Genomic DNA, 141,856 nt, shown 5'->3' on the forward strand with positions numbered 1-141,856 from the left:
GTGGAGCTGGCACTGTGAGGTAAAGGATACCTCGAGGTTTACCTGGAGCTCCCAGAGCTTCATAGACTCACACAACTCTGGACCTCCTGTAATCTGCTCCTGTGCTGCCACCTGCTGGCGAGTGTCTGCAATGGCAACTCAAGTTCTCAAGTCCTTCCTGCAGCCCAGGAGGGAGATCCAGGGCACCTGAAGGCTCAGGTCCAAGCCGTCCTGGCGCTGACGTGCCAGGCTCCAAGACAAGAGTGCAAGTGAAGGGCCTGGATCCCTCTGCTTCACACCTCCTTGCCATTTTCAGCCTTACTGCCAAGCTCCTCGCATATGCCCTGTAGAAATGCCCTCTGGCCATCTCACATGCCAGCAGCTGGGATAGACCCAGAAAGCAGCTGGTGCGGGAATTCTGAAGCCCAGGCACCCAGAGCATGGTCTGGAGAGGACGGTTGGCTCTAGAAGTCACCCCCCCCAACCCCGCCCCTGGCCCTGTGGAATCAGGCCTTCATCAAATACAAATTGGCACTTGCCGTCAGCACTCACGATCTAGCTCTACAAGGATTAAATCATGTGCTGCTGCAGCTGCTGATTTTTAATACTCCTTGAAAGGAGTTTAGGGTGGAGACCAGAAATTAGGAACTTTGTGCTCTGGGAAAAACTGGCAGAACAAGTCTTCAGATTGTTAGATATTTTTAGTTGCTGATTTTATGAGCCGGATTCTTGTATCTCCTCTTGTCTAGAAGAGCACCAAAATCCTTCATGGTGACAACTGTTCCTCGTGACTAGCAGAAACCTTCTGCAAAAAATATGTGCTTGATTGCATGTACTCCCCCTTCACCAGAATCACGTATTTACTGATTTCCCCCTCTACTACTTTGGAGCAGTTTCTCAGAGCTATCTGAAATGTTGTCTCCTTGGATATTGTCTTCATTTTGCTGCCAAATAAAACTTACCTTGCAACTCTCAAACACTGTGCTTTTTTTTTCAACTTACATCTCTTAGGTGGGGGCATGACTTACAGTGAGCAACTCATCTGTTTTGCATGAGACTGTTGGGTTTTGTACTGAAAATTCATGTCAGCAATGAATGGTTGATCACCCTGTCATGGCCTGAGGGGGCCAAAACCTCTACATCACCACCCTGGGTCAGCCTAACCAACTTGGGGTCAGGGAACCAACTAGCCTCTAATGTGGTAGTGGCCTCCCTTCCCCCAGTGGAGCCTTTCCTCCACTCCTTTCTCCAGCCCCAAGGCCTCTGCCCTAGATGCTAGGTTCATATATAGTCTGTGGGTAAAGAGACCCTTCCTCTCCCTCCCCCTCTCAAGGCCTCTGGAGCCTGGGGCCTTGTCTGTGAGGTTGGGCAGAGGAAAAATATTGGGTAGGAAGGGACTTCTGGAACAACTTCTTCACTGTACAAGGAAACCAAGGCCCGGAGGAGAAGAGCCTTGCCCCAGGTCCCTAAGGAAGACTTTCTGTTGGCCATTGGTGGCAACGCATTGCTCTTGTTAAGGGCACCCCAGCCCCATCCCTGGCTCTAAGGCTAGGACACACAGGTCCAGGCATAATCCCATAGTGATTGGCTCAACCTTGAGCTTGTGACCAAGTTAGTCCAATTAGAATAAAGACCTGGGTCTTTATTTTGCAACCAAGAGGAACTAGAGCAGGAAACAGACATACTCCCCCAGTGCTCTGCTTGACCAAGACAGAGAGACAGCAAATGCACAGAAGTTGGTAGCTATTTATTGCACTGAAAACACCAAGAATAAAACAGACACCCCTTCTTCCCCCCAACCCCACAATAGCAGAAAGTTTGAGCAGTGGTCATTCAAGTTCACAGCCACATATTTTAAAAAAGAACTGAAACAAACCCCCAAACAAATAGTAACAAAGATACCAGCACGGGGAGTCTGGCAAATACATCCCCTAAAGGGTCTCCTCTTGAAGGGAGACTGGAGGCCAGGGGTCAGGATCAGCGCTTGCTGGGCGCACACACGGGAGAATGCTTTCCCGTGAATGTGTTTGCATGCTGGAGCCTAGGACTTGTCTTAGGTCTGGATTTTTTTGCATCTACAGGATGTTTGACTGTCTGGTGGTATTGGGCTCTGGGCCACTTTGTCTGCCAGTCTCCCTGCCTGCTGTCTCAGGATCACGCCGTGCCCTGTGGTCCACACCAGCTGGCTGCACACTCACAGGCGTGGCCTTCGCAGTGCAGCCATCTCAACGTGGGGTAGGGACCAACCTCCACTTCTCTGGCATCCAGAGAGGGGCACAGTGGACAGGAGGTGTGTCAGCAGACAAAAGGCAGGACGCTGGTGTCCTCCAGCTCAGCTCCCTCTGGTGGGGAACCAAGGGGTGAGCAGGGAAAGAACTTTCCCAAGGTCACACAGCAAGTCTGGTCAGAGCTGGGAATGAAATCCTAATAACCCCCCAAACGTGGCTCTTTCCCCCACAGTCCTCCACTGATAAGCAGAGGACAGGCACAAAGAGGGGGCTGAGGGGCAGTTGGGGGAGAGAAGGGGGACTGGCCGGCCCAGAAAAGAACAGGAATCCAGCCAGGGACTCACCCTGTCGATTCTCATGGGTGTATTCAGTGCTGTCTTCACCCCAGTGTTCTTTCTGACCCCTCATCAGCCCTGTAACATAGGCTGGGCAGCAATATTTAATCCTTTTAATGGAGGGGGAAACTGAGGCTGAAAAAAGGACCAGACTTTGCCTTGGTAATGGCAGCAATCCCTCACCTTTGGCTTGGGGACGGCTGTGGGAGCTGGCAGCTCGCAAGGGAGGCAGGCAGTTATGCTGCTGGGACACTGGGATCACTGGGCCTTACTGGGAAGCCCTCTGGACCTGGGACAGACCAAGTGCCTGCCCTGGGCCTCGGCAGCAGGGTCTCTGCCAAGGAGAGAGGCCAGTGATCAACCAGTTTGGAGACCAGGAGGGCTGGGTAGCCTCTCTCCTGGCCTGCGGCCCCTGCCCAGCCTGCCTCACCTGTCCCGGGGGCAAGAGTGCAAGACAATGGGCCCAGCAGACAGCTCATGATCAGGGAACACTCAGGAAATACTGGGTCACATCCCATCAGTCCTGCTCCACTCAACACCCAGTATACCCCAGAGGTTTGGAGGGATCAGAGATTCCTCCAAATCTTTGGAGATGTGGCTCTTCCTCCCCTAAAATCCTCCAGAGGGGACAGTATCTCATGCTGGCAAAACACGGCCACACAGAGGCCAAAAGCACAGAGAGGCAGCAACATAATTCCGAGTCGGACACTGAGAATACAACCTCTATTTCTTTTTTTGTCCAAAACATGTAGATTGGTTTTGCTGAGTGTTATTTCTTCTTCTTCTTTTTTTTTTTTTTGTTTCAACATACTTACTGCATATAAAGTCATGCAAAGAAAACAGTGCAGACAGTAGATCCAGGTGGATGTGCCAAGGCATTCCACATCAGAGTCAATCCCAAGGGAAGAGGGAAAGAGAAAGGAAAAGAGAGATGCAAACCACAGCCGCAGGAGGAGGTGTGAAGAGGAGAACTCCCAGTGTTCTTTTTGGACCCGCATGAAGACACATGCTCGTGAACCCCCCAGAGATGGATGGGGGCGCGCTGAGGGTGGTGCACAGATGTAATGAAATCCTGGGCAGCATGGCAGAAAGGATCTCAGTTTGGGAGGCAAGCAAGATAAAGTCCAGATACTGCCAGCCTGATAACCTCCCCCACTCTCTCTGCCCAGATTTGCTATTTCTTCATCAGCACTAACATCCGATGCTTCTCCAGTCCCCAAGGGAAACTGGGGACTGAAATGTCAGAGATCCTTCCCTGTCAGGCTGAGTCCACCTCAGCCCCAGATAACCCACAAGTGACAAAGTCCATCTCAGAGATGACCAAAAAAAAAAAAGACCTAGAACAGGAAAAAAAAAAAAAAACTACCCCTCACCCCTCTTCCCACCTCCCTTCCCAACCCAAACCTTCTCACAATAATTTGAGAGGTCTAGTTATTACATAAATATCCATTAACGCAAAATCCACTTACGAAACACACAGAAGTTTGGCTATAAAAAGGCATGCGGTCCAAGTAGAAGCGATACCTAACGGTTGTTTTCTTTTGCCCTCAAAAAGCAATCAGATTCTCCCCTTCGGATATGATGAAGCTGGAATTCTCCAGGCCGGATGGATGGGTGGAATGGGCAGCTCATGTTGGAAGTAAACATCGGCAGAAGGAAGAAAGGAAGAAGTGGGGGCACCCTGAGAGGATCGAGCCCCCCACACCAAGGGAGGAGGGTCGAGAACAAGAGGGCAGGACAGGGTGGGAGAGGAGTTAGGACGGTGGTCTGAGGCAGCAGGCTCCTGACATCTTGCTCCTCCTTTGCCCTCTCCCATGGGGGAGGTTGGTGCAGGGGGCTGGCTGTTCTGCCCTTCCCCAAGGACCCCAGAAGAGGGGAGATCAGGGAGGGGGTTCTGGCGGATGTCATGTTCCTCCTGGCTCTGCCCCTCCTCCCCAGCCCCTGGGTGAACACACAGCTGGGACCGTGGCCTCCAGCCAAGGCAAGACCAGGCCAATGACAGCTGGGAGGGGGGTCCTTGGGGCCAGCACCCAGGGCACCTGGGCCTGAGGAAGCCCCACCCTGGCAGGGGACAGAGAGCAAGAGTGACAGGTGCAGGTGGGGACATGTGGCCATCTGCTCTGAAGTCATGATGGCTTTTACGAACGGACAGGTTTTCTTGACACAGGTATGAAGGTGACGTGATAGTGGTGGTGGTGGGATGATGTGGTTGGGAGAATTCCAGCAAAATCCAAGTGGGAGAACCAGCAGCCACATTCCATGGACAAAGAGTGGATCTCTGCAGTACAGCGCCTCCAGCCTGGTCCTTCAGCTGCAAGACATGGTTGATGCAGTGGGTAACGTGGGTGCTTCTCAGGCACCATGCCCACCTCCTTGGATGGAGTTCAAGTTGCCTCCAGTGGGTCCCACCTGCGTCTCCTCCCCCCACCCCCTGGGACCCACAGGCCTGTTCTCCCAGTGGTCTTCCCACCCCTGGCTCAGGGCCCGTCCAGCGTGTACCAACTCCAGACCGACACCACCCCGTTCTTTTAGATCGTCGGAAGGAGGGGCTCTTACTGCGGCAGGACGGAAGGCGCCCCGGATCTGTGGAAGTGGACGATCTGCCATTTGCCATCCCGGCGGTGCCAGACGCGGGTCTCTTCCGACTGGGCCGTGCGGGGGATGCCGCCGGCGTCCAGGTACTGCGTGATGCGGATGTAGGCGATGCAGGCCGACTCGTCACCCATCAGGTGGATGTGGGGGTTCAGGATGGTGGTGTGCACAGGCTTGCTGTTCCGGGACCACACTGCAGGTGGGGACGGGAGGGGCGGAGGAGTTGCACCTGGGGGCCTCGTCTCACTTCCTTCCCTTCCCCGCTTCTCAGCAACCGCCTCAGCAGAGCACCTCTGCCTGCCTCATTTCCAGAGCAGTGGGTCTCTGCGACAGGGCTCAGCTACCTGGGAGTCAGGGCACAGCTCGTAGATGACTAGATCAGACCCCAGCGGAGGTACAGTGGACTTCACGACAAGGTGAATTCTTCAAACGCAGGGGAATGGAATTTGAGAATCACGGTATCTCAGACATACAGGTGAATGTAGTGTCAGGTGAGCTTAGACCAGAGTCTCAACCCAGATCCCCAGAGAGGCCAGGAGAGTACACGAGGGGGCTGAACTGGGTACGAGATGCTGATGACTGCGGACCCTGTGTCTCTGGGTGAGGGGACAACAGGGAGTAGTGAGTGGTGAACAGTGCGCCATGTCCCTTCTGAGGAGGCGCCCTGTGCGCAGCTTCCTTGGCGTTTGCTATGTAAGTGGGACTTGTGTTGCCATACCTCACTTTTCAAGAGAATCTAGAAATCTGGATTTCTATGTCAATGCCTCAGTTTTAATTATTGCTTTCAAATTTAAAACATCATGCAGACTATATGAAACATGTGTAGTCAGATATGCCTTATGGGCACCTCATTAGCCACCTCTATTCTCAACATATAGAATTATGGAAACTTGAAGAACATTAAAACTGTAGACTCTTGGAATTGTAGGGATGGTACTGGTGGCCATGGGATGTGGTCGTGGAGCTTTCCAGAATTAGGGGGAAAGGCACAGCTCTTATAATCATGATAGAACTGACAAAACCAGCCCTCTCTGTGTAATATGTGAGCCACAATTATTACCATCATCATCATCACCGTCTTGGTTCTAGGAACTCTCACTTTTTCTCAGCAAGATAGAAAACGAAACACACGAAGACAGTCACCTCGGGAGGGGCTGGACAGGGGTCACCAGGACCTTGGGCTTCAGCGGAACCCTCACACCTTCCCTCAGTGTAGCCCAAGCGTGCCCAAATCCCACAGGAGAGCTCATTCAAAATATAGATTGCCCAGTCCCGCCCTTGGAGATGCCAGTTCAGGAATCTGTCATATTAAAAAAGCTCCCTCCCCTCCCCCATCCTTTGATTCTGATGCCCAGCCAGGTTTGTGAGCCACTGATTTCCTGAAAAATGTAAAAAAAAATTGTTTTTCACAACTTCAGAAAGCACCGAATAGTATCTGCACCTAAATATTATTCTCACATTATACCCAGGTTTTGGATAAATGACCCCAAATCACTGAGTCTTAGATATGTAGACTAAGAGGCTTTTACAATTCTGGGCTTTTGTATAGCAAGAGTGAAGAGCTTTTGCACTATAAGCTTTGGAGGGACCTCAGAGATCCCAGGTCACCTTTTGGCCCTCCCACAAAATGCAAGAAGGCCTCTGTGAGCATCCTCAACAGCATTTCGGGGCTGGAGGCTCTCAACACTGTTTAGTTCAATGCATCCATTTAGTAGATCTGGAAACTGAGGTCCAGAGAAGCAACTGGACTTGTCCAAAGCTGGGCCAGTCTCTGAAAGAAATGCAGTAGAACCTAAAGAAGTCAGTCTCCAGGTGGGACTGAATTAGGACAATCTAGAACGATCCCCAAAGAGATAGAATTTAGCACCGTTGAGGGCACTGGGCCTTACTGCTGTCTGCCAGGGTTGGGGTCCTGAGAGTCATTTGTAAAGCAATGGTCACCCTAACGTGGCATCTCTTGAATGGATCCTAGGCTCCCAACATCTACCCTCATGGATAGCATGGGAGAAAGGGCCAGGTCCTCCAGCAGGAAAAAGCAGGCAGGAGGGTGAGACTTGCACCGGGGCAGGCAGTTACCTTGTGTCTTGCTCTTTTCAATCCTTTGATGTGATCAGGTGTTCAAGCCCAGAGTCCAGGGAGCCAGTGTTATGATGGGACTCACTGCCAGAGTTTAGGCCAAGGGCTTACACAGCCTTCCGCGTCTCCTCCTCCTTTTGCATCCCTGAGTCTTAAAAGCCAGCTCAGCCTGATCTCTGCTCTGTGGGGATTGTGGTGTTCATTGTGGGGAACCAGCACCCCCCCAGAGGACAGACCAGTAGAGAGGTGCCCCTGGTGATCAGCTGGGGAGCTCCGGGGTGAGCGGGACTGACTGTGGGGTCCAGCCACCTCTCTTCACACTCTACCTCTGTTGCTAGCCTTGGAAAAGCAGAGTCTGATTTGTCAAAGAAAATGTAACTTCCTTCTTTCCTTCTTCACAGCTTTTTGGGGATGCTCTTAAGCCCTTGTACTCTGCAAGATTCCATCAGTCTGTGTGCAGACAGGAGAGGAGCGCCCAGCTCTGGTGCCCAGGTGAGGGGATAGCACGGGGAAGGGAGGAGGCGCTGGAGGCAGTCGGGACCGGGTTCTGTCACCAACATTCTGGGTCCTTTGGACAAGTCGCTTCCTCTCTCTGAACCTCAGTTTCCCCTCTGTACAATGAAGAGTTGGACTAGAGCCAATTTCAGTTGCTTAAGTACTACCTTTATTTTTACCATCTACCTATACTTACTTTATGGCACCCCACTCTAGTATTCTTGCCTGGAGAATCCCATAAACAGAGGGGCCTGGTGGGCTTCAGTCCGAGGGGTCGCGGAGAGTCGGACACGACTGAAGCGACTTAGCATGTGCACATACTTACTTTATGAAATATTTCCTTAAGTCAGTTCACTTTATTAATGTAGATACAGTTATTTTAAGACGACTTTCTAAAACAATCATTAATGAATAACCAGTCTTACAGAATACACTTTTAATAAGCCCAATGGAAATGAAATCAAATTATATAATCCTAGCTCCACGCTCTTTCCTGCAAGGCACCTGGGCCTGAGACCGCTCTCTTTTCGATAAAGAGGTGAGTTAGAAAGTCGGTAGAGAGACTGACATTACACTGAGCCTTTCCTCTTGGCAGAGCCAGATGTGTTGAAAGAGAATTTAGAAAGGGACCAACTTGCCCACTGTGTGAACCAGCGCTGTTTCAGTGGGTGCCCACAAGCACAGGGAATCCCAGAGCGTTGCCTCAGTGCCTCCCCTCTGGGGGACCTTGGCCGTGCCTCTTCTCAGGGCCTCCCTCCGGGTCCTAAGCTGCACGAGTCTAACCTGCGAGTGCATTGGTTTATCCCTGTCTGACCCCTGGCCAAGGCGAGACAGACGCAGGCAGAAAGCGCCCTAGGTCAGGCCCAGCCTCAGCCCCCTGACAGCCCTGGGGTGCAAAGCTGCCAGGGTCTCTCCTGCAAAGAGAGGCCCGGGAAGGACAGACATGCGGACAGAGACCTAGACAGACAGGCAGGCACAGCAGTGTGAGCTTGGTCCCCTTTTCTCCCCCAAGAGTACATTTCCATGCCCACTCATTGGGGCACCTGCAGGACAGCAACCTACATGCCAGTTTGCAACCAGCTGGTCAGCTGGGGTGGCCGCAGGCATTCAGGTGACTGTAACTTGGGGGTGTGCCCCTGGGGGGCTCCCTTATCTGTAGAAAGGGAATAAAGGTCTTCCCCAGGCTCTCCCAGGGTCATGGGCAGGCGAGGGCTGGGAGGGCTTGTCACACTGATCCAAGGTCCCCATCCGCAGCCACAGCAGTTGGACGGACCAGGCTTAGGAGAGAGAACCAAGGCGGTACCAAGCCCTGTCCACACGGGCCCTTCCTCTTCACTGGCTCCGGAGCCGCCCCGGGAGCCCTGCCCGTCACCCTGCTGTGCCATCTGGCAGGACACCGAACAGAGCAGACAACAGGCAGCCCAGAGGGAAGGGATTGCTCACGGTTTTCAAAATAGAATCGATGGAAGTCCAGGCCCTCGACCAGGTTCCCCAGGGCCTCGGGTTCGAAGGCCGTCATCCCAGGGTCACACATTTTCCTGGGGGGAGGAAGTCAGAGGAAAGATGGGCTGGGGCGGCCTCTCAGGTGCCCCCTCTAATTCCAGGGGCCTGGACCCCAGGAAGGTGAGCCTGTGAAATCAAAAGTGACTGCACCCACCTCATAGGATCAGTGAGGCTGCGGAGGGGACAGGGCTGGGACAGGGACAGTGTGGACGCTGCTGACTGGCAGGTGCTACTGGGTCCAAACCATGGCTCTGCCGCTTACATGTCATGAGACCACCATGCCCCCCTGCCCCCCAGCAGTGGCTTTACGTCTCTGAGCAAGAGGGCCATACCAAGATGCCAGCGGGGGTAACTCAGTCTGTACACAACTCTCCAAATTACATCACACCCCCCACCTCAGGCAGCAGATCTGTCCAGAGGGGGCTTTCCTAATCTGTCTTCCTTGGGCAGGGGGACCTTTTCCTTCACTTTGAATTGGCTTCTGTTAACCAGCAGGTGTGGCCCCGGAGGGGTGCGTTTTGCTGCATTAAACGGAGGTGTCCTATTGTAGGCAGCAGCGTCCTCTGGGAGCCGCAGCTCCCTCTTCTGTGAGATGAGGAAGGTAGCAGCCCAAGAACCGGCGCCTGGGAGGAAGGAGCCCGGGCGTGGCTGAGCAGGTCCTCTGCTGTGTATTTTTAGCTCAGTGCTCACACTCAGGTCTGCATTCTGGGAGCCCCTAATAGCCAGATGGAGGAAGGAAAAAACTGTCTCCCCCATCCCTAGATCTCTGAGATCTTCTATGACACAACGGGGACCCCTGTGGCAATGACAGTGAAGCCAGGGACAGGAAGTACCCCAGGACAAACAAAGACCCCAACCTGGGGAGGGGCTGAAGACAATGGCGGAGGGCCCAGCCTCGTGTGAGCTGGAGCTGTGGTGAGTGCAGGGCGCCCTGCCCTTGTTCCGCCCTAACCGCTCTGTCTGTGTGACTCCAGACAACTCGCTTCTCCTCTCAGAACCTCAGGTTCTCCTGACGGATTGGCCAGCAGGGTTGTTCTCAGATCACGTGGGATTCCCAGGATCCTTCCAGATCCAGAGTCCTTTAAGCCGGGGCTCTGAGGCCTGACCATCTGGAAGACTAAGCACCACCTCGCTCTCTCCAAGGAACCCTTCTGCAGGAGGTCTCTGGGCCTCTGAAGGGACTCAGAAACCATCTGCTCCAGTTCCATTGTACATGTAGGGAAACAGGCTCAGTGAGACGAAGGGGCTTATCCAGGGTGACACAGGGTCAGACTCAGCACCACAGGCCCCAGAGGTCATAGCAAGGGGTCAAAACCTACGCTACAGAAGAAGTGATATCGCAGAGGTGGAAGACTTGGGGGGTTTGGGGTCAACAGGAGATACCTCTCCTTCCCTCCCTCCCTATAGCTGTGTCCCCAGAGCCGCTCTCAGGCTCTCTCATCACTGACTTAATTCTTTCCAGGGCCAGATGCAAAATCTGTTCAAGAGAGCATTTCCATGTTTTTATGCAACCCTCAGGGGCACACATGCACACACACCCATGCACACCCCTTATGCACGCAGTCACAAACGTGCACGTTACGTGTGCATAGGTACATCACACTCACGTGTACATGCGGCCTCCGTCTCACACCTGCACCTTCCAAGGTCCTTGTTTCTCCAGAAATAATCAGCAGATTGCCGGGGCTTTGTCACCCGCTGCTGCTGAAACCCTCCCATGATCAGGATGCACCTGGCCTGCCCAGCCTTTGAGAAACAAACTTCAACTCCTGGGCATATAGCAGGAACCAGGATCAAGCTGCCCAAGAAGCAAAGCCCACCCAGGTCATTCCTACTTCACCTAACAGACAAGGGTCATTCTGCCCTTAGTTGATAGATAGCTTTTGTCCACCAAAAAGCATAGGTTGGGTCTTCAGACCCGGGCCTTGTCAGCCCTGGCCAAGACGTTGAGGCCTCAGCCCAGAATCCTGGCTCTTCTGGGGGCCCACTGAGGTCCGCTCCTGGCCTAGACCAGCAAGGCTGAAGATGGCCACCAGGGGCGCTCCAGCCCAGTCTTTGTACACTGGTCGCTTCTCCAAGGGCTGGCCTAGGTGTGTAGGGAATGTCTCATACCACTTGTTTCCGATCATGCCATTTTTGTGCACTCTGCCTTATCCCTGGATGGCTCAGAATTGCTTTTTGCGGTTCTTTTTCTCCCGCTTGTTCACTGAAGTTTGGTTTCCTGCCTGCTCCTGCCCATCTGAGGTCAGAGGAAGTCCAGTGTAGCCCAGGCCCACATGGTCGGACTGAGGAAGGGCCTGCCTCCCTACCCTCCTTCCCAGCTTATCTCCTGAGGAGGCTCGTGTTGCAGTGGAAGCCACCCCCTCTTTCCTTGGGGAAGGAAAAGAGTTTTGTTGGAGTTCTTCCTAGACAACAAGATAGGAGCAGGAAGAGGAGCAGGACTGAGATATAGACAAGTACTGTGAGCAAAAAGCTTAATGAGACCATAAAGTCTGAAGGCACACCAGACTGAATGAGTTCAGCCTGATTCACGGCACATGCAGTGTGAGTGAATGAGGGTCAGAGACAAAGACCCCCCAACGTTAGCCATCAGCGCCCCCTAATTCAGGCAGGACATGCAGGATGCACCCAGCCAACTCACGTGTAGGACTCAAAATCTCCATTGCTTATGGCTTCAATCAGCTGCTCCGTCACTTTTATGATTTCTTGTTTCCGCACTGTAAGGCAGGAGGGGACACAGAGAGATAATAGTGATCGTGACGGAGATGTGGCGCCAGCCACCGTGTCCTGAGCCCTCACCACACACCAGCCCCCGTCCCGAGGGCCTCACATTCTCAGTTGTCCTCACGCTGTCCCTGGGTGTCATCACGCCCGTTTCGTGGAAGAAGAAACTGAGACTCAGAAAGGTGGAAGGGTGTGAAAGTCCCCTCGACTACAAAGAGCAGAGCCTGTGTCTTAGTTGGCAGCCTCTGCTTCCAGAGAGCAAGCATGGTTCTGGCTCTAGGTCTGATTTGAACACAAGTCTTGACTCCAAAATACACCTTCTCCATCACCTTGTTTTGCCACCTGAATCCAAGCAAGGTTACCTGTGATGATCACCACCAGCAGCCAAACACCAGAGGTTCCCCTGTGGTCCAAACTGAGGCCACTAAGGAAGGGCTTAGGGCTTATTTATCCCTTGGGTCTGGGTGAGTTTTTATGCTATTTGCATACCTACAAGAATCAGGCACTGAGCTTTCTAGAACTTTCCAGGCATAATGAATCCCAGTTACTGACACCTGGCCTCCCCTGTCTGCCACTGAAACACCACAAACAGCTGCTGTCTTTCTGGTAGAGGAGTAGATATCAGTTTTCTTATTAGGTGTGTGACGTTCTGTGCCCTAGCTTTCCCATCTGTAAAATGGGGATGCTGTCACCTCTTATACATTCAGTGCTGAACAAGTGGTGTAAAGAACCCAGGCTTCAGTATCAGATAGCCTTCATCTGAATCCCAGCCTGGGTCGTTATCAGCTGCGCAGCCGTGGGCCACAGGTTGTTTTCCCATCCATCATACGGAGACAATATGCCCTCATCCCAGAGTTGTTATGACTACGGGATGAGATGATGTGCCTGAGGCACTTGGACCAGAGCCTGGCGCATAGTAGGTACACACCATAGGTCCCACTTCCTATATCCTCCCACATGCACTATTGTATCTGCTCCTCACAGCCTGGGGGTTGGGGGAGGCAAGGCCAGTTTCTTTCTATTTGATACATGAGGAGACCAAGCCTCAGCAATGAAGGAACTGGAGTCGCATGTCCCAGCTCCCAGCAGGGCTCCTACCAGAAGCCTCACTCAATTCCCCAGGTCCTCCTTCCCTTCTTCCCCAGGCTCAAGCTTGGCCTCAAACCTGGTCAGCAAGCTGGCTGGCCAGAGCAGCCTCAGGTGAGATGGGGACATACTGCCTGTCTCTCAGGCCGGGAGCGCGGGAAGGAGGCTGCTCCTGTCAGAGCCCTCGACCCAGCCTGCCCCTCTCCTTACCAACTGCAGGGGCCACCCTGGCCCACCTCACACGGGGAGCTTGCCTCAGGCCCAGAGGACACAGAATCACAGAACACCCAAGCTGCAAGAACCTTGGTGACCACAGACTCAGCCTCCTTGTCTAGCTATTGGGCAAACAGAAGCCTGGTAAGAGGTGCGGCCTGCCCAAGGACACAGAACATCCCGGGTGTGCAGTCTGGCTTCCAGCGCAGGGCCTTTCCCAGAACCCGGGAGCTCCAACACATTCCCTGTCACATTGGGCCCATGGGCTGTCTCTTCCCCAACTCAAATATTTAATATGAGCACTGCAAAGGCTCACTGGCCCCTGGAGCAGGCCTGGCTCCGCAGACATTCCTTGCAGAGCGAGGGAGTGTGCCAGTGCTCAAGCCTCGGAGCTTGAAGCCTCCCAGCACAGCTTCCTATGCTGCTCACTCCCCGTTCAGAGATGAGCTCCAGCCACACTGGAGGCAACAGGTGAAATCATCTGCTCCGGTGTCTGTGCAGGAACAAAGCCATCATCACAATCTCCGCCCCACTACGTGCCCCTCAGGGCAGGGCCCGATGCCCAGCACAGCTCTTGGCACGTGGTGAGTGCTCAGTAGACGTAACCATCTTGGAAGTTACCATCTCCAGTGTCAGCCACCACAGTGAGCGACACAGTCTTTATCTCCTGGCTCCTCTAAGAATCACCAGGACTGGGAATGAGTGTCTTAGACCAGGAGCTCTGCTGGGTGACCCTGTCTTGCCCGGCACTGAGACAGGCAGCATAAATGAATGAGTGGATAAACCAAATCAGGGTCTGAGGCTGCTGTCTTTGCCTTGTTCCCTGGAACTGCACAAGTTGCCTAGTGGCCTCTGTCCCTTGGAGCCCAACAACCCAGTCTCCTGGTCAAGCTAGAGACTGAGGATGGAGAGAAACGCACCTCTATCAGGAGACACCTCATTCCAGCCGCTCCCACGTGGAATAATGGTGACCACGCAGGGCAAATTCGCAGGCTTCTGGCAGGCCCTGGGGCCCGAGCCACCCCCCTTGCCTTGTCTGCACAGCTTTATGTGCCCTTCCCGCTTGACATTCCATGAGCTTCTGCTTAACACCTTGTCTCCTGTGGGCTGCTTCTCCCCAACACGTCAGAAAGACTAGCCAAGTGGTCAAGGGCATGGATTCTGGAGCCAGACCCCAGCTCTACTATTCAGTAACTATGTGCCCTTGGGCAAGCTATTTCCCCCTGCCTCAGTTTCCCATAGGTATAATGGAGCTACTAATAGTACTTACCTCATAGGGTGGTTCTGAGGGTTGAGTTAAGAATATATCAACGAAAATAACTAACACACATATGGTCCTCACTCAGAACCAGCTACTGTTCCAAGCCCTTTATATCAAGTCATTTATGTAAATAATGATGCGTTATGTAAAAGCGTTGAGAGCAGTGCCCGGCGCTCCATAACTGAAAGCTGTGATTATCCTCAGTGCAAAGCTCTGAATTGGAAGTTCCCCCTGAGGACAGCCTCTAGCCAGGCCGGGACGCTTCCCAGCAGCCTGATATGTGATGCTTCAGTTTTGGTTGAAGCTTTGGGGCTTGCAGCCTGCCTGGGAGGCCACCACACTGCTGGAGAGCGTCTTCCATTTGCACCCACGTCCTTCTTTTACGTTAAAATCTTCCCCTAAAAGCCCCTTAGTTTCTGGGGCCCTGCACTGTGTACCTGATTTCCCAGACTTTATGCCTTCACCTGCCAGCCTTTTCTTCTCAGGGATGATCACAATAAACTGTGGAAAATTCTGAAAGAGATGGGAATACCAGACCACCTGATCTGCCTCTTGAGAAACCTGTATGCAGGTCAGGAAGCAACAGTTAGAACTGGACATGGAACAACAGACTGGTTCCAAATAGGAAAAGGAGTACATCAAGGCTGTATATTGTCACCCTGTTTATTTAACTTATATGCAGAGTACATCATGAGAAATGCTGGACTGGAAGAAACACAAGCTGGAATCAAGATTGCCGGGAGAAATATCAATAACTTCAGATATGCAGATGACACCACCCTTATGGCAGAGAGTGAAGAGGAACTGAAAAGCCTCTTGATGAAAGTGAAAGTGGAAAGTGAAAAAGTTGGCTTAAAGCTCAACATTCAGAAAACGAAGATCATGGCATCTGGTCCCACCACTTCATGGGAAATAGATGGGAAACAGTGGAAACAGTGTCAGACTTTATTTTTCTGGGCTCCAAAATCACTACAGATGGTGACTGCAGCCATGAAATTAAAAGACACTTACTCCTTGGAAGGAAAGTTATGACCAACCTAGATAGCATATTCAAAAGCAGAGACATTACTTTGCCAACAAAGTTTCGTCTAGTCAAGGCTATGGTTTTTCCTGTGGTCATGTATGGATGTGAGAGTTGGACTGTGAAGAAGGCTGAGTGCCGAAGAATTGATGCTTTTGAACTGCGGTGTTGGAGAAGACTCTTGAGAGTCCCTTGGACTGCAAGGAGATCCAACCAGTCCATCCTGAAGGAGATCAGCCCTGGGATTTCTTCGGAAGGAATGATACTAATAGCTGAAACTCCAGTACTTTGGCCACCTCATGCGAAGAGTTGACTCATTGGAAAAGACTCTGATGCTGGGAGGGATTGGGGGCAGGAGGAGAAGGGGACGACAGAGGATGAGATGGCTGGATGGCATCACTGACTCGATGGACGTGAGTCTGAGTGAACTCTGGGAGTTGCTGATGGACAGGAAGGCCTGGCGTGCTGCGATTCACGGGGTCACAAAGAGTCGGACACGACTGAGTGACTGATCTGATCTAATCTGCCAGCCTTTTCTTCTCAGGGCTGAAAGCCTCCAGAATGTGGTTTGCAGTATCTCACTCAAGCTGGCTATCTACTCTTCTGGGGTACTTAAGCTATTAGATGCTTCTGTGAGTGTGAGCACACAGTCCTTGATGTAGCTTGAATATTGCAGAATCTCAGGCCTAGGGTAGCACTTTTTATCCCCTTCCCAATTCTGGACACTATACGTCTATTAATGCAGCCCGAGACAGTGCCTAACTTGGCCTTCACCCACGTAGGACACCAAGTTTGCCAATGGTTAAAGCCTGGCAGCCAGGAATCTCCCTCGCTTCACTATCTGGGACCAAAGATCTGGGGCTCTGAGGCTCCTTAGATCTGGAGAAATTCACTTTTGTTCTGAGCCCCTCCCATGCCCTCAGCAGATCCACTGCTCTATGAAAGATTCATCCAGCATCTGCTTAGTAGCAACTCTGGCATTTTTAATCTTCTAGGCATTCACCCAGACAACCAAGAGTGTTCCCTCATAGCTGGGAAAGCTGAAGACCCAGAGAGGTTAAGACACTCTCTCAAGGTCACACAGAGCACGGCGGCTGAGATGAGATCAGCATTCCCGGCTAAAATTTCCCAGAATGTCTCTGCCCAGATTCGGAGGCAGCTCTTTGGAAGAGAAACGGAGTTTTCAAGAAGCTGACCAGGAGGAGGGTGGTGGGGAGGAAGCCTAGCAGAGTCCTGTGTAGCTCAGAGGGTGAGAGGCCTGTGTATCAGCCTGAGGGGCTCTGAAATATTCATGTCCCCTTCTTTGCTCAGGGGGAAACGTTCCCTGGAGGATGACATTTCTAATTAACTTTAATGTTAGGTCAGAATCCACCCTACCAGCTGCTATTCTCACTTAGTAAGAAGACTTAACAAATTAACACCAGAAAATGGTTCTCTGGAAATTTTCTCTGAGGCCTGAAGAACCTGGGGGAGGCACAGGGCTCCTCTCTCCTGCCAAACAGCGGGAGAAGCTCCTGGTTGGGCCAGCATCTCTTCCAGCAGACATGGCCCTTTACATGTATGGACACTGAGGCAGGAAATGGGCTCCAAGTCCTACCATTAATAACACTGACATGCCCTTTCTCTTCTCTGGGCTTCAGCCTCCCTCTTTTTATTTTATTTATTTATTTTTGGCCATGCTATAGGCATGTGAGATCTTAGTTCCCCGACCAGAGATCAAACCTATGCCCCCTGCAGTGGAAGTGTGGAGTATTAACCACTGGACCACCAGGGCAACTTATTCCTCCTCTCTTTAAAAGGGACATAAATGAACTAAAATTCAAGACTTCACAAATGTTCCCATCCTGATATCGCTAAAGCAGAAGATAATGATTGTAAATGTCAGACCTTGGGGATACAACCCAGAGCCGTTACTCCAGGTGGAAAATGTCTTTAACGGGTCTGCACATGGCACATTGCATTAATAGTAAATACACACTTCACATTCTATTTCAAACATTTCTCTGTCTGTTTAACATATAAATATTTATCTTAAAATAATCTTTAAGTAAAACTGACGCTCCAGGAAAATGCCGTATGGCTTCCAGTCATTCAACCGTAAGCTCCAGTTTGAAAGAAAAGAAATTAAGATTTATTACACAGTGACCATATTCCAAGCACTGGGTAAGCACTTTAGACACAGCCTCTTGTTTCATCTGCACAGCAGTCCTCTGAGCTTGGTGCTGTTATCATCATCTCTTTATAGTTAAGGAAACGGAGGCTCAGAAATGTTCAGTAAGTTGCCTAAAGTCACCCAGCAAATAGATGCCAGTGAACAATCACAGAGCTTGTTTGCCTCCACAGACCCTGTCTGCTCTGAGACCAGGATTATGAGGCCACAACCAGTCTCCTCAAAACACCCAGCACCTCACTCTTACCACTGGGACAGGGAGCCTCAAATACAGCGAATGTCTCAGAAACACCCTCTATTGCCCCCCACAAACCTATGGAATCAGAATCCACAAGAGCAGGGCCAGGAATATGCTTATAAATCATATGTGAGGGGCTGAGAATGCTGGCCTGATCCCAAAGAATTTGTCAAGATAATGCATTTTGAAGGCTGTCCCGAAAGCCATGGTAGAAACTTGATTTGCTCTGGCACCAGGCAATGGTGATGGAGTGACCACCCCCCACCCCACCCCACTCCCAGCTGGGAACGACCAGAGAGGGAACACAGGCTGGGCCTACTCTTCCAAACATCCTGGTAGAGGCAGGAGGCAGCTTCAAGGGTTTGGTGTGTCAAAACGGCCTTAACTCAGCCTGAATGGCAGTGGCGCAGAATATGTATTACATAAGAAAATGCTCTTTTCCTCATGACTGTATTCTTTTAGAAGCAAGTCGTCTAAACTCCTGAAAATATCTCGACTGGCACCACTGTGGTCTCTCCAGGTCGGTGCTATTTTTCTAGGTCTCAGAGACTGCCCAGGCATCTCGGATACATGCCCGAGTGTGAGAACTCCGAGCCTTGCCGGGTCTCCCTGTCCTGGGGCAATAAGGAGGGCTGGGTACAGGCAGAACAGCAGGACATCACTGACTCATCCAAGGACTTGGTGCAGATGTCAGCACCCCACGCTCCCTCCTCTAAGCTCCAAGCACACTTGCCACCCGGCAAGGCCTCCCCAGCCAAGGTTACAGGCCAGGCCCTGAGGTGCACTGCCTGGGTTCATATCCTAACTGAACCCTTTATAAGCTCTGGGACTCTGGGCACATTTACTCAACCCCTCAGATTCTGGGCTGTTGAATGGGGTTAATCACAGTACCTTCTTCCTAGGCTTCTTGTAAAGCTCAGGTGAATATCAAGAAGTTGAAACATGTCTCGCCCACAGCAAGTGCCCCATAAAAGACAGCCGTTAGTATTCCTGTTGCCATTCTATTATTTCCTCTCTTACTATCAAATCACATTTATCTGGGGTCTTGCTCCCCCTTGCATCTGAGTGCTGGTGAACACTATTAGTCACTGGCTACAGTAGCCCCTGAATTTTAGGTTGGCCTTTTTTTTTTTTCCTTCTGGCCATGCTCAGTGGTATGCAGAACTTCCCCAACCAGAGATCGAACCTGTGCCCCCTGCATTGGAAGTGCAGAGTCCTAACCACTGAACCACCATTGAAGTCCTTGGGTTGGTCTTAGGCAGTGTTTCCCATATTCCAGTTTGTTGAACTTTCTACATTTCTGCTTTCCCTTCCTTTACTTCGAGTTTTTAAAACCAACTCATCTTTTTTAAAAATTTCAAAAACACTTCCAAAGGAAAATGTATACTACATTTATGACTTGACTATGTTAATTTTTTCACATTGAATTAATTTAATACATGTTAAAGTCAACACATAACTGCTGCCATAAGAAAAGTCCATCCAGGTACCACTAGTGGGTCAGGCACACCATACAGGGGAAATGCTGCCCCACAACGTCCCCAGCCTATAGGAGCAAAGTAAGGCTTTCTGTAGAGAAACAGGACACAGAGTTGGCCTAGGGGCCCCTGCAGGCAGGAGACTGTCAGTGAAGGGGGCCCACCAGGAGGCCTGGGAGCCCTGATGCTGAAGGCAAGGCCCCCTCCTACCTTTGGTGTCTTCATCCTCAATGGTGGTATTGGTGCTCTCTGAAGATTCCTGCCAAAAAGAATACAGGAGGTGGTGAGGCCCACTTGCTGAGCAGAAAGAGGCGGGGTCAGCGGGGGGCTGCCCCAGCTGCCCGATGCTGCGGCCCCGTTTCCATAAGCCTCATCAGCTCTGCCGTCCAGGTGCTGCACTGAAAAATCCCGTCAGCCTTCCGAGCCTAAGGAGGGGACGGGCCCAACTCAGCAGGCGGCTGGTGGAGGGGAGCGGGGTAAGAAGGAAGGGGTGGATGCACCGAGAGCCCTGGCCTTTCTGGGAGGGCTGGGTGGGGTGGTGTGGGGGGCTGTCCTGAGCCCTGTCTGCTGGAGGGAGCAGAGAGGGGGTGTGGGGGGCAGAGAGGCACATGGTGGCCACAGGATGGGGAAGGAGTACACACACTGGCAGGGGAGGAAGAGAGAGACGGGGAGGCCCAGTGGGAGAGAGCCTGGGCTTTTCAGGGGGAGAAAAACCACACAACTGAGGGAGACAGCAATGGAGTCAGAAGAAGAGGGGCATGGGCCATGCCACCACAGGAACCCCTAGACAGAGGCAGGGGCTGGTGGCTCCTCTGCCACCGGCAGGCCCTGGGCTGCCTCGCAGAAGCTCAACAAGGGCCTCCACGGCTTTGGCCAGACCAAGCCCCCCAGCAGCCACAACTGGCACAAACCAAGCCCTGAGCTGAGTTCCAGAGCCAGGGTGGGGAGAAGCGAGAAGCCACGGGCTGGATGTGGGATGGGGTTCAAATCAACCTTTGCTTCCAAGGGAGTTCCCAGGTCTACTGTCAGGCTGCTGGCCTGGGCCATGGAGTTGGAGGTGTCAACAGAAACACGCCAACAACACGCACACACAACACACATATTGTCACACGAGGCACACGTACCAAGCACGCCCTGAGCCCCCTCTCCCCGCCCCCGGTTCCCATTGCAGCCTGCAGGAGAGAGGCAGGAGCGAGGGTTCGAGGCCCAGGATTTACCGGCGTTTGGGAGACGGCAGACACTCACCATTAACTGAACGCTGGAACTGGACTTTCTTTTCTGGAAAAACAAGGAGAAGAGATGGGACAGGAAAAGACACAGCATGAAAACGGCAGGGAGCAGAGGAACGAACAACAGGGGAGGGTTGGAAGGAGGATGGGCCTCGGGGTCATTCTCTGTGGTCCCTTGCCAGCCAGTGTCGGGACAAGGTCAGGGCCACCAGCAGCAGCTGACCCGGCAGGGACAGTCCTTTCCAGCCTGGAGTTCTGGGGCCTTACGCACAGCTGCCTGGGTCTCAACAACCCAACCACCAAGCTCCAGGCCAAGCCTCTTCTGGACCAGGACTCCCCTTACGCCAAACTGGGATGTGGAAACAAATCCTGGGTCTCAGATACTAGTTGCCTAAGGCCTCCAGAATCCAAAGCTCTTGAGGGATAAAAGGTCTGGAGACCTTTTGTCTCAGCTCAGGTCTGGAGATGAGGCTCAGTGTCTCCTCCTAGGCTCCCCCTGTGTCTCTGATGAAAGGACCCCACTCCTGACTTGCTTGAGTGTCACAGTCACTCAGGAAGCTTGTCCAAAATACACATAACCGGGCCCCCTCTCAGGAGTTTGATAACTAGGTCTGCATCAGAGCCTGGGCATATTTATTTTAAATGATGTTCCCAGGTGATTCCAAAGCAGAGACAGGGGTGGGAACCAGTCCCCTAAGTGACCTCAAAAATCCTGAGGGTCCTCCCTTCAGCCTATTCTAACTTTGCAGGGATTTGTCATGTGACCTGTGGGAATCAAGGGAAAGAAAGAGGAACATGTTAAGTTATCTTCTCCCTCTTTCAGTTCTAAGCTTGGAGTCTTAAAGACTCACACTCATAGAGGTTGCAGGGCAAGACTGACACTTGCATCGCACAGGTGGGAAACTGGGGCTCAAGGTGGCTCAGATAGCTACTAGCAATGAAGAGGCTGGAACCCCCGATGCAGGCCCTCTGCCCTGTCTAGGTCTTCAGGTACCCACAGCCTGATGGCTCCTCATGGCTCATCCTGGAAGCACTTACATCTGAGAGGCCAGGAGGCTGCTCCCTGAGCTGCTCTGTGTGGGGATCAGTGGGGAGACTTGAGATGCTCTCTGGGTAGGCCTTTGCCGGGGGAGGCACTGGGTATTCTCTGAGGGTCCTCGGGTCTAATTCTGGGCTTTCTGATCCAAGATCCAGCAGCCTGAGACCCTTTCCTCTCCACCCAGGGCCTCTGCAGAGGTGGCCAGGGTGGCTCACTGGGCTTTCCCAGTGTTGGTGCTCACAGCCCTGCCTCTGCCCCAGCTGGCCCGGGCGGTGTGACTTCCGCAGCCAGCAGCCAGTCCTTCCTGCCCTCCCCTCTCATCTCCTCCCCTCTCCTTTCCTCCTAGTGTCGGCTTCACTCCTGGCTGGAGCCAGGCCAGGCACAGTGCGTGTTGGACGGGACAGGCCCACACAGCTCGGCTGTCAGCAGAAACCGGAGAGTAGCGTAGGGGCCAGGAGGTTCCAGGCGGGACACGAGGGGGGAACACAGAGCAGAGACTGCATCAGATTCGGACATACAGTTACAGGATGGGACATGGAGGGGTGGGGTCATGACGCACAATGGGACACCAACAGGGGCAGTGAGTGGGGTTGAGGGGTGGAGCGGCAGCCCCTCTTCATGGGAGTAATGGCCTAGTAGTGGCTGGGACGGGGGGCATTGCTTCTTGGTAATGGAAAGACTCGATTTTCCTGAATCACAAAGATGATGATGATACTAGTAATAAGCCCTCACCAACCAGCATGTTAGTTTCATTTCAAAGGCGGGCTGTCATCAGAAGTAGAGTCACATCTCTTAGAACCACATGGAGAAGATGGTTCTAAGGTTGGCAAGGATGGTAGAAACGGACGATGGTCAAAATTAGCCTTGAAAAGCCCTTAAAAGCCTATAAAGTACTGTATTGTGTTATATCTTGAACCGAGTTTTTCCTCCAGCGTTGGAACCAATCAGTGCTTCTTCAACTAAGCTATGGGTGAAATCAGTGGTTTGTCTCTAAGGGACTAAGTTGGAAGAGGAATGTGCGTTTCCCACTTTGGCTGGGCACGTGTTGGTTACCAGAGAGCATCATGGTGTGACTCCACCAGGCCTGCCCCGGTGGGAGACCCTCACCAGCTCCCCGAAAACAGCTCTTCTCCTTTTGCACAGATGACGGAACTGATGACCCAGAGCCCCAAGGGAGGGAACAGTGGGGCCCAGGCTCAAAAACCCTGGCTTCTTGACTTGAGGTCCGGTTTCAGTCAGAGTAAAAACATGAATGGATCTCCCAGAACAACATCTTGTAAGCCAGATCCTGGGCCAAGCCCCTTGGGTCACTCTCATCTTCCTGCTAGACATTCCCCCTCCTTCACTCCAAGCAAGGGGAGGAGGCTGAGCTGCCGAGAAAGGTTCGGGCCAGGAACAACCTTTGTGTGTCTCTTCTTCCACGCCCAGGCCACCCTGAAGAGTCACCCAGAGTCTGTCCTGCACTACAGGGAGCAGAGGCGCGCTCTTCAGCAGTGCCCGCTGGAAGGTCCTGCAGTGGCCAGCCAGAGCCCTGCCATGCTATAGGATGTCCTTGCCCTCAGACAGCCTCCGCCTCCTGGCCACGACCGGAGAAAGCCAGACTAGAGCTCCATTCCATGACCTGGCCTGAGGGAGGCCCTGACCAAGACTTTGCCAGAGTCATACCCGAGTACCAAGCAGACCTCGGCAGCCCTGTCTGGGCCCCTCCTCCCCCTCCTCCTACGTGGGCCTCAGCCCACCATCACGTGTGGCCTCTGCCTTATATCCCCCAAATAGGATTTTTCCCATGGCACCCAACACCCCGAGTGTCTACACACGAGGGCCAGATTGAGCCCCAGCTGCACCATGCCTGCCCCCCACCTACACTGCACAGCCCCCCATCACCCTTTCAAATTGGGAGGGGAGGAGGTGACTTGTGGGTAACCCCAGCAAGTAAGCCAAAACTCAATCCTGGATTCCATTACAGCTTCTGGGACGGATGCGTATCAACTTTGTAAATTAGGCTGGCTTTAGATCTGTGGTTTCCAAATATTTTTTTGAGCAAACTTCAGAAAAAATCTTACCCAAAAGTCCAACACATGGAGCAGAAAAGATAATACCATTGACTAGCCTCTCATGAGTGGGTCTCACACGCCAGGACGGTGCTAAGTCGTCAAAACACAGTATCTTAGTACATCCTCACAAACAGCTCTGGGAGGTGGGAGACCCTTTCTACCTGTTGCTTGAACAAAGAAAGACAGACTCAAGAGATTCAAATAATGGGCCATAAGCTCACCCAGGCTCTCTCAACCACTGTGATGGCTGGTCCATGGAGCTGTTCTGGCTGAAGTAGGTGAGAAAGGCCCAGCCCTCTCTGCTCAGTCTCCCACTTTTCAGTCCCTCCCCAGCTGCTGCCAGAGGTGCCTCCCAAGAAGCTTCGGGCTCCAAGGAGTTCCATTTGAAAATCATGGGCTTTGACTGATAACCAAATAATTACATATTCCTCAAGCACCCAAGATGAGAAGAGAAAATTATTTTTTGTTTGTTTTTAAAGCTGAAATCTTGGAAATCATGGAGTTCACATCGCCCAGCTTCCCCACTGTACTTTTGGGGAGACTAAAGCCTTCAGAGGGCTAAGAGCAGAGAGAAGGCCCATATCCTGGCTTCAGGCAAACAGCCTAGTCCCCTCCATGCAACCCCTGGCAGATCAAAGCCAGGGGCCTGAGACTCTACATGCCACTATGAACCAAGCCATGAAGCCACCAGACCACCTGGGTGGCTGTGTTTGGACAGCATCCCACACCTTCCAGTGTTCTGGGCATAGACCAGCCCTGGGGCCCTTGGCCAGGCAGGGCTCTGAGCCGAGAAAAAGGCAGGGTCTCAAGAGAGGAGAACCCACCAGGCAAGCCAGTGGCAGGGGAGGAGGGAGCTGCAGAGAGCAGGGAAACAGGCCCCAGAGAGCAGAGGGAGAAGAGAAAGGAGGGAGGGATGGGTCAGCGGGGTGTGGAGGGAAGCAGCTCGGGCATCAGGGGTGGGGACGGGCATCAGGGGTGGGGATGGGGCAGGCCTGGGTTGGGGGTGGGGTGGGGTGGGGGGATAGGAGGAGGGGATTCTTGGCACTGAACCGGCAGGCCTTGATGGGGGTGGGTACTTCTGGATGTCAAAGCCGAGAGGACTGGCTGTCCATCCCCTGCAGGCTTTGTAGGTTGGACTGGGGCATGCATTGGGTCAGGGGCCCATTCCAGCCAGCCCATACTTGGGAAGGAGGAGGTCACCCCTCATGACATCTCTGTCCCTTCTTTGTGTCCTCTCACTCACCAGTCCTCCAGATTCACAGAAATCTCCTTTAATTTACCCTTATGCCCGCCCCAACCTTCAAGCCACCTGCCTCTCCCACCCTCTTTCAACCCTCCCTTCCCCCACCTGCCCCCATCCATGCTGGTGGAAGGGTGGGCACCGAAGCCCAGGTCTCTGGGTCTGGGGACCCCAGGCTGCATGGGTGAGCGCATCTGCCCAGAACCCCATTGGCAAGCCTGGCTCTCACCCCAGCCCTGCAAGCCGGGCCCTGCAAGCCAGAGGCAGGCCCTGCTGAGCTGGCTGGGGCTTACCTTCACACCATCGTTCTTCTTGTTTCCTCCACTCTTCCCGCCTGCAGAGGAGAAAAAGTAGAGGGTTATCAACACCAGGCAGGGCACCAGGGCCCACAGCGCGAGGAAGAGCAACATCCACGGGCCGCGGAGGACACGGAGCCGCAGCAGCTATGTGAGGAGACCTCCTCCTCTTGCTCTTCTTCCTTGCGGGGTGGCCCAGGGACTGCCGGTGGCCCACCGCAGTCTGGGGTGGGCCTGGGCTCCCCCCGGTTCTCAGCAGTGTCAGGCGTGACCCTCTGGCTCCATGGGTTGAGGAGGTGCCCACTGTGCCCCAGACCGTGGGAGCGCTTTCAGTCTGGGGATTCCCTCCAGATCCCGGTCACCACTTGTGCTGGCGGTGGCCAACCCGGAGGCCCGGCTCCCCAGCCCAGGGCTGGACGCTCCCTCCCACCCCGGCCGGCTCTAATTTTAGCCCCATGCTGCTACGGAGGTCATGTGTCAGCCCTGCCTACTCACTCTGGACAGCTGCGAGCTGAATTTTGCTGGTGATAAGAAGCAGGTGCCCCCCCGCCCGAGTCCCTGCTCCTCTGGCGCCCACCCCAGCCAGAGCACCCATTCCCTGAAGAGTCCTCCCCATCCTCAAACTCTAGAGCTCTGGGCTGGGGCTGGCCATCTCCCTGGTGGTCAGGAAAAGCAGAGCAACAACTTCCAAGAAGGCCTCACCTGGCATTTCCCATTTCCTTCCTTCTCACCTTCTGGCCAGAGCCCTTGGAGAGGGCACCAGTCAGGACAAGGCATGAACACCCAGCCCTGCGCAGCCTGACTTCTGGCAGCTTCAGATCTCAAATAAATGGCTTTAAGTTAAATGAGACATAGCACTTGGCACGTATGCAATAGATGCTCAGTAAACAGTAGCCATGCTAAATCCTTCACCGGATGAGAGCAAGCTGGGGAGGAGAGGCGGTACTGAACATGATGCCCCAGAGGTTTGGAAGGATGGAACTCACAGCTGGTGCAGCCCGCCAGTCATCCTCACATTCCCACCGATGACCCCTCTCAGGCTCTTGTGCATTTTTCCCCTCTTGCCAAGTTTCCACCTTGCAAAGCAAGTGGGGGGCGGGGTACCTCTGGATCCCAAAGCCGAGAGGAATAGCTGTTCCATCCTCCATGTACTCTGTGGGCTGGACCAGGATACACAGCAAGCAAGGGGAGGACTTGCCCCTCAAGCCTCCAAGGGGGCCCCCTCTCACTCCAGCCCACTATGACAGGACTGTGGGTCTCCAGAGGCCACATATTCTAATTTTCAGGAGATTTTCTATGAAATGAAAATGCTGGAAACTCTTGCTCACCGCCCCCCCACCAAAAAAAAGTTTTAAAACACCACTGGCCCCCCAAGCACATGGAGAGAGAGGGAATAACTTATGTACTCCATTTTGTGAGCTCTGGACTAGAGTGCCTGAGGGGCCCTTCAGTTGTTAAAAAAAGACTCTGACTGCCTGGGTGGCTCATCTTTCAGTTTAAGGAACTGCAGGATCCCTGTCTGGGAAGCGCGTGGGAAGGCAGCTCTGTGTGGTGGGGAAAGCCCAAATCTGAAGTTCCAGGGCCTTCCCGGGCCTGGGTCTTATTCTGCCAGCTGGTTAAATGGGCAGGTGGGCCCTCTCAGAGAAGCCAGGCCTGCAGCTCCCCAGATCCGAGCCCTCACGGTGGGGCTGGCCACCTGTCCACAGCAGCCCTCCCCGGCCGGTCCCGGCACCAGCCCCAGCCAGAGGGCCCCTCGGGTGAGCTTTGCTATATCTGCTCAGCTGCCCCGTCAGCCATCCTGGGCTCCTCAGGGAGACGCCTCTGGCGGGCACTGGCCACGGCACTCTCCAGCATGCCAAGGGGAGCTTCTTGCTAAGCCCTGATGCTAATCCCTTCCCCTTCTCTCTTCAGGGCCACATGCCGCAGGTCACTGGGCCTTCCCTGCCTTAACCAGCCTGGCTTTGACCAAGGCCAAAGGCTCCTATCCTGGACTCCTTGGTGACTCAGCCTAGTAAGGGCACGTGCTCTGAACTGGTGACACCTGCCCTGAAAGTTCCCTTTAGCAGCATGACCTGGGGTGTGTCAGAGTTGACCTCCCTGAGCCTCTGCTTCCTCATTCAGAAAACAGGGGTGGCAATCGCCTTGTCACAGAGGCCACATGAGTGAAAGCCCACGCTTTCACTCTCGGTACTGCTTGGGAACTGCTTGGTAACTGTGGGGAACAGGAATGCCGCTCTCCCTGGGCCGGGCTCAGTCCCTCCCACATCTGGACCCTGACATATGGGGAGCCTCCCCACAGCTGGCCCAGCCTGAGAACCCAGCACCGCTGTGAGGTAGGGGAGGTGAGGGTTAACGTCTAACCCTTCCTTGTGGGCCCTTGGCTTGATAACCTTTGACCTTTACCACTTCTGCAGGTGATATCAGGTGAGCTAAGCCCTAATCACTGAATCCTCTACAGCCCCCATCTCCACAGGCCTTCTGGTCTGAGTGCACTCAGATACCCCATTGGACAATGCCCCCACCTCCTGCAGGATGTATGTGAAGATGAATCCGAGGTCCTACCACCTACCAGAGAAGTTCCTGGTGGCCAGCATAGTGGTGAGGATGGCTCCCTGCAACAGAAAAGAGAAGGCGGTTTGGGGGAGAGGAGGCCATAGGTGAGGGGAGAGGAGATAGAGATGGGAGGGGTGGGGAAGGAGAGGAAGGGGCTCCATTCAGACACAAAAACCTTCTGAAGCTCCTTGCCCTCCATTTCTCCCACCCCACAGCCTCGAGACTATCCCCGCCTCCCGGGAGAAGGGTGAGGCAGAGGTGATCTAGGCCTTAGCTGGCACTGCTCAGGAGATAGGGCCATCCAAGGAGCAGATATTAATAGATCCCACCGGCCTGGCCAGAGCTGGTGGATGTGCTCGGGGACACCTGTCAGTGGGGGTTCCTAAAGGCCAAGGAAGTTTCCTGCTGGGGCAAGGACACCAGACTCTGCACCCCTCAGCTCTCTCTGTCTGCATCTTCTGCCTGGACACAAAGCTCCTCACTCTAGTACTGGCTCATCCCCCTTTCTGTAGTTCCTGGGCTCAGAACCTTGGAGGATTAATGGGGAAAAACCCTCCTCTATCAATAAGGGGACTGGAGACCAATGGCCAGTTCAGATTCTCTGAGTCCAGCGGTCCATGATTTTAAGACTCCCTGATTCTGACATTTTGAGACTACATCTATGACAGCTCCCACTGGGGGTTGGGGGTGAGACTCAGTTCCCCTGGCATCATGCTCACCACCACCCCCTTGGCCCATGTCCCTGTCCTGAGCCACCACACCAGGCCTGGGGGAAGCTGGTGAGGAAGTTCTGAAGGAGCCAGGGCCTCAGCATCTGTCACTCAGCAGCTGATGGCTTCTCTGTTCCAACCAGCTGGGGGCCCCTCGGTCATCCTTCCTACCTGCTCACAGGATCCCCGGCAAGGTCTAGGACAGGACCTGTCACAGCCCTGAGAACACACAGACCTGCTGAGAGGCCAGCAGCTCAGGGCTCACCTAGGGCGCACTGTGACTTCCTCAGGGCACAGCCCCTGCCAAGTCCCTTGGCCGTTCCTTTCCAGTGGTTGGCAGCTGGGGTCTCTCACCCCTACCATGGTCGCATATCATTCCTGGAAACCTCTCCCTGCCCCACTGAAACACTTGCTGTCCCCCTAAGGGGTCAAGCTCATGCTTCCAGACTTCTGCACAGGCTATTCTCTGTGTCTAGAACACCTGCCCCATCAGACTTTACACTGTTAATACCTGCTTATCCTTCGGGATCTCAGATCAAATGCCACTTGCCCAGAAAGGCTTCTGGGATCCTTCCCTAGTCCATGCAGATCTGTTCCCCTCTCTGGCCCCTCTGTGGACCCCCCCAGCTTCAGGGCAGCACTCACCACTGCCCCGTACTGTCCTGGTCACTTGACTGTCCTTGCCAGCGCTCACTGCCCAGCCCAGACAGCCGGTGGTCAATAACACTCGTTGACTCAGTGAAGGAGAGAACTAGTGAGCGGGTCTCTTGGCCTCTGTGCAGACCCAGGCCAACCTATTCCCTTGTCTGTGGGGCATGGAGGATGAGGACCTGCTGTTACCTTCAGTTTTCTCCTGGCGTTGAACTTCTTCAGGCAGTCCACGGTCTCCTGTCTGTGCATGCAGGAGGCCACGGTGGACCGGTGCTGGAGAAAGGAGGGGAGAGGTCTGTGAGTGGGAGGCAGGCCCACCCGAGGTCCCCCCACTCCAAGAATATCCTGTGGATGGGGTGGGTATCTTGTGAAGAACAGTTCTCTGTTCTAAGGGATGGTATAAACATCCTGGTACGAGACATTTGAAGCCAGTAGCTCCCCCCACCAGTCACGGTGCCAACTCAGGATGCCTCCCACTGCCACTCTCCACCTGAGAACCACAGCAAGGTCAGTCTCTTGAACTAAGCCCCCTCAGGCCCAGCATGGGCCTGAGGGGCAGCAGGCAGGTCCAGGACACTGTGAGGGTCTTGATCCTGAGGTCTGGAGGGATCCTCAGGAGGGGCTTTGCTGAGGAAGGCTCACCGAGATCCAGGGGTGCTTGAGGGCCTCAGCGGCCGTGATGCGTTTGGATGGGTTGATGGTCAGCATCTTATTGATCAGATCCTTGGCTTCCGGGGTAACCGTGTCCCATTCTGGTGACGGGAACTGGAAGGGGCAGAGGGGCCAAGTTTGCCCAGCCTACCCCAGGCCACCCCTGCGATCCCCCAGCCCCTGACTGGCAGGGGAGCAGGCAGGGGTCCTACTGCCCGTCCATTCGGGCATCCACAACCAGGAGTTGGGGCAAGGTCCCCTGGCCCCAGGACAAATCAGGGCGATGGCAAGGGGAAAGGAGGCCTCCCTCTGCTCTTCTGAGGCCATGCCTTATCTGGAGAGCAGCAGGCCAGTGGTGACAGCCCAGACTTCAGAATCGGAAGGTTGGGTTCAAGTCCCAGCTCTGCCTCCTGGGCTGTGTGACCTTGGACAAGTCACCTTGGACATGTGACCCCTCAAGCTATCCCTAGAGATGTTGTAAGGATTAAATATGATATAAAATGCACGGCACATGGCTCAATAGGTATCAGCTGTGCAGAAAAGCAGTGTACTTGGTAGGCAGAAGCATGGACACTAAAGCCAGACTGCCTGGCTTCACTAAAGCCAGCTCTACCATTTCTTAGCTATGTGTTCTGGCCAGTTATTTAACCTCTCTGTGCCTCAGCTTCCCTATCTGTAAAAAAGCAGTAATAACAGTACCTATGTCATGACTGGTATGAAGATTATAATAATAGAAAGCATTTAGAAGACTGCTATGTGTGTTAGCTATTATTACTGTCTATCTATATACATACAATATATAATTGTGTGTGTACAACTATCGAGAGATAATCTGGCTTCTGGGGCCTGCCCCCTCTATATCCCACTCTACTTTTGTGCTGATTCTGCCTCCTGGGGCCCCATGAACTAAATCCCCATCACTTAGATGCTCCAGTCACTAGCATGGCCAGTTCATCGTCTGGCCCCAGTCAGCCCTCAGGCTCCACCTGCTGGTCACCCCTACCCCATAGCTAGCGAGTGGCAGGAGGGCATGAGGGAGGCGTCCTTGGGTCTCTGGCCTCACTGGGCCATGACTCCCACTGGATGGGACCCAGGGGCTGGCAAGGAGGCTGGAGACAGGAGCACCACTCACATCATAGGCGCCAGCTTTGATCTGCTGGTACAGGCGATGCTGGTCCTCATCCCAGAACGGGGGGTACCCCACCAGCAGGATGTACAGGATGACCCCTGGGGAGAGGACCAGGAGAAGCTTGAGCCCCAGGAATAGGAGGGACAGAGGGCACGTGGAGGAGAGCGATGGGAAAGGAGAGAGAGTGCACCAGAGGGCAGGCAGCCAGGGGAACGGAGGGGCCTTCAGATGGACTCACCGCAGGCCCACAGGTCCACGGGCTTCCCATACGGGTCCTTCCGCAGCACTTCTGGGGAGAGGTATCCAGGTGTCCCTGCGAACCCTGCTCCCCAGACACACAGACAGGCAGACACATACACAGAGGTTGGCACGTAAGTAACTGGGAGCAAGATCCTGCTGGAAGAGGGATAAGGCTGCCCTGGAGACGGGGAAAACACCCCCTGCCCCCAGAGCCAGCCAAGGGCTGGAAGCCCTGACCTGGTAAGACAGCAACACCTCTAGACCAGGGTGGACAAGGGCAGAGTACGTGGTCACCACCTGCCTTGAGAGCCTCATGGCACTGATCCATCCCAGGGTCCTTCCCACAGGGCCCTGCCTCAGAGTCACAGATTTCTGGCAGAACCCTTCCAGAAGCCTCCACCAATCAAGTGCTGGTGGTCCTCGAGATGAAAGGTCCTGGCCTGTCAGCACCAGATTGAGCTGAACCCTCACCCACTCCCCGCTCCATCCAGGATCTGGTCCTGGGGTGGCAGGAGGCCTATCCCTAACACTGGCTTTGTCCTAAGTCCTTTAGGTAGGTCCCTTTTCCTTTGGGGCCTCAGTTTCCTCATCTGTGAAACAAGGGATTAGGGATTTGTATCCTAAACACCTCCCAGCACTGTTGGGAGAACTACTTAAAAAAATGGACACCCAAAATGTTTTGGTAAGTTATTGTGAGAATAGTTCCTATTAAGGAGTATGTATGGGAGAAAGCAATGGCACCCCACTCCAGTACTCTTGCCTGGAAAATCCCATGGATGGAGGAGCCTGGTAGGCTGCAGTCCATGAGGTCACTAAGAGTCGGACACGACTGAGCGACTTCACTTTCACTTTTCACTTTCATGCGTTGGAGAAGGAAATGGCAACCCACTCCAGTGTTCTTGCCTGGAGAATCCCAGGAATGGGGGACCCTGGCGGGCTGCCGTCTATGGGGTCGAACAGAGTCGGACACGACTGAAGCGACTTAGCAGCAGCAGCAGCATGCTAAGCAAGACTGAGAACTTTCCATGCCTGATCTCATTTAATCTTCACACAGTCCCAAGGAACATACTTTTATTATCCCCATTTTACAGACAAGAAAATGAAGTCTCAGAGAAATGACTCACTCAAAGTCATATGCCTTGTAAATAGCACAGTCAGGATATGAACCCAGAGCTCAAGCTCCTAACCACTGATCAACATTGCTCACTAAAAAGTATTCCCAGATAGCCGAAAGGACTCAATTACGCCAAAATCTCAAGAGCATGACTCCACCCCTTTTAATTTCCTTTGACCTATTCTTAGTTTCTTAGCCCCCATTCCTCATCTTTAAAATCAAGATGATAATCTAGCACCCAGGCTGCTGGGGAACTCATGGAAGCCCCCAGCCGACAGTATTGGATGCGCATGTGAAGAAGTCAGGTACTGTTTTAATGACAACCAAGTCCCAGGCCTGGACCCCAGGGAGCTAGGATGGGCGACAACCACTGATGCAAAGAGTCTGGGTAAGGAGCCCTCTGCTCCCTGAGCCCTGGCTGGGGCAACATCCATCTCCAACCGGCCCCTGCTCAGGCAGAGGGTTCCTAGAGGCCAATGTGTCAACTCAAGGCTGGCTGCCAACACCCCTGCCACCCCCTGCCCCCACTCACCAAACCATGCCTGCTGCTCGCCCTCTACCTCTATGGCCAGGCCAAAGTCCGCCAGCTTCACCGCAGCGCCCTTGAGCTTGGAGGCCAGCAACAGGTTCTCCGGCTTCCCAGGACCAGAGAGAAGAGGAAACGTGGGAGAGGAAGAAGTCAGGGGACAGTGAGCATATTCAGAATCTCACCTCTAGAGATCTGGGTTTTCAGGAGGAGCAGCTGAGCGATCCAGAGGCTCCCTGTCCCTGCCTCCCTCCAGCCCCAACCACAGGACCCCTGCACTTCCCAGAGATGGGACTACCTCACTGCAGCCCTCCATCTGCTGCAAACAGAAGACCCTTTTTCAGCCTGCCAACCCCTCCTTCAGCTTCCAGCAGGGTTTGGTTCTGGGGCTGAGGTGGAGTGGGGCAGTGCTTCTACTATACGCCAGTTACTGGGCTAAGGGTTTTGCATACATCATTCGATTTGTCATCCCAACAATCCTTTAGGGTAAGCACTCTCCTCCAGTGGCCTCCTTACATCCTCAGAGACAGTCATTCTTGTTCCACCTCAGGGCCTTTGTACTTCCTGCTCCCCTTGCGTGATTTGCTCGCCCTCTGAGCTTCACAGGTGTGGCCCCTTCTCATCATCCAGCTTTCACCATGTCACCTCTTTCAAGAAGCCCTCCATGACTACTCTATCTAAAGGAGGCGTTCCCAGGTATCTTCTGTCTTAGCAGCTTGTTGTTACCTTAATAGATCTCATCACAATTTCTAAGTGTTTTCCCATCTGTCTATGTGCTTATTCATTATCTGTCACCTCTGTGCAATATGAATTTCTGTCCACCAATGTATCTCAGAGAAGGCAATGGCACCCCACTCCAGTACTCCTGTCTGGAAAATCCCACAGATGGAGGAGCCTGGTAGGCTGCATCTGTCACCTCTGTGCAATATGAGTTCTGTCCACCAATGTATCATTAGCACCCAAAACAGTGGGCAGCACATAGCAGGCACTGAAGTATGTATGAAAATAAGGAAACTGGGGTTCACAGAGGTTAAGTCACTCGACCGAGGTCACACAGCTGGTGATGATAGAACCAGATCGAGGCACAGTCTGGCTAGAGATGTGCTCTGAGCCCCTCCAGGCTGATTGCTGCAGGGCCTCCTACGTGCCACCTGTCCTATGGAGGCATGAAGGCTGCCATCTTCTGCTGAGTCTGAGGACAGAAAATCCTTCTCCTCAGGACAGAGAGGTAGTTAGCGTGGGGACTTTCTAGTTAGAAAGCCCTAGCTTCTGATCCCAGTGCTGCCATTCTATGCTATGGAACTTGGGTAAATTAATTTCACTTCTCTGGCCTCAGTTTCTTCTCCAAAAGTGGGAATAATGCCTACTTCATGGGGTGGCATATGGATTAATTGCAATAAATCCCTGTAAAGCACTTCCCAGTGTCCTACAAGTGTTGGATAGGCATCAGTACTCATACTTTTTGTTTGTAGATGGGGGGTGTGGGCTCCCAGTCTCTGCAGACAGCTGGTTTCCTCTGACCCGCTTTCCCACTAGAACTTAGGAGGGGTTCCACATCCGACCTTTCACTGCCCAAAGCTAGGCAGGACGCAAACAAGTATAGCTCCATCTGCCCCTGGTTAAGGCCTCTTTGGTCCTCTGGGGACTGTGTTCCCAGCATGTCCTGGGTCTTGGTAGCTGTTCTGCCCTGATTTGATGAATGCGCCACTAATTAATCTACCCAGAGTGGCCTAAATTTGTGCTGCCTCTTTCCCTGTTCCTCCTCTCGGGCAGGGGCTGTGGTTATAATGGGAACAGGCCCCTGGGGAGAGCTGCCCTGCAATCTGGCCAGAGACCCTCTCTGCATGCACACTTGCCTTCGGGTCTAGACTGAGACGCGGGGATTCCACCTGGGCTCGGGTGCGGAGCCACAGATGGCTCGTGATTGTCAAGGGTGAGCAGGGGTTCTGGTCAGAGCACTGCCCGCCAGAGAGGGGTCTGGGCAGACAGGAGGAGGGCCAGGGAGGGGCCAGGACGAGGAAGGCTTGGGAATTCCATCGGGGGGAATAGAGAACAGCCTGCAAAAACCTCAGGAGCTACTGCAAAGCTACCCACGAGCCTCCAGGGCTTCTCTGTGCTGGGGGCTTGACCTCTGTGTGGCCCCAAAGGGTAGAACTGGGGTTCACAGGTGAAGCCCCCAGCATGGGGAAAGACTGGAGGAACATTTCCTAACAGTTCAAGGGGCTACCCCATAAAAAGTGAGCTCATAGTCCCGGAAGTCAAAAAGCAGACGGTTGATGGACACCCAGCAGGGTCACCTAGAAGGGGCTGCTACAGAAGCAGGTGGTGCGGTCAGTGGCTTTTTAGCCCCAGCCCACTGAGGGCAGGGGACCTGGGGTCAGGAGGCCAGGGCTCCAGCCCTAGCTCAGGCACAAGTGAACTGCATGTTCTCGGGAAAACCCCTTGGACTCTTTGGGCCTTTGTTTCCTGCTCTGCAAAATGGAGATGATGTTAGGCAACTACCAGTCACTGATGCTGTGAGGCCCAGCAGAGGAGCACCATGAAGTTGTGCTGACTGGGCCAGGCTGTGCAGCCAGTGCCAAGCCTACACCTGCATCTGCTTAGTCCTGCTCATCTCCTCAAGTGGGAAGAGGCAGGACTTGGAAGGCCTCAAAGCCTGCTTTCCTACCGTCACTCCCTTCCAGAGACCGGAAGCAAGACTAACAATGCCTCGACATTCCGGGCACTGTGCTGTCTCCTTTGACATCCTCACTGACCCTGTACTGAGGTTGCTATGGCAACCCCCACTATAATGAAGCTGAGGCCAAGCAACTAGAAAGTGGCCTCGCTGGAATCTGGACCTCCCACCCGCCCCGCCCCCTGCCCAGAGCCAGCCTTGGCAGTCTAGCCGCCTCTCACCTAGCCTGGGACTGGGAGTCGGGAGACCTGGGTCCCGAGTGCAGATGCCCTGCTTCCCTGAGCTCAGTTTCCTCATCTGAAGAGTGGGGAAAAATTTTCCCATGCAGCCCAACTCAGGAAAGCTGACGGGGCTATGATAATAACACTGGCTCCGCAGGTTGAGGGAGGGGCTGGGTTAAAATGAGCAGGCTCCTGGTGAGCCAGCCTCTTGGGGTGGGGGTGGGGAGGGTCACTGACCTTCAGGTCCCGATGCACCACCCCCATCTGGTGGCAGTGCAGCACGGCCTCCAGGATCTGCTGGATGCAGTGACTGGGGAGAGAGAGGGAGGGGCGGGGAGTGAGGGCGGGCCTCCCCTGGAAGGCCCCAGGAGGGAGTGCCCTGCCCCCGGGTGCCGCCTGGCTGCACCTCTCACTCACCTGGCATCCGCCTCACTGTAATACTCCCGGGCCACGATGTCTTCAAACAGCTCCCCGCCGGTGACGCTGGGGAGACAGGAACAGAGTCACCCTCCCACAAAGGCCCCAGGTGCCGCGTCTTTTGGAAGAGTCTCCAGGAAGTTAAGGATGGGGCCCAGGGACCTCAGAACCTCAGCCCCAAAGGGAGGGGCCCCAGAGGCCATGGGGATGCCCTCTGGTATAACTCCCTTCCTGACTTCCAGTCCACCTCCCCTCCATCCTCAGCCTTCTCCTCCACCAAAGCCAGGCTGAGGTCAGGACAGGGGGTAGAACACTCAGAACTTGTCACTATGATTCATCAGGCTCTTGGAAATCCAAGGGCTGGAGCTTTTTGTTGTTGTTGTTTTTTAATAGACTTTTTTAAAGAGTAGCTTTAGGTTCCCATCAAAATTGAGCCAAAGGTACAGAGATTTCCAATAGCTCACTGCCCCCCGCCCACTCCCCAGCCCCAGCCATGCACAGCCTCCCCCACTGTCTCAAGTGCTGTTCTTTACAGATGAGGCCAAGAACCACTGAGGCCTCTCAGTTCGTGATTGCTTTTCATTCTATTGCCTGGCTTTAAAAACTTTAAATTTATTCTGAAAGGAAACTTCATAGCACCACTAGAAATGGAAAACCAGCATCACTGGCCACAAATAGAAGCAAAACTAAATATATGATGATGAAAGTTAAAAGTGTTTGTTGGTGTGTCAGGAAAACCAGCCTGCACTGCTTGGGTGGCAGGCTTACCACATTTTGGGAAACTCTATCAGAAGAGAGAATTCAGCCCAATCTGGGGTCTATGGGGACACTTCAAACCAAGGGACCCAGTGGAGTCACCCCTGCCAGGGCTGTCCCCATCCCCACTGGACACCCCAGGGTGAGGCCAAACTTACAGGTCAAAGATCAGGTAATGGTGTCCCTCCTCAGAGATGCTGTCATGGAGCCGGACTGCAGGAGGGGCCAAGGTAGCTGGTTATGCAGGACTCAAGGCTCCCCACTCACGCCCCTCTCACCCCTCAAATAGCCAACATTCCAATTTCTCTGAAAGTCACTGAGCTCAAGCCAGTTACGAGGTGCTTTGACAAAGCATGAACAAAGGCTCACCTCTGTTGTGTAGTCACTCAGTCGTATCTGACCCTTGGCGACCCCATGGACCCCAGAAGAGCCTTCCACGTTCTTCTGTCCAAGGGATTCTCCAGGCAAGAATACTGGAGTGGGTTGCCATTTCCTACTGCAGGGGATCTTCCCAACCCAGGGACTGAACCCACATCTCCTGCATTAGCAGGTGGATCCTTTACTGTCTTAGCTATCAGGGAAGCCCTCACTGACCTGAGGCATCACCCGAAGAAGCCTGAGCATAAAGACAAAAGACCCCAGCTTTGGTCAGAGTTTAGTCCCCTTCCCTCTCCAACCTTCAGTTTCCCTGCTGGGCAGGCCAGGGTCATGGAAAGAGCCTGTGACTCAAATCTCTGCCACTTGCTAACTGTGCATCTTTGACCAAGTTGCTATACCTTTCTGAGCCTCTTTCCTTGCTTGGAGGGCTTCCCTGGTGGCTCAAATGGTAATGCGTCTGCCTGCAATGCAGGAGACCCAGGTTCCATCCCTGGGTTGGAAAGATCCCCTGGAGAAGGAAATGGCAACCCACTCCAGTACTCTGGCCTGGAAAATTCTATGGACAGAAGAGCCTGGTAGGCAACAGTCCATGGGGTCACAAAGAGTCAGACATGACTTCACTTTCCTTGCTTGGACAATGAGAATGAAACTCCTGGAATTGCAGGCTTGTTGTGAGAATTCCATGAGGCACATAATCCATGTTGACTCAGTGCTGGCCCTGCGCTAATGGCACTCCTCTGCTTCCAGGTCTGAAGAGATAACAAAGCTGGTGGACGAGGGAATGACAGCAATCCCAGAGTTCTGGCCTGCTGAGAAACTGTCATCTTTTCATACCTCATTTACCAAGAACAGAGGCAAAGCTCCCAGGAGCCCAGAGCTTCCAAAATTACCCCCTAAGCTTCTTTCAAAAAAAAAAAAGGAGGGAGAGCCCAAGGCCTGGGGCTGACTCTAGGGGGCCTGCACCCTGCCAGCCAAGGGCAAGTTCTCCCAGGTCAAGTTCATGTCCTTCCCTGTACCACAACCTAAACAGGTCCATGGGCAGAGGGGAGGGTGGGCTCAAAGAGTTATGGTAATCACACAATGGAAAATGTTAAAATAATGCAGCAGTTCTTTATTCACTAGTTCGGAATCATATCTAAATCTTGTTCGGTGAAAGAGCAAAGCAGTATGCACAGTCCTTTCTAAAAAGGAGGCTACATTTCAGCTTGGGTATGGCATTCGTCTCTCTGGAATGATCCAGCGATGTGGGCACCGAGGTGGCCTTGGGGAAGGGAATTAGGACAGCTGGAGTTGTGGGCAGGTGAGACTTTTCACTGTAAGCCCCAGTGCCATCTGAATTTCTGCCACATACAATATTGAGTCCCTTAAAGCATATGGCCCTCATGTCGCTGTTCAGTTGCTCAGTCATGTCCAACTCTTTGTGACCTCACGAACTGCAACATGCCAGGCTTCTCTGTCCTTCACTATCTCCCGGAGTTTGCTCAAACTCATGTCCATCGAGTTGGTGATACCATCCAACCATCTCATCCTCTGTCGTCCCCTTCTCCTCCTGCCTTCAATCTTTCCCAGCGTCAGGGTCTTTTTCAATGCTTCAGCTCTTTATATCAGGTGGCCAAAGTATTCTCCCCATAAAGTTTGGAGAGTGGGTGCCTTCACAGATGGGGACCCGAGATGGAGGATGAAGGGATACAAATTTAAATAAAATGTTTTTTAAAACCTTAAATATATATATTTATAAATAATGACTGAAAAATGTTTTTAAACTATTTTAAAGCAAAACTAAAAACTAAGTAGCCTGAGTATGTATAATTTAATCCTGCTTTAATTTTTTAATCAACATTTTATAATAAAAATTTTCAAAATACAGTCAAGTGAATACCTATGTACATACTACTTGCTGCTGCTGCTGCTGCTAAGTTACTTCAGTCGTGTCCGACTCTGTGCGGTCCCATAGATGGCAGCCCACCAGGCTCTCCCGTCCCTGGGATTCTCCAGGCAAGAACACTGGAGTGGGTTGCCATTTCCTTCTCCAATGCATGAAAGTGAAAGTGAAGTTGCTCAGTCGTGTCCGACTCTTAATGACTCCATGGACTGCAGCCTACCAGGCTCCTCCGTCCATGGGATTTTCCAGGCAAGAGTACTGGAGTGGGGTGTCATTGACCACCTAGATTCTGTTATTAGTGTTTTCTCATATGTGTGTGCATGCTCAGTCTCTCAGTCATGTCTGATTCATTGTGACTCCATGGTCTGTAGCCTGCCAGGGTCCTGTGTCTGTGGGGATTCCCAAGCAAGGTTACTGAAGTGGGTTGTCATTTCCTACTCCATTTCTTATATATGCCTTACTACATTTCTATCCATCCCTTCATCCTTCAATCTATTTCAACTTTTAAGTGCACTTCAAAGCAAAAATAGACTTTTGAAACGTATGTGTGTTTTGAACTGAGCACCTTATATTTTGTGTGTGCAGAATCTGAAAGCCCTATTTTGGTGCCCTGCTCAGACCTCCTGTAGGAAGATGGTGCAGCCATCCTGCAGCTGCTGGGGGGTTGGCTAACCATGTGCAGGTGCCCTCCTCTGGAGAACTGCCCACTGCTAATGGAACTGCCCACCTTGCCCACAAGGTTACCTACAGCCTTCAGGCAATGATGAACTAATGTGGGGAGGCAGAGGCCATGCAAAAGGCCAGTCTGCCTTAAAGGAGGGACAGCTCCAAGACACGGTTTATGTTACAGAGGCCTCCCCACTGCACCCTCCACCTGGGATCAGGTCAGAGTTAGACTTGACCTGAAGCCACATCTCCACTTGGTTCCTTTCCCCTTCCTCCATCCCACTTCTCGCTACCCTTACAGGTCTCCCCTGGGAGCACGCCCTCGTGTTCCCACACACATCTGAATCCTTGCCTCAGGCTCTGCTTGTAGGAAACCTGACCTGATATGTTTTAGGGAGCTACAGACATCAGATACCATATGGATGTATACATCATCAATGTTAGCTCCAGATGCTGAGATTATAGGAGATACTTTAAAATTATTTGTTTTATCATTTAGCTACCATAAACTTGCTTTAATAGTGTACCAAGATAAAGTTTTGAGAAAGACCCTTTACTCCAAAAGGATTCTTCAGGAGCAAACTCCTTCTCCTCTACGCTGCTCAGATGTTTGAGGTTTTAACTCCTTTTTTGTGTGTGTGATTGTGAGAATCTCTGAGAAGCCAAGCTGCATCCAGAACCATCTCAAGAAAGAGCTTTTAGAACCACGTCAACAGCCATTTGGGAGGAGCTCCAAGAAGACTAGGGTTCCCTCTGGCCAGAAGCCTCAGCCTCTTTTAGAGAAGGTCCTCAGGGCTCAGGGAAATGGACAGAATGGGAGAGAGTGTCTCCAGAGCTTCCTCTAGCTCCGATGGTGCTTTTGTGCTGATTTTGAAGGCTGGCCCTGTGAGCAGGGGGATATGGGCTGGATTCCAGTCCCCACCTGCGGGATGATCCTGGAGTTGGCTTCAGTCCCCAAGAGGTGGCTAAATCTTGGCTCAGGGCACAGGAGACAGGATTCCTCATTTCAGTGCTGTTTTCATGCACAAAACCTCTCTTCCTGTGGTTGGAGGCCACCCTGAGGAAAAACTCAGCCTAGAGCCCAAGAGAGGCAAGGATTCAAAGGCTATGGCCTATGTGACAGTACCACTGCCTGGTGGGGAGACTGGCATGTCTGTGCTCATGGACTTATGCTGTCTCTGTCACAGAACAAACAAATCTGTAACCTAGTTTTCATTTGTGTAGCTGGATTCATGAACTTCTGACATTCTGTCCTATTTCCAACAGTTACAATTTCTTTCTCAGAAATTGAAGGGTCATATTTGTTCCTCTGGCCACTGCCCCCAAGACACCCCTGATGGCCACAGAAGTACTGAGAACATGGGCTCTGCAGTCAGACTCTCTGACTTTGCTTACTAGCTCCACCTCTTAGAAGCTGTGTGAGTTTGGGCAAATTATGTAACCTCTCTGAGCCTCCTTTCCTAGCAGCAGAGCCAATACTACTACACTGGACTGGTGTCAGGAGTTAACTCGAGATGCTAGTAAGGCACTCAACACAGTGCTTGGCACTAGGAAGAACTTAATAAATGAAGACATCGCCTTCTTCATCACTAACCTCACTTCCCTCTGCCACCCCATATCACCTGCTAAACTCTCAGGTTATCTCCTCCTGCTCCTTGGGTGGCTTTTAAGGTGTGGGTGGGGGTCCACTTCATCAGCAGGTGCTAATGGTACAGAGAGCAGAGTGCTGTCCTCCCCGAAGCAAGATCTAGGAGGGAAATGCTTTGTGTATGGTGCAGCTTGTTCCCCCTGTCCTGAGCCAGCGACCTCCCTGACTTTGTCTCTTAGGGCTGGGCTGTGGCCACACACGGGCAGAGAGCAGTGAGCTTGGCTGGGATCACTAAGCAGGCTGAATAGTCTAGTTTCTTTGGGCACAGACCCACTTCTCAGGTTCTATAGCCACATCTGGACCGATCTGCACTCTTTTGGACAGATTACAACTACTTTGAACTGAGGTGCTTGGAGGCTCAGAAGGACCTCCAAGGACCCTTCCAGCCTTGACAATAGTTTTAGGTTCTCCCAACCATCTTCTTGTTCTGGATCTCAGCTCTGCTCTCTACTTCCCTGTCCATCAGCTACCCCACTCCTCTCCCACCCTCATTTCTTCCACACATCCTCAGAGACTAGCAGAGGCCTTGGCACATGGTGGGGTCTCGGATGTCCTTGACATCAGGTCAATGAATGAAGGAGTCATAACTCAAGTGATGATGATAATGAAGACTATGGCTGCCATTTCTGAGATTCTACCACCTGCCAGGCTTGTGCTAAGTACTTTACTTGCAACATCTCACTTAACCCTCACAACAGCTCTAGAAAGTGGGTACCATGATTATCCTTATTTCACAGAGGAAGGTACTAAGTCTGAGAAGTTTGTAGCCTGCCCAAGCTCAGATACGAAATGAAAGGTAGAATTTGGATTTGAACCCAGGTGTGTCTGACTGAAAATTCCATTTTCTTAACCAGAATATTATATATAGTGCCCCAAACCAATGACTCAAAATCTTGATGGCTCGGAGGAATGAGAATCACACGAAGATTCAGGCAAAAGGTAAGTCTTTCGGTAAGGTTGTTCTATTGGAGGGTGTAGATTGAGAAAGGATGGAGCAGCTAAATGATCCATAGCCCTTCCCCAGGGCCTGTCATTGTGCTATGATTTGTTTGATCATCATAAGCCTACAAGGTATCTATCATTCCCATTTTCCAGATGAGAAAACGGAACTTCAGAGCAGTTAAGCAACATGTCCTGGGTTACACAGCAATTAAGCAGCAAATCCAGAATCTGACTGTAGAATGTCAGCCCCAGAGCCCATAACTTACTGCTCCCTGCTAGAGCTGGGAATGAGCGACTGAAGGATGAGGAAGTGTTGACCGGAGACAACTGCAACTGTGCAGTGGCACGCGCGTGCATACACACACCCCATCTCCCTCTTCCAGGATTAATGGGCTTTCTAAGAACCGTGGAATTCTACAATCAAAGACCACTCATGACTCCCTCCATTGTACTGTTGGGGAGCTGGAGGCCGGCCCAGATTGGGCAGGAACTGCCCATGGTCATAAGCAGGTCAGGGGCCAACCAGGGTGGCTCCCCGCCAGCCTCCTTGCTGCCCCTTCTCTGACTCTAGCCCCAAGCCTCCAGCTGCTGTCTGTGCAGCTCTGTTCCTTTCCCCAGGCACGGGGAAGGGGAGGTGCCTTATGGGTATAAATAGCAGATGGAGATGCTACTCTTCTGCAGAGGAGTTAACTGTTGGGGCCCTGGACACAGAGAGATGCTTCCCTCCTAAGGGAGAAGGCGTGGTAGCTGTCAGAGTTAGAATGTTCCTTACAGAGCACCTAGATCTTGCCGCTTAAGTGTGACTGGTGAGCCAGCAGCTTTGGCATCACTTCACAGTGTGTTAGGAATGCAGACCCTCAGGCCCCACCCGGACCCACTCAACTAGAATCTACCTTTTAACAAGATGCCCAGCTGGTCCAGACAGCCCTCTCCTTGCGAAGATGGGAGAAAGCAGCTCAGAGAGGGTAGTGCTCCTACCCAAGGTCACACAGCCATTCCCTGACAGCACTATATCTAGAATCTGCACTCCCTCCCCATCATGACTCAGAGCCCTGCCATGCAGTGATACAGCCCCTCAGCTGTGCAGGGACAGGGGAAGGGAGGTCAGGCAGTCAGGTCCTATTTCAGAGCCATCCTGCCTGCCCTGGGCGCAGCCACTCCATGCGGCCTGCGTTCAGTCCACTCTGGGGCAGGGGCCACCTTGGGGCTGGCCTGGAGAGACTGGCACTGCAGGTCCACGCAGGTGAGAAGGGCCATGGTGCCAGACTGACTCAGCATGGGAGTGGGCTTGGGGAGTGGGCTACACTGGTCAAGGCTAAGCCTATCCTATTTTCGTCTCTCAGAGCTTCGGAAGTTTTCCTGAAACAGCTTTTCTGAAGGAGGCTTCTGGCAGCGTGGGCTGGGAGGAAGGGCCCCTTCTTCACCTTCCCCCCAACCAAGCTGCTCGCTGAGGAGTATGGAAACCATGAAAGACACCCCCTTTCCCACCTCTATTTGCTGCCATCCCCAAGAAGAGAGCAGCTGCCCCCTTCCCTCAACAAACACCCACCAGGGCAGGCAGGGGAGCTGGGCCAGGCCCCACCCACACCCCTCGCCCATCCCCCATGCTCACCGATGTTGGGGTGCTTCAGCAGGCGGCAGATGCGGGCTTCACGCTCCAGCTTCTGGTGGTCTGAAACACACAGATGCCCAGATGAGTCCAGGGGAGGGAGGCATCTCCACCCACCCCATCTCTCCCTCCTCATAGCCTCTAATGACCTCTCCCTCCCAGGGCCTGGGCAAGCTCAGCTGGCAGAGCCTCTGGGTTCTCCAAGAAGGCAGTGGGATGCAGCGGAAGAGAGACCCAGGCTGCAATGAGGCAGAAGTCCCTTCCCCGCTCTGGGTCTCGGTTTTCAGGGTTCTTAACCGAGGGGCATCTCCTGCCTGTATCAGAGCCAAAGTCCAGGCAGCCTGGAACACCCCCACCCCCACATCAGGCTCCGACTGCCCTCCCCCAGCCCTGCCCCTCCCACTGCATCTCCTCCTGTGGAACTGCTGAACCTCAGCTCTCCAGGCACGCCCTGCCCTGCCCAGCCCTCTCACTCTGGGACCTTCGCACACGCGGTTCTCTCAGCTTGGAAAGCTCCCTCTCAGCCTCCCACCTGCTCTTCACTGGCCATCACTCACTCTTAGGCATCCTTGGATGTCACTCTCTCTGGCAGCCCACCCTGATTACCAGCTGCTGGGGGCTCCTCCTCTGCATTCCCAGGGCCCCTAGACAGCACATGCCACTCTGTCTCAGGGATGTCGCTGTCCCTGAGGGCGAGGACTTGGTCTCTGTTGTACCCCTGGCATCTACCTAAATCCCTGGCCTATGGAAGGTGCTCAAGAAATAAATGAAGGCTTCCCTGGTGGCTCAGTGGTAAAGAATCCGCCTGCCCATGCATGAGGCACGGGTTCGATCCCTGAAGCAGGAAGATCCCACATGCCTCAGAGCAACTAAGCCCCTGCGCCACAACTATTGAGCCTGTGCTCTGGAGCCTGGGAGCCACAACCAGTGAAGCCCAAGCGCCCTAAGCCCATGCTCCATGACAAGAAAAGCCACTGCAATGAGAAGCCCTCACACCACAATTAGAGAACAGCCCCCGCTTTCTGAAGCTAGAGAAAGCCCATGCAGCGATGAAGACCCAGCACAGCCAAAAGTAAGTAAATAAATACAATTTTTTAAATACATAAATAAAAAGATGACTAAAGCTAAACCTTTAAAAAAAAGAAGAAATAACTAAGTGAAAGAACAAATGATTGAATAAACGAATCTTTCTAAGGGAGTAGGTATTCTCTGCAGGAGAAGGGTTGTATTAATTTACAGAAGATGCCTCATGTGTGAGGAGTCAGCACCCAGGACACAGAGAACCCCAAAGAATCTGCAGGGTAGTGGGGCTTACCCAGAGATCTCCCACCTGCTTCCTGGGACTTCTGTCCAAAGCCCCTAGATTTCCCTGCCCACCTGGGAGAGAGGCCTTGTTCAGGATCTGTACCTATGATCTCTGACTCTGAGACTGCTGAGCACAATCATACCCATGACCCCATTCAGTCCTCCTGACAAGCCCGGGCTGTGGACATCACTGTCCCTGTTTTAAACATTTTTCAATTTCCTTTGTGGTGCTTTTCTCACAATCTGGTATTTAATGCCTTAATTAAAAAAAAAAAAAAAAACCCACCAGTATAATAGGAGCCAGTCACAAATACAGAATATCTACTATGTGTCAGGTATTATGCAGAGCACTCTATACACATCTCAAGGCCTCCCAATAATCCTCTGAGGATAACATTACCATTGTGCTGGCCTTACAGAGGAGGAAACAGAGGTTCAGAAAGGTTAAGTATCTGACTTAAAGTCACACTGCAGTGAGCAGAGGAGCCACGCTTTCTATCCAGGTAGTCAGGCTCCACGGGTGAGCTGTAAAACCCTATCGGGGAGTTCCCCGGTGGCCAAGTGGTTAGGATTCTAGGCTTTCATTGCCACAGCTCAGCTTCATCCCCTAGTAGGGGAATTGAGATCCTGCAGGGCACGTGGCACAGCAAAAAAAAAAAAAAAAAAAACTCAAAAAATAAATAAATAAAAATAAAACTCAAAACCCAGTGCTGTCCTGGTCTCTACACCCTGACTCATCACTATCATCTCCATCTGTCTCCTATTCCCCAGTGGGAAAATTCAGGCCCGCAGGAGGGAACTCACACAGACACTCAGTGGTGGAGCCAGGACTAGAACCCCGCTCTCTGAATGGCCCCTCCAAGGAAGGTGGGCATCAGAGATGGTGATGAGGAGGAAGAAAATCCCAGCCTTGTCCCTAGGCTGCCAGCTCCCCTGTCCCCTCCCCTCTCCATTAGCGGAATCACCAGCTGTCCTCCAAGGGCTGCAGAAACCAAGATCAATACTGAAATGTGGCTTTTCCATCAGCAAAGCAATTAAGTCCAATCCTCTTTCAGTAGAGTGTAAGCTCCACTCCCCAGCTGAAGGCAGCTGGAGGCTAGAGGGGGACGGCTGGCCCAGCTGGGCGCATCTTCGTTTCTCCTCCCTCTCTGTCTCCTTCCAAATCCTTCAGGGTAGGGAGGTGGAGGGGAAGGAAGGCTGATTCCCAGGCAAACAAGGGGGATCCCCATCCAGAGCTGGCCAAGAGCCCTCAGTAAGCAGAGGATGGCTGAACCCGCCCCAGCTCCAGACCCTGCCCCCAACCCACCCATCCCCAGCAGAACCAAAAGCCAGGCAGCTCAAAGTGGGACCTATCAGAGGGGGTGAGGGGACTCCTGGCTCAGGCTACACATTCAGGGGACAAAGGACCTAAATCTAGAATTCTGATGTTTTTCTCCATGTAAGGTCACCTGGGAGCAGAGTTACACTAACAGGATTGAAAGAAGAAAACGCTGGTCACACAGCTTTAAACATGTGACTGGTTACCAGACATTACTGCTGGAAATGCTAGGAACTGTTTTTATAAATCTTGTAATCATCTTGTGCATAGTACAATTACACTGCATTGCAACCTTCAGTGCTAAAAGCATTAATTTGTTGAATGTAAACATATACTTTATATGATAATTTTTGTAACTCTGTTTGAAATGTTTTCATTGTCTAATATGCAGGGAACCTCAAGAAATATAGGGACGGAGTTCCTCTTGACCTTTGAGGCCTTGCTCCATTAAGCAGTCTCTTGACAAAATCAAGGTAATCATCAATGTGGTCAAGCCTTGTTACAACTCAGAACTTTGAGGAACTACTCTTAAAGGCTTCCCCCAGGCCCCCAGTCAATAGTTAAGAGGGTAGCCAAGGACTTCTTATTAAAATATAAATGAGATCCTGCCTTCAAACTTTCCAACAGCTTCCTAATGTACTTATAATACAATCCAAGCTCCTCAAAAACATCCAGAAAGACCCTGCAGGGTGCTGAGTTCTGCCTCATCTTGGCCCTGAAGCTCCCCCCACACTAGACTCCTGTGTGGCCTCAGGCACTGCAAACTCCTTCCCACCTCAGGGCCTTTGCACCTGCTGTGCCCTCTGCCTGAAATACTCTTCTCCTGGGTCTTCTCGTGGCTGCCTCTTTCTCCTCAAGCAGGTCCCAGCACCATGTCACCTCCTTAGCTTTCCCAGCTGCCTTTTCCTCCAGCCTCATCACACCCCCATTACCCTGTCTTATTTTCTTTGTTAACACTCATCACTACTTGAAAATACCCAGCTTACTTGTGTGTTTAATGTTCTTTTCAGTCTCCCTCCCTAGAAAACAGGTGTGATGACAGCAAGACCTTGACTGTCGGTCTCTGCCATGTTCCAAGGACTCAGAGTCATAAGCAGCTTGTCCAAATTCCCACACCCAAGAAGTAGCAGAGCTGGGATTTCAACCTGTGTTCATAATTACTGTACTGTATTGCCTCTTATTTTCATAATTGAGAAATCAATCCATCCAGTTCAGTGAAGTCCCATGATGGTGAGACATCTGAGAGAAGTTAGTCTGCAGCCTCCTGCTCGGGCACCAGGAAGTCTTGCTCCTAATACCCGTTGTGATAGATGCTTTGTGAATTTTCTCCCTCCCTCCCTGGGGGCAGACTTCCAGGGTGTTGGGGTTAAGGGGGCCAGGTCTGCTCAGAGCTCGGCAGGCAGTGGGTGGGTGGAAACTCTGGGGAGAGGTTCCTGGGACCAGACAGGACCCGCAGGGCATGACAGGGAAGAACAGAACCTGGGGAAGCCTTAGGGCTCTGCCAGCAGATTGAGTGGGCTCCAGCAGGTATGTGGGCAGCGGGGTTCTGGCTAGAGGCATAGGAGCCAGGGCAGAAAATAGACCTCTAGTCTCAGAACAGGAAATGTCCCCTCCCTCCACAGGACTTCAAAAAGCCTCCAGATCCTGGGCAGTTGGAGAAATAATCTGGAGGACCAAGAAGGGGAAGAGGTCGGGGAGTAGATGAGAAAGACAATAAAGATGCGTCTCACTGCCTCCTTGCAAGCTCCCTTGCATAAACCTGAAGCTCAGGGACAGCTGAATGAGCTCATACCATGCTTCCCACCTGGTGTCGTGGGACTGGTCATCAGGGAGCCGAGGAAGTGACCCTCAGTATCCAGGTGGACAGTGAGGCTTGTGGAGGTTGCTGGACGGGGACCAGTCACCTTTGGCAGCACTGGCTAGGTCCGTGTGCCCACCATCCCCTAAAATGTTGATGAATTTTTTCTGTTTGTCTGCCTGGTGAGGCTGCAGCTAGGAAGCTTCCAGAGCCCCTGGCAGGGAGTTAGCGCTGAGCATCTACTGGCTGTTGTCACTGCTGACAGGACTTTCTAAAGGCAGGAACTGGGCCCTCACCTATTGAATCCCCCACCCTCAGGGGTGGAACTGGGACAGCTGTAGCTTTCAAAGGGCTCCCAGGGGGATTTGGCAGGGATTGGGACAGGGAAACATTTTTACCTTTCATTTCATGTCTTTATGGCTTCTTGGAATTGTTTATAGTACGAGCATTTTATATAAAAAGAGTAGTTTAAAAATACACACAAAAATCATCTCCCGGGTTTGGGAGCCGCTCAATAAAAGAGGCTGGCCCCATGGGAAAGGGGAAGCCCTAGCTCCGGGGGAGGGGGATGGAGGACACCCCGGGGGGCATGGCCCCTGCTGGGAACTGCCAGAGTCACCCAGGAGTGCCAGCAGGAGAAGCTTGGCGTGTGTTGCCAAACATCCAGCATTAAAACGCTCCCCACCACAGGCCCCAGGAGGAATGAACAAAGAGACGTGCTAAAGGAAGCTGGGAGAAAAGCATCGCAGTTGGCAGACTTCTTTGGGAAGGTTCTGAGACCCTCCCCCTAGCCCCTCACACTCACCTAGGCCTGGGCACCTTCCTCCCAGGAGGTCAGAGCTTTCTTAAGTCACCAGAGAGGGGGCTTGGCAGTTACTGCACAGACCAGAGTCTACACTCCCCCAAAGCCTTAGTTACCTTCCCGAAAAGAGGCAATGCTCCTTCCATTCCCCTATACGTGTTTCTTTCTGTCTCGTGCGTGTGTGGATGAGGCTCTGAGACTGTGGTGAACAGGCCCAAGATTCCTCAGCATCCAGGGAGGACCCTGGTTCCTGATTCTCCCTCACTGCAGGGGGTGGCAACCCAACCTGTCACCCCAAGCCATGGCTCAAGCCCTGCCCCTGCTGTATCTCAGGGATTGGGACATCTCCCTTGACCAACTGTGATATAAAGCACAGAGAGGGCACCGGACAGCCACTAGTCACACAGCCACGGCCGGGCGAGCCCCAGCATCTGCGTGTGAGGCAGTGGCCCTGCTGGCCTTGTTGCCTGCCCTGACTTCCTGCCCCAGGCTCTGGCCCTGGACCTTCGGCAGGGCTCTCCCTTCCGCACGAACATTCACACGGGCTGTGTGCCATGGTGGGCCCCGGTCTTCGGAGGACCGCCGCCACCCCAGCCTCTTTTCCCTGCAGGATGTTGATCTGTCTACGGGGGAGTTCAGTAACTAGAAAGTGCTGGGCTCCCAGCAACGCTGAGCCAGAGACATGAAAGGCAGCAGCGCACGGTGCAACACGGAGCCTGCTGGGAGGCCCGTGAGGGCCAATGTGAACATCCTGTACCGGCCTCTGTGAAACCCACACCTGCTGGGCCCTGGCCCAGACAGTTGCCGCTATGCCAGACAAACACCTGGACACTCTGCCAACCCCCTTCCACGCTGCGCAAGCCATGGCTGCACAGCCCCCTCCTGTACCTGCCTCACCCACCAGAATGCCCCCCCATATCCTGGGGGTCCCTAAGGCAGCTCAGACCCACTGTTCAGAGTGGAGATCTTTGAAGACAATCTTCCCCAACTGTAGTCACCACCATCACCACCCTAACCACATGCTAAGGGCAAGAACATAGCTTCAGAGCAGACACTCCAAAGTTTAAAGTCCATACAAATTACCGGTGTCTTGTCAAAATGCAGATTCTGATCCCTTACATCTGGAATTATGAATTTGCATTCCTAACAATCTCCTAATGATGCTGATGCTGCGGGTTTAGAACCACGTCCAAATTAGAATTACCTGGGGATCATTTCCAAAAACCCAAGTCACAGCCCAGACTAATTAAATTACACCCTTGGGATGTGGGATCCAGGCATGAGGAATGTCTGAAGCTCTCCAGGGGATTCCAGGCTGGGAAGCCACTGTCCAAGGGAGTATTTAGGAACCAGAAGGTGGACTGGCGCGGTCGAGGCACAGCACACCTGGTGTTCATGGGACGCTGATTGAGCACCCGGATATGCCAGGTGCTGTCCCGGGTGCTTGGGCACACACAAGGAATGAGACCCAGCCCCACCTTCTTGGTGCTCATGGTCATAAAAGAGGATGAATATTAAACAAGGTACCAAACCAGTAAATGGGATAACTCCACATCGGGAGAAAGCCACAAAGATAGTAAACAGTAACAAGAGACATAAAATGGGGAGGTCCCCCTCAGATCTGGGGGTCAGGGAAGTCTCTCAAAGGATGTGACATTGAACTGAGACCTGAAGGCTGACAAAGTGCCAGCCTTGTAAGGAGCCAGGTGAGAGCATCTAGGCAGAGAGAGAGGCAGGTGCAGAGGCCTGGCTGTGAGAATGGAGGTGAATGGCAGAACAGCAGGGAAAGGAGGGCCTGCCTGGCAGCTTAGTCTTTACCTGGGTGGGTGGATGAGGGGCAGAGAGCCTGGCCTGTGAGAGGCTATGGCATCCAGTCTAGACCCCCTAAGGAAGAAATATGGAGGAGTCTATTCTCATAGTACCCGCAGGAAGAAGAGCCCCCACCTCTGACCGCAGCATCACCCAGAAGGAGAGACCCAGGTCCCGGTTCTAACCCAAGGGATAGAGGGAAGGATGAAGGGAGGAGGGCGGGCCAGGCATGGATCCAGCACCTACCTCTGGCCGAGAGCTTCTTTGTGTTGATAATCTTGGCAGCATATTCCTGGCCGGCCAGCACCTTCACACACCTGCGCACCACTGAGAAGGCTCCCCTAGGACAAAGGAGGCAAAGAGGGTGAGCGGGGGCCCAAGGGCTATGTTCCCAGGAGACACCACAGTTCATGCAGCTGCTCTGTGCTGGGAGGGAGCCTTCCCTCAGGGCTGCTCGAGCTCGTAGGGGATGCTAGTGGCGCACCTCGGAGACAGAGCAGGCCTGGAGACCCATGGGAACCACTGGTAGTAAATTGTTAGGAAATTGGCCTCGTGAGAGATGAGCTTTGTCCAGTCATATTAAGTTAGGCTTGACAAATTCTAAAGCACTAAAATCATGCAATGTTAGAATCACAGAATCTAGGTCCCTGGAAGGTGAACCCACTCCAGTGTTCTTGCCTGGAGAATCCCAGAGACGGAGGAGCCTGGTAGGCTGCTGTCTATGGGGTCGCACAGAGTCGGACACGACTGAAGCGACTTAGCAGCAGCAGCAGCAGTAGGTCCCTGGAAGTTTTCAGTTTTTTCTTCTTTGGGTAGTTAACACAGTGACATGGTTCAAAGTTCAAAAGATACAAAAGTGTGGATAGTTAAAGTGACTCCTTCCCATCCCTATATCCCAGACTCCAAGGTCCCCTGCCCAGAGGTGGCCAGTGTTACCAGAGCATCTGTCCATAGATAGCTCCCCCCTCCCCCATGCAAATACTGGACACTGCATGCTGCTCTGTACCCTCTTCTTCAGAAATTTTTTTAGAGATCCTCCTATATTATCACATAAAGAGTTTTCACCTAATCATGTGGGCTGTCCTATAATTTACCTAGCCAGTCCCCTATCGACAGGCAATCAGGTTAGTCCCAGTCTATAGCTCCAGTCTACAGCTGTGACAGACAGTTCTGCAATGCCTAACCTCATATGTGTGCCTTAGAATTACATTTCCCACGACTTCCCTGGCGGCTCAGATGGTAAACCATCTGCTTATAATGCAGGAGACCCAGGTTCCATCCCTGGGTTGGGAAGATCCTCTGGAGAAGGAAATGGCAACCCACTCCAATACTCTTGCCTGGAAAATCCCATGGACGGAGGAGAGTGGTAGGCTACAGTCCATGGAGTTGCAAAGAGTTGGACATGACTGAATGACTTCACTTTCACTTTTCATGTATACAAGTGTCTGCAAATAAACTTCTAGAACAGGTATTATTTGGTCAAGGGTAGCTGTTGTTTTTCTCTGGAGAAGGAAGTGCCAAGCCACTCCAGTATTCTTGCCTGGGAAATCCCATGGACAGGAGCCTGGCAGGCTACAGTCCATAGGGTCGAAAAAGAGTCAGACATGACTTAGTGACAAAACAATACAAGGTGTTGTTGGGTACTTCTGAAGGATAACGAGAAACGATCCATCTTAGAAATGTACCAACTTTCATGCTAATATGTGAGGGGAGTCCCTCTGCCTTTGTCAATACAACGTGTGATCAAACCTTTATATCTTTACTAGTGAGACGTGGAGCACGGTGACTCAATGTAGATTTAATTTGGAATTCTTATATCAAGAGTGAAGCTAAGCATTTTTTTTTTCATGTGTTTTTAGAGGCTCCTGGGTTTTTATCTTCAAAATATTTGCGGCTGGAAGAACTCGAAGCAAGGGCTGTGGGTTTCATGGCTCATAGGAGACATTGTTTCCATGTGGAATGTGGCCCATTTTCCACATTATTTGATTTTTCAAGAAAAACTAGAATTCTGGATATTTTAGTGACATTTCCCAAATTTTAAATACTGGTTTCTGCTGCTGCTGCTGCTGCTAAGTCACTTCAGTCGTGTCCAACTCTGTGCGACCCCATAGACGGCAGCCCACCAGGCTTCCCCGTCCCTGGGATTCTCCAGGCAAGAACACTGGAGTGGGTTGCCATTTCCTTCTCCAATGCATGAAAGTGAAAAACGAAAATGAAGTTGCTCAGTCGTGTCCGGCTCCTAGTGACCCCATGGACTGCAGCCTTCCAGGCTCCTCCATCCATGGGATTGTCCAGGCAAGAGTACTGGAGTGGGGTGCCATTGCCTTCTCTGTTAAATACTGGTATCTAATTCCAAAAAAATTAGCTCCCTGTGTCACACAGGAAATTTCCAAATCTAATGCTCTGTGACAACCTAGAGGGGTCGAATGGAGTGGGAAGTTCAAGATGGAGGGGACATATGTATACCTGTGGCCTGATTCATGTTGATAGATGGCAGAAGCCAACACAATACTGTAAAGCAATTATCCTCCAATTAAACATAAATAAATCAAAACAAATTTAAATGTAATATTTTGCCAAACAAAACGAGTTTGGGGGCTAGATCTGGCATCTAGGTGCCATGTTATACCTTCCACTACAAACATGATCTGGCGCAACCCCTTCACATCACAAAGGAGGCCCCTGAGGGGCCAGACACTGCCCATGGTCTGTTATCGCCCTGCTGCTGCTGCTGCTGCTGCGTCGCTTCAGTAGTGTCCGACTCTGTGCCACAGGTGAATGGCAAGAAACAAGTCTCCTGTGCAACCTTCTCCAGTTTTAATGTGCATATGAATTACCCAGGCATCTTGTCAAAAGGCAGATTTTGATTCCTTAAGTCTGAGGCAGAGCCCAAGACTCTGAGCTTCCCCGTAGCTCAGGGGAGAGTGCTCAAGGTCACACAGGCAGTGCTGTATTTTGAACTCAGATATCTGCAGCCCCAGATTTTTGGCTTCTCCACCTAGTGAGCCTGCCGCTTGCGGGCCTGCACACCCAGGTTCCTGACGTGGCCACGCCCCACCATATCTTCCAAACTTTGATCCCCTCTCCTAAGCACACAGGCAGGTCCCAGCTACACAGATGCAGCTGATGGGAGCAGGGGCGGACGTTGGCAGGCGCTGAGGAAGCCTGCAGGCTGGCAGAGATGCCCGTTCTCACAGGCCCCAGGGTGTTCTGTCACTGGCTTCGTGTCTGAGCAGCATGAAGGGAATGGGTGGGAAACTGGAGAAGGATGAGGCAGGAAGATCTGGGAGGTGGGCTAGAGGCCAGGAAATGTGACCTCGTAGGAAAGCTGGCGAAGGCCAGAACTCACGGGCACAGCTACGGACTGCCATCCGGCGGAGGGGGGGGGCGTTCTGCCTGTCCTCCTCGTGGAGGGAGCAGCCATTGGGGCTCCCTCCCTGAGAAGCACCCTCCCCGTGACACAGCACACCACACCTCCCCCACTAGCCCAGGACCACAGCTGCTCGTCCATCCACTAGACAGAGTTCCTAAGGACCAACAGGGCCTACATACATGTTACTATAGGAACAGGAGGTAGATTTAAGTGAACTTAGACAGGGAGAGGGCGTCAGTCTGGGGTGTTAGAAACAGGAACAGGTACTTGAAGAAGGTGCCCACCCTATTCGGACCGGGACTTTCAGGTTCCTGCTTAGTGGGAGGCCATGATTCTCAGAAACCCCAGAGGAGAGAGCATGTTTCAGATGGCCCCTTCTGGGAAAGATTCTGAGGATTCCAGGGAGAGGAGGGGCAGGAAAGGAAGGTTTGTCTTATTCACTGGCAGCTAGCACATGCGTGGGGCTCTGTGCAGAGGCTTAACAGGCTCCACAAACCTAGGCTCTACCCCAGGAACTGGGGACCTGAGAGCCATGTCTATAAAATAAGAGAAGTCATGCTTGCTGAACTTCCTCCTCACAACACAGTGTCGAGCTTTTGTGTAAATCCCAGGTTCTAACCCAGGTGGCTCTGTGGCAAAGAATCCACCTGCCAAAGCAGGAGATGCCAAAGACGCAGGTTCGATCCCTGGGTTGAGAAGATCCCCCGGAAGAGGGAATGGCAACCCAATCCAGTGTTCTTGCCTGATGAATCCCATTGATAGAGAAGCCTGACGGGCTGCACTCCACTGGGTTTCAAAGAGTCGGACACAACTGAGCACACACGCAGGTAGAGGGAGGAGCTTATCAAAACGATTCAGAGAACACCAGCCTCGCGCACACCCAGAATGTACACTCCCGATGCACCTCCACCACTAAGCTCCTTGGCCCTCACAACAACCCTGCAAAGTTGAGATTACGATCCCCCATTTTTTCAGGGCATGAAACTGAAGCCTCAAGGGAGCAGGCATATTCCTCCCGAGGCTGTGACAAGAATCCAGGTCACCTGTCCTTGTTCTCCTGACTCCACGAAAGGCAAGACAGTGTGACCCCCAAAAGCAGGGGCTCTGGGCTCACAAAGCCCTGTGATCTGATTGTGACTGACCCCCAGCTGTGGATACTGAACTTGGCACTTCAACTGTTTCCTCCTACAAAATGGGGGCCAAAATAATACCTCTGTCTTGGGTTTGGGGGGAGATTAAGTCAGGCAACACACGCGAAACCCTGGGCACAGTGCCAGGGCATGCTGATCACTGATGGGGCGAGGAAATGGTCTGGGCCAGGGAGCCCGTTTTCCACCTATGAGGCCTCAGGTCTTCATCCACGAGTGGAAAGGCTCCTCCCTGCCAGTTCTGGTGCTGGGGATCAGAGATGGGGGGGCAGAGGAGACTCTGTAGCAAAAATGAGAGTGTAGGCAGCAAGATCGCAGCCCTAACTTCCTCTCTTTTTAATCTTTTGTTTAAAAAAAGGCATGTTTCTGCATGCTCGTCCTGTGGGAGCAAGTGGCCACAGCCCAGCAGCTTTGGCAAAAGGAAGAGCCAGCCCACTCCTCCCACGGCCCTGAGTTGAGCAGGTGGCCAGTGGGTGGGTGGGCAGGAGCCTGGAAACAGGACAGGGCCGAAAAGGGGAGGAGGCCAGGATGGGGAGGGCAGAGTGGGAGAGAGTGACCAGAGGTCCAGGGAGGAAGGGATGAAGCCTGCATGGGAGGGCCCTGGCAGGTGGGGGATGTCCTCGGGTGGATTCTGGGTGCAAAGGTTTCAGGGGCACGTGTCTGCCCACACGTGTATGTCAGCAGCTTGTCAATGCCCTCAAGTATGTGGTGACATGTGCTGTCACCCTGGGTGTGTACATGTGTTAGGAGAGGGTCACAGAATGTGGGCAGGGAGGAGTGTGTGTGAGATAGACAGACACTGGAGGGACAAAATCTCAGATCTCAGCCCTGCTGGGAGGTCTTAGGGAGGGGTCTGCCCCAGTGTGGGCCTCACGGGTTTCATGGGGATTGGTGTGGGCATGAGGCTAAAAAATATAGAGACCTTTCCACCTTCAATGTTCTTTACTTCTTTGGTTGTGTAGCACGGCTTGCAGGACCTCAGTTCCCCAACCAGGGATTGAACCTAGGCCATGGCAATGAAAGCACCCAGTGCGAACCACTAGACCACCAGGGGATTCCCTCCACCTTCAATATTCTATACTAGTGCTGTCCAACAGAACTTTCTACGATGATGGAAATATTGTCCATTGTGACAGGCGCTAGCCTCCTATGGCTATAGAGCACTTGAAATCTGGTTAGTAGGACGGAAGAAATGAATTTCTAATTTTATTTCATTTCAGTCATTATAAGTGGCTAGTGACCACCAGGTTGGATCGTGAAGTTCTATGTGCATAAGAACTGGCAGTCCTGAACCAGACCAACCAGAGTGCAAATTGTGGTCCAGCCACTTACTAGCAATTTATTTAACCTCGGTAAGACCATTTTCCTCCCTTGCAAAATGTAGGTAAAGATTAGTACCCACCCTGAGCACTTGTTTCAAGGATTCAGTATAAGACTAGGGTATGCAGTGGGTTTAGCCCAATCCTTGGAGTGTAGTAAATGCTCAGGAAACAATGCCTTTTATAGGCATCATTATCTCCGAAGTGATGAGAACAGCTGGCATCATCAGAAGCAAAATGGACCTTGTTTGCCAAGCTCAGGAAAGAAGCAAGCCAGGGGAGGAGGTGTGTGGGGACCATCGTGAGGGGATGGGGTGCTTCCCCAGGCCCCAGCAACCTGCCCTTGGGTGTAAGCAGGCAGGGAGGCAGCACCTGGTTCAATAGACAGACGGGAAGGGCGAGGGCACGCTGATAGTGGGTCCATCGTGGCTGGAAATGTGGGAACGTGCTAATGGGCCGTGAAAAGCAAGATTTACACTGGGAAATTGCTTTTCCGGCTGCCTGGGAGGCACGGTGTCCTGGGAGTTGCTGGCTGCCTGCCCACAGGAGGCTCATCACCCTCTCTGGACCAAAATACCCCAAAATGCTGACTCGCAGTAATTCCAAACACCTGGGGTCCTCACTCAGCTTGGCTATCAGCTTGCTTATCCTTCCACTTGAAAGATGGACACGAGGAGCCACAGCCCCACTTCCTCCTGGGCCATCTGTGGGAAGTATCTACTACATAGGGATGGGAAAAGGTCCCTGAGACCCAAGATCAGTTACCGCCAACTTGCCCTCAAGGCAACTCCCCACCTTCACTCCAGAGCGCGGGGCGTGCCTATGGGTATCAGCAGACGGGGATGGACACGGCTTATGATGGCACAGTCCCGGAGCCACTCTGCACTCCTCCGGGGTCTGATTGTCAGGAGTCTCGTCAGTCTCTAGGGTCTTCCTTTCATTGGCTGCTTCCTCAAACACACCCAGGACTCCCTCATTCTGGAAAAATAAACAACCATCCTTCCCCTAAACTTGAAAAGCTGAAAAACCAGGAGCCTTTCTCTCGACCCACAAGCCTTGGCCACTTCCTTCCTCCTCCTTTCTCTGCTGCCAAACTTCCAGAGCAAGTGTCCGACATTCGCCGCCTCCTCTTCCCACCTCCCACGCTTCAAAAACCCACCACAATCTGGTTCCCACCCCCGGCTCCCTGGAAGAAAAGTTGTGCCAGGCCCACCCACCCAGTGCCCCCACCCCCGCCCCTGCAGTCCCCAGTGGGCCTGATCTGCCTAGCCTGCCCCACGACAGGTGACATTTGGCCCCAGTGGCTACCCAGTTTGAGGCCTGTCTTCCCTCTCATTTCTGGGTCACCACACTCTCCTTGGCAGCCCCCCCCCAACTTATTTTCACTTCTTCATCCCCCTCCTATCCCCCTCTGAACATCTCTACTCCTTGTTCTCTCTCCACCAATCCTTACCTCTTTCCCTGCCATCCCTTCTACCCAGGACCATGAAACTGGGATCTGTGGGGAGGCTCTGGGTGTTCGTGAACATCTCTAAAATTTTAACTAAATTATTCTGTGTCTGTGCATTGTTCTGTGCAGAGGACGCATAGTTTTCATTAGCTTCACAAGGGATTCTCTGACCACCACCACCGCCCCTGCCCACCTCCCCTCAACCCCGCAGAATGGTGAAAGCCACTGAGTGTCACCCAAGAGTGAAATCTGCTTCTGCACAGCCATTCCTCGCTTCAGAATTCTAGTCCCAAATTTCTAGCTGCTCACTAGAAATACTATGTGATCGGCACCTCTTAATCAAAGTCCAGTTTTCTCTCTCCAAATCTCACCACTCCAGGTTAATATGCCTAAGCATTCTACCTCTCTGAGATGAGCTGGGATGAGTTCAGAAAGTTTCTGCTCAAAGGTAGACAGACCTGTTACCTGTGAGAGGATTAACTTGTAATACTTCTTGGTGGTCAATAACTCACAGGCCAGGTTAGCTGGTCTGATCACTTGGCACAGAGCAAGGCTTGGGGGCATGGAACCCAGAGCAGATGGGGTTTGAATGTCTGGGGGAAGGCACAGAGCTGGGGTTGGTCGCTGGAGCAGCCCCGGCTGAGGGGCCGGAGTGTGGGCCACAGGTTGCTGCAGCAGACACTGCAGTAATATCTTGCCATTGAGGTCTACTCTCTCCCCATTCTACAGTTAAAGAAACTGAGGCCAAGACCTTGAACCCAGGAGTCCTGAATCATCATCCTTTGCTCTTTCCAATACCCTAAACTCTCAGACTCCCCTAACTTGTGGTCCACAGATGGGCATTAGGGTGGGGGATTTGTGGGAAATGATATACAACATCCTGTGAGTTGGAATGAGTGTGTGTTTTGGGGGGTGACTGTGGCTCATGTGAGATTCTCTGAGGACTTCTAGATTCCTCAAACAGTTAAAAAGCTGAAATCAGATTTGTTCAGATATGAAAGGAACATCCTGTTTGCATAACGTGTGTGTGCGTGTGCTAAGTCACTTCAGTCATGTCCGACTCTTTGCGACCCTATGGACTGCAAAGGCTCCTCTCTCCATGGGATTCTCCAGGCAAGAATACTGGAGTGGGTTGCTATGCCCTCCTCTAGGGGATCTTCCCAACCCAGGGGTCGAACCCATGTCTCTTATGTCTCCTGCATTGGCACGTGGGTTCTTTACCACTAGAGCCACCTGGGAAGCCCCTGTTTCCATAACACCCACCTCTATATACTTTAAGCAAATTCCTTCACTTTGTGGGGGCTTCAGTTTATCCATCTGTGAAATCAACTGTTGATCATTTGTAAGCCTTCTCTTTTTTTTTTCTTTTTAAGCAATAGTATCCTTTCTTAACAACAAACAAACACAGCTATGCAGGTCCCCAGATGGCAAACAGAGCAGAGGTGGCAGGGGCTGGGGGCTCAGAATCCCCTTTGCTTGGTTTTCTCTCTCTCTTCTCCCCAGCTCAGCATAGCAGCTCTTCCCCAAACTCCACAAACTAGCATTTGAGAGCCAGAAAATCCTAGGACCTTTTCCTGAAACCACACATCCCTCCTCCTCTCCACCCCAGCTGCTGCCGCCCACTTCCAGACTCCAAAAGATGCTGCAAGCACGCAGTGTCTTCGAGCCGTCCCGCACTCCCAGGCCTGCCCCACGCCAACCCAGCAGAAGTCTTGCTGGGGACACAGAAGGCCTGGGAACCGGAAGAGTCTGTTTGCTGCAGAGAACATTGAACCAACAGAAGTTCCAACATGTTCCTTGTTTGGGCTGTGCCTAGGCTTTCTTGACTGGGTTACAAAAAGGAAAATTAAAAAATATATATCCACAGGGCTTGGTGACAGGATCATAGCAGGCAAAACAGGGGGAAATGGTGAGGGGCTGCTTTCTCCCAGCTTCAGGGAGCCTCCTGGCCTGGCTTCAATTACATGTACACCCCAAAGACTTTCAGAGAGAAAGGCTCCAAGGAGTGAAAAGCCAAGAATTGACATGGAAAGAGGCTGAAGGGCCCAGATCTCATGTGTCACTGACTTGTGTGACCTCAGGCAAGCCCCTGACCCTCTCTGGACTTTATTTCCCCATCCCTAAGACAAGGGAGCACTCTTCCTTCTGATATTCATATGCAATTGAGGCTATCCTGACCCCTAAACCATCTCCCACTTCGTGCTTGTAGCAAAGCCTCTTACCAGACAAGGACAGGGATGCAGGCAAGGAGGGAAACAAGACCCAGCAGTGAGAAGAGGGCTTCCACATGTGTATCTGCTGGAACAGGGCTCAATATTTCCCAAGCCATGTTCATCTGGGGGTAGAGGATCAGTTGACAATGAGAAAGTTCTTTAGGTTGAGCTGAAATCTACCTCCCTGTTACTCTAGACATGTGGCCCTGCTCTGCCCTCCAGAGCCATATAGAGCAGTCTTGTATCATCTCTGGGGCTCAAGATGTCCCTCCAGGGATAAGGGAAGGGAACCCTGAGGGGTCTCTTTTCCCTGCTAGAGTCCCCAGCTTCTTGGCCCTCTCTCACCTGATTTGGCTTCCAGACCTTGGCCACCTGGCCCACCTCCCACCTCTTCTAGACATGCTACAGGTTTTTAATATTCCTTCTAGCCCCTAGGTATCCAAAAGTTGAAGGCAAGGACTTCCTTGGTGGTCCAGTGGCTAAGACTTCATGCTTCCACTTCAGGGAGCACAGGTTCAATACCTAGTCAGGAAACTAAGATCCTGCATGCCCCATGGTGTTGCCAAAAAAAAAAAAAAAGTTGAAAGCAACAGAGCATGCCTAAGAAGAGTAAGACCACCAACCCCCTGGAGCTGACACACTCCATCAAAAGACACACCTCAGAGATTTGGCCTGTGCTGTTCCCACTCTGAGAAACACTCTTCCACCCTCTTCCCTCTGACCGGCTCTTACTCAGCTGTCACTCCCCAATGTCACTGCCTCAGGGGAGCCTTCCCTGATTCCTCCATCACCCCAACCAGTTGAGGTCTCTTTGTAGCTTATAACCCCATGTTTGTGCTCATAGCCTTTATCCAGTTGCATTTAAATAACAATATCTGAAGTGATTTAGTTAATGTCAGATTTCCACTAGACCGTAAGCCCCAAATGGGCAGAGATGACATAAGTCTGGCATGTGGTACCTGCTGGGCTCAGCCCGAGGCCAGGAACAGAGTCTGTGCTCAGGAAATACTTGTTGAGTGGATGCAAGGGTCACAGACTTGTTCCTCCTTTTATATGACGCTGAGACATCAAGGCCGTCAGTGTTTTCTAGCACAGAAGGTCCCACCAGCCTCACAGCCCCACCTGACATCTTGGTGGGCAGCCAAGTCCCATAGGGACCTAGATCTAGTGCCTGGGCTGGGTCTCAGCAGCCTGTGACATGCCGGGTGGTGGGGCAGAGGTTGCGCCAGGTTGGCCTGGGCTGGGAAGCTTCCTACCACACCACAGAGAGGCTCGGAAAAGACCGTGACACATCAACGTGTGTGTAGGAGGGGTGGACTGTGGCCAAGGGACCAGCGCACAAAAGAGGGAAGGATAGAGAAAAACGGACTAGAGAGATGCAGGGAAGTAAGACAGGGAAGGACAGAGAGAGAAAGACGGCAAGAGCAAGAGAGCGAGAGCAAGGGAGAATGAGAGAGAGATGGTGGCGGTAGGGGGGCAACCCGGAAGCCTACCAGCATCATCTTGCTCTCCCTGCACTGGGAGGTAAGGCTCTTGCTTCATGTCCTGTTGGAGCCAGTATGTCGGCACACACACATCCATATGCACCCGTGTGTGTGTGTGCGTGTGTGTTTATGTGCACGTGTGCACTAGCAACAGGATTCAGGCACTGCGTTCCAAGGCTGTGCCCTCACCCTCTGGGAGGGCCGGGGCCCCAGACTGCAGGGATGCTGGCAGCAGTCACCGCGCGCCGTGCAGGGAGGCGGGCAGGCGGGAGCGGGGCTCAGCAGTGTCAGTGTCTCAGCCTGTGTGGGGGCGGCCGCGTGGGGGCGGAGGGCTGCGGCAAGCACCAGCACATGTGCGTGCCTTCCGCTCTGGTGGCTTGGAGGAAGAGTGGGGGAAGGCTATCCCCTTCCCTTGTCCCACTTGCCCCCCAACTTCCCATCCTTAGCCGCTGGCCCCTGAACATCACCTGGCCCCCTACCCTGGCTACCATTGCCACAGGCTCTTCCTGCGGCCTTGGGCAAACTGCGTCTCTCTGGGCATTGGCTCCACCACTGATGCTGTGAGGAGACAATGTCCATGGTCCTCCCAGCTCTGGTGTTCGGGAAGCCTGAAATTTCCCACAGGTGCCTTTCACAGAGGCTAAAGAGGGTAGCAACTCTAACCGTGCTTTCCAGCATCTGCAGAAGTGCTCTGATCCCCAATTCACAGATGGTAAAGCTGAGGCACACCAGGGACAAGGGATCTGGCACAGTCAATTAGAGGCAGAATCATGATGGGAGGATACGTGACGGTTCAGAGTTCCCTCACCCGCAAGGGCACACCCTTCTTCCCTGCAAGTGTTCCCCAGGCAGGGCACCACGAGGGGCACCCCTTATTAGTCTTCTCTCCATATGCGCGGTGCTGGGGACCTACACGCAAGCCTGAGTGCTGCCACCAGTCCCCTGAGCCAGGTCATTTCACCTTCTCAGACCTCAGTCTGCTCATCTGTAAGATGGGTGAGTAAGTCCTTTCCCTCCCTCAGAGATGAGCTAGTGGGTGGAGAAGTGCCACACTGGCCCCAAAGCGCTATAAAGGTGACAGGTTGTCAGAAGCAAAATAAAAGCACAGTCCTGTCTTTGCGGGGGATAGTGCCTCATGGCACAGGTATTTTCTCTTCTCCGGTATTACACCTAGGATCCTCCTAACAGCCCTGCCAGGAAGAGAGTGGGATTGAGAAACGCAACCTGCAGGCGTCAGAGCTTGTGTCCAAGAGCGAAGGAACCTAAGCACCCAGGACCCTGGGCTTCCCCACCTCCACCCCACCCCAGAACAGGGAGCTGCCTCTGGTCTCCAGTGTCCCCCACTGATCAAGCCCAGCCTGAGCCTTGTTCATGATACAAAGCCATGGGGGCTCCAGAGCCAGCTCTTCCCTCTCCTTCGGGCAATCTTGCTGGCCCCTGCAACCCTTTCCCCAGCTCCAACACCACCCTTGAGTCAATTTCAGATCCTTTTCTAAAGAGAAAAGACTGGGTTGTGTGTTCTCTCCAGCCTCCCTCCCTTCTCCCTCCCCCTCTCAAGTAAAATCTCCTTCCCAGGCTCTCTCTGTACAGCCCAGTGATTACACAGGCTGCAGGGTAATTCTGCCTCCCTAACTAACCTCTCCTGGGACTGGGATTCAAAGCCCGGAGAATGTCAAGGGCTAGAGGAGGCATCCTCCTTCTCTATCTCCTGGAATTCACCCCTTCCTCTCCCCGCTGCCCCACCCACCCCGGGTCCTGGTCTTCCAGAAGGTTGGGTCTGCAGGGAGCTCTGACCCTAGCGCCCAGGCCCACTCTGACCCTGGAGCTGGGGGTGCTGCAACCTGCCTCCTGCCTCCAAACAAGCCTCTGTGCTCCTAAGGTCTGTGCTTCTGTTTGCCTCTCCCATGGGAGGAAGGAGGACTGGATGGGTCAAGGAAGGAGGAAGTGAGCTAGTCTCTGGGTTCCCAGAGACAGCCCCACCCCAACCCTCTAGGGAAACTGGAATCAAGTTCCTGGCTTATGTGAATCATATACTGCAGTGGGACCTCCATCCAGGAGCATCAAGAGGCCCTAGAGCATTAATTCTGACCCCAACCCCTCAACCCCCTCAGCTGGCTGCCCCCTAGGCGGGGCAGGAGCCCCTCCTCTGACATCCTCAGCCAGCCCTACCCTAGGGTCCTCGAAGGCCTGCAGTCAGGACCCTGGGCAGGGCGCCAGGAATCCCTCAAGAGGCTCGTGTCCTCCTCCTGTCCTTCTCTGCAGCTGGGAGGCCAGGGCCCTGCAAAAGGAGGTCAAAGGCCCCCATGGCCCCTTGGAGGGCCAGCCTAGCTGCCTCTGGCAGTCATCATGCTGGTGATCTGAAGTGGGTTCCTAGAAATGGGAGCTCAGCTTCCAGGTGGTAACAGCAGTGTCCTGGCTGGCCAGGGCCTTGGGTCACCCCTTGAAGGATGGTCCCTGTAGGCATCTGCGCTGCTCATCCTGACAGAAGAGGAGCCTGTCCCATCCCAGCCAGCCCGGTGGGTTAGGGGCAGGGCTCAGTCAACCCCTTCTGCCAAGCTGGGCAAACTCCTGTCAAAAAGCAAAGCCCTGGCAGGTGCCAGCCCCCATTTGAGGGCAGTGGTGATCTCAGGGTGCCACAGGCATCACTGTGTCTTCATGAGAACCATCTCACTCCATCCTCCCAGTCCCTCTTTATCTCCAGGTTACAGGTTGTGGGAAACAGGTGCCATGGCCAGCCCAGTGTCATAGCACTATGGGTGGTAAGGTCCGGGCCTTGTGCCCTGTGCTGGGTGCTGCCACTACCTGGTCATTTGGATTGGAGCTTCGAGTGAATCAGGAAAGCCCTGCCTCCCCAGTGATGCAGCCTGGCCTTTTAAACCCAGGCATCAGAGGGGTAGCACCTCATCTCCTTTTTTTCCAATACAAGCATCCTCAGGCCCCATCCTTAGGCTTCCTGACATCTGGCGAGTCCTGACCTTGCCCGCATTGTTTCGTAGGTTCAAGCATTTTTCTAGGGAAGATAGACTTTCATCAGATTCCTGGAGGAATATGTGACCTTAAAAAGGTTAAGAGCACTGGTAATTGTGGAAGGAAATTGATCAGATTAGGCCTGGCCATGCCTGCCACCCTCAGTCTTTCTGCCATGGTCACAAAAGGGCTCCAGAAATTCTGCCCATGCCCTGATCCCTGCAAGAGCCCTGGCAGACTGTGGAGCCAAGAAGGCTCAAGAAGGCACTCCCTGCCAAGTCACCACCAGACCACCCAGTCTTCATGATATCCATCTCCTCTTAGGGCAAAACAGCAGTTTTATAAGCGCCTGAGTCACATCTCAACTCCATTTCACTGCACTCTGTGACGCAGTCCTCCCAGAACTGAGCCTTGGTCGCACCCTGAAAGGCAGCGCCCAGCTGATCAGGGAATCCTTGGCTCCCGTGGATGCCGGAACCCAGCTGAGAAGGGGTCCCTGCACAAGTGCGGCAGACAGCCTGGGTCCTCCAGAGCAGCTCCAAACATTTCATTCCTGCTGTCCACACCCCACCCCCAGGACAAAAACACACTCAGAAAGACAGGAAGTCTGCAGACAGGAGTGAGTACACGTCTGCACATGGGTATGTTTCTGTACAAGGGTCTGGTGTATGCCTATAGGTATCAGGATAGCCTGGTGTGCAAGTGTGTGTGTGCATGTGTGTGTGCGGGCAGCCTTCTTGTACACAGTCATGGGCCCACCTCCCACACATATGCAGACACCAGCCTGAGCTCGCACATGCCTTCAGCAGCCACACTCCCACCCGAGCCCATGGGCCCAGGCCTCAAACACACACACATAAACCTTCCCATGGGTATGGACCCCGGTCCACACAGATGTCCATATCCAGACCTCACAGGGACATCAGCCAGCCCAAGTCCCACCTGCGCATCCTTACACAGACATATTTACATACAGCTGATGTGCACACAGCTCCAACCATGTGTACATAAGTGACGCATGTATGCACCTTCGTTCTCATGCAAATCAGCCAACGGACCTCCTTGTGCCGCTTGCATCCATCCACCCCTGCAGGGCACACTTGCATTTTCAGGACTTCCACATAAAGCACACAGCAGTACCTTCCCCCAGGGCACATACACATGAACACTTGCACACCTTTTCAGTGCACGCAAGTGTACCACAGAGTCAGTGCTTACACAACAACACACATCAAAATGCACCTTTGCGTGTGCATACTCAGACCTTACAGCAGCACACACCTGCTTACAGGGTGCCTCTCCCCTGCACTCCTGCTACTATGTCAGGGGCCACCCAGGGCACTGGAGCTGCATTGCCCATAGGGCAAACTCTGCCTCTGAACTGTACCCCTACTATGGATCTATCTCCAGTTGCTTCACAAACCTAGCTGGCGGCACCTGGGAGTGCTCCCTGGACACTCCACAATCCATGGGGCTATCCTAAGGGGCTCTCCTCTCCCTCCCCCACCTCCTCCCATCTTTCTCTCCACACCAGTCATCAAAGGCAGGAAATGAGCTCTGAGGCTGGACAACTTTGCCGAGGGACAAGAGCTGGTGCACCCTCACATCACTAGCCCCTGCCTTAGCAGAATCCCCCTTCCCACAGCTCACTGACTGTCTCTCCCCTCCTCCCAACACCCAAGAAGTCTCAACAGTGGCTCAGTTATTAACCCCTGCTGTACCATTGCTCTCACCCTTGGCAGAGCTGGCAGGGGGAAGGTGGGGAGGGGCTGTGCTTATAAAGAGAAGTCGGCCAATCCACACAGCTGCTGTAGGTGCCTAAAGGCAGGAGGAACTACCCAGGAGATGATGAGCTCTCTGTCACCAGAAGTAACCAAGTTGAGGCCAGATGGCCACCTCAAGAAAAAAACCCAACAGAGGATTCCAGCCTTGGACTCAGCTGACTGGGAAAAACCCTTTTAAATCCTGAATTTCTAAGAATCTGTGTGTGCCCAGGTCATGTGCAGTTGTGTGTGTGTGTGTGTGTGTTTGCATGCACAGACACTGCCACGCACTGTCAACCCTTCACCTCTACACACACACTCACGCAGCTAGCCTTGGCACATCTTGGCAAACATGCCTGTGCCCAAGTCTAGGCACTCTGCACATGCAAGCACCTCCAAGCACATTGTCTCCCTTCCTGTGTGCACGGGAAGCAGTGCAGGTGCCCCCCAACCCATGATGATGAGCCCCCTGAGCCCTCCAGGACTCTCTGAGCTGCAACTCACTTTCCTAGTTCCTCGAAGAGCTGGTACTCTTCCGTGAAGCGGGTGCAGGTGATGGTGGCCATCCTGGCGCTGGGCGGGCAGGCGAGGCTTGGGGCTGTAGGACCAGGACCGGAGCACTGCTGCTCCCAGAACTAGGGGCCACTCGCCTGCCCGTGCTGCCAAGTGCGAACTGAGAACCGGCTTGACTGACGAGCCCCGGGCTTCTGAGCAGAGCACTGTGGCTGCTCACAGCCTCGCGAGCCTTCGTCAGCATCCAGGTCCCCATGGCAACCACCTCCGAAACGCCCTGTTCCCGTTGCCCCGGTAACTGCCTCCCCAACACCTGCCTGCCTTCCACTGCAAAACCTGCTCCCGGATGCCCTGGCCCTACCACACACAATACTGCAGGCCTGTGTGGGCCTGGGGTGGGTGGACCCAGCACCCTCAAGGTGATGGACTTAGGGAGGGGCTGGCAGAAAGGGAAGAGAAACTTAGTCCACAAGTGATCTTCAGTCTTCCCACCACCCCCACTTCTAACTGTGGGGCCCTTGTAACAGACAGGATGGGATTAAGTGGGGCAAAAAGGCAGTTACCATGGTAACGGCCAGTGGGTGCCATGTTCCGGATGGTCCCCAGAAAAGACAGGAAGCAGTTACCCTGGCAACTTCATCTCCTCTGGAGAGACAGGTATTGCCCCGTTGCCCTGGCAACTGCCAGGTTCTAAGGTTTACAGGGAAACGATGGCTAATTCATTGGGATCTCTCTCTCTCAGTAGATCACTATAGCGTCTGTAACTATCTCTCTGCTCCCTTCTAATTTTTTTTTGCCTCTGCCTCTGTCTTTCTTATTTCGCTCTCTCTCTCTCTGTTCTTTGCCACCTTGTCCATCACACTGGCACTCTAGATAGGGGCAGAAGTGCAGAGGAGCTATTGGGGTTCTGGAGGGAACATCCCTGGCAGCCCACTCATCCCAGCCCCTCTCAGCAATGACAGTCTGCTGTCCCTCAGGTCCCCTCCGGAGGTCTCTTCCTTAGCCACGCTCTTAGCCCAGGCCCCCGGAGGGGCCATAGAGATCTGGTCTCCTGGGTCTCATGTCCCAGTTTCTGCTTGTGCTCCACGTCAAGGTGAAAAAGGCGGAAGCAGCAGTGGGGAGGGGAGCATGGCCTGGCTTGGAGGGGAGTGGCCATGGACCTGCCCTAAAATTCTCATTCCCAAATTTTGTGGGCACATTCCCTGCCAATTTCAACTTTTCAGGGCGGTAACCACATCTATGGCCCCAAGATCTCACCCCAAGACCTGGGGGGTTAAGAAGAAAAGGAACTGGCATTTAAAGACCTGAATTCAATTCCAGTCTTAACATATATTGACTGTGTGATGCTGGATAAGTCACAGCCCCTCTCTGAGCCTCTCACTCCTTTTAGCTGCCACTGGAAAGGAAGGCTGTGAAGACAGAGTAGGCTGAGAGCTGTGGAGGCCTTTATGAAATATGTAAACATGAGGCCTCTTTTTAGTTTCTAGAAGCGGCAGAAAGAAGATCTAAAGTGAAACAATGACTACTGCCATCACTGCAGCTTGAACTTAGAATCTCGGACCCTCACATCCACCTCCTCCATTCAAGCTCCCTTTGCAGCCCTCCACGCCAGCACTTGCCCACAATGACCACACAATAAAAGGATCCAGGATCCCAACTCTCTTGGGTTTCTAGCCCAGCCCTCCTTCAGAATCTCCAAATCGCCTTACTGGTCACCTCACTTAGTAGACACAATTATCTGCTTGTTGGTAATCCCCAACCCCAGCAGACCCCTGACTATACAACCCTAGGTCCCCTAGGACCCCTGAGGAAATCTGGGTACTCTCCAGTTCTGTCCCTCTTCCTGGGCGAGTCAGGAGTGGGAGAGAATGATGGAGTTGACTCTGATGCAGCCACTTCTTCCCAGGAGAGAAACAGGAGGGAGGCAGAGGGGAAGGAGGGGAGGAGAGTCAGGGAGGAGGGGATAAATGGCTTAGCCACTAATTGCACCATTACCACCTTCAGAAAAAGGAAAAACCACTCAGTTTTGTTTCTGTGCACAATATGCTTCCCGCTTTGCCGCCAACGTTGCAATTCAGAGGCAGAGAAGAGAGGCCTTTGCTCAGGGGCTGCACAGCTGGTGGGTAGCGGGCAGGGCACAGAACATACATCTAAAGGCTAGAATCGATCGCAGGTGAGCTGAAGAAAGGCTGCACCACCACCCCTGTATCCCAGACCTGCTAGCCTGTCCCCAGGAGGAGACTGCTTCCACACGTGAAAGCACTGGAACCATCCTTAGCGACCACCGAGGGCACCTGAGTCATTGCCCAGAGGAGAGGAGAGGCAGCGTTGGGCAGTGGTTAGAGTGACTCCATGACCTACAGGCTGTGACTGGGGATGAGTAGCCTAGCTTCTCTGTGCCTTGATTTCTTAATCTGCAAAATAGAGCTAACATTCCCCAGCTCCAAGGCTGTTCTAAGGATTAAATGAGATGAGCACAGTGTCTGACATGCTGTAAATGCTCAAAAGATGGGAAATGATTCTTAGGAAGAAATTCAAAAGTCACTCCCTCTTCATACTGCTCCCTCTGAATCATGGAAGAACACATCACATATCACTCCAGGTGCCATTCTCTGAGTTCCCACTGGAGCTGAGCTCAGGTTTGGATATCACCTTGCCTGTCCTGGTTTTCAGCATTCCTGCAGAACAAAGGACTGGGGCAGGAGAACAGGCCCAGCATGTCAGGTACTAACTAACAATGCTGCTTTAGAAATTAACAAACAGGACAAAAGGGAATTGTGCCCTGAGGTTGTATTAATGAGGGTCTAATGTTCTGAATAAAGGAGGTGATAGTCCAGCTTGGCTTCGAGCTGACCTGAGCCTCTCCCTTCTCCTCACTCCTTCCTTGCTCCCCTTGAGCCCTTCCTTCTCAGGTATCCCTGTCTTTCCTCTTCCTTTTTATCCCTTTTCCAAGTTTCTGTCTCCCTTCCTCTCTTTCTGTCAGTTTCATTCGGTTTCTTCCTCCCTGTGCTGGCCTGGACCCTGTGCACACGGTCCTAGGGGATGGGCAGGACCCAGGCTGTAGGGTCCTGATGCTGCAGAGATGACTGGAGAGGATGGAGAGGGAGGAAGAAAATGGAGAAGAGGAAAAGGTCTCCTTGGCAACTCCTTGTTATACACACACACACAAACACACCTCCGAACTTTCAAAGGCCTCGAACATGGGTGTGGGCACTGCCTCAGACAGGCAACCCCCATCTTGACTGTAACAACCACCCTGCTGAGGAGGCACGACTGCTAATTCACTGCTTCCCCTGTGCCCGAGAGGCTGGTAGCCGTGCCCAGTGGTGGCGGACAGCGAGGAGCCAGCCCTGCCTGCGTGGTGCTGAGCGCACAAGATTGATTGCATCAGGGGGACTGTTTCTGCCAGACTCCCCATTCCCCAGAGAAGCGGCAGGCAGGAGAGCCCGCATGTGCGCCCCCCCCAGCTGCAACTTGCATGCAGTACACAAGAGCAGGCCTGCTTGCCACAGCCTGGTGGCCAGGGGTGGATGCTCTGGAGGGTGCTGAGCTTGGCTCCTACACGCTAGGGTAGGGAACAGGAACACAGGCTGTACATAGGGAGCAGGGCCAAATTCCTGGGTCACAGCAGTGGGTGACAGCTGACTCACGTGCACCTTCCAGAGCCCCTACACGAGCTCACATGCACATGCCCGAGTGCCTCAGGGTCCTGCAAGGCCTGGGCAGGCACCATAGAAAACGTGCCATCCACATGGTCCCCGTGAGGCCTGTCCCATTAAGGGCAGTGAGCATGGGGGCAGAATCGGTGGAAAGTGGGCCAAGAGAGCAATGAGCCTACAGAGGGTCTGGGTGGAGAGTGATCTGGTTCGTTAACTGCAGTGAGTAATGCCAGCCTTGCACGCAGAAGGGAGAGGAGGCAGGGGTCAGGCCCTGTGCCTTGAGGTGTCCCACAGAGGTGGCACTCCTTGCAGGGGAGAGGGAAGCAGGGAACCAAGAGACAGAGGACAACAGCTACTGGGCCCAGGTTTGCACAGCACAACCTGCGGCTTGAGGACCCAAGTTCTAGTCCTGCCGTTGGCAGTGAGTGCTTATGGCAGTTCTTTCCCACTGAGACCTCCGTTTCTTCCTGAGAAATGTAAAGACAAGATGTTCCTTCACTGACTCCAAGGACATGAAAAATAGTTCTTTCCACTTTAGAGCCAAGCCCTGTGCTAAGCACTTTACATATTGCACTATTTTTATACCTCACAACAAATGTCCATGAGATTGGTACAATCATCGCCTGCTTTGCAGAGATGTGGCAAGACCTACTAGTCGAGGATCTGTTTGACTTCAGCACCCCTGCCCTGTTTGTAGGACTTCACTAGGGCAGGACAGGCCCAGAGTCAGCCCCATCCCCTTATAGACAGGGGACTAAGGCCCAGAGAGAGGAAGCCGCCTTCATGCAGTCGCCGAAGTCAGGAGCTGTCAGGATGACAATCCCGAACACCTGACTCCCACCACAGTGCTCCTTCCCTTATCCTCCTCTGCCCCCCTCTTTCCTGCAGTCAGGGCTACTTGCCTAGGTCCCAAGGTGCCCAATAGGCACCAACAGAAAGGAGGACATGGAGCCAAGGCCCAGCAGGGGATGTGCCCAGAGCCCTGCTCCTCCAGCCAGGTTGGGGTTCTCTCCTGGCTCCCAGGGGCCTGGTCATCCCTGCCCAAGACGCCATAGACAGAGCGCAGCTCGGACAGGGCCGCCCCTGGCTCTGACCCACCTGGCTGGCAGATCTGTGGCTGTTTGGTCCAGTCAAGGGGAAAAGAGGGGAACTGTCTGGCATCTCTGGGCCCCACTCCTCCCAGATCTATGACCAGGGGCCAGAGCTGCCTCTGGTCTGCCCACCCTTCTACCCCTCCCTGCCACAGGTGCTGCAAGAATCTGCCTGGGAATGCCATTCAGAGGCCTGGCACAGGATCCAGACCCAGGTGCCCTGGCTGCAGGGGAAGATAGGAGCCATAGGGAGTAGGAGGAAGGGGACTGGGCAACATGCTCCTTGCTGGGCAGAGCAGAAGCCATGGCAAGCAGGTTGAGCCTCTCATCACATTGCCCTGAGCCCTGAGTTCCTCCTTATCCTGAGACCCTCCACCAGTCCCAGGCCCCAGTCAGCTACCAGCACCCTGGTTAGGTAGGCTTGGGGTCTGACAGGGTCACAAGCTGAACTTGAGTGGGGCTCCTGGCCTGTTTGCTGGTTTCTGGGTTGGGCAGGAGACTGAGGCTGATGAGCTCTAGGCTGGGTTGAAGATAAGATTGGTCCTCCTTCTCAGGGCAGCAGGAGTGGGCACCAGCCCCAAGCCCCCGTCCCGGGTGGGGCCTACATGTTTAGGGCCCAGTGGGCCACAGAGGGGATGCCTTGATGCCTAGGAACAAGTAGAAATAGGCCTTTTATGGTCCTGCACTTGTGGCCCCCAAAGGCAGAGAAGTAGGGCTGGTTGAAGCTGGAGGCGGGGCTGCTCAGACAGAGACAACTCAGCACACACGAGAGGCCTCTGCTCAGCTGGTATGAGCCTGGGGCAGCAGGGGAGTCCTGGCTCCATGCCACTCTGGAAGGGCCCAGCCCACACAACTGGGACAAGGGTCCTGCAGAGCCGCGATATCTCAGGTAAGTGGCAGACCACAGATGAGCCAGCCCTGGGGAATGCTGGACCTGGGACTGCAGAGTTCCCCTCCAGAACAGGCGGAAATGCTGAGGGTGGCTGGAACCCAGAGGCCTCAGCTGGTCGTGGCCCCTGACTCATCACGACCCAGGCACTGACAATCTGGAGACAGAGAAGGGTTCTGGTTGAGGGAAGCCAGAATAGGGAAACGAGAGCAGGGCTGGGGGGAAGGGGCCCAGAACATGGAGGTCACCTCCACTGTGCAGCCGCAGCCGGACCATCACTCCTGGGCTCAGCCACACTGCAGTAGGCCTGCCAGCCTGCCACCAAGTCTTGAACCCCGCTCACTGCACCGCACCCACCCCACCCCACCCCACCCCACCCGTCCCGCTCATCCACATGCTGACGAGTCCTAACAGGCCTCCTTTGCCAGAGACAAAAATAACTATTTTCAAAATTCACAGCAGGGCTTTCGCCTACACACACTGCACGGACTGGAAGCTAAAGGGAGATATGCAGAACGCAGTGTGCAGATAGAGGCCGCTACCCAGCCAGCGAGCCCTGAAACCCCCACGCCCTCCTCCCCACCGCCCAGCCCGTGTCCCCCAACATACACACACGCCCAGTGGTGCCCAGAACACCTAGGGGGAGGGTTCTCAGTTCATTCGCTGTACACAGGGACAGTGAGGTCCAGAGGGGGTCCGAGGCCACACAGAGGATCTGGGGCAGGCCTGGGCCAAAACCCATATGTTTTGTCCCCTGGACAATACCCAGGACAATGGTGAGCTCACACCTGGCCCAGGACACATGTGCACACACCCACACCAGCTCACAACAGCACTGCAGCCCTTGCTTCTGTGTTCCTGCCTTTTAATCAAGTTCACGGCTTCCTCTACAACCATTACTGCGGCCGGTTCTCTACAGGCCTGTGAGGTAGGCAGAGCCAGGGCTAAAATTCCCTTGTGCAGGTGTGGAATTCGAGGCCCAGGAAAGAGGACTGGGCCCAAGGTCAGAGCAGAACCCCGATGCTCTGACGGTTGGTGCGGGGCTCTTTGCACAGTTGCTTCCACTCCTTTAGATCCTGCAGCAGCTAAGAGCCAGGCCCAGTCCTCCCCTTCCCTCCCAGGAAGGGGAGCTCACCACCACCAGTCTGTCCCCAGGACTGGCCCAGGTCTCGTGAGGAGCCAGGAAGGTCCCAGGTCCCTGCACCTCCAACCTCAGTACTCAGGGCATGGCTTCAGACAGAGGTCAAGATCATGATGCCGCAGCTTGAGTCCAGGCCTGGAGCTGCCTCTGGGTGGCCCCTCACCCAGGAAGTACCACAAAGGTTCAGGGTTCAAGAGCAAGGCCTTAAGTGAGCTAGGCGGTGACAAAGTCGGTGGGAACTTCACCGTGGTCCCAGGCACCAGATCCACACCACAGAGTGACAAAGTCATTAGAGCTCATTCTCCAGATGAGGGAAATGAGGCTCAGAGAGCTCATGCAGGTCACCCAAGGTCACAGAGCAAGTCAACAGAGAGGCACGACTGGGACCCCGGGCATCCCAGTCTTGTTTATTCTCCCCCAAGCCCCAAACCAAGCTACCCACCCTTCAACTGAGAGACTGTATGGCCTCCATTTCCCTGAGGAGGAGGACTTGACTGGAAGCCCCTCCCTGGTGAGGAACAGGGCCAGCTTGCATGGGAAAGTATCTCAGCCCCACCCATCAGATCCGATGGGACATCAGTCTGGTGTTGAGTTTACGGAAAAAGGATCTCAGCTTGCAAATCTTGCATTTTTTCTTGCGTCGCCCCCTGGACTGGCTTTGAGCCCTGCCTTCCTCCTCTTCTTCATCTTCTTCCTCATCACTGGCCCAAGGCCCCCATGCACCCCCATTAAAGTCAGGATGGGCCCGGGGATTCTCAGCTGGGTATCGCACGGGGATAGCTGTGCGGTTATAGTCCACCAAGCGGGCCAGCAGGGCTCGGACCACATCCGGCCGCTGGCCAGCAAGGTCCTCCCGTTCGTAGGGGTCAGCACTGATGTTGAACAGCCACACGGCCTGGCGGGCACTGGCCATCCTCTCCAGGTTCCACCAACTGCCAGGGAAGGCGGCCAGCGTCTGGGGAGGGATCCAGTCACCATAGCCGGGGTCTCCTGTCAGCAGCTTCCACTCGCCCACGCGGATGGCGGCCTGCACAGCGGTATTCCAAATGCCGAAGCCGCCCTCCAGGGAGCCGTGCCGTGCATGGTTGTAGAGTGGGTCAATGTTGTGCAGAATCTCCGTGCGTGGTGAGGCCCGGCCCTCGCTGATGGCTGGCCACACATCATAACCGTCCAGCCCATCAGCTGCCGAGGCAGTGCCCCCTGCCAGAGCCACCAGGGTTGGGTACCAGTCAGTGATGTGCACCAGTGCCCGGCTTGTCCGTCGCTTTCTCTTGAGCAGGGGGCTGTGGACAAAGCCCAGGCCCCGCACACCCCCTTCCCAGTAAGTGCCCTTGCGTCCTCGCAGCGGCCAGTTGCTGCCCCCCGAGAAGGTCTGGCCGCCGTTGTCACTGGAGAAGATGATGACGCTGTTGTTGTAGAAACCATGGCGCTTGAGGGCCCAGGTGATGTTGCGCACGGCCTCATCCATGCAGGTCACCATGGCCGCGTACTTCCTCCGCGCCACATTGCCCATGGTGCGGTAGCGGTACAGGTACTCGCGCGGGGACTGCAGAGGCGTGTGGACCGCCTGGAAGGCCACATAGAGGAAGAGGGGCTGCCGGGGGCTGTGGCTGGCTAGGATGTGGCTGACGCGCTGGGCGTAGAGCAGAGTGGAGTACTGGCCGCTGAGCCCCCAGGCCACATTCTCACCCTCGTGCAGGTCGAAGCCGCACACCCCTGGGCCGTCACAGTTGTCATAGGTGTAGTAGTCCACGTTGCCTGTGAGCGAGCCCAGGAAGGTGTCAAAGCCCCGGCGCGTGGGCAGGCACTCCTTCCGGTAGAAGCCCAGGTGCCACTTGCCCACCATATGGGTAGAATAGCCCAGCTCCTGAAGCTTCTGGGGCAGTGTCACCTGGTCCAGGGGCAGGCAGTTGGGCTGCCGAGGGCGGATGATGGAGTGCTGAAGTCCTGTGTGGATCTGGTATCTGGCAGGAAGAGGGGAGGACACAGAAATCACTGGTGAGGCAGAAACCACTGTTCTGGCTCCCCAACCTCCAACACTCACTCTGAGGTGGGCTCAGGTGCCAGCACTACTGGCAAGAAAAGTAAAGTAACCAGTGCTGTGCTGTGCTTAGTCGCTCAGTCATGTCTGGCTCTTTGCAACCCCATGGACTGTAGCCTGCCAGGCTCCTCTGTCCATGGGGATTCTCCAGGCAAGAATACTGGAATGGGTTGCCATGCCCTCCTCCAGGGGATCTTCCAAACCCAGGAATTGAACCCAGGTCTCTCACATTTCAGGCAGATTCTTTACCAACTGAGCCACCAGGGAAGCCCAACAATACTGGGACGAGTAGCCTATCCCTTCTCCAGGGGATCTTCCCAACCCAGGAACTGAACCAGGGTCTCCTGCATTGCAGGAGGATTCTTTACCAGATGAGCTACCAGGGAAGCCCAGTAGCTGTTATCAAATTTGCCCAGCACTTCAAATGCATTAGCTCACTGAACCCTCAAAATCAACTGAAGCAGGTATTTGTCATCTTACAGATGAGGAGGTTGGAGCCCAGAGAGGTTAAGCCACTTAAGCAGTATCACACAGCTAGGAAGTTGGGGAGTTAAGAGTTGAACCCAAGCTAATCATGACAACAACAATAACAAAGGCTGGTGCCAAGCACCTGTTGTATGCTCAGTATTGCGGTGCTATGCCCTTTATAGGAATTATCTTACTAAATCCTCACTTTAACCTAGGGGGTGCCTATCATTATTATTTTCATGTCCCAAATAAGAAAACGGAGGCTCAGTAAATTAAATCATTTAACCAGCGAGTCACACAATTGGTAATTAGAATTGGGATTTGTATCCCCAACAGTTTGACTCCAGATTTCAGAGTCCCTACATTCTAAGCCCCCTAACTTGTTATGGGGTCTAGAGCAACTCCTACTCTCCTAAGAAAACTCCTATTCACTCTTAAAAGTCCAGCCCAAATGTTACCATCACTATAAACATTCTCACTCAAAGAATGGGCCACTTTTGCTGTTGGGTTCTTACAGCATTAAGTACAAACCTTCACTGGTTCAGCTTAGCCATAGGATTCTACTTGGCTGTACATACATGTTCTTGGGCCCAGTGATATTTAATGAGACTGCCCCTTATTCCTCTTTGTATTCCTAGTGCTCTGGAGATGTTTCAAGGACACTTAATTACTTATGAAATGGATGAATGAAGAATGACACTCAAAGGATTTTAGAACCAGAGGGACTCAAATCATTTTCTAGTTTATTCATCTCAACTTAAAAAGAAATTAAGGTTCAGAGGAAGGGAAGACTTCGTTTAAGTTCACTCAGTGGTCAGGAGCAGAGCCAGGATTTGAACATAAAGTCAATCAGAGTCCCCAAACACAGACCCTTTTCTGGTAAATTAGGCCGCCACTTCTTTCCCCCATGGAGGCCCCAGTTAGCTCATGTGAGGAGTGAGCTGGTTGGAATGGGACACATGTAAAAACCTTCCAGCTCCCAAATGTTATGAGACCAGTTCTCAGGTGCCTGCCTGCAAGTTTATGTGGCCCTGAGATCCAGGTCACTCACAGGCTAACACCCTGAGGCAGGAGCAAACGGTGAGCAGAACTCTTCATTCCCCATTTATTCATTTCTATCCCATTTCTTCTTCTGTGGTCAAGGTGTCCATGTTATCTGCTTAGAGTGTCGCCTTCACTCAAGCTTACAAGCCCCAGACTAAGTGAGAAGCCTGGAACTTCACAAGTGTATTAGAACCCCACACCTTTTTCTCACTCCCAGGCATCCAAGTTAAGCCAGTCATGACCTAAATTCCTGATACCTTTAAGCTGGTCACTGGGGTGCATTTTTCTGTTTTGGTTTCCTTATCGTAAAGCTGTTTTGGTTGTCAGCTATTATTAGCTACTACTGCCATTTTAAACACTATAGGCTGCACACACTATTTCACTTACTTTGCCTAAGTAACCTACAGTGAAGACTGTTATTACCTCCATTCCACTGATGATAAAACTGAGGCTCCCAAGAGTGCAGCAACAGGCCCAAGTTCAAGACGGCTGGCAAGCAGGAGCGCTGAGCTTTGAGCCCAGGTCTCACACTCAAAATCTATCAGTGATGTGGCCTCTGCAGACCCTGGGTTAAGCTAATGAACGATTAGATTTGATACAAGAAGTACCCAAGGGCCCCGAGTGGTAGCAGGCCTCTTTTTCGCAGAGGCTGGACACCATAGAACCCTGCTTGATAAAGTGGGTGGGCCAGCTAAGAGTCACTAGTCTGTCTGTAAGTGAGTAACATGGGAAACTGGCTCTCTCCAGCTTTACCAAACACGGCTGGATGCACTAACAAACACTAATGAGAGTAGTCAGCATCAGTCAGATGGAGCCAGCTAGCTGCAGGGGGCGGAGGGCAGACACTGCCCGGCCATGCTCAGCTAACTTTGCAGATGCGGGTGGGGGGGTGGAGAGGTGGCAGGGCTGGAACGCTGCCCTGCATGCTGCTCATTCCCCTGCTTAAACCAAAAGTCATCTCTCGGAGAGAAATGCTAACTTGTGCACCACTCTTAGGAATGCAGATTCCTCCTCCCTCTTCTGGAAGCCGGCTAACATTGGGTCTTTACTGTCAGCCCTCACCCCCAATTCATACACTCGTGCCCCTTCCTCTTTCCGATTCTCTCTCTCAGTTCCTAGAGCTAAATGCTAAGTGCCAGGTTGAAGAAAGAAAAGGCACCTATTTGATTCCCAGCTCCAGGGCCCCTCTAAGCACCTGGCTTCTCAGCCTTCTCTCCTACCCATCCCGAAGCTGGGCACAGGCACGGAGTTTGGCCCTCCCTGATTCTGTGACTCAGTTTCTCCCATCCAGGAAACAGGAAGACTATGGCTCTGGTTTCTGAGATCATGCTAGTGGCTTCTGGATGGAATTTGGGAGAAAGCACGCCTTGGACCCCATCCAAGGAGGATTAACTTCAGCCTTGCCAAAGGATTTTCTCCTAAGTGGCCAGAGTTTGCCTTCCACACACCCACCTCCTGTTTCCCTGCTCTATTAATCCTGTAATCCTACCACCTTGCCTGTGGACAACTCCTTATGGAGAAAGCAGCACGTCTCCTTGGGGCTCCCAGCCAACTTGGGAGGATTTTACAGATGAAAAAACAGAGGCTTTGAGAAATGAAGTAACTAGCCTAAGGCTACACAGGTCAGGCATCCTGTGTGTGCCTTTCTCCTCCACCTATCCATTCCTTGGCTTCCTCCCAATGTCATCATTAAACAATTTGGAGGCCCTAAACCTTCCAGTAACATAGAGGCTGCCATTTATTGATAAGCAAGCAGCCTATATGCAACTGGTTCCATCTTCACCACTCTTTTTCAAGATTAAAAACTGTTCTTCACCCCATTTTATGGACAAGAAAACTGAGGCTTAGAGAAGTTACATACCCTGCTCAGGGCCTCAGGGTATGTAAATATTAACAGAAGCAACATTCAAACCTAGATGTCAGAGGCTTCCATGTTCCTCTAACAAAGAGATGATCAGATGTCTCCTTCACATGGTGTGGAGTCTGAATGTCCTAGAACATCAGAGGGAGAAGATCCCCAAAGATGATCCAACCCATTCAGTGTACAGGTAGGGAAACCGAGGCCCGGAAAGGGCAAAGGTCTTTACTAATGATCACACAGTCAACTGGAGACAGAATTGGCTGTGAGCCGGGGCTTCCCAGCTCCCAGTGGTGTAAATGTCAGTACAAAGTGAAACCTACAGCTGGGTTTATTTGGGGCTTGGACCGGCATCAGTGGCTTGGGTCATGCTTACCTGCCGGTGAGAAGTTGGCTCCGTGAAGGCGTGCAGATGGGCTGGATATAATAATTCTCCAACTTGACACCCTCGGCTGCCAGGCGGTCCAGGGTGGGGGTTTCGATATCTGAGCCATGATAGCCCACGTCGTGGTAGCCCTGGTCGTCGGTGAGGATGAATATGATGTGGGGAGGCTGCGGTGGAGCAGCCGAGGGGTGCTCCACGCCAGCCTCCGCGGGCGCGTCGGCCACCAAGCTCGGCTTGGCCCAGTCCCAGGACAGGTAGCCGAAGCCGAGCAGGCTGACTAGAGAGAAGCCGGTGAGGGCTTGCATCGCCATGCCGGCCCGTGCGTCCCGGCGCGCAGCGCTCCCAGGGCCGCACCGCCTCGCGCGCCCAGGGCGCACGGCCCGCACGCCCGCCGGCCGACTGGCCCGGACGCTGCTAGAGCGCTCAGCGTCCCCGGGGGGCGACCCAGCGGCCGGTCCGGGACTGACTGGACGATGAGGCCAAACCTGCGCGGCCGCAGCGGGGCGCTCTGAGGAGGTCAGGCCCGCGACCAGCAGTCTCCCGCCGCCCCAGCGCCCGCCCTGCGCCGCTCGTGTCCCTCTCCCCTAGTTCAGCCAGGCCAGCCTGAGACACGGTGTGGCGGCTTCCAAAAAGTGCTCTCGACCATTCTCTGACTCCCCTCTTCGTTCTAGCCCTTGATTTCTCCCGCCTCCTAATTTCTCTCGCCTCTGCTTTCCCTCTCTCTTCCTCCCGACCCTCCAGCCCCCTGCCCGGCCTCTCGCCCCGCCCGGAGTCGGGAGAACTGTCGGCTCCCCTTAGGGAGGTGGGCAGGACCCCAGAGGAGAAGGGGAGGGAGGCACGGGTTGGGCGGGTCTGTGGGGGACACCGCGGGAGAGAATGAGAAAAAGTTGTAACATCTGCCGGGGCCGAGCCCCAGGTGGAGGGGCGGGGCGTCCAGCGGCGGCTCCGCCCCCGGGCGGGAAGCCCAGGCCGACTGGGCCCTCTGGCTCTAGCCTCCGCCCTGGCCCAGACTGGGGAAAGGAGGGAGGGGGGCTGCTTGGAATTCGATGGAATAGCTCTGGAATGGCCTGGTCAGACATTCCTCGATCATGGAGTCTTAGCTTATCCGAGCGCCAGTCCTGGAAGGGATGTGCATCATTTTCTATTCCAACCCGGTCAGCCCACCACTGGAGACACTCAGGCCTGGACATGGCCAGAAACTCGTCTAAATCACAAACAAATTGGTGGCTTCTTCCGCGGGGCTCACAGTGGCTGTCTGAAGTAGCAGTAGAGACAGCAGTGGAGAATAGGGAAGGCTTTGCCACTTACCAGGGTCTGGAAATCGGGAAACTAGGTGCTGGCCTTGCAGGCTTACCTCTCTCCTCAACCTCTCCCCCTCCTCATTCTTCAGTTGACAGCTAAACTGGCAGCACTAGTATCCAGAGGACAGGAGCTGTTGTACACATCTCATTATCCCCAGGCTCCAGAAGCTCCATGAGTACGGGTATCGTTGGGATGAACAAGTGAATGGGCCTCGAGGGTCACCCAGGCCAGTACCCATTCAGAAAATCTCTGTACCAGGAGAGGCAAGCTTGGGGGACTCCTGAGCCAGGCAAGTATCACACATGAGTCAAGCAGAGAGGCTGCTGTGTTGCCAGAGAAAGGCAGGGGCCGCACGGGGCAAAGGACCTCAGCCTTGAGTCCAGCTGACCTTCGTTATGCAAGAATGTGGACCAGTGTTTCCAGATATTCTGATTTTCTAAGAACACCCAAATCTAGATTGTTATGAGAAATATTCCGATTGTTAAGAGCTAGTAACTCATTTAAAGCCAAATCAAAGCACTCTACAGGCCAAATCAAACCTATCAGGAGGGACTGCCCTGGTGGCCCCGTGGTTGGGACCCTGCCTGCCAATGCAGGGGACATGGGTTCAATCCCTTGCCCAGGAACTAAGATCCCACATGCTGTAGGAAAACTAAGCCTTTGTGCCACAACTAATGAGCCTGTGCTCTAGAGCCCACAAGCTGCAAGAAGAGAAGCCCCACAATGAGAAGCCCAGGCACCACGAAGAAGAGTAGCGCCTGCTCGCTGCAACCAGAGAAAACCTGGGAACAGCAACAAATACCCAGTAGAGTCAGAAATAATTAATTAATTATTTAAAAATGAGAAAGAAAAGATTTGCATACTGCTGTCTAAAGCTACTTCCAGCTCTTCAAGGACTGTTTCCCGTCAGTTTAAAAAAAAAGTATCAGGAATATTTTAGGCCATGGGGTGCCTGTTTGCAACTTCCACTCTGCATCATTGTTTTCCAGATTTTAACGAGGCTGTATTTTTTAATGGGATAACTGAATTAAACAAAACTAGTTAGTGTTTCTTTTTTTTTCTTGTTTTTACTACCGGAACTTCGGTCTTTAATATGCTGATCTCCAAAAGCTGTATTTCCCAATTTTATGTAACCAAGTATCCTCTTTTTCACAGAGCTCCTCTAAGAGCCAGTGTTGTAGGAACTTTGACATACAAAGACTGCCCAGGTGGGTCTTCTCTCTCAGCATCTTTCCCCTGCCAATATTCTGCTGTGATCCCTTCTCTTTTCTTTAAAACCACTGTGTGTGGGGAAAGAAACCAGACCTCCAAAATAGCAGCCCAAAGTGAATCTGCATTTCGAAATGAGGGCTGCGTGGGGCTGGCCACTCCTGTTTGCTCAAAGCCCCATATTTAGGATGACCAGATTTATCAGAAGGGAAAACTGAGCCTGTTGTTCTGGCAGAAGAAATGTTGAGGACAGACAGGAAAAATACAGCCTCCTGAGGGGAATGCTGCTAAAATGGTGCTTCCGGAGGCTTCAGCCTGAGGCTGTCCAGGATGTCAAAGTGGGACAGGTCACAAGAGGTCGGATGGACTTGGGTTTTGCATTTTCTGTCCCAGACCTGGGTTCTTGGTTCCTGAACTGACCAAGTTCCTCCTGAGAAATGGCACAAGGAGAAACAGCAAGGGGGATGGGGTGGGGATGCAACCTTGAAGAGACAGATCCAAGGAGGCCAGCTCACAGGCTGCGGATCTCTGTGGGGTTGCCATAGGGACAAGACGAGCAGAATTTCTGAGAGTTCAAGACCGTGGACTCTGATATTACGCTGCTGCTGCTGCTGCTAAGTCGCTTCAGTCGTGTCCGTCTCTGTGCGACCCCGGCAGCCCACCAGGCTCCCACGTCCCTGGGATTCTTTGAGTTCAAATCCTGACACTTATTTGGGGTTAGGCCTTGGGCGAATTACTTCGCCTCCCTCAGCCTCAATTTCTTCATCTGTAAAATGGGATGATAATGTAAACACAATACAACACAGTGCTTAGTAAATGCCTAGCACACAGTAAGCACTCGATAAATGTCAGTGGTTCTGATGATCTCTGTGCTTCTGAGAGAAAAGATTGAGTCCTGTGGGTGCAAGTTACTGGAAAACAGGCCAATTTAAGGGATTACTTTTGTAGGAAATCTGGCAGCTTTCTTAATAAAAGGATGGCAGTGATGGGTGAATCACCATGTGAAGAGGAGTGGGTGGACTCTTGTTCCCCAATATTCACATTTCTTTTAAGAGTCCCTTAGTAATCACTGAAACCCACAGTGGCTTCAGAGGGTTCTATCGTTGCCTCTGATATTCTAGAGAAATAAACCCTGACCCTCAAACTCTTCCTTTAATGCCATTATACAACTGGGTCAGGGTGCAACATTGAAACTAGACTTTTCTAAAGGCTCAGGGATGACAAGGGGGGAGCTTAACACACAGAGTAATGTGAATCCAGGTCATGTCGCTTTCAGAAGGTGGCTCACTCTTCTCTTTGTGTTCTCTACCATGCGCCTACCTGCCCTCTTCCCTAGGACAATGTCCATCAGCGCTATCCCCATCCAGGTAGACTCTCAAGCACTCCAAGATGTCTCAAGCTCAGACCCAAGAAGTAAGGCTCAGAGAAACAGAAGTTCCCTCTCCAGCTAAACCAGCCTTTGCAGTTTCTATTTGAGAAGATAAGATGATTGACAGCAGAAATATTCACAGGGGAAATCTGCTCCCCCATTCCCATAGGAGCACACCTACCCCATCAACCCCAAAGGACAGCTATATGAAAACACTACCAGAAGCCTAACACCCGCACACGAAATGCAGATAAGATGTGGCAGGCGTGTAGTGGCGTTACTTGTGTCGGAGATTTCCATTGATAAAATCAGACTTCAAAAAGCTCCGGGCTTCTCATTATTGGAACCACACAACAGGGGGGGAAAGTGCCCGTCTGTCCAGGAGGTAATAGGAAAGATTCCTGAACTAAAATGGGGAGCAAAACTGAAGGGCTTTGGAAGTTCTTTCCAATTTGAAATTGTTATACTTCTAACTCTTTGTATCCAGAAAATTTAGGATGTCAAGATATAAAGGTGAAAAACAGGTGAGTCTTTTTTCGTGGCTGTGTCTTTCATTGCTGTGCGTGGTATATGTGTGTGTGCATTTGTGTAGGGGTGTGTGTATGTGCGTAGGTGTGTGTGTATTACTGTAGGGGGGGATGTGTGCATGTGTGTAGGTGTGTATGTTATGTTTAGCCCTTTTTGAACTAAAATTACCTTAGTACAGATATCGTTTCCTTCTGATTTAATTGACCTTGGCAAAGATCTTATGCACAGATTATGCATGCTGTCATCCTCTGCAGCTCAGTTTGTCTATGCTGGGCCAAATCAAGGATCTAAAAGCAAACATAGGAGGCCTCTGGATAGACAAAAATGTCACAGAGTTCAATCCTTTAACTTGGAGCAGAGCTCCTCAGGCCTTCCTCACTCCAAGCCTGCTGACTCTTACTGTACACACAATTCTTACAAGGCTAATTATTTCATTTGTCAGCCCAAGTATATTGGAAGCAGCTCAGAGGGAATACATAAGAAGGTGGCAAGAGGCACCTGCCTGTTTCATAGTAATACATTTTCATAGTGAAAACATTAAGGAGAAATAAAGGAATACACATAAAATCAGCCTGATAAATTCCATAAGCCTGAGAGTTTGGAGCCATTTGATGCAGAAACAAAGAGCCATATCCACCCAAACAGAATCAAGGGCATCACCAAATCACAGCTGAGCACAGAAGTAATGATGGGTTGTCCTCCAGAGTGTCAATCCTGTTCAGGATCCTCTTCTTAAGAAAGCTAGGGAAGGCATCAACTATTTTCTCCCATCCAGAATGGTTACTATGACAAGTTCATGGTGTAAGCTCAGCCTCAGTTTGTAGACGATCCTCCCGGAAGTTGCAGGCTCAGGAGGCACCGCCTTCTGTAGTAGTTCCATGTGACGAGGGTGCTGCACAGCTGTGATGCTGGAGGTCAGGCTCAGCAGCCAGGGGCCAGTATAGCTCATCCACCTCCTGCCTCCTCCTCGAAACTTTCAGATGCCAGCATTATGATCCCTGCACTTCGAGCCCCATGAGCCTCTGTAGCTTGAGAGGGTGCGTGGCACTCGTCCAGGAAGCCGGTGGGAGCACGGAATTCCACTCCAGGGGCTGTTTCTGATAGTTGGCATTGTTCAGTGACCACTGGTTCTTGCTTTAACCCCTATGCTGTCAACTAGTGCATCATTAACTATAATTCATTAGTGTTAATGGTAAGGTCAGAGGTGTCTAAGAAAGCCAAGCTGGCTACCATAGGAAAATGTATTGCCAAGGCCCCAGTGAAGTGTGTGTGTAAGGAGTTCAGGTAAAGACTAGCCTGCCCACGTGAGCCAGTCTCCCCGGTGGGCAGGCTGAGGGGCAGCTGAGGCCTGGTTCTTGCTGGATATTACTCTACTGGGGCAAAATGGTTCTGGGAGGAAAAGTGCTTTCCTCCTTCATGCTAGGGCACCCCCTTTAGCATTTCCGGGGGAGATACATACCCCCAACCCCTGCTTCCCGGACCTCCTGGTGGTCTAGCTGAGCGCCCCTTGCCTGTCAAGATCCTGTGTTAGACATCTGAGCCTGGAGTGGCAAGAGCCCACACGCCCAAAGCCCCTTGCTTTTAACCCTTCACAGGGCCCCAGCCCGGGGCATTTCAATGGCTCCTTTCTCTGGCGCTCAATGAAACATTCTTCCGAGCAGATTATTGAAAGCAGAGCTCTGGGTACACAATGGGCGCTCTGTGCTCACAGTCGCTGCCCAATCTGTTTGCCCAGCCCGACTGTGGCCTTGCCTCTCCGCACACTCCCCACCCTCCACCCACCCGACCCCGGCCCCACCTCGAGGCCAGCTCAAAGGGAGGCCATATGAAAGGACTTGTTCTCCACCTTCTCAGAAGTTCCCGCCGTGGCATCTGCCAGCCTGGGGAGAAATTAGTCTAACAGGCCCCAGGTCTGCCTCCAGCCCATCCGTCCATCTATCTATCTGGGGTTCCTCTCACTTTGATGTCCAGAGGCTTCTGTCCTCACTGATCAGCTGAAGTTTCTCTTTCTCTCACATACACACACAGATACGCACATGTGCACACACGTATGCACACACCAGATGGGACTTTCCAAGAAAGAGGTGAAGTCTCAGAGAATCAGATAGAGAGTGGGGGCCAAAGACTCAGTCAAATTGGGGGGTTCCTGAAACAGAGGATGCCAGGCTGCCCACCAGTGCTACCGCCCCCTCCTCCCACCCCAGGGCCCCATGTTCCTTGCAAGTTCAGGAAAGGCAAGAGCATTCAGGTTAAAGGTAAGATGCCAAAGCCAGATTGCCTGTGTTCCAGCCCAGCGCTGCCATTTGCTAGCTGTGTGACTTAGTGATCTGAGTTAACCTCTCAGTACCCCAGTTTTCTTATGTGTAAAATGGAAATAATAATAGTACCCACCTCACAAGGCTATCGTCAGGATTATAACAGACAAGGCAAGTAAAACTCTTAGCACAGTGCCTGGTGCATAATAAGCTCTCGAGAATGGATGGCTATTGTTATTATTGTTACTATACTTAGATTCTATTGTCATTATATTTAGAGTCTATTCCTACAAGTGGACAGCCTCAGGGACAAAAATCCATGTTCTCTCTAAGTCAAGCATTCCTCTCCTCCAAAATGTTCAATGGCTACCCACTGACTGCAGTAAAAAAAAAAGAAAAAAATCCAGCCCCTTGGTCCAGCACTTAGGGGGAGAACTTTGATTTCCTCCTACATCATAGTCACTGGATACATGGAAGGTAAATGAGTACCATCACCATATTTCAGTTGTCATCATCTATTGTACTACTTGGAGAAACTGGCTTTTAGCCCAAATTTATAAGGAGACTCTGCCTGGGGGGTGGGGGGAAACCCTAAATGATTACCAGTTTGAAGTTCAGAAGTTAGAATAATAATATCTTGCATTTATTAAACATCTGCTATGTGCCTGGTACCATGCATGACACTTTACATCCATTATCTCACAATTCTCATGCAGTCCTAAGTGAAGTGAAGTGAAGTCGCTCAGTCGTGTCCGACTCTTTGCGATCCCATGGACTATAGCCTACCAGATTCCCCCATCCATGGGATTTTCCAGGCAAGAATACTGGAGTGGGTTGCCATTTCTTCCTCCAGGAGATCTTCCCATGCAGTCCTATGATGTAGGTAAAATTATTACCATCATCTTACAGATGGAGAAACTTGAGAAGTAAAGAAAGAGTGGCTCAGACAGTAAAGAATTCTCCTGCAATGCGGGAGACCTGGGTTCTATCCCTGGGTTGGGAAGACCCCCTGGAGAAGGGCATGGCAGCCCACTCCAGTGTTCTTGCCTGGAGAATCCCATGGACGGAAGAGCCTGTCAGGCTACCGTCCATGGGGTCACAAAGAGCTGGACATGACTGAGTGACTAAGCACAGTGCAGCACAAGTCTTTTGCTCAGGGTCACACAGCTGGGAAGTGTCAGGATTTGAAGCTAGGTCTAAAATCTAATGACTGCTGTTCATTCTCCCTCCCGTTAAAGACATTAGGTCCATCTATAATGTCTTCACTACCATTTTCCCCTTTGAACTTGAGTGGTCAAACGCCAACTCTCCCAGTGTACTGGAATGCTCTCGTGGTCCCAAGGGCTCTGGGAGGTCTGAATGGGCCTGGAAATGTCACAGATACATACTCCAGTAGGCTCTCTCACACTAGCATCCTAGGTAGGTCTGGCTCCTGAAGGACTTCACCCCTCAGGCCTCAAGGGGGAAGGGAACCACCTGGCAAGCCTGCTCTCAAGCCTATTCCCTGCCCTCAAACCCCTGTCTTTGAGGCCCCACGGCCAGCTCCAGTAGCTTCAGGATGTCCCAAAGCCCTTCAAGGCACAGGCTTCCCCTGGCTGTCTATCTTCTCAGACCCAGATGTCACCTGTCAGCTCTGCTTCCCTGTGAAACAAGAGTCAGCCTCTCAGGGCAGCAATCTTGCTGGGCTTTTTCTTTTCGGGGACAGCACAGCACAGCCCCCGCTGCCTCCTGGCCTTGGCTAGACAGCTCGAAGGCAGGAATGCTCACTAATGACAGGGACAAGGCTTGCCTCCGTTCCCATGGCAACTGCTGCGCTCTACTTAGTCAATCACTTTTTGAAGCTCCTGCTGGTGTGAAGTTATTTTGCAAAGAAATGCTTAACTCTTATCCAGGAACTGTGCTTTGGGTCTTCAGATCCTTCCAGGTCCCTTATAAAGTTGATTTTCTCTTTCCTCCCTTTGTTGAAGCCCTTTCATCTTTAAAGCTCAGCTTCAAATCCCACCTCTTCTAAGAGACCTTTCCAGATCCCCACACCCCTCCCTTCCCCATGTGGAGTCAATCTCTTGCTCCCCACACTCCCCTGGGGCGTGTTTATGGCTTTATTAGATCACAGCCTGCCTGTTTCACAGTTATTTATGTGTCTCCTTCTGAGCCCCTGGTGAGTGATCAGCCCATAGTAGGTGCTAAACAAACATTTGTTTGAATTTATTTGAATTTCCCTTTCAGGGTTTTTAAAAAATTACTATTATTAACAGTACAGGCCATTACTAATAATCCCTTATGCTTGTAAAATTATTTACAGTTTATATATAGCTTCATGCTTGAGGGCACTGCTTTAAACCCCAGCCCCACCCTTGCTAGCTAGCTGTGTGACAGCATACAAGCCTTGGAACAGCTCTCAACCATCAGTAAAATGGATTGTTGTAAATATTAAAGTAAACGTGTAAAAGGTTTACTTAGCACAGGGCCTAGTGATGCCTCAATAAATGTTAGCTATTATTATTTTTGTGGGCTCATTTGGACCCCACGAAAGCACTAGGAAGGACACACAAAAAGACTGAGGCTCAGAGAGGGAAAGAGTTGCCCAAATGTTCAGACATCAGTTGAGTTCTGTGGTGGGCACCTGCTGCCTGCCTTGGAGCCATTTTCCCCTCTCCTGGAGCCAGAACCCAGATTTTCCTTTGCACAACTGCTCCTCAAAAAAAAAAAAATTATTTTTGTTTTTTAAAACATGACTTCCTTGGTGGTCCAGTGGTTAAGAAATCTTTCTTCCAGTGCAGGGGACTCAGGTTCAAACTCTGATTGAGGAACTAAGATCCCACGTGCCATGGGACAACTAAGCCCGTGAGCCATAACTACAGAGCCCATGGGCTGTAAAGCCCCGGGGCCACAACTGGAAGGAAGCCCGTGCATCACAATGCGGATCCCTTGTGCAGCAACTAAGACCCAACACAGCATCTCTTCCCCGCCAAAAAAATTTTTAAGTTAAAAAAAAAAAGAACTACTCTTCCCCACTGGTGGGTAAACTCCAGGGGCAGGCTTGGATGATCAGAGCATCAGATGTCCCCCTGCCACAGGGATAGACAAGGGATCCAAGTCTGTCCAGCGAGACTTGATTCTTAGATTTTCATTTGAATTTTTGAGAACATAATCTCTTTTCTGCTGGACTGTAAACCTGGACCTGCCTGGGGCTGACCCTAACAGAGAGGAAAGCTAAGTGCAGGGGCAGAGGCAGATGGATCCATGGTAACAGCATCTGAGCATATGAATCCTGAAGCCAGAACCACCCTTGGACATGAGTGATGTGACCCATATGGCCTTCCTGGTGCCAGTTTGCGTTGATGTCTGTCACTTGCGTCTGAACAAGTACCGGCTACTGCTCCTCCACACAGAGGTCAAGGATCTCTTCATCCCATTCATTCACTTGAACACTTATTGAGCACCAACTGTGTAACCTTCACTCAATTGGCCTGAGGCTACAGGGGTGGACAGGACAAAACGATCTGGCCCTCTGGGAGTAAATAGTCTATTGCCTTCCCACTTCACATATGACTGAGACTCAGAGAGGGGGATGCCCCAAAGTATGTGCTGTTCAAGATGATTTAGAGGGTCAGGGTCCTGTGTGAAGTTGGGCAGGGGCTGAGGCAGGCAGCTGGGACCGGTCAGTTACCAGCAGGACTGGTTTAGGGAGTCATGACTTTCTGCTCATCCTGGGTCAAAGCAGGAAGGTTCTAGGCTGGACCTCAAGTTGAATTTAGAGGCTGAAGTTCTAGTCCCCTGTGTTCAGAGATCCAGGCAGGGGACAGTTTCCTGGGAGTAGCGTGGCTCTGAAGTCTGAGTTGGGAGGATTTGACTCCCACTCTCCTGGTTTAATGGACAACCTCTTCTTTTGAGCTGGAACTCTGATTGTTAAAGGCGCTCTAGCATCAAGATTATCTTGGTAGGATAAATCTGGGAGGAGGCTTCTTCTCCCAGGAGTTTTCACCACACTTTTCAAAGGGAAAGGCCCCGCTTTCCAGCCAAAGCTGAGGCTAGTTTTTCTACTTGATTTGATGACTCACGCCTGGGAAAACCCAGTCTCTCCAGGGCTGGGCCCCTCGGGGAGACTTCGATGTCTAGATGCTTAATTTGCACTCAGTTTGTTTTATCTGTCTCTGGCTCATCTGTGTCTTACATGGGGTCTGGCACATAGTAGATGAATAAGTTTTTCTCAAATGAATGTTTGTGGGATTTTTTTAAGACTGAGATAGTGCCCGTTCTGAGGCAGATGGACCATAAAACTAGTACAGCATAAGCTTCAGGATCCCTTGCTGGCATGAGCCCTTCCCTAATCTCCAGGAGGGGCCCTGGCCATGTGTTCACATGGTCATGTGCTTCTGTGAAATTTGCACAAGTCATTTTAACTGCAATGGGTTGAGATCACTGACTCCACTCTGACCTCCTTCCTCACTGTCATATTTTCCTTGTTTCAGGATGGCCATGGCATTTTGGGGTCTGGCTAAAGGGAAGATGAATTGGGGAAATATTTAGTCTGCATCGAGTTGGCTGTATAGATTCCATGTACAGTTAAGTCAGCTGTGTTGGTATTGAAATGTCTTTGGGACCCTCTTTCTGTCCATGGAGGCCATTCACCTGTCCAGATGTACAGGCTCAGACCTCACACAGTGATGTGAACGTGTCCCCCGGTATCTGGCCACAAAACTATGTCTTAGAGAAGAGAAACAGTTTGAAATCTAAAGGGCCAGAAACTAGGCTGTGGAAAATTTTTCCAGTTACGCCTGGCCAATTGTTAAGCAGAAGGATTTAATGCTCAGAGATACTTAGACAAAATGGAAATTATTTCTTGTCAGGAATATTCTTTGTAATACAGTTCATACAATTAGAAATGTCCATAAACTTTTATTTCCTTTTTAAAAAATTTTACTGGAGCATAGTTGTTTTACAAGGTTGCGTCACTTTCTGCTGTACAGCAAAGTGAATTAGCAATAGGTATACATATTTCCTCTCTTCTTGGATTTCATTCCCATTTAGGTCACCACAGAACACTGAGTAGAGTTCCCTGTGCTACACAATAGGTTCTCACATGAAGAATAGTATGGATGTTCCTTAAAAAACTAAAACTAGAACTACCATATGACCCAGCAATCCCACTCCTGGGCATACACCCAGAGAAAACCATAATTCCAAAAGACATGCACCCCAGAGTTTATTGCAGCCTTATTTACAATAGCAAGGACATGAAAGCAACCTAAAAGTCCATGAACAGAGGAACGGATGAGGAAGATGTGGTGCATATATACAATGGGATTTTACTCAGCCATGAATAAAAAGGAACGAAATTGTGCCATTTGCAGAGATGTGGATGGACCTTTTATTTCCTTTTGATGATTATCCTGTGTCAATGAGTCAAATGGTGTCCCTCCAAAAGGATATGTTGAAGCCCTGAAGGCAATGGCACCCCACTCCAGTACCCTTGCCTGGAAAATCCCGTGGACGGAGGAGCCTGGTGGGCTGCAGTCCATGTGGTCGCTAAGGGTTGGACACAACTGAGCGACTTCACTTTCACTTTTCACTTTCATGCATTGGAGAAGGAAATGGCAACCCACTCCAGTGTTTTTGCCTGGAGAATCCCAGGGACGGAGGAGCCTGGTGGGCTGCCATCTCTGGGGTCGCACAGAGTCGGACAGGACTGAATTGACTTAGCAGTAGCAGTAACCCCCAGTACCTCAGAATGTCACCTAATTTGGAAAAGGGGTCTTTATAGGGGTTCTCAAGTTAAAATTAGGTCAGTAGGATGGGACCTACCCCAGTATGACCAGTGTTCTTATACAAAGGGGAAGTTGGATACAGAGACACAAAGGGAAGACCCCACGTAAAGATGAAGGCAGAGATCGGAGTGAAGCATCTGCAAGACAATGAACACAGAAGATTGTCAGCAGAGCACCAGGAGCCAAGAGAGAGACCTGGGCAGATTCTCCTTTGTGGCCCTCAGCAGGATCAACCCTGATGACACCTTGATTCAGACTTCTGGCCTCCAGAAATGGGAGGCAATAATACATTTCTGGCATTTAAGCCACCCAGTATGTGGCGCTTCGTTATGGCAGCCCATGTGTCATGTGAATTAAGACACACGTGGAATAGAATTGGACAGAAGACCTGTGTCTCTAGGCCACCCACCTGGAGCAGTACCACAGTCAGTGAGTACATCCTGTGTGAAGTCCTGTGTTTTATGCATTCCAACTATCAGAAATTAAAAAGAAAAATGCGGGGGACTTCCCTGGTGATCCAGTGGTTAAGAATCCACCTTCCACTGCAGGAGACGCAGGTTTGATCACAGTCCATGGGGTCACAAAGAGTCGGACACGACTGAGCGACTTCAATGTCAATGTCAATGTGGAGAATTAAGATCCCACAGGCCAACTAAGCCCACATGCCACAATTACTGAGCCAGTATTACAGAGCCACTCTTTCTTGGTTCAAGTTAAAAAGTCTTGGAGACTTTGTGGCTATATTATGAATGGGAATGTAAAACAGCGCAGCAACTGTGGAAAACAAAGAGCAGTGAGAGGTCCCACATGATGAAACCAAGACCCAACACAGCCAAATAAGTAAATATTAAAAAAGAAGAAGAAGGAAAAATGCAACTAACCATGAAAGAGGAAAGAGTGATTACCTGTCCATTTTCTCTATAGAAAAAGATGACAAAGTCATTTTCCTAAGATTACCTAAGTAATTTCCTAAGTTTACCTATGATTGCCCCTGTGGCCTGCCCTCATCCACTAAATACTACACCACTCAAGCCATCCAGAACATTCTCCCATTGTCCACAACTAGGACATACCCCAGAGGCCCTCTTCCTGGGGCCAGTGTGTGTTCCCCAGATCCTATTTAGAAAAGCAAGCAGGTGGGCTCTGTTCCCAGATCACAGATTTGAGACTCTGGAGAATGAAGGGGTCTGAATGGCATGGATCCTACCTCCCAAACCACCTTTCCCCATCACTCTTCATCCCTTTTCCCCACCCAGAAAACAAAATCAGAGTTATTCCTCTTAGAACCCGAAGGAACATTACCTTCATGTTTGGCCATGGACGCACTGTCTCAATTACCCTGTGAAAGGCCATCTAAACATTGGCAATTCTGCTGGGTTTTTCTTTCCACCTTTTCCTCCTCCTACCACCCCTACCCTGCACTCCCCCCACCCCCAGTCTGGCCTCCAGCCTGCCTTCAGTTTTCCCAGCTTCGCGGTGTCCTCAGGAGAACCCCTGCCCTCTTCTCCCCTCTAATCCGCCTCCCACCCGCCCTTACCACCAGCCTTCTTCGTTGACTCTCGTTATAGGACCAGCCAGGTCACGTTTCCTTAGGGTCTGTCTGGGCTCTTGGCTGAAGACCTGGGGAGCAGCAGAAGAAGACTTTGGTTGAGCCGTTTGGCTTCAGGGTTCAGGTGGTATGCAGTGGCTCCCCGTGTAGAGGGCTGGGTCTGGGGCACCCTCAGCCCCAGGGTCTGGAGCTTGACGTCTCATCAAGATTCTGAATGCAGCACTGAGAAGAGGGGATCCGTCAGGACATTTGGGGGCACAGAAACCCAACCTGCCAGTGCAGGCAAGGCTTGTGTAACCGTGAGAATGGAGGTGGGACAGAAGGAAGCTTTGGGGATGATTTGCAGTCTTTCCACCTTCTACCTTTTCCCTTCTGTGGGTGTCATTTTCACATCCCCGGACTCAGCAGGAAGAGACTCAGAGCTGCTCTTTCTTGGTTCAAGTTAAAAAAATCCTGGAGACTTTGTGGCTATATCATGGATGGGAGTGTAAAATGGTTCAGCCACTGTGGAAATCAAAAAGTTAAACAGAATTACCATATGACCTAGCAATTTCATTCCTAGTTAAAAAAACTAAAAACAGGAACTCAAACATATATTTGTACACGAATGTGCATGGCAGCACTATTCACAGTAGCCAAAAGGTGGAAACAGCCCAAATAGCCTTCAAGGGATGAATGGATAAACAAATTGTAGTAAATACGTACAGTGGAATAGTACTCAGTCATCAAAAGGAAGGGAGTTCTGATACATGGTACAATGTGGATGAACCTCAAAACTAATAAGCCAAGTGAAAGAATCCAGACGCAAAATTTCACATATTATATGACTCCATCTATGTGAAATATCTAGAAGAGGTAAATCCATAGACAGAATGTAGATTAGTGGTTGTTAGGGGAATTGGAAGGGGGAAATCAGAAGTAATTGCTTAACCGGTATAGGGTTTCCTTTCGAGGAGATAAAAGGGTTTGGGGACTAGATAGAGGTGGTGGTTGTACACCATTGAATTGAATCATTAACTCTTATAATTGTAGATTATATGAATTTTACCACAGTGAAATTTAAAAGTCCCAGAGAAGAGCTCTGATTGGCTTAGCTTGGAATCAGGTGCTCACCCTGGCCAATCACCAGGGCCTAGGGGTGGATCTGCAGAAAGAGGGCAACTCCCATTGCTTGTCACATGGTTCCAGTCTGGAGAAGTTACACTTCCTGAAGAGGTGGGAGGCAGGGTGCTCTTCTGAGAAAATGATACTTTAGTTTAATAAATAAAAGAACCTTTAAAGATCAGAGCTAAAAGAGAATTGGAAAGAAGCTTAAAGTCTGTTTATAAAAGTAACATGCTCGTCGCATATACTTTAGAAAACCTTGAAAAATATTAAGAAAAAATAAATATCACCATAATTGTCATGACTCAGAGATTATCATGGTTAACATTTTATCTATATATACATATAGATAAATAGATATAGATATAGATATCCTCCAGACCTTTTTTAATGCATTTCTAGCTATAAACACACATATATAGATAAAAATGCCTTTAATGCTTTTTATTCTGTCTCCTGTTTTTTTTTTTTTTCCACTAATCTATTTTGGACTTTTTAAAATGTCATCAAATGTAGATTCATGCCATCATTTCCCATCATTTTAATATCTGTGAGCCACGACTTTTGAGTGGAAATTTCTGAAAGGCTCCTTTGATGAAGTGGCATTTGAACAGGCCATTGAATGATCAGGAGGCAGACAGAGCAGCCAGGGCTTTCTCAGCAGAGGGAACCATATGGACAAATTCAAGTCAGTGACCATCCACTCTGCCCACTAGAAGCGGGCCTTTGATGAGGGAATCAGAGAGGGGAGGTAATTTTACCAAGGTCATGCAGTGAGTTGGTGTGAAGGGGCCAACGAACCCAGGACTCCCAGCTCCCAGCTCAGGGCTCTGGCCTCTGCCAAGTCCTGTCCAGCCTCCTCACACCGATACTCAAGGCCCCACATCACCTGGCTCTCATGCACTTTCATTGTCTTCACGGCAGATGACCATGGGTCATGGATCATGCTTTGCTTTTTGCACAGACAGGGAAGTTCAAGGCCCACTGAGGCTAGGGCTGTCTGAGGTCACGGAACTGGAGGGTATCAGGGTAATAGCCCTCGTGGCATGTCAGTCCCGGGACTGGGGCTTGGCCTGCACTCCACCTGGAGACCCCTGCCTCCTCCTCTTGGAGCCATGCCTGTACCACCCCTGAGTCACAGCAGCCAGCCTGCCTGCCGTGAGTCAGCAGCATTCTTCAGGGCTGAGCGCACGGCAGCACAGCCACAGGCCCTCCCCTGTAACTTGGGGCGAGCCTTGCGCATCCTCTGGCTAGCCCGGGTGTGAGAGCCAGCCGGGTGAGTGGCCTTGGGTCACAGCCTGACGTCCTGGGAGCTGACCTGTAGGGGGGAGCCTCAGGGATTTGGGTGACTCAGAGAAACCTCAGCTGCCTCGGTGCTGCCCGGAAGCTAGACACTGACCCTGTGTGCTCTCAGTGAAGGGGCCTGGCTGCAAGGTCCAGCAACGGTCTAGCCTGGGAGACGAGGTGGGAGGCAGTGAGAAGATTCTCTGACACCCCCTCCACTCCTCTTTGGTCAGGTCACTCCCCACCTCTGGGTGCAGGGGGAGTGGGGGATGTTAAGAGCACAGAATTTGCCATTAGACAAACCCGGTTTGCAGCTGGAGCTGCAATTCTGCCTCTTATTCACATGTGACCCAGGCAAGTTCCTTAACCTCTCTGGGCCTCTGAAAATGGGAAGACCAGTACCCACCTCATAGAGCTGCAACAGGACTAAATGAAATACTGTATATAATGTACTCAATGCAGTGCAGGGCAGAGAGAAAGCACTTAAGAACTGAATGCTATTATTAAAAGGATAGTAAATATTATCCAGGCTGTTTTCTGGCATTCTTCTTTTATTCATTCACCCATTCACTTAGCCAATATTTATTGAATACTTACAGAGCTGAGAACAGGACTTTCCACAGACTAGAAGTCATCTTGTTGCTGATGTTCATGGTTGAGACCTTGGCTGAACAAAGAAAACGCAGATGTTGACAGTAGGCGTGGTCTCCACCATCATGGAACTTACATTCTAATGGAGAAAAGTGACATCATAAGTAGGCAAACATAATAAATAAGAAAGTGATAGATATGGTTGAGGGTGATTTAGGGAGGCCACTTAGATGGAGTGAGCAGGGGCGACCTCTCTAAGCGGGTGATGTTTACTTGGATGAGAGGGTTGAACTGTGAGGGGCCAGCTTTCTCAAGAGGCAGGAGGGAGAGTGCTTCCGCCAGGGCGAAGGCAAGGGTAAGCCCCAGCAGCCGGGGAAGGTCTGCTGGGGCAGGAAGGGTGAGGAGGTGGATGAGGCTTCCAGCGTGGCAGTACCTTTCACGTTGTATTAAAACATGTTCTTTTCTTTCTAAACGCAATTCGATGACTGTGGGCTAGGGTTCCAGGGCAAGACTCCCAAATGCCTGAATCAGAACTCAGCTGGGAGGGCTTCACCATTTTCCCCAGGGGACAGCCTGTCCTGTCCTGTCCAGGATGCTGTGACCCTCAGCCCTCCCAGCACCAGCCGGGGCCTCCCTGGAGCAGGGAGACCACAGCAAAGCTGCCCAGCGCTGGCTATTTCTGGCAGGGGAGGGGGCCGCCTGGGCCCTGCAGCTGCATTCCTGGAGCAGATCTGCCCGAATGGTTGGGCCTGAGGAATGCAGAACCACCCCTACCCCAGACACAAGGAGCCTTTTCTCGCACAGGCCCCTGGAATGAGGCTTTCCGGGGGCTGGAGGTCACTGGATTTCTGCTGTTTATGGTTAAGACCTTTGCTGAGCAGAGAAAACACAGCTGTCAGCCCGAGGCCCAGCACAACACCTGCAGGGAGGGAGCCAGGCTAGAGAAGGGAGGGGGCTGCCAGACTCACCTACTGAGTTGAGCCCCACTGACATCTATGTGACTGTCCTCAGCAGGGATGACAGCCTGCCATAGACAATCCCCTGAACCCACTTTAGAGACAGGGAAGCTGAGGCCACTCAGCTGGATCATAATTGCTCATGTCGAGAACTTATTATGGGCCCGCATTGTGATAAGAGCTTGATGAACATTTCCCAACAGTCCTGTGACGTGTCTCCTATTGCTGACATTTTACAGATGGGGAAACCGAGGCTTAGAGGGATCCCATTACATGCCTGATGTCAAGGAACTGTTAAGTGAAGGAATCTGGATCTGAATCTAGGCCTTCTGACTCTAAAGCTCCCTCTGGGATTTTTTTTTTCTTTTTTTCCTGGTCTTGTTTTATTTACTTAATCTTTTTTTCTCCAAGGAAACGTCTTATTACTACTATTAATGAAAAACCCATCTCAGGCAAAGGTAAAAAATGCAGTGAGGGCCTTCCCTGGCCCCAGTGGCTAAAACTCCATGCTTCCATTGAAGGGGGCATGGCTTCGATCCCTGGTCAGGGAACTAGGATTCTGCATGCTCCGTGGCATGGCCAGAAATTAAAATAAAGAAAGAAAAATAAATGCAATGAAAATTCAATAATATGCAGGGACTTCCCTGGTGGTCCAGTGGCTAAGACTCTGCACACCCAATGCAGGGGGCCTGGGTTAGATCCCTGGTCAGGTAACTAGATCCCACATACCGCAACTAAGAGTCCACATGCCACAACCAAAGATCCTATGTGCTGCACTCAACACAGCTTAAATAAATAAATAAATAAAATATTAAAAAAAGCAAATAACATGAGTAAAGTCTAAATACTGTTGCAGTCCAAAGATCTGAACCCGAGAGTTGCTCTCAAATGATGAAAAGGAGAGATTAACACGTGTCAAGTAGGTGTCTGTGACACACTGGCGCTGAAAGGAGGCTTTCTCCTTGAAGGAATCTGAAAGCTAAAATGAGAGGGAAAAGGAAGCCGGTTTTTCCCCATATGCGTCCCAGTCCTTTAATGCAGCTTGGCTATGTGCTCCTCATTAGTGCCGTTCACCAAACATTTCTGAATTTTTGCCCTCCAGGCTCAAGGAAGGATGACATCTCCTGGTTGCATTGTGGTTGGATGGGGCCACATGACCAGTTCTGGTCCTGAACTGTGCATTATTTGAGGCTGGAACATTTAATTGCTGATTAAATGATCCTCCAATACTCTCTTTTCCAGAAAGCAGTTGCCTCACAGCCTAGGTTCCTGAGTGAGGAACCAAACCAAGGAAAGTGAACACCTGGTGGAACCACGGTGAATAGGGAACACAGGCAAGAAACAAGCCTTTAAATCTTTCAGGTTGTTTATTTAACACAGCACCGCCTCACTATCCTGACCAATACAGCATGTCACCCAGGAGCATGCTGAAGATACAGTCGGAACCACAGTGAATGTGTAACATAGGCAAGAAACACGGCTTTAAGGCTTTCAGGTTGTTCATTTAACACAGCACCGCCTCACTATCCTGGCTAATACAGCGTGTCTCCCAGGAGCACGCTGAAGATGCAGTGTGGGCTTCTTTTCAGAGCCCACAGCCTTAACCCCCGTGCGGTACTGACACTGACCAGACCCATGCCTTGGTCTTCCTTATGGAAGGCTCTTACCCTCACCAGGTCCCCCTCCCTGGGTTCACTACTTTCGAAAACTAGTGAGAACATACTTTTTTCCAAAGTACCCTTGACTGTCCTCCTCCCAGGACTGTGCTTGTCTATTTGTCTCTGGCAGGAGTGATACACACCTCCACCTCTGCCCCAGTCAGTGTCATGGTAAAGAGACAGACTGCCTGTATCTGGATCCAGGCTTTGCTGATTGTCAGCTGTGCGATCTAGACTCATCACTTCACCTCCCTGGGGATGTTTCCTCATCTATAACACAGAGATGGCAACAGAACTCTTCTATTTGCATAACTGTTGTGAGGATTCAAAATGGTAATATATGTAAAACACGAAGAACAATGCCTGGTACATAAGAAGATATTTATAAGCATCAAGCTATCAGTATGTTCCCTCTTCATTGGAATCCTGCCTTGGCCTTGCTTCTGGCTTGTGCATGAAAGGCCTGTGGACCCTCCCCCTTATTCCTGAGGGTTCTTTTGAATACTAGGTGGAAAGACTGGACACCAAGCACAAGAGTTTGCCAAGGCTCTCATAACAAAGTACCGCAAACCGAGGTGGCTTAAAGCAACAGAAATTTATTCTCACACAGTTCTGGAGACCAGATATTCAAAATCAAGGTGACCACAGAGCCATGCTCCTTCTGAGACTCTGGGTAGAATCCTTACCTCTTCCTAGCTTCTGATGTGGCCATGGGACCTTAACCTTTCTTCGAGAGCAGGAGCGTCACGCTAATCTCTGTCTCTGTTCTGGCACAGGGCATTCTCCTTGTGAGCTGTATCTTCACAGGATGTTCTCCATGTGCTTGTCTCTCCTTCTTTAATAGAGGACACCAGTCCTGTTGGATTAGCCTACCCTCCCAAACCAATATGATCTCATTTTAACTTGATTTCATCTGCAAGACTATTTCCAAACCAGGCCACTTTCACAGGTACTGAGGTCAGAACATCAACATATCTTCTGGGGAACATGATTCAACCAGAAATGCCAGAAGTTGGGAGACGTGGCCTCTTGACCTCTGACTCTCCCCATGCGACCACAGAAACTGGGACACAGGTGAGCAGGGAGCTTTGGCTGGGGCATGAGGACACCTGCTTCTGCTCCCAGTGTGACCCTGGGCACTCCCTTTCCTGGCCTCATTCTTCTTCATGGTAAGACAAGGAAAAACACCCAACCAGGTTCTTGTGAGACCCAAATAAGGTAGGAGGTGGTATGAAGGGGCCTTCCCACTTGAAACCCCATGCACAGATCAGAAGATTTCCTCTCAGCCCTGGACTACTCTCCCATCCTCTCCCATGAGCTGGGCAGACTTACTGCAATGACAGCTTTTCTACTGACTCTGCTAATTAGATGTGCCCTAGCTCAGCCCCCCAACCCTCTCCATCTCCAAGGTTCTCTCATGAACTCACCCTTTCTCCTGGCTCCCTTAGTTCAGTTACTTGGCTCCCTAAGTCTCAGTTTCCTTCCCTGTAAAGTAGGAGGATTGGTTGCCACCTCGTATGCTAATTGCAAGGATTAAATTTAGAGGCAATGCAGTTAAGTCAGCACAGTGCCTGACACATGGTAAATTGAATAAACATTCATTAATATTGATTTGATCATCACCACAGGGAACTAGCGCATACAACATAGAGACAGTGCATCCGAGTCATTGCATCTCCCCTTAGCCTGGGCCTTCATTCATGCCTTCATCCAGCCTTCGATGCAGCCCCCTACTCAGTGTCTCGCTAGGCTTCTAAGAGGATGTGTCTGGTGTTTGGAAATTGTGCTGGCTGGGCTTTCTGAGAGGCTTGGGGAATGACTCCCCTCTCTCTGTTTCTCAGTCTTCTCACCTGCACAATGAGAGTTTGAGGCTGTGCAGACTCTGGGAGACCCCACCTGCTTTCCTGTTGGGTGATTCCAGCCTGAAGTGGTCCTTGAGAGTACTTCTGGCCCCAGACCAGGAGCAGTTGAGGACAGGCACAGCGGCAGGGGCTCAAAGCCCGGGACTCCTGGTCCTGCTTCTTGCCCTGCCGCTGGCATGCTGGGGCAATGCCTTCCCCTCTTTGAGGGTCTTTCCTCCTTTATCGCAGAAGAGGCTGGCTGGGATGCAAGCCCTTTAAGTCTGTCTTTCTACAGCTTAACAACCAACCACTTTGGAATATGCCTAGGTTGCCCTTGCCACCCAGCCTTATTACCTGCCATGCCCGCCACCAGTAGCTCCATTCCCCCGTGTAAGTGTGCCACACCACTTCACTTCATTCCCATCTCCAGGAGTCAGCAAAGTGTCCCCTTCCCAGCCTAAGACCACACGCGTACACACAGCCCTGACACTGTTGGTCCCTAAAACATTTATCCTTACCAGACATTGTACCCTTACTTGTAGCTTGGTGTTTCCCCGGTTCCCCCACTAGAATACAAGCCTTATAATTACAGGGACCTTCTCCATTGCATTCGACACAGCACCCCAGGGCCTAACATAGCACTAGGCACATTGTAGGTGCTTGATATATGGTGGAAGGAAGAGAGGGAAGGGTAGTCAGGACCACCGAAGAAACCTTTTCTTCCTCACCATTGCTGTTGCTAAGCAATCATTTTTAGCTTGTATTTATCTGTTCAACCAATATTTACTGCCGGCTGGCTCTGCCCGAGGCATGGAGCTGAGCCCAGGGGATATGGAGGTGAACTTAATGCTCCAGGGCGTCCACTCCCAGATCTTACATGTTGAGAGGAAGAGCCAAACAATAAACTCGGCTTGCAGTCAGTGCGATAGCAGAGAACAAGCACCATGCCACAGTGGACTGAGGTCAGGCTCGGGGCAGAGAGGAGTCAGAGAAAAGCTTCTCAGAGAAAATGACTTGAGACCTGCATGGTCACTCAGGGGATGGGTGATCCTTACTCCTTACTCTTCTCTTCCCTTCCCCTGAATCTCAGGTGCAGGCCCACGTTTCTTCCCAGAGTCCAGACCTGACTGGCCCCAGGTTATGTTGAAGGATATATGAGGAGGCCATTGCATGCAGACTCCACTGAGGAAGAAGAAGACAAAGATGGAAAAGGAAAAGAAGGAGACAGATGGGAAGAGGAAGAGAGGGGCTGCCCTGGTAGCTCGGTGGTAAAGAATCCGCCTGCCAATGCAGGAGACACAGGTTCGATCCCTGATCCGGGAAGATGCCAGGGAGCAACTAAGTCTGTGGGCCACAACTACTGTGCTTGTGCTCTAGAGCCCAGGAGCTGCAACTACTGAAACCCAAGCACCCTGGAGCCATGCTCTGAACAAGAGAAGCCACTGCATTGAGAAGCCCATGCACCACAATTAGGGAGTAGTGCCTGCTCGCCACAACCAAAGAAAAGCCCAAGCAGCAGTGAAAATCCAGCATAGCCAAAACAAACAGACAGACAAAAAATTGAATAAATAAGTCAAAAATGTTTAAAAAGAAGAGGAAGAGGAGAAGTGCTCCCCTGCACCCTGTCCAAGCACCATCTCACTGCATCTCACAAGGGCTCTCTTGGCAGTCCCATTGTACAGACGAAGGCCTGCAACATTGGCCTTACCTTAGTAGGTGGTTGAGCAGGAGCTCTAAGCCAGGGTGCCGGCACCCAAGTCCTCTGTGCCACCTTTCCCTCATGCCTTTCAGAAGGGCAGAGTCCACCCAATCTGCTCCCCCATGGTGGGGCTTTCCCGGGCTGCCAAGTGAGCCAAGGGCCTGAAGCTTCTCCAGGGAATCGAGCTGTTTCCCCTGATGAGGGAGTGGGATAAGGTTGGAAGGTGATCAGAACCATAGAACTTGTCAAGTTTGGGTAAAACCTCAGGGAAGGAAATTAGACGGCCAGCCTGCTCTCTGGACATTTTCATGAATAACAATTACAACAGCTACCATGTATCTAATGCTTAACACGTGCTAGTCACTGCTCTAAGCAATTACACATGCATCATCTGCCTTGATTGTCACAAAAACTATTATCCCCAGGACTTCCCTGGTGGTTCAATGGCTAAGACTCCACCCTCCCAACACAGAGGGTCCAGGTTCAATCCCTGGTCAGGGAACTAGATCCCACATGCTGCAACTAAAGAGTTCGTATGCTGCAACTAAAGACCTGGGGCAACCAAGTAAATAAATATTAAAAAAAAAAAAAAAAAAACTATTACTCCCACTTTACAGATGAAGAAACAGAGGAGAGAAAAAGTTTTATTCACACAGCTGTTAAGTGATTGTGTTGTAAGTAAAACTAAGAGGCTCCAGAATCGAGCTCTTAGCTCAACTGATAAAGCGTTTCTCAGGCACCAACGTGGCCCTTGCACACAGAATCTCCCAGGCTCATCCCCACTCCATGTTGAAACACACGAGGGTAGAGGGACCAGTCGTCACAGCACATACACCCCCAGGCCTTGTCCACCCCCAGGCCTTGTCCTCAGCCTTCTGAACGTTTGTCCTCCAGACCAGAGGCTGTTTTCTCTGTAATGGGTCTGGATGCCTTTTAGAAGGAAAACACAATTTTCTTTTCCACTCAACAAGCCCGTGTTTCTCTCCCCTACCTCCAGCCCCAGTGTTTATTTCAGCAAGGAAATGGCCTTTGAAGTCCTTACTTCTTGAAAGCTGACAGGGAGAGGGAGGCACTCCAAACATTTAAAAGCATGTCCACATTTGGGTTGGAACATGGTATTTTTTAAGGGATTAATAACAGTTTTTGGAATCCACAAACCCTGCTGCTCCTTCAAGGTGAAAAAAAAAAAATAAATAACCTCTTGAATATCTCGGCTGTCAGGGTCTGGGGGAAAACCCCGCTGGGGCAGAGAGCAGTGCCAAGGGTGTTTTTAGGCAGAATGAGGCAGAATCTGATGAAGAACGGCTCCAAATCTGGTCCAAGGGGAAGATGTCATAGGTCTACAGCAAAATGAGAGTAAGAACAATGTAGTTTTCCTAAAGCTTCAGTCACTCAGTTTAAAGAATTGTCTTTTATTCAGGAGTTATGCTCTTCCTGCTTTGCCTAGTATCAAAAATTTCTTTCTTTGTGGAAACCGTGGCTATCTTAAACGGTAGTCTTTTAATACTGTATTTTGCAAAAGAAAATAGCTGGCAATCCTATCTCAGTCTTTTTTTTAAAAAAAAGCTTTTTTTGTGTGTTTTTTAAATTAATTTATTTTTTATTAAAGGATAACTGCTTTACAGAATTTTGTTGTTTTCTGTCGAATCTCAACTTGAATCAGCCATAGGTATACATATGTCCCCTCCCTTTTCTACCTCCTTCCCATCTCCCTCCCCATCCCACCCCTCTAGGTTGATACAGAACCCCTGTTTGAGTTTTAAAAGCTTTTTATTTTGTATCAGGGTGTAGCCAATTAGCAATGTTGTGATAGTTTCAAGCGAACCATGAAGGGACTCAGCCTCCCAGTTTTTAATTTAAAAAGTTTTTTGAAATGTGTCTGGTCTATGAAATCCTGGGTCTGAGGAGAAAGGAAGATCTGGAAGCAAGTAGTCATAATATGAAGTGTGAACCTCTTAGGGACCTCCGTGATGGTTCAGTGGTTCACTCTGAGCTTCCAATGCAGGGGGCGTGGGTTGGATTTCGGCTGAGGAATTAGGATCCCACATGTCACGAGGCCAAAAGGAGAGAAAAAAGAGCAACAGAAAAAGCGTTTGTTAGACCCTGGAAACAGAGACTTCATAAGACACTGGCCAAAGTGTTGAGGAGGTTCAGGGGAGGTCTCTCTAGATGCAGATCCTAGGGAAGGCTTCTCAGAGGAGTGGACACTGGCCTAGGCCAGGAAGGGTAGGGACCACCACACATTCAGGGCCAAGAGAGGGCACAGAAGGACCAGAACCACAGAGGAAGAGGCAGAAAGGCCCCGAGAGGACACCTGCCCAGCCATGGGCCCCCGGAGTGGCTGATCTTGTGTACTCCTCACGACAAGCCTGCCAGCAGTGTACTCCAGTTATCCTCATCTGACCCCTCAGGAAAGGAAGGCACAGCAAGGTTAAGGTCACATGCAAGGTGGCCCAAGAGTCTAGCTCTTTCCTTTCTATTCCATGGTGGAGTTAAGAGAAAGCAAAACCCAGATCTACAGTATACCAAATTGTTCATCAGTGGTTTGCATGGGAGATGACACCATAGGTTCTGTATAACTCTTTTTTTTTATTTTACTTATTTTTATCTGTATAACTCTTTTTTTAAAATGATATTAATAACAGTGACATGTGAACAGCTTTAATTATAGTAAAATTTAATTTTTTTTTAGTTTTTTTTTTTTTTTTTTTAGGTTTTTATTCTGTGCAGCATGTGGGATCTTACTTCCCCAACCAGGGATCAAACCCATGCCGCCTGTAATGGAAGCACAGAGTCTTAACCGTTGGACCACCAGGGAAGTCCCATAGCTCATTTTTAATATAACTGAATTTCTTTAAAATAGAAAAGAGGTGGGTGCTTTGCTTTACTGTTTTGGTGGTTTTACCAGTAGGACAAGAAGTTTATGGAGTTTCCTGGCCATTTTCTGAGCTTCCCTTCCAGGATTGCTTGGTTCCTCTTTGTCTATCCTTCCCTCTGGCTCCAGACCCTTTCCAACCCCCTTACAGGGCCCCAGCCTGGCCCTGGCGTATGATTAACTATCAGGACCACAGTGTGTCGTGATAAAGCAGAACCTGTAGACCAGTGGGGAGACCACAGTTCTAGGACAGGAACTAGGTCTACTTCCTGCTTTACCGGGAATGTGCTGTGTGGCCTAGAACAAGCCCCTTTCCCTCTCTGGTTCTGATGTTACAGTGAGGCCCTTTCATACAGAGTGGCCTACAGCAGAATTCGTGCAATGGTCAAGGAGGCAACCCCACCCACCAGATCCTGTCTTGAGTTTCCTTCTTTTCCACCAAGAGCAGAGAGGGAATGATGCAGGGCAGTCTGGGGAAAGGCAGTGTGGTACAGCAGGAGGAATGCTGGGCTTGCCTTCTGGAATTCTAAGTTGGAGATTCTCCATGTGGGCAGAATCTAGAGTATTCTACTCCAAGTTCTCTGTGGCTTCCAACTGCCCTGAGAATAAACCCCCAGTTCCTCGCCATGTTCCTGCATGACCCATCTCACTGGCCTCCTCTGCTCCCACTTCTGCGTGTTGCTCACTGGCCCCCTGCCTTTCCACCAAGCTCATATACCCTCAGGGCCTTTGAGCTGGCTATTTCCTCTTCCCAGAACACTTTTCCTTATACCTTCACATGGCTGCCTCCTTGAATCTAGAGCCCCACATGACATGCCACTTCTCAGAGAGGGTTCCCCAAACTCCAGCCCCATCCCATGAGCCCATGTCTGTATCCCTCCCCTTCTCCCTCCCCATGACAATCAGCACTGAGTGAACCAACAGGGACCTTCTGTCTAATTCCAACTGTGGCCTCAGTGCTTAGACAGTCAATAAATATTTGATGAATAGGTGGATGATCAACTAGAATGGGCCTCGATTTTCCTATCAACACAATGGGAGGGTAGGTATATCTCAGGAGTTCTGGCCACAGACATCTTTTCGAACATAACACAGCTTAGGGATCCTCTCCCCAAGAAAGCACATTCACAATAATTTGCATCAGCTTTGGGGAGAGGGGTCCTCAGTATCTCTGATACCTACCCCAGACTCCCTGATCTTGCTGAGGTTTTCAGTTTGGGAAGAGAAAATAATGAAGATCAAACAGCTCTTCCTCTGGTTGCAAAAGGCATTCAGGATTTGGTGCTCACCTTCTGTGGGGTTTTTGTTTCCTCATTTGGAGGCAAAAGTGCCCCTCAGTGTCCCCTCTCACTCTTGCCTCCACCTCCTGGCAGTGCGGGCTCATTATGCTTGCTCTTTGGTTGGCCTCCCTGGTTCCTTCTGGCCCTTTTGTCTCCTCTTCCTGCCGCAAGGATCTTAAGACAGCAGACTCAGCGCCAGCACCCACCCACCTACCCCCCCTCCAACGCCCCTCCCGGAGAAATAGTCTCCCTTAATGCCAGTATGGTCCCCCATCTATAAAAACCTTTCAACTTCATAAACTCGTAGCTGCAGAAATCTGTCCAAACATTCTGGGGCGGTTGTAACTATTGGTGTTGGCTTGAAGACCTGAGCTGAGCTGCCAGGGCTTTAATGAGGAAATACTTAACAGTCCCAACCCAGGGTAACGGCCAGAGAGGGCGGGGACCCTGCCGCTGGGTGCCAAGGAGCCTGAACTGGCCTCCGTGGGACAGTGGACAAGACAGGCTATGGAAGCATTTCTCGGCAGAGTGAAGTTGACTTAATCCTGTTACCTTTTGCGGGTGTGGTTGAAAGAGCCCGAGAGGGGTCAGAGGCGGCGGGACGGCTGTCAAGAGCGAGAGCTTAGCCAGAGCTGAACTTTCATGTTGAGACCCATGTAGCCAGACAGATGAAAAAGGCACTTTTTCCCTCCCGGGCTGGGGCATGCTGTCTTTTCCATGATTAATGTAGGGAGAATGGCTTAGACACTCCTGAGGGCCGGCGGTGAGGAGAAGTGGTCCTTTTTTTCCTCCTCCTCAGGCGCCTGTCTGGAAGAAGATGGAGGCCAGAAAGGGTCAGGCATGTCACTGGGGGCTGCTACTGGGTCACCTGGAACTTGCGCAGGAATCCACATCAGGGAACACCCAGGGCACCTGGCCCCCAGGAGGTGGGCTGCGGGCCACCTCAGGAAGAAGAGATGCTGCAGCCCTAGTCGGGCAGCTACAGAGAAGCAACTGCCCGTGGCATTTCCCCTCCCACGAGCCACATGAAACAGTTCCCGGGGAGAGGGAGAGAGAACATACTTCAGAAGTGGGTGTGAAAATGTAGGGCTGGCAGATGAGGTGCCCCCCACGAGAAGGGGGCAGCACTGTGGCCTTGGATCTCCTGGAAATTAGCCTGAAGGAGTTCCCTGCGGTCTGGTCATCAGGAGAAAAGGGCTCATTGGCTGTATGGTTAGAGGAAATGGCTGCCTCCATGATCCCTACCAGAGACGCCCCTCTCCCTACTGTGTGAGGAAGGGCTGGGACCTGGATGAGGCCACATTTGGTGCCCATGGTTCGGTAGGCAATTCTAAAAGCAGGGCGCCCAGAGGCACTAGGTTGAGTCAGCATGTCTGACCTCCCCATGTGGTCCAGCCTGTTGCTGTAGCTAGAAGCCCCAATTTTCAGAGCAGTTGGCCCCAAGCCAAGGAGAGCCCATAAAGTTCCAGTCCCTGGAGAAAGGAAGGTCCCTCTGGCAGAAGCTGGCGGGTAGGGGTCTTTCTCAACAAAGTGATGAATCTCTTTTCCCGTCATCCTATCCACAGCTCTCAAGATCTTGCTTTGTTAACATCCTGGTTCCCACTGAGATCCTCCAAGACACCCTTGGGATGGAGCCCTTCCTTTTCCAGATAAGACCCTGGGAACTATGCCTGCAGCTCTGGGCATCAGGAAGAGTGTTGGTTAGTTTCCTAACTATTGGGCAGAAGAAATTGAGGCCCCAGAAAAAAGCTGAGCTAGAATCATAAGATGGATTTTCCCTTGGCAGGCATTTGGCAACATTCTTGTCTGGCAGGTGAGGCCTCTACAGCTCAGAGGGTGGAGAGGACTAAATGTGCCCCGATTCCCCCACCTACACCCCACTGCACTGCATGGGACGCCTGAACATGGCCTCCCTTTCCTCTGCTCCCACCTCTGAAGGGGTCCCAGCAGCCCAGCCCCGTGCAGATGTCCCCCCAGCTCCCAGCAGAGGCTGGACCTGGGCCAGTGGAGCCTCAAGAAATTCATCATAAGACTTCCCCAGTGGCACAGTGGATAAGAATCCACCTGCCAATGCAGGGGACATGGGTTCAATCCCTGGGCCGGGAAGATTTCACATTTCGCAGAGCAGCCAAGCCCAAATGCCATGGCTAATGAGCTCCTGTGCCGCAGCTACTGAAGCCCACTTACCCTAGAGCCTGTGCTCCGAAACAAGAGAAGTCACCGCAATGAGAAGCTTGAGTACCGCAAATAGAGAAAGCCTGCATGCAGCAATGAAGACCCAGCAAAGTCAAAAACAAGCAAACAAATAAATATAGAAGTGTGTACATGTAAAAAATAAAATTTAAATTTAAAAAAAGAGAGAGAAATTCGTCATAGCTGAGAAGGAAAAGAAAGTCCCAGATGCAGGGGCAAGAGTTAAGAGAGCTGATTTCAATCCCAGTTCCCTGCTAGAAAGTCCTGTGACTTTAGGGGACCCTTTTCCAAATATTCTTAATGTTTGAAGAACATGTTGTGTTTTACAAGGCTCTTTCACATATGTTATTTCATTCTATCCTTAATCTCTAGGGGCCTCAGTTTCCCCACATCAAAATGAGGGAATTGAACCGACAGATGGCTTCAATGCTCTCTCCTCCACATGCAAAGATTTTGTGAGAGACTATGTTTTATAGTCTCTCATATATTATATTATTCATTTTAGGGTTTATGATTCTAAGATTCTGTGTCCTGGGATTCTATAATCCTGGGCTTCTAAAATTCAATGGTCTTTGATTCTGAGAATATGTGACTTTTTTTCCACGATTGCATGTGTCAGGATTTCCCAAATTTCACGGGTACCCGTACCACCTTGACCATGTAGGTTATGTCTGCAAGCCACCTGTATTATTATTCATTTAGTATTTTTCTTTAAATAGACTCTTTTTAACTTAAATGTCTTTAAAATGGAAACTTTATATCACTACTGCAAATGGAAAACCAGCCTCACCTGCCATAAATAGGAGCTAAAAGTAAAAATAAATACCATAAAAACAATGTTATTAAATTCTAACTAGATACTGTTGCCTGCCAAAGCCTCCAAGCCCAAGGCCTGCTTTAAAAAAAAAAAGATTTTAGTGTGTGTGTGTATATATATAAATACACACACACACACACACACAGAGGCTAGCAAAGCTTAGAGAGGTATTAAAGACAGGTTAGCATCAAATTAAAATGGTATAATGAGAAGGCCTGAAAATATAATGGAATTTTTCATTTCATTCTCATTAAGGGATTCAGCGTGCAGCACCGTCTCTGGACATCACCTCTGTTCCTCGCGGGAGTGTGTCCCTTTACTGTTCGGATCTCCTGGCCCTGCTCTGCGGATAAAGACATTGGGAACCCTCACCTCCCTAGCCACACACATCCACAGATAATTGCCCTCACTTTTCCTGTTGGTTTCTTTATGCGCTTTATGTGAGGTCCCCTCTACATTACTGCAAAACCAGGCCCTCAGCTTTAGGCCTGAGTCTTCCTCTGCTCAGCTCCCTCTGGCTAAGAAGGGGGAGACTGGAAACCCTCAAAGTGAGCTACCTGGAGACTGCTTGAGACGTCCGTGGCCCCGGAGCTGATGGCAGAACTCAGCCAAGCAGAAGTGTGCCAGCTTTAGTACAGGGCTGAAGACAGCTGGCTGGGCTTGTGGGTGATGACTTTGCCAAGGGGGTTCAGGGAGGGCAGGCACTGACCCAGTGGGGCTGCACCCCCAGAGTCAGGGAGGGTGAGGGGCTGTGGGAACTGCCTGGCCTGTTCAAGGCTGTGCTCCCCTTCCCTGAGGCTGGCTGCAGAGCTAGGGGCATCAGGCCAGACCCTGACCTCTAGGAGTGCACGCATGCTCAGTGACTCAGTAGTGTCAGACTCTTTGAGCCTGCCAGACTCCTCTGTCTCTGAGATTCTCTAGGCAAGAATGCTGGAGTAGGTAGCCATTCCCTGGGAATGATCAGCCATTCCCTTGGCTGATCCCCTGGGAAGATCCAGGGGATCTTCCCAATCCAGAGATCAAACCGGTATCTTTTATGTCTCCTGCATCAGCAAGCAAATTCTTCACCACTGCGCCACCTGGCAAGTCCCGACCTCTGGGGAGGAGGACCCAAGTCCTAATCCCACCCACTGCTGCTCCTCAGTGGGACATTGAGCAAATCTCTCCTCCTCAGTGGAGTCACTTCCTCCCTGTAAAATCAGGATGGATATACTGCCTCTGACCATTGTGTCTGACTGCTTGCTGGCTCCCAACTGTTTGCATCTCAAGTAAATGGCTCCTGACATTACTGCTATAACAATAATAATTATTATTTGATCCTCTTGATTCTTTGGGGAAGAATTCTTTGGGTTGAGCAGCAACTTTCTCATTGAAAAGGTCAATGTGCTGAAACATATAAATGTTCTGGTACAGGGAAGTGCTTCATAAATTTGGTAACAATTCTGTTTTCCTGCTGGGCCCCCTGGTTCCTGAGGACAGCATCTGTCTCTGAACTGGGCTCGGCTTCTGCAGCTGGCAGCATGACAAGTTCTCTGTGATGGTGACCTTGACCTCACATCCAAAGCAACCTCTCTTCGACTTCAGAGCAATAAATGAAAAGCCAGGGTGGCCTTCCTCCCCGCTCCCTTCACCCTGTGAGTGTTCCTGCCTCTTGTCCTCTGCCTTTGCTCCTGCCTTCCCCTCGTCTCTGCCGCTGGCTTAATCCAGCCCTCAGGACCAATCACCGAGACTAACATAAGGGTCCTGGGTGGACATCTGACTCTCTGATTACCTTAGGGAAGTCCCATGGCTGCTCTGAGCCTCAGTGTCCTCATATGAAGCAAAGCATTGAACTCAATGTCCTCCAGGTCCCTTTGGTCCTGCATAGGGAGTTGGAATATGCAGCAATGCCCACCACAAGAAGAAAGTGATCCTGGCTACTTTGACCCCCTTGGATCAATGAAGATCTATCAGACTTGCAGTCAGGAGAATGGGGACAATCAACTCTATGGCCTCCAAAGGTTTGTAGCCATCACCTTTGCAGGCATCCAGAGGACAGGGCCATGCCTGTATTTGCCCTCACATCCTCAGCCCAATACAGTGTTGTGCTGAGCCCAATACATAAAAATTGTTTTGTGAATAATAGTCCAATGAATGCATGTATGCTTGAAAAGTAGTATAAGGTTATTATTAGAAACTGTAGTTGGAGTCAAACAAAATCAAGTTAGGGCTCCTTAGCTTTAAGTTCCAAGGAGAGAAGCCCCCTCATTCCTTCCGGCTTTTCCTCTAGGCTCAAACTGCTGCATCAGCCCAGTTCAGGCATCTGTTGGGGGTGGGGGTGGGGGGCGGGGTGTGGTGGAGGGCGCGGTGAGGAGGGGAGAAGGGAGGGAGAGAAAGACTATTAACTTATTTTACCTAAGTAGAGAACACTTTCAGACTTCCCTGGTGCCTTAGGCAGTAAAGAATCTGCCTGCAATGCAGGATACCTGGGTTCGATCCCTTCAGGAAGATCCCCTGGAGTAGGGAATGACAACTCACTCCAGTATTCTTGCCTGGAAGAGTTCCATGGACAGAGCAGCCTGGCAGGCTACAAGCCATGGGCCTGCAAAGAGTCGGACATGACTGAGTAACTAACATACAGAGAAAAGCAGATCTACAGGCCTCCTTATCCTGCTCACTATTCATTCATCTATTTCACAAATATTTCTTGAGAATGTCTTGTGTAGTTGGAGCTATGCAAGCCTCAGTGGAGGACAGATGTGGAATTCGGTAAGTCAGAACACTTGATCCTTAGCCCTAGCTCTGACAGGCACTCTGACCATAAGCCGGTAGTTTCTCCTCTTAGTACCCTTAGTGTCCTTATCTGTGAAATGGGAGGAATTAGACTTGATAATAACTAAGACTCTTTCCTTTCTTATTATCTATAACCAAAGTCCCAACCTGTGAGCTACAGATTCCTTGGTGGGGAGGATGGGGAGGAGAGCAGAGTGGTTTTGTTTTGTTTTGTTTTTTAAGAGGTCTGGGAAGTCATCAGTGCATCAGGAATTGTCTGCAAACTAAATACATGAAGCTACAACTCCTCTTACATGTGTTGGAGTAAGGAGAAAAAGACATTTTGCGAAAGGGTTTCATACGTTAAAAGGTAGAACCTCTGATGTGAATGGCATAGGCTCTAGTCCTGACTCACACGAGACTTGCAGTTTTACAATAAAATAAACTCCAACTCACTTGAGGACAAGGAGAGAAACAGACGCGGGTCCTGAAAGTCCAGAGACAGAGAGACCAGTGATCTCCAGGAAGCCACAAACCCCACTGAGAATCTGAGAAAAGTACTGACTATTCCCCTGTGAAAATGCATACCAGCACCAAATTTCATATACAATTTCTTGTTTTAAAAACTGAGTTTGGCTGCACCTGGGCTCAGCTGCAGTATGTGGACTCTTCACTGGGGTGTGTGGGATTTTTAGCTGTGGCATGTGGGATCTAGTTCCCTGACCAGGGGTTGAACCTGTGCCCTATGTATTTCGGGGTGGGGGGCGGGGGCGGAGTGGAGTCTTAATCACTGGGCCACCAGGGAAGTCCTCACATACAGTTTCTTGGTGATCAAGGGCCTCCTAGTTCATTTGACAGACCAGAGGATAAGAACTTGATTTAGATAAGCCTATAAGCAGAAGGCAGATGACTCTAGAGAAAATCCCTACATTGAATTCTGGAACAAGAGCAGCACAGGACTTATTGGAGAGGCTAGAGACGCATCAGGGACAATGGCTTGGGACCTGAGGGGCCAGAGAGAGAAGGGAGTGGGGAGCCTGGGTGAAGTAAGCCATGAGCCCTCTTCTCTTGTTCCTTTTGTTAGACAAAGCAATTCTGTAAGCTGTTTTGAAAGACCAAACTCACAAGCTTCAAAACATAAATGAGCAGAGCCTCTTAAATCACTGGGGAATTGTTTATGAACATAATTATTGGATTAAATTGTCTTCATAATAAACAGAGACTGGATTGAAAATCTACAACCTCTGTGATTGGATATAGAACAGCGGAGTATCAAGAAGGGCCCTTGTCCAGACGAGACCCCCTGTTCAGAGGCAAGACCACCAGTTGAAAAATTCTTTTTCCATTTTCATGAACATGGACCTCCAGGTGCTAGAATCTTGATGGGCATACAAGATTTAAAAGGTGAAAATATGCTTTTGATCCTTCAGTGGTAATCATTTTAAAAGTCATGGCCAAAGCTGCCAGTGCTACAATTACACCCAGCAGTCTCGTGGCAAAGGACAAAGGACCCAGTGGCCAAGTGCAGTTTGATTGAGGCTGTTTGGCAATCAAGGGCGTAGACCCCCTGAGTGGCTGTGGGGGTGGATTGGCTGGGGAGGAGGGAAGAAGTATGTACCGCTGAGAACAGGCTTCTCACACTTCAGTGTGTATCTGAGCCGCCTGGGTACCTTGTTACAATGAAGATTCTGATTCAATAGACCTAGGGTGCAGCTGAGATTCTGCAATTCCATTAAACTACCAGGTGATGCCACTGATGCTGGTTCTCAGGCAACACTTTGCTGGCGAGGTCTCAGATAACAGCTGTGACTGCCAAGCATGGCTAAGCCTGTGAACTTTGCAGTCAGACAAACCTAAATGCAAATCCTAACTTCCCCATCTCACTTAGCTGAGTAACCGTAGTTACTCAGCTTGTTTGAGATTCAGCTCCTTATCTGTAAAATACAGGTTATAAGAAGTATTTCCTTCATTCGACAAATATATATTTGGCATCAACTCTGTGTCAGGCTTGTGCTAGGCCCTGGGGATGCAGTGGTGAGATAATACAGGCTCAGTTCCTGCTCTCATGGACCTGACAGCATTGGAGATGATGGATGTGAAGGACTCAGCATCGTGCCTGGTACATGGTAAGAGCTCAACAAATTACATCTATTTTTACCAGAGGAGCGGTATCATCAATTTCACGTGCCCAGGAAAGAGCACTCTTCTGTTAAATGCTGACTGCTTGAAAGGATTTGGGATTCATTCTGCAATCCTGGGGATAGAGATGTGAAGAGTACATGGTCTGTTTCCTTGAGGACCTCCTGGTTTAGTGGGAAGATAAGCATTTAGCCTGAGTGGCCCCTGTAAGCCACCCAACTCTCCCCAGCAGCACAAATTAGATAGAAGTGGGTTCACTCTGCTCATGTCCTTGGTCCTGAGCCACCAGACTCCACTCAGTCCTCCAAGCTGGCCCTGGCTGTCTCTTGATTGTCCCACTCCCAACTTTAGTTTTCTTACTCTGCTTCCCATTTATCTGTGCTTTGCTCACCTCTTTGACTTGAGAAATGCTATTTCCCCTCAGTAAGGATCCTGACTTCACTCTTGCTGTGCTAGCCAGACAGCCTGAGGGCTCCCACTTGGAGCCAGGCACCCTCCACATGGACCTTCCTGTCAATCTAGACACCAGTGTTGTGGGGTTCCGAGGGGGGAAAGTACTAAGATTCAGAATGCTCTGGAAATCTGCATGCTATCCTTAGGGGAAGGCCCAGCAGAGCCGATAGGCCTAACCAAGAGGTTGGAGTTCGGGTAGGTGATGAAAGAATGACAGCCGCATGCAGGAGGCCTGGCTGCCAGGACCCCACCCTGTGCCTTATACCTGACACAGGCTTCACTACAGCGGGGTTGAGTCAAGGCCAGTGAGAAGACACGGGGCAACTTCAAGAAGCAGCCAATGACAGGAGACCCAGAGGCAGCCTTAGCCTTTAAATGAACTGCAAATACAGGACAGAGGCTATTTAAGAAACTATCATGTGCAGCTCTGGGCCCTGAAGACGCCATGAGGAGCATGGCTGAGTCCCTGCCTTTATGGAGCTTACAGCCTAGGGAAGAAACCACCCAGATGGCCGGGCGTTTCAGTACAAGGCAGTGGGCCCCATCATGGGGGACACACAGAATTGGTGAGTAACCAAAGCAGACCTTTAGTGGGGACTTCAAGGAGCAGGAAGGTGAGGCAGGGAAGGATGAAGGCAAAGAAACTTTCACGATGGGGAACAGCACAGGTGAGGGCTGGTCCATGTGGCTCCCACGAGGAGAGTGAGGAAGGGGTGTGCTGCACAAGCCGTGAAAGTTTGACCACTCTAAGGAGCCTGTCACTCTCCTGGGGGCAACAGGGAGTCAGCGGATGGTTCTGCAGTATGATTCAGCAGTACAGCTACCAACCCCCTTTACGAATGGGGAAACCTAGCCCCTGAAGGTAGGTAGGTCACTGGCCTGAGGTCACACTACCAGAAAGTGAGAGGCCAGGGTGCAACCCCAGCAGTCCAAGGCCAGAGCCTACACTTTCAAGCTCATTGCTAAGTACGTCCGCAGATAGAAATGCACATATGTTAAAATTAACTAAAAAAAATTTTTTTAAACAACTGCACCCAGAGTGCAGGGCTCAGCCAGAGGCCGTACAGGCAAACCCTATTTAAACCCATTTAACAAGGAGCCTCTTAATGATCTCATTAGCCCAGACAAGACCCTTAGGAAACTTGAGGCGAGGCCCTGCTTTTAAATGGGGCTTCTTTGAAGTGGCCACCACCTGAAGCAGCCACCTGAGAGAGTGGGAACAAAGCCAGCCTGTGAGGCCTGTGCCCGCTCAAGCCGGCGCCATGGGGCTGCTCACACGGCAGGACTTGGCCTCTGTGTGGCCCAGGATGCCCTTCGGGTTTCCATTAGCTCGCTCCCAGCCACCCTCTTCATAGGCTCATTCGGAGAGGCAACCTGGCTGGCTGCACATGAGGTCATGTGTTACGATGGTGACAGCCAGAAGGGACCTGTGGCCTTCTCTGGGCCTCACCTTCTGAGGTCTGGACTTCCAGACTCCTCTGAACCCTGGCCCAGATCATGACAAGAGATGCCCTAAGCGTGGGCTCACTCTGACCCCTGGCTCAACCTCCACCTCCTGTATCCTCCAGTTCCTTTCATCGGTTCTTTCTCTCTCTCTTTTAATTCTTTTTCTTAAACTTTTAAAAAATGTATTTATTTGGCTGCACCAATCTTAGCTGCGGCATGCCAGATCTTCGATCTTTGTTGCAGCCTGAGGAATCTTTGGTCGTGGCATGTGAATTCGTACTTTGGGCGTATGGGATCTAGTTCCCTGACCAGGATTCAAATCTGGGCCCCCTACATTGGGAGCATGGAGTCTTAGCCACTGGACCACCAGGGAAATCCCCTCATCACTTCTCTTGTTTCTAGGCTGACACCCCCCTTCCCTTCCAGCTGCCCCCAGTCTGATTTCTCCACAACCCCCTCCAGGACGGGTGCCTGAACTGCCACAAGAGCATCGGTGGAGACCCCAACCAGACATTCCCCCTTCCACATGGATGTCTGTTTCTCGGGCCAGCTCCAGGTTCTCGGGGCTCCCTCTCCCTCTGGCTGCATCCAACATGAAGCAGGGGGAGGGTCAGCATCCCAGCAGGGCCTGGCCACATGTGTTGGAGCTGCCCTAGCCAAATCTGAGGGTGACTGACCTTCCGAGAAATGAGCACCCGGCCTATTGTTCCACCATGGGGTGCAAACTCCAGACAGGCAGATGGAAGAGATTCACCTTTCCAGAACTGCATGCCGAGCCCTCCCAGCAGGCTGCGGCTGAGGCCCTGCCTATTAATAGTCAAGCAGCTGTTTGCCTCCCTGAATGAGACTCTTTATTGCAAGCTGCGTTGACAAAACAGATCCCGCTCCTTCCTGCCCAGAATATTTGGGGGTGGAGGGGCCGCAGGGAGATGTTCCTTCCTTCCAGGGAAGTTGAGAAGGTCAGCAGTGGAAAAGACCTTAACGGTGACCCCCCTCTCAGCACTCGGGAGACCAAAACCAAGCTCATTACCACCACTTCCTTTGCCCTCACCCATGTTCCTAGCTCCAGCCAGCAGACCACTGTTCCCCCAGGATTTCCTCAAATTCTCTCCCCTCCCTTGTCCCAGTCCCAATCTAGAAGCCTCAGAGTCAAGACCTCAAGTGACTGCCCTCTGCTGACATCCAGGCTCTCATCTCCCAGACCCATGCCCCTTCAGTCCACCGTGTCTTTGAATCTCCATGCTCTACCTCAGCTCCTGGTCTTTGCACACACCATTTCTCCTGCCCTCTTCCCATGTTTAATGGTCCCTTAAGTCTTGGTTTAAAAAGAGACCACTTCAGGAAGACTTGTTTCCCCATACCCAACTCAGCATGCTTCATGCTTTGCTTAATCTTCCTCCTTGTCTGAAGTTCTAAGGGGTAGAGTGGGTGGTTTGTTTTTTGTTTTTTTTTTTCATTGTATTTCTCCACCACCCACCAGGACACTATATGACACTGAGTTGAATAAAAAAAAAAGGAGGGGGGCATGTGAATTCTTCCTTCCCCTTTCTCCCCCAACAATGTCACCCATCACCATACCCTGTTAATTCAACCTGATTGAGAACAAGAGATCTGGACATGGGCCACCTGGGTTTGAATCATGACTCTGCCGCTTAACAGTTGAGAGAACTTGGGTAAATCTAACCTTGCCAAGCCTTCGTTTCCTCATCTGTAAAATGCAGCCAGCCATAGGGCCTCAGAGTAATTGTAAGAGGTCAATGAGAAAATGTTTGTAAAGTGCTGAACCCAGTGCCTACTACGTTCACCAAATGTTGTTAGCTGCAAAAATAACTGAACTCAATGCTCCATTCACCACAGAATCTTTCCTCCCCTCATTAACCACAGTCCATGATAGTGGGCTACAGCCCATGGGGTTGCAAAGAGTCAGGCATTACTGGGCGAGTAATTGCATATGATGGCTGGTATTCCATAGCACACACTTTGAGACATGCCTGCCTAGGCTGACCCTCCTGCTGTTGAACAGGTGAAGGATATGAGGCCAGAAGGAGCACAAGAAAGAGCCATGACCCTCAGGGTGAGACGCAGGGGTGTGTCTGCGTCTGTGTCTCAGCCTGCTCAGCCAAGTCCGTGGCCACCTGATGGCCCAGCAGCCGGTTCAGCAACCCTCCCAGGTTAGCACCAGACCCCAGAGGGCCCACAGTTTTCACATTTGAGCAGCCTGAGTGTAAGTTTGGGTTCCCAAAGCCCCTTGGGGTACCTAAGGCATGTGAGTGCTGGGAATTGAAGGGATTTGTTTCTTCTCTGCTTGATGGGGGTAGAGAGGTGCCTGGGGTGGGGTGGAGGCAAGAAGAAGGAAGGACGCATTCATTCAAGGCTTGGAGCTGGTGCTCTCTGCTTCCAGGAGGCTGGCTGGTTGCTCCTGCCCTGCTGGGCTTCGCAGCCTTCTTAAACCATCTTCAAAGAGGGAATGCATATGTATCCCTGCCTGGTGCAGGATTTTTCAGTCCCCAAAGCATATTTACTTCGATTATCTCACTTGATCTATTAGTTGCCCAAACTGTGAGCAGAATAAGGGTCTCCCCAACATGGCTGCAGAGAAGGCAATGACATCCCACTCTGGTACTCTTGCCTGAAAAATCCCATGGATGGAGGAGCCTGTTAGGCTGCAGTCCATGGGGTCGCTAAGAGTCAGACACGACTGAGCGACTTCACTTTCACTTTTCACTTTCATGCATTGGAGAAGGAAATGGCAACTCACTCCAGTGTTCTTGCCTGGAGAATCCCAGGGACGGGAAAGCCTGATGGGCTGCCGTCTGTGGAGTTGCTCAGAGTCAGAAACAACTGAAGCGACTTAGCAGCAGCAGCAACATGGCTGATGGTAAAATTGAGGCTCAGAAAAGGCAACTACTTTGCCTAAGGTCAAAGAGTGGATGTGTGACCATACTGAGGCTGGAACCCAGGTCTCCTGGCTTGCCACCCAGTACTCTTACTGTTCCACCTGGCTGTTGATCAAGACAGGGAGCAGAATGTTCTCTGTGGTGTCAGAGACCCAGGTCCTTTAAGCAAATAACTCTGGCCCATAAACATGAAAAGATATTTATCCTTATTAGGATTCAGAAAAATACAAATTAAGACGTATGAGATATAATTTTACATCCACTAGATTGGCAAAAAAAAAAAAGGAACCCGACAATGCCAAATGTTGGCAAGGATGGGGATCAACCTGATGCTTTCTGCTAGAGGAAATGTCTGTGGGGATAAGTGATTTGGAAAATGATCTGTTATTACATTTTATAAAGTTGAACATTCACTTTCTCTACAACCTAGCAAGTCTACTCTTAAAGATACATACCCCCAGGTATTTATTCACCAATGCTTACCATTCTGACCCCACTGATTATTAAAATTTTGAAATAATTCCATGTTGCTATTGGTAACCAACCAATACCGACTGATAAATAGCCACTACTCTGAGTCTCTCCCCAATCCCTTGACCACGTGATGCCCTGTGCACTGGCTGCCCCAGCTCCTACCCTGGGGACTGCCCCCTCAAATCTCCAGGACCCAGCAACTACCAGGGTAACACCTGGCCTCTCAGAACACCTCCAGGACCAGGTTCCAGCTCCATGGCATTCATCCTGAGCACTCAATGCCCTTATTTTTCCAGTTGTTTATTATTATAATTATTATTATGTACACCCTAGAGAATCTCTTTTCCACATTCATCAAGAAAAATGCACAGTTTATTCATAGCTCAATGTTCTTAGTAGAAATAACAACCACAACAACCACAATAACAAATCAACTAGAAATAACTTGATGTGCACGGACAGGAGATGCCCATCAGAGCTTCTTCCTCCAGCTGGGTCAGAGAAGCTGCTGGGGGCTCAGGCAGAGGGAGGAGCAGGGCCCACAATTAGCCAGGTCCAGGCCCCATCAGATGGCCATGCTGGATAGCAGATACGAAGCAATCTCTCTGGGCCAGGTGCTCTGTGCCTTTGGATTGTATCTTATTTACCAGCAGAGGAGGCAGTTACTAGTCTCCATCCCATATTACAAGGAGGGAAACCAACATGTAGAGAAGAGGTAAAGGTGCTTGTCCAAGGTCACATGTTGTGGAGCTGTGGTTTGTGCTCTTGTCTGTTTGATTCCAAAGCCCAAACTCTTCTTAAAAAAAAAACAAAAAACTTTTATTTATATTGGAGTATAGGTAATTAACAATGTTTTGATAGGGACTCAAAGGAGCTCAGCCATACATATACGGGTATCCATTCTCCCCCAAACTCCCCTCCCGTCCAGGCTGCCATGAAACACTGAGAAGAGTCCCCTGTGCTGGACAGTAGGACCTTGAGCCCAAACTCATCTTCACTACTGTGTGCCCATCATCGCAGACTGGAGGTTCCTGGGGTGTAAGATATTCTCCACTGGGGATCCCTCGCATCCAGCCCAGAGCCTGACATATGGAATATACTCAGCACAGAGACTCAATCCAATCAATCAATCAGTCAATCAATCATCCTGTTGTGTCTGACCTCAGCCTCTGGACTGGGCCTCACTCTTTGCTTACCACTTGCCGGGTCCCTGAAATTCAGGCCATTTCCGCCCTGACTCCTTTGCTTCCTGACCTCCTGGTTTTGAACAGGGAGTTTTGAGACATGTCTTCACTGAGAGGGCCCTCTAAATCTTTTTTTTTTTTTAATATATTTATTTATTTGACTGTGTCAAGTTTTAGTTGGGATGCTAGGGCTTAGGGGCTCCACAGCATGTGGGATCTTAGTTCCCTGTGAAGGAAAAAGTGAAAGTGTTAGTTGCTCAAGAATACTGACTGGAGTGGGTAGCCATTCCCTTCTCCAGGGAATTTTCCTGATTCAGGGATTGAACCCAGGTCTCCTGCATTGCAGACAGATTCTTCACCATCTGAGCCACCAGGAAAGCCCCTCAAACAGGTGTCCCCTGCATTGGAAGGTGAATTCTTAACCACTGGACCACCAGGGAAGTCCCATACTTCCAAATCTTTAACAACAAGAACGTGATACTAGCCACACATGCCTTCCTTCTCAAAACATTGATTGAGCACCCACTGTATGCAAAGCCCTGAGCTGAGCTTGAAGGAAACAACATTGACCAGACATGGTCCCTGACTTCTGAAGCTCAAAGCCTGCCCTGGATGACCCTGACCCTGAAACCACATCTCCCAGAGCAGCAGGTGCTGAAAATGAAACACATACCCAGCTCTGTGGCCCTTCACCGCAGCCAACTGGTAAATCAAAGTGTCAGGCACTACAGGGCTTGTTTGGGTATTCTGTCTCCTGTCTGACCTTTTGCCTAAGGAAGAATTTGCTTTTGCTCCAGGAAGAGAAGGGTGGTTGTGGGGAGTTCAGTGTGCTCATTTATTTGTTTTGGTTTCCTTAATTCAATCTCTTTAACAAATAAAAATAAAGATAGTGTGTTTGCCCAAACAGTGGCAGACCCCCTCTGAGATGTTATTATTACACTTTCCAGAATTAGAATCACACCATCACTGCTAATGGCCTCGGTGCCCGGGGCAGTGGAGGAGAACCAGGTGAGGTTAGGAGCCTGGGTTCCCGGCCTAGCTCCGCCAGTAATTGATGTTGAAAAAGTCATTTCACCTCCTCCCGCCTCATCTCCCTCCTTCATGAAATGAGAGGGCTGAACACATTCATAAATACTGAAATTTCACATTTACTCTCTCATTTTGCCTTCGTAATATCCTGTGAGGAAGGCGTTTTGATCCCTGTTTTATTGATGGAGAAATTAAAACAGAAGAGACAGGAGAGTCCAGGTGACCCGGTCAATCAGAGGCAGAGACAAGACTCACATCCAGGCTCCCAACCCTTGCCTGGCGTCCTCTTTTCTTCACCAAGTTTCTGGTACTAGAGTAACGTCCAGATGCCTTTAAAGATCCTAAGAATATGTCAAGGGATCTTGACTGTGGGGCTCTGCAGACACAGAATATAAGAACCTGCTCAGTTTGATCTACATGAAATCCTTGTTTTATTCAGTGGGCTGTGAAATCCTTGATTCTCCCAGTGCTCATATAATCATAAACACAAACACCAACACGGGTATAGTCACATGGCCATGCAACATTACTGGACAGACAATCAGATGGTCCAAAAATATAAATTTTAATTCTTTTGGATTATCACTGGAATGAACATTTAAAAAGTCATACAGAACTGGTGGAATGACCCACCCCAATTCTGAGATTTTGTCAGGCTGCCTCCATGTCTCTGAAAAAGCCCTCCCAGTTCTAGCATTCTTTGAGTCTCCCTGGTAACCATCCGCTGGTGGAAATGACAATTAAGCTGTTCAGCAGCCTTGTTCACTTAGTTCCCCCACTATGGCTCTGTGCCAGGGTCAAGAAGGCCTGAATTTTCCACCTGAAGCAACATGCCAAGGGAAGAGGAAACCTCCCGAGGTTAGGGATATGTCTCAAAATACCGAGTACGAGAGGCCTAAACCTGGATGGATGTCATTCACTCATCCACCACCCCCCATTCACTAATCCACCATTCTTTGAATGTTCACTCCTGCCTGTTATATTCCAGGTCCTGAATTTTGGAGAGACAAGATAAGGTAGGAAAACAAAAAGAAGGTTTACCACTGTGTGTATAATGTGCCACTATCAATGTCACATAAATACATATATGGATATACTCAGCAGTAATGTTGCTTCCTCCTAGGAATCTAAGGGAGGGGTGGGAAGCTGGGAGACTTACTTTTCTCTGCATCCTTTTTGCATCTTTACAATTTTGCATGAGTATGTACTGCTTACTCCAGAAATCAGTTTCAGTGTAAAAAGTGTTCCCGACTGCCACCCCAGTGCTCTGGTCATCTGAGCAGGCTGAAACCTCCGTCCATGGTGGTAATGGTGTCAGTGGTAGTGCTTCGGGGTCAGTAAGTAGGATGAATAAATAGGCATCTTCTGGCCTTGTTAACAGACTACAGCTCTGTGGCCTCATCCAAGAGGCTGCTGACCTGAGAGGGCTCTGCCCACCCACTCCCAGCTTGATCCCACCCCCACGGGGTGCTGTACCCAGGATGGAGGTAACAGGGGTAACCTGTCTGCTCTGGCCTCAAGAGACCCGTTTGTGTGGGCGTCATGTGGTCACATGTGACTGAAAGTCACCCGGCCTGTGTGCCCCTTTCTTTCCCCAACAAATATTTCCCTTGGAACCATCAGATGCTCTCCCAAGTCTGCCGTCACGCTGAATGGGCCGCTTTTGGCCACTGTGGTGTGCGTGCTCCCTCCTCTCCTGCCAGAACCAGGAATGCCACTCACTCATGTCCCTGCCTCCAGAGCTGCTGAGCATGGCCCAGGACCCAGGGGTGGCAGACCTGGATTCCCATGTTCCAGTTCCTCCAAAGGTGCAGCCCCACTCTGAGATGTACCAGTACTTAGATTGGAGGAGACTGTGTTGATCCCTTTGGGCCAGACAAGGCAGGGGAATACACACTGGATGGGTCTCAGGGGTTAACTTCTCCAGAGACTTTTCTCAGTGAGTCCTCCTTGGGGGCCTCAGTACTTCGTGCCACTGCCCTCCTCCCCACCACCTCCCAGAGAACTGGAGACTGCCCTCAGCCCTAGTTTGTTTGTTTTTTTTTTTTTTTTGGCTGCGCTGTGAGTCTTGCAGGATCTCAGTTCCCCAACCAGGGATTGAACCCTGCGAGCGGCAGTGAAAGTACCGAGTCCTAACCTCTAGTTGTTGTTGTTCAGTCACTAAATTATCCAACTCTTTGCAAGCCCGTGGACTGCAGCACGCCAGGCTTCCCTGTCCTTCGCTATCTCCCAGAGTTTGCTCAAACTCATGCCCATTGAGTCGGCGATGCCATCCAACCATCTCATCCTCTGTCACTCCCTTCTCTTGCCTTAAATCTTTCCCAGCATCAGGATCTTTTCCAATGAGTAGGCTCTTCACTTCAGGTGGCCAGAGTTTGGAGCTTCAGCTTCAGCATCAGTCCTGTGAATATTCAGGGTTGATTTTCTCTAGGATTGAATTCCCCTTCATCCCAATTTTAAAAGTGAAGAAACTGGAACCCAGAGGTAAAGTAACTTCCTCCCAAGTTCACCTAGCCCATAAACCTCTCAGGCTGAATTCAGCCCAGGTTGGCCCAGCTGGAAAAGCCACCTACCTCTCACTCCACCACAAGGCCTCCTGAGGGGATGCTACACTGGAGAAACAGGCTCAGCTTCTACAGCCAACAGAAGCCCAGACCACAGAGGAGGAGACTGATGCTGCTGGTTATATTAAAATGTAAAACCCTCGTGCATCAGGACTCCATAAATAAGGCGAAAAGACAAGCCACTGACTGGCATAAGATAGTAACAGCCGACCCAGGATTAGAGCCATGATAGATCAATAAGAACAACACAAACAACCCAAGGAAACACAGCCCGGGATGCAAAGGCAATTCACAGGAGAGGAAATCCACAAGACCCATAAAACGATGAAAATCTTTCAGCTCCAATGATCAGAGACATACAAATTAAAAAATATAAAGGAGAGGCATTTGGCCCCTCTCAGACTGACATAAATTCCAAAGTCTGATGATTGCAGCTTAAGCCTAGATGGGGTATGGAAGAAACTAGCCAGACTTTCAGATTCTAGGATGTCCATAGCCGTGTGGTTTGTACGGTGCAAAACTGGAAACAAATGCCCATCAACCAAAGAAAAGATTAATAAAGTGTAGTACCTAGAGTGAAAAGGATTAGAACACTGATAATGTACTCTGCAGAGCTCTGCACATTAACGTGGATAAATTTCAAACAAAATGTTGAATGAAAACACGTTGCAGAAGGCAACGTACAATATTATATCATTTACGAAAACTTGAAAAATCTGCAAAGCAAAACTTTATGTGTTTTATGAATACATACATACATAGCATAAATATGAAAACATGTACAGGAGTGATTCACAGCAACCTCAGGGAATGCAGTGGTGACCCTCCAGGGTGGGGCGGTGGGCAGGGGTGGGGAAATGGGCTGGGAAGCCCCGGTTTATTTGTGATGTCATGCCTCACAATCTAGGTCCCTGGGAACATGGTATGTATTTGGCCCGTATTTCTTCATGTTAAATGTTTTATAATAAAGAAAAGCAGGGAGCTGGAAGTTGCTCCAGGGTCAACTGTCTCCCAGGTCACTAATTACTGTTAGAAAATCCCATCTGAAATGTATCCTAGTCACTGCTCCTAATTCTGCTCCTTCAGGATCCCATGTGAAAACCCAACTATTGATGGCGTCATCCGAATTGGCTCCTGCCCTCAGCAGGCTAATTGTGTAGGCTGGCAACTGCAGAGAGAAACCCACATCTCCCAGCCACCCCTTCCATTGCCACCCTCCTCCACCCCTCACCAACCCTTCCGGCCCTTTCAGCAGATGGCTGCTCACACAGCATGTTCTTTTCTGTGGAAAATCCTTAAGAAGCCCAGAGGCAAAGGATGCTCAAAAAAATTATGTTTGCCAGTGGCGTTCTCTTTGCAGACTGTGGACCAGATTCAGTAAGGGATACTCAGTGGGAGAAATGAGCTGGGAGTCATCAGGACATGTTGCTGAGTTGCTGTGTGACTCTGGGTAAGTGACACAACTTTTCTGAGCTTTGGTGTCTCCCCAGGTACACTGAGGGAGAAGTAAACCTAGGAGCTTCAGCAGGGACTGGGGAGCTTTGTAACACACAGACGCTGGGGCCCCGTAATCAGAATTGCCTAAGGTGGGGCCCTAGAATCGTCTTTCTAAAGAATTTTCCAGTGACGATGATGCCTGGGCAAGTCTGGGAATCCTTAGATGGTCATTCCAGGTTGGACATCCACGTCTGTGAGCAAATGCTAACCACACCACCTTGCTTTTTCTCCCCATCCCCAGTGCCTTCCTGCATCCTTGTTAATCATCACCCTGAATAGTTTATGCCAAACAGGGTGCTGGGTGAGAATGAGGGAGCAGATGAGCTCTCAGAACACAGCCCCTCGCAGCCTCCCACTCCTTAGTAACTGCAGGGAAGCTGAGAAAGAAGGCGGGGAGGAGGGCAAGAACCCTACCCTCCACGGGAAAAGGAAGGGCTGGTGGTGGGGACACGGCCCATCTGCCGAATTCCTGTCCCTCCACTCCAAGACACAGCACCCCAGCTCCTAGAGCAGCTCCTTCCTTTCTTCCCTGCCTCCACCCCAGTGAGGACAGGAGTCCCTGCAAGTCACAGAATTCTAGAAGATCAGAGGCAGACCAGTGTTTTTCCAATTGTAGCCATTCACCGTCATCTTACTACCTGTACTATTATTTAATTGATACTTTCTTTTGCATTGACTCACTGTTTTTTGTTTTGTTTTTTTTTTTACTTGAATGCCTACTTTAGCCCCACTCTAAGCAATAATATCTGTGAAATAACAGGTTTGATGTGCTAGTTATTTTTTTGGTCTAATACACTTTAAAATAAATGCATAATGATTTTCATTTTTAAATGTCCATTTATTTCTCTCCACTTTTGAGAAACATCAAACCAGTCCATCCCTGTTGTTTTACAGAGATGCAGGGAGACGCAGGGAGAGGTGGCATTTGCCACTGTTCACACCACCGGGTGGAACCTCATATTCCTACAGGCATACACACTGGAGAGACTAAGGGGTACACACCACAGTGGGGGGGTGGCACGGGCTCCAGGCACGCTGGTGACCTTGACCTTTAGAGAGACAGTCCTTTGGTTGTGCACTGCCCCCTCCTGGCCGGTCCTTGTGTAATGTGGCTCCACCTGGACGGAGCCACCTGGAGAGCAGGCCTAGCTGCATTTAACGATGCTGAGATGAGAAGCTGGGATAGTCTGGGAAGGCATCACTGAGGAGGCGGCATTTGCCTTTGGCTTTGAAGGATGAATGGACTGGGATGAGCTTGAATGTCTATTAGAAAACTGTGATAGGATCCCATGGTCAGTGGTTCATCTGGGGGAGATTTGGTAAGCAGAGGAGTAGTGTCATGCCAAATGTGGTGTGAAGAGCAGACAAAGAAGAGGGACTTCCCTGATGGTCTGGTGGCTAAGATTCTGTGCTCCCGGTGCAAGGGGCCTGGGTTCAATCCCAAGTCAGGGAACTAGGTCCCCCATGCCATATCTAAGATCCCTGGTGCAGCCAAATAAATAAATATTGTTTTAAAAGATAAATAAAAGGACAGGCAAGAAGAGAGTGACAGAGGAGAAGAGCATGAGGGCAGAGACTGCCTGGAGGGAAGAACAGTGTAGCAGTGGTCCAAGACAAGAGGGATGGGGCCTACCTCTGTCCCTTTCCCCTGGGGACCCCTCCAAGTCAGTCCCTACCACTGGGCTTGTACCTTTATGGGCAAGAAGAGACAACTGGGTTCCTTGCTCTCCAAGGACATTTTCAGCTCTGAGAAAGAAAATCACATAAAGAAGAAATTATGCCGATGAGACTGTGGTTTGTTACAAGCCTTTGAGTAGTTAATCTGGCTTTAGCTATTAAAATAAACCCATGCATCTCCTCTGGCCCACTTTTGATTCCATTCTACAAAAATTGAAGCTCCAGTCTGTACAGATGTATTTACTAGGCTGTTTTGAGTGGCACCGTTGTCTTAGCCAAACAACTAGAAGGCACTAAACTGTATCGTGCTGTCTCCTGCCTCTGTCAATTGCCCCACGGGGGGCTGGCTAGGGCACTCTGGCAGCCAGAGCCTGTCCAAGGCGTGCCACTCCCTGGCTGTGTGGCTGAGGCCTTGACCTCACTGAACCTCAGTTTTCTTACCTGAGAGCTGTTAGGGACTTTATTGGTGGTCTAGTGGTTAGGACTCCACACTTCCACTGCAGGGGTATCAGTTCATTCCTTGGTCAGAGAACTAAGATCCTTCATGCTGTACAATGAATAAAACAACAACAAAAACAGGGCTGATAACTAGCTCTATGCTTCCTACGGTGCATCCCATAGTCTCATGGTACCCACTCTACAAATGTGAGCTGCTACGATTACTCAAAAGTCCGTGGCAGAGCCAAACGTCTGGAGAAACAGCTCTGATACGTTATTAACTGAAAAAGCAAGTTGTGGACTTTTGTGTTTAGCATGACCCCCTTGTGTAAAATAAAAAAGAGAGTGTGGACTAGGGAACTGAAACCTTGCCAAGGATGCCTGTGTCTGTCTGCAAGGAAGTACATGAGGCCAGGCCCCTGAGCTGTTGAAGTGGGCTGAGTATAGGGAATATTACTGAAAGCTCAGCCTCTCTGTACACTGGTGCTGAATCAAATCTCAGAGACAGCTTTGGGTGAAGCAGAAAAGGACAGCTTTATGGCTTTGCCAAGCAAAAGGAGACACACGGATTTCTGCCTTGAAAGACTATGTGTCCCAACCCAGGAGGATTTTTTTTTTTTTTTTGGCCGTGCAATCAAGCATGTGTAGTTCCCAGACCAGGGATCAAATTCACACCCCCTGCATTTGAAGCACAGAGTTTTAACCACTGGATGGCCAGGGAAGTCCCCAACCTGGGAGGGTGTGATGAAGGTGATATACCAATGGTTCAAAAGTGAAGTCTCTGACGTGTGAGCAGGGCTTAATCTGATCTCAGGTGGCCTCCAATCTTGATGAGATTCTCTGGTCCCTTTAACTTTGCTGTGCCTCTCTTAATTGGCAGCCATTCAAATCTGCCCTTTGGAACTCAGGGGAAGTCATGGAAGCTGGAGTCTTGTCTATAAGAAACAGGAGACAAAAGGGACTTTGTACCCGGGAGCCCCACAGGGCCTCACTTGGGTGTCAGGAAATGGGATGGGTCTATGGCCATACCACCCAAAATGTGCCTGATCGTGTCTGATCTCAGAAGTTAAGCAGGGTCAGGCCTGATTAGTACTTAGATGGGAGGAAGTGGGCTGGGAATGAATGAAAGAGAGAAGATTAACTCAGTCTTTATGTATCTATAAACTGTTTGACTTGTTACTTCAGTAAGAACTTTTCAATCTTTTATAACCTTTAAAAACTCCAATGAGACTGAAGGAAAAAAGAAACAGAGAAACTGTCATCCTAGAAGAGAGAAGAAAGCTGTGGGAAACCAGCTGGCCCAAGTGACTTGGCCCAGGGAGAACCCGTGGTCACAGTGGATAAGGGGGCCAACTTTGGGTGCTGGGGGCAAAGAGAGCCTCTCTGGAGAGTGTTTGTGTTGGTTTTAGTCCAGTTTCTCCAAAGAAGAAAAGAAAATTTGAAGATCAGAGAGGGCAAGAGACTAGCCCAAGGTCACACAGCAGTGCCAGGTCAAAAAAAGCAGTTTCCTGACTCCTGGCCCAGGATCCCCTTCCTTATATTGAGCTACCTCCACTCAGGAGCCACTTTTGCTGGGAAAATAAGGGAGTAGAGTCCTACCTGTTTAGCTTCCTTCCCTTCTGTTAACATTCCTTCCTGCACTCATTTCCTGAGTGCCCTGCTCAAGAAGTTAAGATAAGCAAGGCGCACGGCTTACCCTACCCAAGAGTCACTCACAGTTGAGTGGCCTGGAAGCTTCTGGCTTCTAACACTAAGAAAGACATCTTTTTCTAAGTGGAAGAAAATGCTCTGAGGCCAGTTTTGTGTGTGTTTTGATTTGTTCTCTTTTTTTCTTTTTGATGCACTGTTTTGTTGCGGCCTTAATTGTTGCCATGTTATATTTTATCAGTTTAATGTTTTGATTTTATGCTTGGGCCCCCAAGGCAATTCAGTGAAGGGTATGATTTGGAAAATCAAGGAAATAAAGAAATTGTCCACAGAAGAGGCAGCCTCCCAGGAGCCAAGGACAAAGCATAAGTGCCTAAAATGAATTTTATTAGGAACAAAACAAAAACAAACAACCTGTTGCCAGACAAAAGGTATTAGACTGTCTTGGTTTGGTTTTTGTTTAATTTAATACCAATTCTCCATTTCTCCCAAGGTCATCCAAGGACAGAAGACTCAGTTTCTTCTCCACTGACTTCTAGAAGCCTCCCACATTTCCGCTTCCAGGTCTGTACTCACATGTGCCCCGTCTGCTCTGCCCTCCCCTCTTCCTCAGGAGGCAGGCTGTACCCACCCTTGCACTGGCCAGTATTTATGGATTAAGGCTGGGAATAATGCAGCCAACAAGAGAACCACCAATTTGCCTTCAAGGAGTTTACATTCTACTAAGGCAGGCATTCTTAACTGGGGCCATAATGCCCCAAGGGGCTGAAACTGGTTCTTGGAAGGGTTAAAAAAACTGATCTTCCTAATGATTTACATGTTCATCACCCTGTTTGCCATCTCAGTGAGTAGCTCCGCCAGCCACCCAGTCAGGGGCCAGGGCATAGTCATCAATTTGAGTTGCCAATCCCCTCTGAGCTCAGGCTCCTGGTAATTGACCTTGTGGTTGCCCAGTCCACGAAGGCTTCCACTCTCTCCCTGAAAATGGACTGCATCTGTCTTCACTTTCCACATTGCCCAGCCTAGATGCCAGGGCCCAAAGGTTAGGTGCCAACATTCTAGACCCCTATGCCCTTTTCTCCACCCATCCGGCACAGCTTGTATGTGGGTAGGTGAGCCGCAGTGGGGAAATCCCCCTGCCAACAGGACAGGACACACTGGGGTTGTCAACACTGTCAGGCATTTGGAATTCTGTGGGCAAGTTTGCTCCTCTGAAGGCACACTCTCCTCCTTCCTCCAAACGCCTCACCACCTCTCCCCAGCTCTCAGCAGACCTTGCCTCCCACTTTGCAGAAAAAATAGAAGCCGAAGATGAAATCTCCCTTAACATCCCACTACAAACCTACATCTACATCTGCACCCATCCTCTCTTTGTTCCCTCTTTTGGTTCTAGAGAAGTCATCCCTCCTTCTTTCCAAGACCAGCCCTTCCATCTACGCGCCTGATCCCATCCCCTCGCACACACTTGTGAACATCGCTCACTGGTTGCCTCCCCTCTTTCCCACACCCTTAATTAATCTCTCCCCTTGATCTGCCATCAGCCTGAAAACAAACTCAGGTCTCTTCCACCTTCTAACACACCTCCCCTCCCCTAACACACACACACACACACACACACACACACACACACACGGAGCCCATCACAACATCTCTCTTCTCCCCTTCACACAAATACTTCTCAAAAGACCCATTGCCTCCCTCACCCTTCCTTCACTCATCAGATCGCTGCCATCTGACCCTCTCCATCACTTTGCACAAACAGTATTCCTTAAAATCACCACCAACAGTCCCCATGTCTGTCAATAACTGAAGCCGCTGGTCCCATCCTCATCCTTCTGACATCTCAGAGCATTGCCCCTTGACTCTTCCCACTTGCCTGAAACTCTCAGCTTCCTTCCCTTGGCTTCCTTCCCTATGCCCACTCTCCTGGGTTTTCTCCCACCTCTTGGGCCCTCCTTCGCAGCCTCTGCAGGTACACCCTCATTTTCACAGCCGCAATCTGTGGGTGTGCCTCACAGCTCCATCCTGGGGCACTTTCTCCTCTCTCAACCACAGCCATGTGATCATCTGTCTCCTGACAACTTCCCATCCTCATGTGCTTCCAAACCCAGGCCTATTCAACATCTACCTCCAGGGTCCCAAAGGTCTTTCAAGCTCAACACGTCTAAAGTGGAACTTGGATTTTTCATGACCCCCTCCACAGCCTCTTATCCTCACTCACCCAGCAACCCCTCCCAGTTCACCTTCAGTTTTCCCCATCTCAGTGAAAAACCACTGCCTGTTTTCATGAAAACCTCAGAGGTCGTCCTGACACTCACTCTCCATCCCCTCCATTCCCACACAACTCTATGATGATTTTACTTCCTGATACCTGGAACTTTCCACAGCCCTCCACCTGTACTGCCACCAGCACCACCCCTGTGATATTCTCCCTGGATGCCTGCCTGCCCTCCTAACCCTAACCTGTCATCTTGCAGCTACTCACACACACACATACACCCCATTCCACTCTCTACCTACAGGGGTCACAATAAAATGCAAATGTCATCCTGTCCTTCTTGGACCTACACTGTCAGTGGCTTCCTAAATCTCTGAGGATGAAGAGAAAGAGCCTCGATACAGAATCTGCCTCTGCCCTCCTTCCAAACTCCCCAGTCCCCCTGCTCTCCCTCTGGGCCCTGTCACGAAGGTATTTTCTCACCTCTTCTCTCAGTGGTACCTTTCGCCTCAGGCCCTTTGCACAGGTCCTTTCTTCTGCCTAGGATTCTTCCCCCTACCCCACTCTCCCCTGCACATAGTTCAGAGGTCCTCACAGAGATCACTTCCTCAGGGACTCCTTCCCTGACCCCCAAGCAGAGACAGATCCTGTCATCCTGTCGGACTATTTCATGGTAATGGCTAATGGACACACAAGTGCAGTACTATTCTTGGAACTTTTCTGTGTGTTTCTGCTTAGAACTCATTTACTCCTCATGGCAACCCTATTAGGTAGAAATTATAATTACCTCTATCTTATGAGTGAAGAAACTGAGGCACCAAGAAGTTATATAACTTAGCGAAGGTCACCTAGTTAATAAGAGACAAAGCAGGAGTTTGAACCTGGGCAGAATGACTCCAGCATAGCTTTTAAATACTCCTCTTCCATAAGAAAAAAACTCTATCCCTTTCTTCTCTACACTTATTCACCACTTGTAACAATATATTTGTATGTGTTTGTTAAATAACAAAAACATATAAATAACAAAATACATGTAACAAATTAAATGTATTTGTTAGGTTGTGTCTCCCCCTTAGACTATAAGCTCTATTGGGGTAGAGACAGTTTTATTTCCAACAGTAGTTGTTCAATAAATATTTGCTAAATAGCTGAATGTAGATTAGTCTCCTCCCTCTTCCTCACTTACCATATTCCATCAGTTACCTGGTCCTGTTCCCTATTTCTTCCTGGAGGAATCATTCCTAAGCCTAGGATGGTCAGGTATGTGCTTACCCCGTATCCTAAAATTGGGCGGAAAACGTTATGTGTCTGTACACCTTCAGAATTTTCTACAGCAAACGTTAGGTGCTTCTTGCTCTCTTCATTTTCTCGATAGACACATGAAGTTAAGAACAGCTGATTCAGGACTTCCGTGTTGGTCCAGTGGTTAAGAATCCGCCTGCCAATGCAGGAGGCATGAATTCAGTCCCTGTTTTGGGAAGATCCCACATGCCATGGAGCAACTAAGCCCGTGTGCCAACAGCTACTGAGCCCATGCTCTAGATCCCATATACCACAACTACTGAAGCCCTAGAGTGCCCTAGAGCCCATGATCCGCAAGAAGAGAAGCCATGGCCACAATGAGAAGCCCAAGCACTACAACTAAAGAAAGGCTGCGAGTAGCAATGATGACCTAGTGCAGAAGACCAAATAAATAAATAAATGAACATCCAAATAAAAATTTTAAATATATGTTAAAAGAAAAAAAAAGAATAGCTGATTCAAATATTCCCCAGCCTAACTCACTCTCTCCCTGCCAATCTCCTCTCCACAACTACAACACCCTCACATCCAGTTTTGTTCTCCACAAATCCATCCTCTATGTGTTGGTCATAGCAATCTTTTTTTTTTTTTTTGGCTGTGCTGGGTCTTAGTTGTAGCACGAAGGATCGTCAATCTTCATTGAGGCATGTGGACTGTTTAGTTATAGCATGAGAAGTCTTAGTTGTGGCATGTGGGTTCTAGTTCTCTGACCAGGAATCAAACCCAGGCCCCCTGCATTGGGAGTACAGAGTCTTATCCACTGGACCACCAGGGAAGTCCCCACTGCAATCTTTAAAAAACACACACCCAAGTCACCCTCCTGCATAGAGTCAGACAGAGACTGGCTATTGCCCTTGGAGCAAAGTGCAAACTCTGACCAGGGGGAGTGGGTGTTGTAGGCCCTGTTAACTTGTCCATCCTTCTGTGTCCACACTGGTTCCCTCAACCCTCCAACTCAACAGTCCAGCAGCACAGACCGCGTTTTATGTTTGGGTTTCCTGGCCTGTGGTTTCTCCTGTCTATATTCATGCAGTGCCCTCTGCCTGGGATGCCAGCCCTCTCCTCTGCACCTAGAAACTCCTATTCTGTCTTTAAGCCTCAGCTTAGATATCCCCTTGGGGTTAGGGGCCCCTTCTTTCTCCCATAGGCTGTGCCTGCCCCAGACAATGTGCAGAAGACACTGAACCATAGTTGCTTGATTACCAGCCTCTCTCTTTCCTGCGAGCTTTGAGGGCAGCTGCCACATCTTATATATCCCGCAGTCCTAGCCTAAGCGCTTGTCGAAGGTATGGCGCTCAATAACTATTCAATGAATGAATGAACGATGACAAATAGCATCGGTTCATGTGTTCTAAAAAGATTTGTGAAATGATTAAATGAGTGGGTAAGTGGAAGTTCGAGTCTAGAGAGAGCTGAATAGGATGTTCAGAGATGAGTAAAACCCGATCGCAGCTGTCACACAGCTAAGAGGAAGACAAATGCCTTCAAGGAGCGAGTCTGAAGGATTTAAGAGGGAGGCGTTCTAATCTTAGGCGGCCCAGGGGGCGTGTCCGGATCCGACTCCCGCCCTCCCCGCCAATAGGCGGTCTCAATGCCTCCCAGGCCTCCTCCCTTTTCACCCGCCGAGGCGGGGCCGGCCACCTTTGGAGATAAGACTACGCTTCCCGGCGTGCCGCGCGGCGGGCGGAGGAGGAGCCGGAAGTGGGGGGTGCGAGGTCTAAGGGCACAAGGGAAGTGGCGGGCGGGGACTGAGGGGGGCGTGCAGGTGAACGGACAGGCCGGGGGTCGCGGGCATGGCTGAGGCCAGGAAGCGGCGAGAGCTCCTTCCCCTGATCTACCAGCATCTGCTGCAGGCGGGCTATGTGCGTGCGGCGCGGGAAGTGAAGGAGCAGAGCGGCCAGGTAAGCGTGCGCGGGCCGTGTCTAAGGGCCGCGTGCAAGATCTATGGAGAGGCGGCCCGCGCCTCTTCCTCTGGCGGCCTGCGGGCGCGCAGATACCGGATCCCACTGTGCTCTGGGACGCGGCCCGGGGTGCCGAAGGGGCCGCAACCTCTGCCCCGCACCTCTGTGGCTCCCAGTTCCTTTGGGCCTCAGTTTCCTTATCTGTGGAGTGGGCGGGCCGGGACGTGAGACCGGACGCTCTGGGCTTTATAATTCCCGCGCCCCTTACCTCCACCCCCTTCCGGGAGCGACAATTTAAAGTTTCGAAGTGTCGGGCCACGTGGCTCGGCGCGGCCCCCTAGGGCGAAAAGGTAGCTGCGAGTCGGAGGAGAGGACCGCTACCAGCCCTGAAAGGAGCGAAAGAGCGCCCCGAGAAGGGCCTGAAGCTACTAAACTGAGCTGGAGCGCAAGCCCGTAGCAGCTTTTCTGTACTGATTGGGAGTTGAACTCGTGGTGTAGTCATTCTTACCTCATCCATTCCTCGAGCAGCTGTTAATCTGGCAGTGGGGGTGCTGGTGATAGAATAGTGAGGAGGGTCCCTGGGCTCACTAATTAGAGTTTACAGGCTAAATCTGTTAGGGGAGATGGACATAAATCAAAGGACCGCAAAAGTACCTGTGCTCTCAACACTGCATCAACTGCCAAGAATGAGAAGCATAGGGTGCTAAGACAGGAATGGCAGATTGCCTTAGTCAGGGATATCCAGAACTGCTTTCCTGAGGAAGTGAATGCTGCTTTGAGATCTGAGAGAAGGAAGTGGATGTTCCAAGTAGGAATGCAAAGTGTTGCATATGTACTGGCCGCCAGAAAGTTTCTTATGACTGAAGTGTGGAGTTCAAGGCTGACAGAGATCTCTGGGGAGACAGAGGCAGGAAGCGGGCTTCCTTTGGTTTTGGTAAAGTAGTGGTAAGCCACTGGAAGGTGTTAAGTTGGTGTGGTGGCTGTGGACTTGATTAGTTGGTGTCTCTCTGGCAGGCTCTGGCCATGATACTTGCTCTCAGGACCTCTGGGAGAGACTAAAGGATGACAAATAAGACATCATCTCTGCTTTTCCCAATCTTTGGACCTCGGTAGCTTTTCTTCAGTTATATCACTTAACAGCTACAGGCAACAAAAGGGAGTACCTATCTTCTTTGGGGCGTTTGCCTAGATGAAAGAATCCTGCCCTTATGAAGCATATATTCCAGCAGGAACAGACAAATGACTGAATTTTTTTTTTAAGTTAATGATACAGTGTGTGGGGTGATGGTAGGTGCTAGTTGTAAAAATAAGGCAGGTAGAAGGGATAAGGAATGTCAGAGTTAAATTATCTATAGGGTGGTCATGAAACCCGAATGAGAAGGTGACTTTGGGCGAGGACCTGAAGAAAGTGAAGGAGTGAGCCATATAGTTGGCGGGAGAGAGCATTCGAGACAGAAAGAACAGCCAGCCCCGATGGGGGCGGAGTCCCCTGACAGATTTGAGGGCCAGTGTGCCTGGGGCCAAGGAAAGTGAAACTGACACTTTCAGTCACTGTCAGTTACAGTCTGAATGTTACTGGCTGCTGTGCTGTGCAGTTACTATTGTAGATTGTCTCCTTCAGGCCTGAGAGCAGCATCTTAGATGGATACTACTGTTATCCCCATATAAAGAAAGAACCTGCAAGTTTAAAGAGCTGAAGACAGTAGACTATCCAGTTAACAAGTTCTCTTTGCCTGACCCCAGATGCACCCTCCTGGCCACTCTGCCTAAATCCCTGGCCCTGCATTACTCACTCAGCCTCCTTGGGGCACTTGACGTCCCAGGTTCTTGACATTTGCAGAGAGAATAGATTTCTGATCTTGGCTCCAAAGGGCTTTGTTCTACCAAAGGATTGGCACCATTTGGTTCCAGTCTGTGCCCAGTGGGTCAGCAGACAGCGTGGGTGTCTAGTCTGTGGTTCATACTGCCTGGGGAGATTGACCAGCCTGACTTTTGAAAGGTCAGGGGTGGAAAAAGCCCTGTCTTGTGGCACCTAAGCCTGGAGAGTGACAGGGAGGCTGGGGGCTAGATAAATGCTAGCCTGGAATATTCCCACTTTACTCTGTCAAAGGTACTTCTCACCAGAATATTGTCTTAAAAGGTTTTAGTTGGAAGTACTTGCCCTGCGTGTCTCTGAAAGGTTCGGGTGGTCCTGGCAGAGCCGAGCAGACATATTGCCCAGAGCAGAAAGACCCCCTTCTCAGCCATCTTTCTGTGGATCATGATGTCATGAGAGTGGGGCCCAAGGAGGAACCTTGCTGTACTCAGGAGGGTTAATTGCTGCTTTCTCTTTGCTTCTCTGCAGAAAATTTTCCTGAGTCAGCCTGTAACCCTTCTGGACATCTATACACACTGGCAACAGTAAGTCTAATGGGGCTGAGGGAGTGCAGGAGGGATACCCCAAGCTCTCAGCATGAAATCAGCTACTAATCTGGTCTAAGATCTGTCCCCATAACCTACTGTAGATACTATTATCACCTCTAGGAAGCTACGCCACAGATACGGGTGTCTCTCTGGTAGTAGAGAGGACACTGAGAGCTGTGAGCAGTGTCTCTGCAGGACAAGAGCTTCTCGGCAGCTTGTTATTCATTCAGTCAACGCTCATTTATTGAGTAACTACTGAATGCCAGGCTCTCAGTACAGAGATATTGTTGTGAGTGAGACATGCATGGTGGCTCCTTTCCTGGAGCTAACATTGGAATCGGGGAGGTAAGCATACCATGGAGAATGAGACAAATGAGTATAAAATTACAGTGGTGGTGAGGATTATGAAAAAGAGGTGCCTGGGGCCAAAACTGCCTCACCTCATTAGGTGTTTAGGGGTGGCTTCCTTGAGGTAACCTTTGAGTTGAAACCTGCAAGGAATGGGGAAGTGAACTCAGCAATAGGTGTGGAAAGGCTGATGGAGTGTAGCTGGCAGAGGGAGCTGCTGGTCTGAGGCCTGTAACTGCAGTGCAGTGCAGACGAGACTGGACGATCATCAGGGACCACCCCATGACAGGCCTGATCACCCATGAGGAGAAGTTGTGTCTTTGCCCCAAGAGCCCTGGGAGCCATGGAAGGGTGAAGTGGAGAGAGTGAGATCACTGGCTCGACTGGGTAGGCTGTGGATATCGGCCTCCAGACAAGAGCTGATGGGGCTTGAGGCAGGAATAACATAGGAGGGAAACAGTTTGCAGCAATACTAGAGGATGAGATGAGGGTCTGCAGATGGTTTGGAGAAGCAGTGTAGTCAACTCCCAGGTGTCTCACTTGTACGCTTGAATGGAAGGAACCCAACATGGAGGGAAAGATTTCAAAGACGTGTTGAATGTGAAATGCCTGTGAAACATGCAAAACAAGGAGGGGGTATAATCCAAGGACTATCAACAGAGGAATGGTTTGAAAATGAAGGAGGGGATAATTGTTCCCTCAGTGAACTGGCCTGACCACAGCCAACTACGGGAGTGAAGGACCTGCAGTTGTGGCCCATGAGGAATGATAGTGAATACGCAACTGTCTGGGTGGAAAAGAGATGGCAGAGGGGCAGTGGAGGGACCACTATCTGCACATGTTAGGAGACAAAGGGAGTGGGGTGTTCCCTGGGCCTGAGAGACTGAAGTGGGACCCATGTGAACCTGCTTTAGGAAGACAAGTGTCAGCTTCTGAATAAAAGCAGTGGGTCATCAAAGCTGTTCAAAACTCAGGTGGGCTACAGTAGAGTGGTGAGATCCCTGTCATCAGAGGTGTGTAAGCAAAAGCGGACATGGTAGAGAAGGGATCCCAGCTTCCAGTAGAGAGCTAAGGTCTTTGCAAGCCCTGTCAGCCCTCAGTTCTTGGCTCTCCTCTGCTGCTAAGGCAAGCACAGGGTACACCCCCTACTTCCTCTTCCATGTGCCCAGGTGTCTGACTATTTGTGCAGCACTTCCTGCCCCCGGAGAACTGCTTCACTGAGCCATGCCACATGCCCTCCCCTACCACCAGCCCCTTCTCTGGATGAGGGGTACTGACTTGGACAAGGACCTCACACCCACGAGAGCCAGCCTAACCTGGTGGTTCAAACCCAGCTTGTGTGACCTTGGACAAACTTGATCTCCCCAAGTCTGTCTCCTTCAGTAAAATTAAGATAATAATAGGAAATAAAGTGCTAAACCTGGCCAATGGAGGCATTAGCTCTCTACTCGCCTCTGTTTAGTGAGCGCCTACTCTGGGACAGAACTGTTCTCCATGTCGTTGGAAACAAACTGGAAGAAAAAAATCTCTGCACCTGTGAAAGTTACATTCTACGGGGAGAAGAGAGGCAGAGTGAACCTATACATGTGATAAATGAAATATGTTTTTGCAGAAGATTTCCCAACAAGTGGCCTTCCTGGGAACAAGGGAGCCAGGCAGCACATCCCAAACTGTGGCAGAGCGACATCTGTCCCACATGGAGAGTGTGGCACACAGACAGTGACCCCCTCAGGCAGGAGGCTGGGCTCAGAGGAAGTGATGCTTGAAAATTCTGGGTGCTTATCCTCCCCAGAAGCCTCAGACTGTGACTCTGGGCAGGTCACTTAGCCGTGAGACTTAGGCTAGGTACTCTAGGTACTGTAGTGAGCTGGAAAAGGTTCTGCCAGCCCTCCCCTCCCTGGGCATGCAGTGGGGGCATCAAGTAGGAAGTAAGTAAAATAGCAGGAGAGAGAAAAGTGCTCTGAAGAAAATGAAACAGGGCAGAGAATATCTTAGAGGACAGTGGTGGCCGGGGAGGGCCTCTCCGAGAAGGCTGTACTGCAGTTGAGGCCTGAGGGACAACAGAGACCTGGGCAGTCTTCCAAGAGGAGGTGGCTGGGGTGCCACAAGTCCTGAAGGAAGGAGGAGCCTGGATGGTTCTGTGAAGTGTATACAGTGCCGGCACTTAGAGCTCTGTGACTCTTAGCTGCTGTTAGAAAATACTGTCCGCCCTTCCTGAGTGTTTGGAGATGAATAAACTATAAAAATACAATGAAATGAGTGAAGATGCACAACACGAAATTGTTTCTGCACTCTGTTTCATCACTGTTTAAAGTCTCTTTATACACTTTCTCTTTGGGGTCAGGGAGGATGTGGGAGGTCTTCCTTTTCAACTCTCCTAGGGTTGTTCTTGCCCCCTGGTTGAGCTTGCCAGTCACCCTTGTCCTGCAGAACTTCGGAGATTGGCCGGAAACGGAAGGCAGAGGAAGATGCGGCCTTGCAGGCCAAGAGGAGCCGTGTGTCAGACCCCATCAGCAGCTCAGAAAGCTCAGAAGAGGAGGAGGAAGAGGAGGAGGCAGAAGCCAAAACCACCAAACCCAGTAAGAGCCCTGGGTGCTGAGAGGGCCCCGTTTCTGCGCTGGGGGCTCGGTACAGTACCCTGCACCTCTCGGGGACAGGCTGTTGTATATTGGATTGTTCCAAGGGAGAGTCCACCTCCAGCTTCACCTCCGTGAGCCCTCGGAGGACCAGGTCCTTTTAAAGGGAAGGTTGTAAGAGCCCCACATACCTATTTCAGTCTGATTTGAGCCCTTCCTCTGGGCCAGACATTGTGTCCCAGGTGCTAGGAATCCAGTGGTGAACAAAAACATGAACGGGCTCTTAGAGTCTAGAGGCATGTCGAGTCGCCTCTCCAGTCCAGTCCAGGAACTGCATTTGTTTAAGCCTTCGAGATAATTCTGGTAAAACCAGAAAAGCAGCCCACATTTTCAGAAGAGCTGCTAGAGAGATTTCAGAGCCGACAGCCGGCGGGCCCCTCTCCTGTGTGCTCGGGCTGTTTCAGCAGTTGCCCGTCTGAAGTGAGCAGGTCTAGCACCTGCACGCTGTCCCAGGCACTCCGGTTCCGGTGCATTGGCAGGGGTCCCCCGTGAGGCCGTCACAGCCCCTCCTCCCCCCATTCTCCGGGTAGTTTGTGCTTTAACCAACAGTGGTCACAGCTCCACAGAAGAATTACCGTTCTTCTTTGCAGTATTGGTTTTTACTTACATAGAAGGTAACTTCTTAATTTTTAAATATATTTTCTAATTGTAAAAGAAATACAGGCTTCATTATATTCATTATAGAATATGTGAAAATGACTTTGAGAGA

At 51.1% G+C, this 141,856-nt stretch overlaps 3 protein-coding genes across 11 annotated transcripts in view; 1 reads left to right on the forward strand and 2 right to left on the reverse strand.

The window, feature by feature from the left end:
• Window positions 1-1,705: 1,705 nt before the first annotated feature.
• Window positions 1,706-67,529, reverse strand: CAMK2A (calcium/calmodulin dependent protein kinase II alpha). 3 transcript variants are annotated; one of them, XM_005209593.3, is made up of 19 exons: window positions 67,281-67,529; window positions 51,306-51,400; window positions 44,031-44,090; window positions 37,061-37,115; window positions 36,147-36,212; window positions 35,967-36,039; window positions 32,838-32,940; window positions 31,190-31,273; window positions 30,955-31,049; window positions 29,814-29,936; window positions 29,361-29,444; window positions 27,827-27,869; window positions 25,255-25,295; window positions 20,645-20,677; window positions 19,610-19,658; window positions 11,850-11,925; window positions 9,149-9,243; window positions 5,099-5,327; window positions 1,706-4,853 (listed from the first exon to the last, which is right to left on the reverse strand). In XM_005209593.3, exons 1-19 carry the CDS (start codon window positions 67,340-67,342, stop codon window positions 4,850-4,852), a joined length of 1,470 nt encoding a protein of 489 aa, XP_005209650.1. In that variant the 5' UTR covers window positions 67,343-67,529; the 3' UTR covers window positions 1,706-4,849.
• Window positions 67,530-73,776: 6,247 nt separating this feature from the next.
• Window positions 73,777-80,764, reverse strand: ARSI (arylsulfatase family member I). Its single transcript, XM_002689292.7, has 2 exons — window positions 79,857-80,764; window positions 73,777-76,033 (listed from the first exon to the last, which is right to left on the reverse strand). Exons 1-2 carry the CDS (start codon window positions 80,174-80,176, stop codon window positions 74,629-74,631), a joined length of 1,725 nt encoding a protein of 574 aa, XP_002689338.1. The 5' UTR covers window positions 80,177-80,764; the 3' UTR covers window positions 73,777-74,628.
• A 54,814-nt stretch (window positions 80,765-135,578) lies between these two features.
• Window positions 135,579-141,856, forward strand: part of TCOF1 (treacle ribosome biogenesis factor 1) — a 38,538-nt gene continuing 32,260 nt past the window's right edge. For all 7 annotated transcript variants that reach the window (XR_807937.4, XM_002689293.7, XM_010807517.4 and 4 more), the window contains exons 1-3: window positions 135,579-135,760; window positions 138,105-138,160; window positions 140,942-141,090. Coding sequence is in view for 6 of the 7 variants with exons in the window: in XM_002689293.7 (XP_002689339.2) it covers window positions 135,653-135,760; window positions 138,105-138,160; window positions 140,942-141,090 (313 nt within the window). In the remaining variant the exon portion in view is untranslated. The remainder of the gene's footprint in view (window positions 135,761-138,104; window positions 138,161-140,941; window positions 141,091-141,856) is intronic.

This window comes from Bos taurus, chromosome 7, assembly GCF_002263795.3.
Source record: "Bos taurus isolate L1 Dominette 01449 registration number 42190680 breed Hereford chromosome 7, ARS-UCD2.0, whole genome shotgun sequence".
In the NCBI taxonomy this organism is placed as follows: domain Eukaryota; kingdom Metazoa; phylum Chordata; class Mammalia; order Artiodactyla; family Bovidae; genus Bos; species Bos taurus.

What these genes read in the sequence shown, in the direction of transcription:
- ARSI (XM_002689292.7), bottom strand. Translation starts at nt 80,176, where the DNA reads ATGGCGATGCAAGCCCTCACCGGCTTCTCTCTAGTCAGCCTGCTCGGC. An exon ending in AGCCAACTTCTCACCGGCAG is followed by an intron (nt 76,034 to 79,856) that starts GTAAGCATGACC and finishes TCTTCCTGCCAG; the next exon opens with ATACCAGATCCACACAGGAC.
- CAMK2A (XM_005209593.3), bottom strand. Translation starts at nt 67,342, where the DNA reads ATGGCCACCATCACCTGCACCCGCTTCACGGAAGAGTACCAGCTCTTC. An exon ending in TGAGGATGAAGACACCAAAG is followed by an intron (nt 11,926 to 19,609) that starts GTAGGAGGGGGC and finishes CCTGCCTTACAG; the next exon opens with TGCGGAAACAAGAAATCATA. An exon ending in TCGATTCTATTTTGAAAACC is followed by an intron (nt 5,328 to 9,148) that starts GTGAGCAATCCC and finishes CCCCACCTGCAG; the next exon opens with TGTGGTCCCGGAACAGCAAG.